The sequence below is a fragment of the Panthera uncia genome (genome assembly GCF_023721935.1).
Source record: "Panthera uncia isolate 11264 chromosome E2 unlocalized genomic scaffold, Puncia_PCG_1.0 HiC_scaffold_20, whole genome shotgun sequence".
Taxonomy (NCBI): domain Eukaryota; kingdom Metazoa; phylum Chordata; class Mammalia; order Carnivora; family Felidae; genus Panthera; species Panthera uncia.
The window spans coordinates 15,345,663-15,479,926 of NW_026057589.1; the positions used below are offsets into that span (position 1 = coordinate 15,345,663).

The 134,264-nt window shown below is 43.0% G+C and overlaps 2 protein-coding genes and 2 long non-coding RNA genes across 7 annotated transcripts; all 4 read left to right on the forward strand.

Moving 5' to 3' along the window:
• The first annotated feature begins 33,924 nt into the window (after window positions 1-33,924).
• On the forward strand, window positions 33,925-46,235 carry LOC125916603 (uncharacterized). The gene is made up of 3 exons (XR_007455977.1): window positions 33,925-34,060; window positions 35,750-35,870; window positions 46,151-46,235. It is a non-coding gene; the product is annotated as an uncharacterized LOC125916603 (long non-coding RNA).
• A 523-nt stretch (window positions 46,236-46,758) lies between these two features.
• LOC125916602 (uncharacterized) lies at window positions 46,759-91,921 on the forward strand. Its single transcript, XR_007455976.1, has 6 exons — window positions 46,759-46,871; window positions 47,961-48,104; window positions 65,905-66,019; window positions 83,623-83,710; window positions 88,524-88,656; window positions 91,439-91,921. It is a non-coding gene; the product is annotated as an uncharacterized LOC125916602 (long non-coding RNA).
• A 7,231-nt stretch (window positions 91,922-99,152) lies between these two features.
• Window positions 99,153-106,896, forward strand: MON1B (MON1 homolog B, secretory trafficking associated). Its single transcript, XM_049622897.1, has 6 exons — window positions 99,153-100,054; window positions 100,270-100,427; window positions 102,409-102,738; window positions 103,256-104,075; window positions 104,423-104,570; window positions 106,687-106,896. Exons 2-6 carry the CDS (start codon window positions 100,280-100,282, stop codon window positions 106,894-106,896), a joined length of 1,656 nt encoding a protein of 551 aa, XP_049478854.1. The 5' UTR covers window positions 99,153-100,054; window positions 100,270-100,279.
• Window positions 106,897-107,993: 1,097 nt separating this feature from the next.
• Window positions 107,994-121,440, forward strand: SYCE1L (synaptonemal complex central element protein 1 like). 4 transcript variants are annotated; one of them, XM_049622898.1, is made up of 12 exons: window positions 107,994-108,068; window positions 114,288-114,350; window positions 116,019-116,078; window positions 116,267-116,341; window positions 116,909-116,956; window positions 117,230-117,284; window positions 118,450-118,533; window positions 118,790-118,853; window positions 119,707-119,776; window positions 119,866-119,953; window positions 120,222-120,302; window positions 120,502-121,440. In XM_049622898.1, exons 1-12 carry the CDS (start codon window positions 107,999-108,001, stop codon window positions 120,671-120,673), a joined length of 930 nt encoding a protein of 309 aa, XP_049478855.1. In that variant the 5' UTR covers window positions 107,994-107,998; the 3' UTR covers window positions 120,674-121,440. The 4 variants fall into 4 exon arrangements, with proteins under 4 accessions (XP_049478855.1, XP_049478857.1, XP_049478856.1 ...); XM_049622900.1 differs by having other exon boundaries at window positions 120,218-120,302; window positions 120,502-120,660; XM_049622899.1 differs by having other exon boundaries at window positions 120,218-120,585.
• Window positions 121,441-134,264: the final 12,824 nt, after the last annotated feature.

Consider the following 134,264-nt stretch of genomic DNA (forward strand, 5'->3'; position numbering starts at 1 on the left):
TGCTTTCAGGTCAGCACAGTGGGTGATAAGAATATTCCTGGAAGACAGTCCTATACCGGTTTGACTAGCAATAATTTATCTCTACATGGAAGTGACTGCAAATGCACAAAATATTAACCCTTAATCAAATATATCTCTGAATCAATTTCTCTTTAGTTGGATTCCCCAAATCTCTGTGACCTTTCCAACACTCTCTGGCAAGAAAAGAAGTGTGACATTGAGTGAGATCAGCCTTTGGGCGTCTGTGATCAAGAATAATTCTGAGAAGATTATCACGACGGGGGAGACTGTCAGGAATATATGTGAAAGACTGAAATGAAGAAATATGGTAAGAGGACATTTTGCCCAGTATACCCTTCCAAGCTGAGTGTGAAAATAAACCATATATACTGGTTGCATCACAAATCCCTTCTAGTAGTTTAGCGGCTGGGATATTTCAAGATACCACAAATCCAACCATCTCCCCTCTATTAAGATCTGATGGCATTACCCTCTCCCTAAAAACTGTGAAAGGTATTAACTGCTCTAGAATCAAGTCCTGATTCCAAAACTTGACACTCAAGGCTTTTGTAATTGGTTCTGCTCCAAATTTCCTATCTCACATTTACCCCCAGGGTATCCCCACACCAGCCATACCCACCTACCTGAGAGATTATTCTCCAGACAGGATACCCTTCCATATCCCACTGACTTTCTAGAATATTTGTCCTTTCCTATTCCTTCCTTTGGTAAAAACCTTACTTATCCTCTAAGACTCAGATAAAATTCTGCCTTCCAGGTAAAGCACAGCACATTCTATCTCCTTGGAATTCACTGCTTCCTCTTTAGTCTCCCAAGGCATTTTGCATAGGATTCTATTATTACACATAGCATAACACATAACATAGTCAGGCTTGGAGTTATAATTGTACCCATGTGGACTTTATGGGACCCAAGTGGATCTTACTGATCTCTGATCTGCATGCATGGAGCAAGCGATCAATAAATCTTCGGAGACTTGAATTAGGCTGGATAATTGCAAAATTATGTCACTGAAAGTCAGTCTTGTTAGAAAGCCTGTGAATTACCAAGGGTGGCCTTTACTGAAGGTTGTAGAAGAGGATTACTAAGCAGCTATTGTACCCTAGTGTTAAAAGATATTTCTTTGGGGGGAAAAAAAGTTAAAATCATGACTGTCGTACAAATATTAAGTGAACACTTGAGATTTTAACTCATTAATTAATGAGGGAACCAGTAAAAAGTTAAAATTTGCTCAAAGAATTCTGCGAAGATATACCTGTACAGGCAATCAGGAATACTGAAGTGAATTTACAAGTAGATATAACACCAGTGAATAGCCACAAGGCAACAGTCAACTGTATGGCACCAGACACAATTTATTTACATTTTTATAGACAATAATCGTTTGCATTACTACCAGCTTTCTACAATTTACAGAGTTGTAAAATAGCTCAAAGCCAGTGAAAGACACAGATAACCTGGAATAGTGTACCAGAAAGGACATCCATTTGTCATTTTTGCTCATTTCAAAGCCTGTCACATTTCCTAACAACCTCCCTCCCATGATCATAATAATTTAAAAGATTATTCTTGATCACAGAAAAGGCAGGTCTCATTAGGATTGGCCTAGCAGCTCCCTACATTTTAATTGCCTCTTTACTTGTCCATCACCTCCATTAAAATGTCAACTTCCCAAGGAAAAAGACCAAACCAGTCTTTGTTTTCAATGTTAATTCTGACTCCAATAAATTAATATTTTCTTTGTTTTATGATAATATTTTGGTCAAGTAAAGCCATCATAATGTGTTTTTCCTCTCAGATAGAATACTTGTGAACTGTGGAAGCTAACAATATTTCTTTCCCAAGTATGTCTTTATCTTGAAAAATGAGGTCTTCAATAGTAGCAAGTAATGACCTAGTTTGCTGTATTGTTTAATATCAATGCGCTCAAACACTAAAGAGCATATAACAGTTCTGATATGCTTGTTGAAAGAAATATCACACAAGTAAATCCAGCTTTACTATTTGGTCTAAAAGAATTCCAACCGTAGTAATAATACTGTTTCCTATTCTTATTCATAAAAAAAACCAACACAGAGACCCAATTAAAAGATGCTCACTGTTTCTATAAAAGATTCAACTTACACATGGATTCTTTACTTGAAAAAAACATTGTTATGTGTAATTACAATAGAAAACATTGAAAATCTTTTAAATTCCCAACCAAAGGGATATAGTTTTGGAAAAAGGTGATTCATTAATAACATGTATTGTCATGCACTTATTTTTAAATGATCATTTTGAAAACTATGCTTCCAAAAGAAAAAATATATGATCCATTAAAATGAAATAGAACATAAAAGATTTATACCTGCTGAAAAATATATAATCATTGGAACAAGGCTTGAACAGTAATGATGCATATTGAAAAGAACTGAATTATAGGACACATTTTCCATTTTTGACACTTCCTTTGTGTTGTTACATCAATGTGTTAGACATTTTTAAAAAAGAAAGGAAGAAAGAAATGGTGTTTTATAAAATCTCTTCAGTAGCCTGTGATTTGGATCCTTGTAATAGAGTAAAGTAAAGGGTTTCATTATGCTTTGTTTTGCTAACAGACATCTGATGTCCTTCTCCTGGTGTGATTTTCATTATAGCTCTTTTCAAAGTGCTTGAATTGGGATTAGTTACTTAGTAAGAGGCTTCTTGTTCTTTTAGTCGCTAACACAATTTTTGTATGGCCTGAAATGCAGAATTCCTCACTTTTGTTGAGTCCTTTAAGGGCTGGGACACCGTGACCTTGAAAAGTCCACAGGAGGAAGACGAACTGTAATGATATCACCATTCAAACAAGAGGCTTTGGATCATCAGCCCTCTGAGAGGGCACAAGACCCAAAACAGACTGGCGTGATGAGCCACACTGGCTTTTAGGAGTGATACACTAGGCTGGAGTCTGGCTCACTGCATTTACTCATGGAAGTTGGCAGGTGCAGGAAACAAGCTCTGAGGCAGTGTTGTGTCCTTATTAAAATCAGCTTATGGAAAACATACCACTAGTCAAAAGATTTTTTGTGACAAAAAGAATACCCCAAAACAGATTTATATTCTGTGAAATGTATAAACACCCATTTCAAGCATCCATAACACACTCTGGGAGAAGCAAGTAGCTATGATGTAATAAATAACAGTTCATATTTATAAATTCCCCTAGTGGTTTATAAATGCAAATGTTCATTCTCTCACCTGCTCTCATGTTCCAGATAAAAAACTAAACCAGGGGCGCCTGGATATCTCAGTCGGTTAAGCATACAACTCTTGATTTGGGCTCAGGTCGTGATTTCACGGATCTTGGGATCAAGCCCGAACTCAGGCTCCATGCTGAGTGTGGACCTGCTTGAGATTCTCACTCTCTCTCTCTCTCTCTGCCCCTCTCCCTGCCCTGCTTGCGCATGTACTCACACAACCGTGCATGTGTGCGTGCTCGCTCGCTCTCAAAAGAAACAAATAGGCATTAAAAAAAAAAGCTGAAACAAACTTTGCCTTAAGGGAGGAGCTTACATACTGGGATGCTTTTGAATATGCCATCTTTACTTCTACAAATGCAACAAATACTATATGAATATTATGTGCATAAAATATCATATTAATTGGGTCTGGAGACCCATGATTGGGGAGGAAGCCTGTATTCAGTCCTTAGAAGCATATGGATGTTCTCCACCAAACTTTGGTTCAGATACCAAGACTGATGATGCCACATACTCACCAACATGGGATGGACAGAGTTACTGCCCACAAAATGAAGCTCTCTGTAGAGAGCTGGGTCAGTTCCCAAACATGGCTAAGAGTGCCTTGAGAGCACAGAGAATAAAGAATGGCTTGGGGTTGGTTATGGGACGGTGTGAGGGTTCCTCCTACCTGTGGGACAGGGCTTACATTGTTTGAACTTCATGCTGAGGAGGAAGAACCGGGGCCTTCCTACCACCTTCCCAGATGTGGGGCAAAGGAAGAAGAAGATGGGGATTAAAAGCTGACAGTAGTCAAATATCAAAAATGGAGTCAGACTGTTTATTATAGGAAGATAAAGAAGTAGGAATTCAAAATAAGTATATATTCCCTTACCATTCCTATTAAAAACTCTTGCCCCCCCAAACTGTTCCCTCCAAAGACTTACACTCTAATTATAAATTTGAATTTATAATCTACTATGAAAACAATAAGCAAGCCAAAAATTAAAATTAGAGAGAGAAAGAGCAAGAGTCAATATATGCATAGTTGTGGAATGAGAGCCGATGAGAGGAAAGCAGGAGTAGGACTGAAGAAGGCAAGGCTGGAAGCATTTTGTAAGGGAGAAGTGGAAGGTGCTAAGAAAGATAGGGCATTTCTGACGAAGGAAATAGGAGGTGCGAGGGCATGAAGAAACAGACCGTGACCCACGAAGACGACTTTTAAGAGATCGGGCATGGCTATCGTGTAAAAGAGTACTATGAAAAGAGGCTGGAAGTTTCCATCAGAGTAGGTCAGGAATAACCTTGAGAATAAGAATCTAGAAAGAAAAGTGTGTCATTAAAGGGTTTTATATTTAAAAAGCAACGAGATCACAAATGCATTTTAGAGAAACCACCTGGCAGCCTACTGAGGGATGAGTGAGACGGAGACCAGACCGGAAGCAAGGATATTTATGTGAAGATTTTGCACTCATGCAAAAATAAGCTGAGAAAATGAGCAAGAGTAGTCCATGGTGGGGAAGTGAGAGAGGGGCATGAGAGATTTCAAAGACTCAGCTGCCTCAGGGCTTGGTGGGTGACTGCATGGAGGGCTATGAAGGGTTGTGGGGCGGGGGGGTTGCTACAGAGCGAAGTGCAGAGACAATCAGGAGCGACTCTCAGCCTTATGACTTGGACGTGTTGGCAGAAAAAAATGTTTTTAAGAAGTTGAGTATGAGCTGTCTGTGTGACTTCCAGGTGATATCCAAACAGCACAAAAGGTAATGACAGTGGAAATGGTGACACAAAATCTGGGAGAAGAAAAGATGAGGCCCCTTCCCCTTCTAAAAGTACAAAAAGGTATACCTAACATCTCATGACACCTCACAAGGTAGAAATGTCGTTCCTCAGGACAGTGCTATACTCAAGAAGAGCCTTTGCATGAGGGGAAAAAAGGTGGGAGCCAACCACATCCAATTATAGTTCATAAAAGTTTATTTTAGGAACCAGCTTATCTTCCTGACTTTCCTGAAAAAAATTTTCACATACTTTTAGTGAGGTCATCACTGGTAGCATATAGAAAATCACGTCAGGAAAAGTCAGAAAATAAAAGTCTGAGCCAGGCACAATTATTACTTGTTGCTAAGTTGAAAAAGCAGCACAGATGCAAAATTGTAAGTGTGAACAGTATCAAAGGGCACATGAGGAAAGACAGGTCACCCCCCAATCCAGAAGCCCAAGTCTCCTCTCAAGAGGCAACGATTGCTAGCTTCTTACGCATTTTCCCAGGTATCTGAACCATTTCACTGTGAACATAGCAACCGACTTTCTACCTAATCTTTCAAAAGGATTTACTATCAAGAAGTCTATTTTCCAGTTTCAAGACCCACAGAGCCAGAACTGCCCCATAAGTAAATTAAGCAGCTGAGGAATAATAGATCAAAGTAACCAAATGACTCTTAGACCCAGTTGAGTCAGTTTGGATAGGTTGAACGATTTATTATCTGCTTTTTTCTCCTGCAAGGTTTCAGTGTCTTTCACCAGGACTGTGGCTCCAACTGACCACCAGTCTCCCCACGGAGCTCTGGAAATGGTCTCTCCTTGGAACCAACCATCAATAGCACTACGTAACTGGGAATAATCTGGCAAGAGGGATGCTTAAGCAGAACATCTCCGCCTTAAATTGGGGTTAAGAAGAGTTGGAGGAGAGGAAATGCTTTGGGAGACGCTTTTAGTTTCTTCTATTTCAGAAACAAGAGTCAAGGGAGTAAATCATGGCCACAAAATACTTCGATCCTGAAATGTCTTATTAAGTTGTTATCCTATGATCCTTTTAGATAGGAGATGCCTGGATAAAGCAAAACAAAAACAAAAACAAAAACAAAAACAAAAAACAAAAACAAAACAAAAAAAAACCTTTAAATAACTTTTTTTCTGATTATAAGAGGTATTGATACATGATAGAAAATGTGAAAACTCCAGGAAAACAGAACATTAAAAGAATCATCATGTCCCCATCCAAAGATAACAATTGGTATGATCTGTCTAGCTACATTCCATCTGTACACATTTCAGTTGTGCTTACAATCTTTTTGGAGTTTTCCCCCTAATATACTAAATTTCCTTCCAACTCAAATCCAAAGAGGTAACTCACTTAAATGGGCTCTTTGTGTCTCTGTCCCCAAGCAGGGCGCCAGCTGTGCGGCAGGTGTGGGAATGAGCGAGTTCCACTGCAGCAGGTGTCTACGCAGCCCTTCCTGGTACCCGCTATCTCCTCCAGCGCTGCCCTGAGCAACAGAAACTATTCTAACAACCCGCTCCGCGGAAGGCAGAGATGAAGCCAAAATGATCTGCACCTGTGAGAAAGGTCTGCCGTTTCTTTTAGGAATCTCTTTAAATAATGGTTAAAAGAGATCTGCTTGGGACTATTGTTGGTTCAGCTTTAGCGCTGGGAGAAAGCTCGAAGGTAAGTAGGGAAGATTATCTGTGCCTATTTGTTTAATGCCAGGCTGGCTCCAACTTCCCTAGCATCCATATTGTTCTCCCATAGTTAGGAAAACAAAAACAAAAACAAAAAAGGCTATAGGGAGAGGGGAAGAGCACACGGAGGCTGATATGGTCAGAAATCTTCCAGGCACAATATTTTATTCTACATATTTACACAGAATAAATATCTACATACTCTATATTCTATAACTTAAAGCTTCTTTTATTTTTTTAAATTTTTTTAATGTTTATTGTTGACAGAGACAGGCTCCGTCCGAGCTGTCAGCACAGAGCCCGATGCGGGCTCGAACTCACAAACTGCGAGATCATGACCTGAGTTGAAGTCGAATGCTCAACCAACTGAGCCACCCAGGCGCCCCTTAAAGCTACTTTTAAAATACAGTTCCTGGGGCACCTTCAGTCAGTTGAGCGTCCAACTTCAGCTCAGGTCATGATCTCACGTTCATGGGTTTGAGCCCTACGACAGGCTCTGTACTGACAGCTCAGAGCCCGGAGCCTGCTTCGGATTCTGTATCTCCCTCTCTCTCTGCCCCTCCCCTGCTCGCACTCTGTGTCTCTTTCAAAAAAAGAAAAAGAAAAGAAAAAAAGTTAGAAAAAAAAATAGTTTCTAATGGAAGTAGGTATTTATCGCTGCTTTAAAAGATAGCAAATACTATTCCAATATACTCTGATGCAATTAATGACTCAGAGTATGGATTAACATAGGAAATCAAGTTACATGTTTAGCCTAGAACATGCCATCAAATGTTCTAACCACATTATATCCTTATATATAAATACATTAAGTAGCTTTAACGGTTTTTACACCAGCAAACACTGTTGTATTGCTACCTTTTTTCAAAGTGAAACTGATATTACTGAACACCAGGCAAAAACAAGTGTATATGCTAATAAGAACAGCAAGTATGAAGGGGGAGATCTGCTAAGCACAGTTGCAGTATAGCAAAATGAGTAACAACATATTTTCCACCTAAAAATAAATAATCACTACATATAGTCTCAAGATGGAAAACATCTTTGGAACTATATACTCTCATCTATTACACTATTGTAAACATCCTAAGATGTCAAGAAAGTTGACTTTACCACCACCTTTCATAATTCAGGCTAATACTGAGAAATCTTTATTGACAATAAACTTCCCTACAAATAAAAAATTAATTCATCATTTTGGATTCATCATTTTGGATCATTTTATTTTTGTTTTTGGCTCAAGTCTAAGCATCTAGCATGGTAACTTCTGGTTTTAGAGGAAAATTAGAAGCCTAATAGAGTAACAATGTCGAGTCCACCTATGAAATGGAAGAGCCATTTAAAACCTTTAAAAAAAAAAAAAACTACTATAAGCATAACACCTGGACCATTACACCTACTCCCTTAACCAAGTAATTAGAATAGGGTGCCAAGTCTTTCTGATCAGACACAACTCTCCACACACAAATCCTTTGAGCAATGGGCACCTTAACCTCGGTTCTTCATGGAACCCTAGGTATCTCCTAGAACATATATTCTGCATTCCAAGAGACCATCATGACCCAATAAGGAAGGCAAACAACTGAAATCCAATGGATTCACTTTGTTGTCAACTAACTGCAACAGACAGCCGATTCAAATTTGAACTTCCGATTACCATATCCCTAGGGGTTTTCCAATTTGGCTCCTGTTAATCCACGGCTTCCTTACTTACATCCCCCTTGCTCCTTCTGATGAATAAGTACATTAAAAAAAACTAACACAGGGACATTTAAAAAAAATTACATAGGTGGGGTACCTGGGTGGCTCATTCGGGTAAGCGTCCAAGTCTTGATTTCAGCGCAGGTCATGATCTTGAGTCCCGTGCTGGGCTCCATGCTGGGAGTGGAATCTGTTTAAGCTTCTCTCTCTCCCTGACCCTCTGTCCCTCTCCTGCTCATGCATGTGCGCGCTCTCTCTCTCTCTCTCTCTCTCTCTCAAAAATTAAATAGTTAAAAAGAAAAAGTCAAGCAACAGAAAAATGTATGTAGTACAAGGTAAGTATCACTTGCTGTCCAGATCCCAAGTCCCTCAGGCCTGCTTTATAGCAACCACTGCCACCGTATTTGAATCTCCTTCTGGAAACAGTCCCAGATACACATGCACACAGGTGTGTTTATACAAACATGTAGCTTTTTTTTTTTTCTGTCCACATGTTTTTTCTCTGTCCACATAGTACATAACATGTTTTTTCTCTGTCCACATAGTACAGTTAGTACAAAGATCTAAGAGAAGGATACCATCATAGGTGCCTCTATTATACTCTCACACGCAACCTATGGATTATTCGAGCTTGTCAAGACCATTTTCACTTTAAAAAAATCATAAAAATGCCACTTATAGCCTCATCCACATGTTGAAGAACAGACCAAGGAGAGACAGACACCCGATAGTACTCCACTGCTGATTCACCCCTCCCTGGCACAAATTAATTCTCAAGGGCCTATGAACCCACTTAAGAGAATTGCTATCCTGCCCACATTTTTTCATCTCAGCACTGAGGTGTAAGTCAGAAGCACCTGAAATTTGAACATATGCAGAGCCATTTCATCAGTTATCTGGAGTTGTTATTTTTGTTGATTTTCCCTCTATCCCTTCAGGCTTAGACAGAGGAAAAAAAAAGACCTTATTAACTTATGCTTTCTTGTACACAAAATGCTATGGGCAGCAAGTCTCTACTTAATGGGAACACTGAGAATAGCAACAAAATAAAAATAGTGATAAAGGCTGAAAACAACAAGCCAGGGCAGCCAGATGATCATGGACCACAGATTCTGATTTCTCTCCAGTGGACTTCCAAAATGCTTCAAGTTCAAAGACCCATCATGGCATGACATATCTGTGTGGGACAGAAAAGGCCATTCCTGTGAGTTCGAACAGCACAGTGATCAGATGCATCTCTGCAGGGATTTCCGTCCATCTACCCATCTAGACCACTTCCACCTCTCCTACATCTAGAGATCTAGCTTTCCTGTGTGAGGACTCTTGGATACAAAGCATAATGAACACATTCGATGGGCCACAGCACTTTTCGCTGCTCCACAAATTATCTGGGGAGTATGCACCATATGCTTTCCCTTTCTCTAAGCTTCTACTTTTGGTTCCTCCTGAAGGCATATCTCATTTACTGTTGTTGGCATATGTGTCTGTGCTTTTCAGTAAGTGAATAACCCATTGAAAACAACTGCATGAACCATCATCCCATGCTTTATGCTGAGTTGTATATACTATAACCACTGGAAAGCAGCAATATTTAGTCTAGGGACAACTTCACATGATACATACTTCCTTTGAAAGAAAGTATACTCAGACCATTTGGGGGAAGATATGAATACAAAACTCAGCCGCATGTGGTATCAAAACTAAAAACAGAGTTTATCACAGATGAGATACATATTCAGTCATTGACGAAACTGTAAGGTTTCATTTATAAAAGGCAGAAATAAGAAAAATATGTCATAATGTAATTCCAGATGTATCTACAGTTGTAGGTACATTTCCATTTTTGTTAAATGTTTATACTTAAACTTTTGTGAGGATATCATGTCTGAAATGAGTATTGTTGCCTTATATTGACATTACACTCCCTCTTTCATCCTTGTAACAGTTCATGCCTTCCATATACATCTGCTGAGATGCTGCCTAAAGGAAGTAAATACTGCCAGTGTTTTCACATGTGCACATAAAAATGCATTTAATTCATATTTTGGATAAGAAAAACATATCAAATACAATTCAATATCACACATCTGTAATGTCTAATTATTCTAAAAACTAAGTTGAGACTTCTCATTATGTGGATCTCTGATTGCAAACCAATATATATATTTTATGTGTGTTCACTTTTGCTAACTAGCTAATTAACATCTCTTCCTTTGATCAACTTTTCATGCCCTCCAAAAGGTAAGATCTATGTAACTTCAAACATTTGGTAACTTGTTTTATAAAACTTCTCATCCACTTATGCCTATGTTAATCAATAATGTTATGATACTCATAATCCATCTACTGAGTGCCTACCATGTCCCATTTAGTCCTTATAACAATCTTGCAAGGTAGACATTATTACCAAGGGAGGAAACGGACACCCAGGGATCGGATATGTCAAGTATTTATATGGCACGTGAGATTCAAACCTATTGTAGATGAGCTGTTTTTACGGGGCGAAGACTGAAGACATGACCACAGGCTTTCACCACTGCCACAAGCAATAGCAGAAGAATTGGGGAGGATGCTCCATCTTGGTTCTGTCGTGATAGTCCCAGAGAAAGAATACGGTAGACCCCCTGGAAGCATGTGCTCACTGCAGGCCCATGCATTTTGGCCCTATGCATATACTATTACTGTTGGCCACACTAAAACCATCTACTCACTTTGCAGTCAATGGACAGAAAACCGAGCGGAAGCCCCCACCAGAATTCTATGGAATGGGTGGTAGAGGTGAAGAAGTTCCCCACAGAAAGACAAGTGATCTTACCAGAGGAGGAAGGTCAGTGCCACATTAAGTACACACACACAGCACAACACAACTTCAAATTCCTTTAACGCACCTACCGTTGAGAAGTAGGTCTAAACCCCCTGAACTTGAACGTGGTTCATGCCAGCTTGACTAATCGAGTATGGTGGAAGTGATACTGTCCAGCTTCCAGGCCAAAGAAGTAAGAAATCGACAGCTACTGTATCTCTTGAAATGCTCACCCTTGGAAACCGGCCACAAGGCTACAGCTAAGTTTGTGGGGAAGGCCATGTGGAAAAGAAGTGAGGTCAAAGGCCCCTATCCCCAGCAGAGCTCGCAGCCAATAGCCAGGACCAAACTGCCAATCAGGTATGGGAGCCATCATCTAAGTATATCCTCGATCCCTCAGCCAAGCCTGCCCAGTGATGCTGCATGAAGCAGAGATAAGAGCCCTGCTGAAATTGCATAACTGTGCTCTAACTACTAGGGGCACTGCCATTAAGCACTGCGGGTACCTGTTATATAAAAGTGAAACAACCAGTCACCAAATTGTCACTCTTTCCTTTGCATTAAACACACAAACTTTGCTCAGTATCTTTTCCACAGTCTTCTGAGTACCCACCACTATACCAAGCATATTGTAGCTGTGCTGTAACTATTCATGAAATAATTGAATTACACATTCCCAAGGCATTATCATCTCTTTGTAATGGGATAAATGGTACCAAGAACTTAAGTGGACTGCACAAGCGGTTCTCAGGCGGAACTGGAAGATTTTCATATTTAAGTCAAACGCATTATCTATTATGACCCTCAGAACAGTCTCTCTGTGTTAAGTAAAATCCATCTCTTCTTCTCATGGAACAATATGACAGGTGGTGTCGAATGTTTTCTAAGCTTTAAAAATAAGCATGCTGAAATATCTGGAAACATAGGCTATAAACCAGTAGCACTAGCTAATCTTGGAGAGCAAGTCTTGGGGCTTGAGGAAGCAACTGATATCTACTTTCTGTACCACTTTCACTTCCTACAAATGAACATGTATTAATTTTATACTTTTAAATGACATTAAATTACATCTAGTAAGGAAATCTACCAAAATGTTAGCAATATTGTGATTATGGGATTATAAGGGTTTCACATTGACATTTAATATCTAACTCATTACTGATAATGAACATATATTCCCCTGTAGTTCTCAAAGAATTTCAAATTTTTATCCATGAAGATCCCAAATTTTATGTAACAGAAAAAAATCGCTGTACATTATCTGGATATGTCATGCAAAATCAACTGTAACACATACCAAGCTCAGATTCACATATGAGAACAACCCATGTCCACATGCACCAAGAACCATTATGGGGAAGCTTTGCTCTAGGACACAGCACCAATAAGAATATAGCAAATCACTCCCTTGATTAAACCTTTTTATTCTTGAAGCTTTTATCTTGCTATGGCAGCATTTTCAGGAAAGGAGCCTGAAACATGCCCTTTCTTAGTGTTCATGGTTAAGTGGAAAGATGGTAAAGAGCCCATCTGTGTGTGCCTCTGAGGCCCAAGCATGACTAAGGGATACTAAATCTCTGATATTTCCAAAGCTTTCACACTTGGGTAACAGCTAGAAACTCTGGTTAATACTATACCTCAGATTCTCTTCAGTTATAACTGAAAATTTTCTCTGGACACAAAATTTCAAGGTACTCACACTACGGTTCCAGATTTTCTATTTCTATCAGTGGACTGAGTTAATTGTCAGTCCATATTATGAGTTATCAAAGACCAAGCATTTTATTCATTCATTTATATATTCAATCTATGGCTGAAGAGCAGGTTTAAGTGGAAGATACATAACAGGTAGTTCTGTTATCAAATGTCCAAAAGGATGATGGCCAACAGGCACATGAAAAGATGCTCAACGCCGCTCCTCATCAGGGAAATACAAATCAATACCACACTCAGATACCACCTCACGCCAGTCAGAGTGGCCAAAATGAACAAAACAGGAGACTATAGATGCTGGAGAGGATGTGGAGAAACGGGAACCCTCTTGCACTGTTGGTGGGAATGCAAACTGGTGCAGCCACTCTGGAAAAAAGTGTGGAGGTTCCTCAAAAAATTAAAAATAGACCTACCTTATGACCCAGCAGTAGCACTGCTAGCAATTTACCCAAGGGATACAGGAGTACTGATGCACAGGGGCACTTGGACCCCAATATTTATAGCAGCACTCTCAACAATAGCCAAATTATGGAAAGAGCCTAAATGTCCATCAACTGATGAATGGATAAAGAAATTGTGGTTTATATACACAATGGAGTACTACGTGGCAATGAGAAAGAATGAAATATGGCCCTTTGTAGCAACGTGGATGGAAATGGAGAGTGTTATGCTAAGTGAAATAAGCCATACAGGGGTGCCTGGGTGGCTCAGTCGGTTAAGCGGCCGACTTCGGCTCACGTCATGATCTCGTGGTCCGTGAGTTCGAGCCCCGCGTCGGGCCTCTCTCTGACCCTCCCCTGTTCATGCTCTGTCTCTCCCTGGCTCAAAAATAAATAAAATGTTAAAAAAATAAAAAAAATTTAAAAAATGAAAAAAAAAAAAAAAAGAAGCCATACAGAGAAAGACAGATACCATATGTGTTCACTCTTATGTGGATCCTGAGAAACTTAACAGGAACACATGGGGGAGGGGAAGGAAAAAAAATAGAGAGAGGTTAGAGTAGGAGAGAGCCAAAGCATAAGAGACTCTTAAAAACTGAGAACAAACTGAGGGTTGATGGGGGGTGGGAGGGAGGGTAGGGTGGGTGATGGGCATTGAGGAGGGCACCTGTTGGGATGAGCACTGGGTGTTGTATGGAAACCAATTTGACAATAAATTTCATATATTAAAAAAAATGTCCAAAAGGACGACCTCTTGTCCGCTATCGGCTATGTTAGCTGCCTATCCAACTATGATCCCTGCTCTCCATAAAATGAACTCATAGAAACAAAGAGCAGAATGGTGGTTGCCAGGGACTGGGGAAGTAGGGAAAGTGGAAGAATGGTGGTTAAAGGATACAAACTTTCAATTATAAGTTCTGAAAGATATAACGTAAGGCATGGTGACTACTGTTAATAAAGACATATGGGATACCTGTAATCTGCTAAGAGTATAGATCTAAAGTGTTCTCAACACATACATACACACACACACACACAAAACTATATGAAGTGATGGGTTTATTAGCTTGATTGTGATGATCATTTCACAATGTATACATATATAAAACTCATACCACATATCTTAAATATATACAATTTTTACCTGTCAATCATACCTCAATAAAGCTCGGGGGGGGGGTGGGAATGGGCAGAAGTCTTAATGGACACCTCACCAGAGAAGAAATCCACATGGCAAATAAGCATGTGAAAAGATGCTCCACACATCATTTGTCATCAGCAAAATGGGAAGGAAAACAAGATACCACTGCAGATCTATCAGGATGGCTAAAATCCAGAACACAAAACCAACTGTTTGCGAGGGTGTGGAGCTACCGGAACTCTCGTCCACTGCTAGCAGGAATGTAAAACAGTACAGACACTTTAGAAGACAATTGATAGCTTCCTAGAAAACTAAACATACCTCTACCATACAATCCAGAAATCATACTCCTTAGTATTTACCCAAAGCAGTTAAAAGCTTTTGCCCACACAAAAGTCTATACACATACATTTGCAGCGGTTTCATTCACAAATGCCAAAACCTGGAAGCAACCAAGATGTCTTTCAGTAGGTCAATGAGCAAATAAATTGTGATACATCCAGACAATGGAATATTACTCAATGCTAAAAAAAAAATGATCTATCAAGCCATAAAAAGACATGGAAGAAACAAATGCATATTACTATAGGAAAGAAGAAAATGTGAAAAGGATACATACAGTATGATTCCAAATATATGACTAAATCCGGAATTAAGGGAAAGGGAGGGATGAATAAGTGGAGCACAGAAGATCTTCCTGGCAGTGAAACTATTCTATATGATACTATAGTAGTAGATACATGTCATTAAATGTTATACATTATACATATACCCACAATGTGTAACATCAAGACTGGAAGCCTAATGTAAACTATGGACTTTAGATGATAATGATATATCAATGCAGCCTCATGGACAACGCATGGACTCATGGACCACTCGGGTATATGATGTTGATAGTTGGGGTCGATGTAGGGTGGGGGGGACAGGGATACATGTATGGCAACTCTCTACTTTCTGCTAAATTTTTCCTTGAACCTAAAATTGCTCTTAAAAATAAGGCTTATTAATTAAAAAAACAAAGTCAAGGAAAAATGTTAAGAATTATCATCTTTGGGCTATGAAAACATGGTTTTCTTTTCCATACTTTTCTGTATTGTCCAGTTAACCACTATTAGAATTTTATTGAATGATTTTATTTTCAGGTCAGAAAAAAAATGTGTATTTACTGATTATAGCTGAAGATTTTCCTCCTTCTCTTGATTCCCACAACTGCTACTCTGATTTTGCATAAACTCACACCTGCACTACCGGCAAGAGTACCCAAGTTCCCCATCATCCCATTTACGCTCAGGTTCATCACATATGTATACGTATATATACATATATATATACACATACGTACGTATACATATACACACATATATACACATACATGTATATACATATATATACATACACATACATATATATACATATATATACACACACACATATATACACGTATACATACACATACACATTACTCTTCCTTAGGTACCATCTCACCATGCCATTAGCTTTTCCTAAGTCTCAGGTGTATCCACTGTCCTCTTCTTAACTCCCTCCAATCTATCCAGGGCTGCTGCACCCTCCTCGCCCACATACACACTTCTCCATTCATTTCTTCCAATGTTCCAAGCCATGGTGATTATTTTTATTCTATTACTTTCCATAAAAAGCATAGGCCAGGGCTTTAGGAGATTGACTATAAACCAAGATGCACCATATACTGGCTTCAAGGTCGGCGGTACAAAGTAGAATCTCCTAAATCAGATTTTAAACTCCGTCATCTAAGGAATCAATGCATTACCTTTGCCTTTCATGTTATCAACTCCACTTCTAATGGATCCAATGACAGGATATATGGAACCCACTTTAAAATACTTCAGTAAAAATACATGAGGGGATTTCAAAAAAAAAAAAAAGGATGCAAGGTTGATCCTTGCTGAATATGGATGTTGATTGTATGGGGATTTTTGAAAATACTATTTCCCTAGTTGGTGTGAGTTCCGAAAAAGGAACTGCGAAGAGTTTAAGACTACTAAATGTTATTTCTGAAACTTAAAATTATCACTCTGTAAATCATGTCTCCGCCAAACTATTTATACAACCAAATACACCTCTTTTATACATATATGCTTTCATTTTTAATATACCATTTAACTTATACAAAAGTTCCTATTGACTCTCCATCATAAAAGTGTGTCCGTGTATATAAATTATGCAAAGATTAAACAATCTAAAAATTAATTTAGAAAATAAAGTGCCTGGTTTGTGACATCATTTTTCACTGTCCAAAGAAATGTGAGGACCAGGACCCCCCTTCTCTTAATTTTGCATCATTTACATATAATGACCTCAATCTGGGTCACAAAATGGTAATATTATTGCAGTTAGTATGATTAATTCACTTACTTGTTTATTTAGTTTGTAAATCATTTTAATCAAATAGAAATGTCAAGGAAGTTGAGCCTTTGCATTTAAAGTTTTTTAAAAATTAAATAAGGTAGAAAGATCATTTTAATCATGACAAAAACATGCTAGTTTCGGAAAGCACTTTTTCATATTAAAATCACAAACCATTAAAAAACCCTGAACCCTTCCCCCAACAAGCCCTCTTTAGTTGCGAAAAATGGAAGCCCGTGAAAGTGCCACATCCCTATTTAGCAATTAGAAAAATTTAGGCTTCCCAAGTCTCAGTAGCAGCCTCCACATCTCCTCAATCATCAACCAACAGCACAAGTACAAGCGGAAAATAGCACGCAGCCACTCGCCAAGTAATGTGGCCACACGTGTCTTCAACAGGCAGGAATGCCTACCGCCCTCTTGACTTGTCATAATCTCTGCTCTTGTCCTGCTTCCCAAACACCTGATAATGGGGTCTCTAGCCTGGAGACGGTGCACAGGGGCTTATCTTTCCAAACCTCATTTTCTTCACTTATTATGTTGAGATAATAACAGCATGTACCCCATAGAGCTGTGGTTATTAGGTGAGATAACGCATGTGGAGTGGTCACAGTGCCAGGCATAAAAAAAAAAAAAAAAAAAAAAAGTCTCAAAATGTGAAAATAATAATAAAACTTCAAAGAACAGTCATGGAATTATTTTTTCTTTTGTTTATTTTCATCACCTGAGGTTTTGGGGATAGTTCTAGAAAAACAGAATTCTGTGGGTAGAATTCTCCTCGCCTTGGATGGCCCCAAACCACCTGCTTTAGTCTGGGCTCTGACTCCATCAACTTGCTTGAATGAGAATCTGGTAAGAGGCAATCCCAGGAGCAAATTACGGTGTCCAATTTAAGAAAAAGAATATAAGATGACAAATATGGAACTGTGGACAAATGCGTGTGCTTATTTAGAATGAGAAATTACAGAGAAATGATCTATAAAAATCTGAAAAACACCACTGTTATTACAAAATGCAGACACGTGACACTTGTATTAATTGGGTGCCTAAAACGCACCCAGAAAATATTTTTTGGCTTGTTTCTCTTTTTGTAACCTGTATACTCTGATTGCTTTCTTACATGGCAACAATTTTGTAATTTCACTTTCTCTAGAGAGAAAAGAATGTTAATTTAGTCTTTCCTCTAGCACGGCTGACTGAATTTTTTTTTTTTTTTTAGTTTTGATAGTTTGTATTCATAAGACACACGACTTCACTTATAGATGTACCTTCTGTTTGCAGCACTACTACAGAAGAGTGCCTTACAAACACAGAAATTCTGATAAATTCTGGTTCACACTGTTTCCATAAAAAATGTAGAGTACATTTATAATTTTATACGCTGCATTATATTCCTGAGAAAAATGAGAGATTAGAGAAACATGCCTGAGGTTACACAGCTGGCAGATTGCTGAGCTGGGGCTCCATTTCTGACAGCTGGCATTCATTATTACTCACATTTTTACCCAGCACTCCACATTACGCCTTCCAAACTAACACCCACACCCCTGACATCTTGATCAACCGTGAAGAGGGGAAGGGAGAGGACGGGAGACAAACTAGCATTTACTCAATATTTGCTGTGTGTCAGGCTCGTAGGTTCGGCAATTTCCTTATCTCATTTACTCCTCAAAAAAACCCTGAAAGGCCAGTGTCATTTCCACCAACTTACAAATGAAGAAACTGATACTGAGAAGTTCAAGGTTACCACATTAATAGAGAGGCAACTATATGGCTCTTAAATCCATGTTCTTTCCACCATACAAATCTGATTCCTTTAAAAGGGAAGGGAAGGGGTGCCTGGGTGGCTTGGTCTGTTAAGCGTCCGACTCTGACTCTTGATTTCAGCTCAGGTCACGATCTCACAGTTCATGAGTTCAAGCCAGCATTGGGCTCCATGCTGACAGAATCCCTGTTTGGGACTCTCTTTACGCCCCTCTGCTACTCTCTCTCTCTCTTCATGCCTGCCTCCCTCTCTCTCTCTCTCTCTCAAAAATAAATAAACTTTAAAACAGAAGAGAAACATGTAGAGTGTCTGGGATAAAACTGTAAAATTCAACTCCAAGGTAACATATTTTACGTAACAAATACTCTTGTTAGTTCCCTATCCTTTCTTGGGTTGTAAATGGAATGGATCCACAAAAGCACTCCCTACTTGTCGCTCTAAACACTCCTTGATGATGGCTAACCTTATGCAGACCCACAGTGGCTAATGGACACTTGAAAACTCATGCGGGTGAGGAAGGGAAAGAAAGCACTGGAAATATATAGTTGCATATTTTAGTGTTTACAGCATACATGTATTTTTGCCTCATCCCTACAATGCTTACTGCCCCCAAAACATTTCCAGATTCCTCAAAATGATTTGGTTACTTTTTTTTCACCTGGCAACTTTTTATCCCTAAAAACACTAGTACACTATTCGGCCACACTTGTCCACAATACAAACAAAACCAAGTTTCTCCTTGTGATTACTTTGTTGTTTTTGTGGGGCGGGTTGATTTTGCGTGCAATTTATTATGGTGGGAGAAAGGACTGCCTTCTTTCTTTTTACTTTTTAGGGTTTTTTTTTTATTGTGGTAAAATATACATAAAATTTATCATTTTATTTTTAAGTGTAGACTACAGTGGCATGAGGTACCTTTACATGTTGTGCAAACATCATCACCTTCCACTTGATCTTAGCCAAAAGGCCGAGAAGCGATAAACATCATCACCTTCCATCTCCAGAACTTTTTCATCTTCCCAAACTGAAACTGTGTAACCATAAAACAGTAACTCCCCATTCCTTCCTTCCTTCCTCCAGCCTCTACCAACCACCACCACTCTTATTTTGTTTCTAGGAGTCTCAGTAAGTGGAAGCATACAATATTTGTCCTTTTGTGTCTCGCTTATTTCACTTAGCATAATGTTCTCAAGGTTCATCTGCATTATAGCATGTGTCAAAACTTCACGCCCTTTAAAGGATGTATACACATGCACATGCGCACACACACAAACACATTTTGTTTTATCAATTCACCTGTCAACAAACATTTCAGTAATGTTTTCACCTTTTGGCTATAGCGAAAATGCTGCTGTGAACACTGGTGTACAAATATCTGTTCTATCATGTAAGATGAGGAAGTTAGCACTATAAAAACTGTTAATTTGAAATCTGCTCTGGTGATCCTGAGGTCTCCCCCCACCAACCCCCACCACGGTTGGGTCTGAGGCAGGAGCTGGGAGGGAACCCCTCTGTGGTTCTGCCACAGCCACTGCTTGTCAGAAGTAAAGCCTCATGTGAAAACTGTGCCATGCACTACTCAGGGTTTCTCCACCACAGTCATCATAGGCTTTTATGAATAAGGTATAAAAGTCCTTGTGTGGACATACATCTTCTCTAGGGTAGATTCCTACAGATGAAATGACTGGACCATCTTGTAATTTCCATGTGAAGATTCTAAGAGTCTGTCAAGTGTTTACTAAGTAGGTGTAATTTTTTTTCAGCAAAGGTGGGAAGATATCAGCCATTATTTATTCAAATACGTGTTTGACTCATTTCTCTCTCTCCTTTTTCTCTTTCTGGAATTCCCCTTATGCATACACTGGTTGCGTGATGATGCCATGCCTCACAGGTCTCGTGCATTTTTTTCAGAATGGATGAATTCTGCAATTGGATGAATTTCAGATTGGGTGAATTTATTCAGATTGGATGAATTCTATTTTTTTAAGGAGCTCTTTTTTATTTTTTTTTCTGAAGAAATCACATTTATTTATTATACTATGGGATCAGCGGATTTTTTTCCTGTATCTTTTTTTTAATATGAAATTTATTGTCAAATTGGTTTCCATACAACACCCAGTGCTCATCTCAAAAGGTGCTCTCCTCAATACCCATCATCCACCCTCCCCTCCCTCCCGCCCCACATCAGCCCTCAGTTTGTTCTCAGTTTTTAAGAGTCTCTTATGCTTTGGCTCTCTCCTACTCTAACCTCTTTTTCTTTTCTTCTCCTCCCCCATGGACTTCTGTTAAGTTTCTCAGAATCCACATATGAGTGAAAACATATGGTATCTGTCTTTCTCCGTATGACTTATTTCACTTAGCATCACACTCTCCAGTTCCATCCACATTGCTACAAAAGGCCATATTTCATTCTTTCTCATTGCCACGTAGTATTCCATTGTGTATATAAACCACAATTTCTTTATCCATTCATCAGTTGATGGACATTTAGGCTCTTTCCATAATTTGGCTATTGTTGAGAGTGCTGCTATAAACATTGGGGTACAAGTGCCCCTATGCATCAGTACTCCTGTATCCCTTGGGTAAATTCCTAGCAGTGCTATTGCTGGGTCATAGGGTAGGTCTATTTTTAATTTTCTGAGGAACCTCCACACTGTTTTCCAGAGTGGCTGCACCAGTTTGCATTCCCACCAACAGTGCAAGAGGGTTCCCATTTCTCCACATCCTCGCCAGCATCTATAGTCTCCTGATTTGTTCGTTTTAGCCACTCTGACTGGCATGAGGTGGTATCTGAGTGTGGTACTGATTTGTATTTCCCTGATGAGGAGCGACGTTGAGCATCTTTTCATGTGCCTGTTGGCCATCCGGATGTCTTCTTTAGAGAAGTGTCTATTCATGTTTTCTTCCCGTTTCTTCAATGGATTATTTGTTTTTCGGGTGTGGAGTTTGGTGAGCTCTTTATAGATTTTGGATACTAGCCCTTTGTCCAATATGTCATTTGAAAATATCTTTTCCCATAAGGAGCTCTTTTTTAAAGTTTATTTATTTATCTTGAGAGAGCACGCAAGCAGGAGAGGGGCAGAGAGAGAGAGAGAGGATCCCAAGCAGACTCTGTGCTGTCAGCGCAAAGCCCAATGTGGGGCTTGAGCCCACGAACCATGACATCATGACCTGAGCTGAAATCTAGAGTCAGACACTCAACTGACTGAGCCACCAGGCACCCTTTGGATGAATTCTATTGCTGTATCTTCACGTTTTCTTATTCTTTCTTCTGCTGTCTTAGGTCTGCTGTCGAGCACCTTCTGTGAATTTTTCATTTAGTTACTGTATTTTTCAATTTCAGAATATCCATTTGGTTCCTTTTAAAATAACTTCTGTCTTTTCATTAGGATCATTTATCAGATGAATCAGTGTCCTCATACTTTACTTTATGTACTAAAACATGCTTTCCATTAGTTCTATGAGCTTATTTATAATAGCTACTTTGAAGTCTGACTTCTAAGTCCAATGTCAGGATCCCTCAAAAACAGACTCTACTGACTAATTGTCTTCCCTGTGTATAGGTCACACTTTCCTATTTATTTGTACGTGTCACAAATTTTGTTGAGAACCGTAACTTTTAGATAATAGTGTATAACAAATCTGGATTATGATGTCCTGATATGGATTTCTTTGTTCTTGTTTGTTGTTTGTCTTTGTTTAGGATTAACCCCATAGAGTCTGTCTGACCTGCAGTGTGTGGACAATGTTCTCTGCTCACTTTTTTTTTTTTTAATATTGGTTTTAGTTTTTATTCTTAATGGCTTTCCAGAGGTGTCTGGGTCAGCAGTGCTTAGGAGTCAGCCAATGATTCATTACAGGTTGTGCTCAAACACATGGAGCCAGTAAAAGCTTTGGCTACTCTTTGCCAATGCATCTGTACCTGGGTTGAGAAATATAGTAATAATTCAAGTAATTTATAAGTACTGAGCCTTATTATATCACCTTTGCACACGCGCAAGGCATTGGCTTCAGCCAGAAACAAGTAAAATGCTAGGACCCTCCCTGGTGAACCCTAAGCATACACAGCCTTATGCATGTACGCAACTGTATAAACTTCGAGGAACACGTGGAGCTTATCGTTGTCCACATGGCCCTTTCACTTCCACATTTCCCTCTTAAATTTCTGGCTCATCCACTTCCCACTGCCTTCCCCATCCAGGATTACAACATCGGACTACCTGTTGCATTGGCCTTCCTTGTCCATTTCTGTTTCCAACAATGCCCGAGGACATTCCCTTTCTCCAAGGTGTACTCCAATTTAAGCCAACCCTCTCTGATAGCAAATCTTCTTCATCTGCCCACAGAGTATCATCCACGTCCAGAGAGGATCACCCTTCCTTCAAGGCAGCTGAAGTCCCCTCGATTCTGGATTGGCTAGAGAAAAACATTATCCATTCCTCATGTCTGCTCATCTTTATAAACTGGAGAAATGCATAACAGAGCAGGCATCTGTTGCCATAGTTCATTAAATGCTCTCTCTGTGAGCAGCCACTTACAGGAAGGAAGAGGAAAAGGAAATATTCAATCAAGTATTTTTTCACTCCCCTGCATTTTATTCCCTCATTAGATTTTACCTCAGAACCAAAACAAAAACAAAATAAGCGAGCAAAGAAAAAAGCTTCCTGCCACATTACTGTTTTCTCCAGTTTGGATGCAAACACAGGATTATCCTTTTCTTGGTTGATGGTCTTCAAAAGCAGCACTCTGAACCTAGTTCTCATCTCATCTATCTGCTCAAACACCTTATTAGGAGAGGAAAATAATAGGTGGTGTTTCTTCCAATAATAACTACCCGATACCCTACTAGTCTCCCAGGCTAGCCATCTGTACTCAAGTGGACATTCAAAGATTGTTTTCTACAGTGATAGCTACATTCCCAGTAACCTCCTAATTGAAAACTGCAGGGATGCTCAATGATGCTGCTCTTTGAAATTGTGCTGCCTCGACTGGGTTTTTATCAATCTCAAGGGTAGATGTTCTCACTGGGAGGGCAGTCTCACTAGCCTTCACTTTATAAACAGGAATATAAGTCCAGAACCAAGAAAATATGTAAGCTACTTTCCTGGAGATCATACATCAGCTCAGTCAATGCTCTGTTCTTCCCTGAAGCCTAATTTTCCCTTAGAATCCAGAGCAAGCCAAGGACAGCTTTCTTGTATCCATCATTCCTTCATAGATATCCATGTTGGGCTTCTAACTGAAGGAGGGTGACAACGGAGAATGGGCCATCAGACAGAGGTGCAGAGGAGAGAAAGGGGAAAAAAAAACAAACTTCAAAGAGGAAAGAGGATTGCTTGAGGGGAAAAAACCCAGGAAATACCTAAATAGTTGGGTAAAAGTGTTGGTTTCCCTCCAAAAAAGGTTTTCTTGAAGGAGAGGCAAGAATCGAAATTCTAGCTTGCTCAATTACCAGATGTATTTCTCGGTTAATTTCTTTAAATTTTTTGAATTTCAGTTTATAATTCTGTAAAGTATGGATATGGATCATGCCATTCCTCTTCCTCTACCCAGCACTTGGCATGAAAGTGGAAAATATCTTCCATTATATTTATGAAGACAAGGAGGAAAGGAGGAACCAAGCATTCTGTGTCTGCTTAAAAAACCTGGATGTATTTTGGTATACATTCTTTAACTCTCTTCCAGACATTTCCAACCAGAGATTTTCTACAAACTCTGTGCTAAAGATCTTCAACTAAACCGAGTGGAGTGTTTGTAGGTTTTGGTTTTAAAAAGCAGATTTGGGGGGAGTAACATCAGCAAGATAGTGGAATAGGAAGCCCTACACTCTCCTTTATCCAGAAACACGGATTTAACAGCAACAAACCAACAAAATACCTCAGTGTGAAATGCAGAAACTAATTAAAAGGCTCCTGCACCATAGGTGAGCATGAAGCCAACCACATCAAAACCCAGCAGGTAGGTAATTCACAACACTCTCCTTCCACTCTCTCGTCAGGGTCCTGTAGAGATAAACATACAGACAAATAGAGAAGCCTGTGGTGTTGTAGGGTAGATGAGTAAATCCTTCATCAATATGTACAGAGTATTTTCTAAAAGCATAAGAAGTCATTATAAATCTATGTTAATATATATGCAATATACAAAGAAGTAATTTGTGTCACCAATAACGTAACACACAAAAATTTATTCAAAATGGATTAAAAACCTAAATGTAAGGCCTGAAACTATTAAATTCCTAAAAGAAAAACACAGGAAAAGAGCTTTGGGACATTGAATTGGGTAATGACTTCTTGGATATGATACCAAAAGCACAAGCAACAAAAGAAAAACTAGACAAATTGGACTACACCAAATTCAGAAACTTCTTCATATCAAAACAAGCAATTAACAGAGTGTTATGAGAGAAAATAATTGCTAGTCATATATTTGATAGAGGTTAATATACTGAATATGTAAGGAGCTTCTACAACTCAACAACAAAAGTTAATAACCTAATTAAAAATGGGCAAAGAACTTGAACAGATATTTCTCCAAAGACAAGCAAATGATCTTATAATAAGCACATGACAAGATGCTCAATGTAACTAATATTAGGGAATGTGAATCAAAACCACAATGACATCCATCAAGAGTGCCAGTCTCTAAAAAGCAGAAAACAAGTATTTGCAAGGATGCAGAGAAGTTAGAACCCTTGTACACTGTCGGTGGGAATGCAGAATGGTGTGCCATTATGGAAAATATGAAGGTGCCTCAGAAAATTAAAACTGGAATTACCATCTGACCCAGCAATCCTAGAATCTTGAAGAGATATCTATACAGCGGTATTCATCACAGTATTATGCACAATAGCCAAGAGGTGGCAGCAACCCAAATATCCACAGACAGGTAAAGAGACAAAGAACATGTGGTTTTTACATACAAGCGAGTACTATGCAGCCTTAAAAAGGAAGGAAATCTGGTCAAACTTGAACATGGATTAACCTTGAGAACATTTAGGCTAAATGAAGTAAGTCAAGGGCACAAGGACAAATACTATATAATTCTATGCATGTGAACACCTGAAATAGTCAAAACCACAGAAAAAGAAAATTGAAAGGTGGTTACCAAGGGCTGAGGAGAGAGGGAATGGGAGGTAGCGTTCAGTGGACATTAAGTTTCAATGTGGAAAAACGAAAAAGTTCTAAAGATTTTTTGTGACTATGATGTGAATATACATACACTTAACACTACTGAACTACACACTTAAAAATGATTCAGATGGTAAATTTAATGTTATGTTTTTACAATAACTAAAAATTAAAAATTTTTTGAAGTTAGATTGGTTAAATTTTCATTTGAACTAATTTGTTGTTTTTCACTGGGTAATGTTTTTGAAAAAAAAATTTAGTTCAATCAAAAAAAAAAAAGTATTTAGATTCCATTTGCAGTTCAGCAAAACAGGCCATTCCAAGTCAGACTCTAGAGTCAGTCTGACTTGGATGGAAGATAGTCAATCTAACTTAAGCCAGCCTATGGCTATTCTGTAGGTTCCTTCTGCTGACTTCAAGCACAATGGGGCTAAAAAACACTATTGATCACGGCCCTGATTTCCTAAAAATGTCAGGGACATTTTACACTTTTTCTCTAAGGCATTAAATATCAGGCCTGCCATTAAACAGATTGTGATAACAGACACAATAAAGCCAACTGCAAAGTTAACATTAAAGAATATTTCTCCAAAGGTCATGCTGCAGCTGTAGAATATCATAATGACCCTCTTCTTTGAGGGCTACTAAGTTTTTGGGTTTTTTTTTTTTTCTTTTACAAAAGATGTCCTCAGCCCAGCTTTGCAGCTTCTATGATAGCAAACAATTCCGAGATGATTCCTGCTTGGTCTAACCCTTCCTGAAAATCATTTCACACAAGCACAAGCCTCATAAAAAATAAATAAATAAAACTCTCTCCCTGCTCCTTCTTACTAACACACACTTCAGGACTCACCTAGCACACCCTCCCTCATTGCATGAAGTCAATAAACCTACTTTTCTGGACAAAAGGTTTGCCCCCTGTGGTCACTGGCTGTTGGAATGTTTCATCTTGCTTGCAGGAAAAGGACCTTTCCGACATATCCAAAACCAGCAGGCTTATGTAGGGGGCTTTGTTCTTCTCCCAAACTAAAGATAAATCTGAGATTTGCAAAGACCATTCCGGTCTCCTGTCCTGGCTCACCATCAGTCAGTGCACCGTGACCAGGAGAATGGCTGGAAGCTGGGAAAGCCAGTTTTTCTAACCTTCCCCTGACAACAGTTATGTGTCTCTGAGGTCCTTTAAACCGAACATCTCCTTCTCTGCACCCACGCACAGCTGGCCAGAAGTCTGTTTGGATCCAACACTCATCCTCCAACGCTGGTTCAAGACAGAATTAATCATTCAAGGTCTTGCAAAAATGTATCTTCAGACACACCTTCTTTGATTACCTTGAAACTATGCAACCTCTTCACAGACAATCTCTAACACACCTCTTAACTCATTTTTCTTCTTAGCACTTAATACTTCCTATATTTTGTTCACTACTTTATCAAATTCTTTTAAGTTTCATGGGTTTTTTTTTTTAATTTTATAATCATGTCTCTTTTCTCCAATGTTTATCATAAATATTTCTTGTTCGTATTGCATTAGATGCTGCTCAAAAAAAAAAAAAGATCAAAATAAGTAACTGATAGACTCTACTCTTGCTTTTTGGTTTTGGGGACTTTCTTGGCAGGTACAAATGTAGTTATAAAATCTGTAAGGAACTTTAGTGATCATAAAATGTTTCTCCTTATTTTGCAGAGACAAAACTGGGTGTGAAGGCAATTTGGAAATGCCCTGATTTACTGGTGACTGAATGCCAGGTGATACTTGATTGGAAAAGGGAAGAGGGTAATGAAGTATGTTTTGAGCACTATACACATTTAGCATTTTGCCTTTTTATATTAATGGATATTTTTATTTTTAAATTTTTTAATGTTTATTTTTGAGAGAGAGAGAGACAGATTGCCAGCAGGAGAGGGGAAGAGAGAGATGGAGACACAGAATCTGAAGCACGCTCCAGGCTCTGAGCTGTCAGCACAGAGCCCCACGCAGGACTCGAACTCTCGAGCCGTGAGATCACCACCCGAGCTGAAGCTGGACGCTTAGCCGACTTAGCCAACAAGGAACCCCTATGTTAATATTTTTTAAATTAAAAAAATATACTTTATACTTGTTTAAACAAGTTTTAATTGAAGAACCATGAATAGTCCACTCATGTCAACAAACGGCAATACTATTTAAGCTTTCACTGTGACACTTCCTGATGCCATCTTCCTCTTATTTTATCTTGTGAAAGAAAGGGTGAGGGACTATTCTGAATTTCGTTTTCACCATTCCTCTGTTTATATTTGTAGTTCTGTCACTTATGTGTTCTTGAATTCACATCAGTGATTTCTTACTGTATGGATTCATTAACAACTTGCTTTTTTCAGCTTTTGAGATTCATCATTTTCATGTTAATTCATAATGCTACATTAATTTTCACTCCTGCATAATACTCAAGTGTGTAACAATGTCATACTTTATCCATTTGCCTCCCCTGTGGGTATGTTAAACTTAGCTATTTGGGCTGAGACCGAAGGTGACCTGAGTCAACAAAATGTAACTATTTGCTCCATGAGAGGCGCAGGCAAAAGGACTGCAGCCTAACAGTAACATATTAATTATATTAATAATAACAATATTTCACTATTATCTTTAGGAAATTCTTGCAATTCATTCTATCCAGGCAAACAGTTTACATATCTAGAAAAACAATTATTTTATAAGGACAAGGCTTTGCTCATCTGGATACATGGTGAGCTTATCAGAACACAGGGATTAAAAAAAAAAAAAAACAAAAACAACTGTACTAGCCCAAAGGCAGGCAGAAAAGGGGGAGAGAAAGGATCCAAGAACAGATGGAACTAACAGAAAACTTGTAGCAAGATGGGAAATTTAAATCCCCCCATACTAATAGTAACATTAACTGTTAATTGTCTAAGCACTCCAAGCAAAAAAAAAAAAAGATGGTCAAACAGGAGAAAAAACAAGAACTATTTGTCATCCACAAAATACCACCTTTCGGTATAAAGAACAGATAAGTTAAAAGTAAAAAGATGGAACAAGATGCAGTATGAAAACGCCAATCTAAAGAAAGCTAGCTAAATTAATAGGAGACAAAATTCTCTGGTGCCTTTCCATTGTAGGGGAACAGGTGAAGAAGCCGGGAAAAAAAAAAAAAACAAGGAATCGTGAGGATGGCCCCGCACAGCAAAAACGGCCTTGCAGGCCCCGTCTATACTTACCTTGAGAGGGACACAGCAGCCTCAGGCCTCGGGACCCAGACCTTCTAACAGAGCCGGACTGAAGTCTACAATTTCGACTGCGGCTGCAACTCTGCGGCCTTGCCACGACCCTGTTGTCGAGCCAAATGCTGCCTGCACGAGCGCGAGGCTATCCTGGAGCACATTCTGCACCAACCCGGAGGAGATCGCTGGCAGCTGCAGGCCCACGAGAGCAGCGGGGAGCCAGTTGTGAGCAACAGAAAGGGCTGCCGCGCGGCCTGCGACACAGGAGCAGGTGCCGGCTTCCCTGATGGGAGGTAGCCTTCGTCCAAACCCTTCCTGCAGAAGCCCGCCTGCAGGAGCTGCCCAGATGATGCTCAACCCCCAAGCAAGGACAAGAACAATGCGTTTCCAGCTTCAGAGTCCCGTCACTGCTCCTCCAAAGACCTCAGCCCTCGAGCCTGAGACGCCTCCGCAAACTGCGGAGAAGTAAAGGAGGAAAACCACTGCGCATGTCAGACCTGACGCGCATGCTCCGCACCCCGCTCGAAGGCTCCATGCACCATGCAGGGCTCACGGAGCTATGAGAGCTGCGCACGAGAGCCTTAGCGCGGGTCACCCTGGAGCGGGCGGAAGCTGATTCGGAAGTACACGTGGACGCCGGGAATGAAGGGAAGCCTGCAGGCCCGCCGCCACGTAGTGGTGCAGTGGGTGGCACAGTGACTCCTCGGGCTCGGGAGTGAAGGTGCTGGCGCAGAAGCCGTGGCCAGCGGCTGGGGAGGCGGGCCTGAGTGGGCAGGAAAAGGAATAAACCATCTTGAATGGGGGGGGGGGGGGTACTGTGGAACCAGTTTGCGTGAGTACAGATCCTGCCTCACTGCTAGCTGGCTTGAGTAAGTTACCTTAACCACTTTACGCCTCGCTTTGTCTGTCTTTAAACTGGGGGCATTAATGGTCCTCCTCAGAGGGCCAATGGGAAGATTCAATGAGTGAATACGAGAAGTGATCAGTACTAATTCCAGTTTTTAATGGTAAATGGTCTTAATATTATACCCTTCAAAATATTGTTTGCTCTTTTCAGTAAATAGCATTTAAGTGGTTTCCTTCTACTCTCCCTGTAGTTATTCACAGTAGCTCTATAATTTATTGAATAGCTTTCAACATCTATTGTTAGCCTTTAGTTTGTTGTAATGAAATACGTTGATAAAGTTCCTATTTCTGAAGTTCTTACATTACTGAAATTAATCCCATTTGTTTATATCATAATTTTATAAATGAATAGCTGGATTCAGACTTCTAATAATTTATTTGAAATAGTTGCTTCTATGTATGTAATTGGAATTCATCTTATTTTCTCTTGTGTGCTATCTTTACAATACTTGATAACTATGAATTAGGGATCTTTAATCTTTCTCTGTGGACTACAATTGTTTAGAATAACATAGGAATTACATCATGTGTGAATTTAGATTAAACTCGGCAATAAAACCACCTAAATTTGCCACCAGGTTTGGCTAGGATTATTGGACTGTTCAAATTATCTTTTTTTTTATTTTTGAAAAAGAGAGGGAGTGAGAGGTGAGAGGAGGTGAGAGAGAGAGAGAGAGAGAGAGAGAGAATATCTCAAGCAGGCTCCACACTGGGAGTGGATTGACATGGCGTGCAATCCCACAATCTTTGGATCATGACTTTAACCAAACCTGAAGTCAGGAGTCCAGTGCTCAACTGACTGAGCAACCCAGGCACCCCTGGACTGTTCAAATTTTCTGTCTCATTTTGGGTCAAATGAGGTATTTTATGTTTTGGTAACAAGTTACCTGTTTCTCTTTGGTTGTCCGTATTTATTATGGTAAGTTTGTACCAATGCTTTAATATACGTCTTTAAGCTTTACTGTATTTGAAGATTGTATCTCATCATTAACCTTGTATATTCATTTTCTATGTCTGTCTGTTAGGTTTGCCAGGGATTTCCCTTTTTATCATATTCTTAAAGAACAAAATGTGTGTTTTGTATCATGCAACATAGAACGTGTAGCATATTACAACAAGTTAAGGAACAGTATCTTAAACAAAAGTTCACTCTCCTTTCATGGAAAAGAGATCCATTGTGTCAGCACCTTGGTATCATCAAGGACCCAGACTTGTCTTCATGCTCGCATTCCCAACACCTGGCTTCCATCCTTATGATCCTTATTATTCACGATAACTGTTGGAGCTCTAATGATCAGAGTCACATTTCTGGACAGCAGCAAGTAGAAGACTTGGTAAATGGTCACTTTGCCATTGATTCAGCCCCCTTTCTTCGCCTTCCCAGAAGTTGCTGACCATACTTTTGTGTATATATCTGCCAGAACTTCTTCATAGAGCCACAGCATGATGCAAGGAGTGCTGGGAATGCAGCCTTTGTAGATTTTCATAAAACAAAAAAAACCCAAAGTTCTATCCCTGCATGAGAGGACAGGAATGAATATTGAGTAGAACTGGAAGTGTCTTTACAGTGTCACATGTACTACCAAACATTTCTGCTTTCACTTCTACTAAAACTTCATATCTTTGATCTGAGTTCATTTATCTTCCTCGTTTTTATTGGTTGATTTTGATACTCACCTTTTAAATCCTGAGGTCAAATCGTTTTTGGGTTTTTGTCTTTTTAAAACAATATATGAGGAAACATTTGGGAATATAAATTTGAAATCCTGTTTTCTGCTGCTTCATTTGCTAAATCTTAACCCTTACCTGTGGGTTAAATGTTCATGGAAGCGTCCACAGACAGCTGGAACTAAGAGCATTAGATTTTAGGGCTTATGTTCTTAGAACAAATATTCCCTGAGCTGGGTGGTTATGGGACATATTAAATCTCTCAAGCACACAGTCTTTCATATCATAATTTATTTAACAAATTGCCTATTGCCAGACATTTAGTGGCCTCCAATTCAAGATGTAAGCATCACTGCATTTGCCATCCTTATGATAGATCTTGTTGTATAATTATTTCTGTAAGATTAATTTCTAGAAGGGGAATAGGGTGTAGAAAATAAAAATCTGATACCTATCAGAAAACAACTTCTCCATTTGATTGTCATCTGTTCTCCGAAGTTTTCCATAAAATATAAAATTGCTTTCTCTCCCACGCTTCTGGTGAGAGCGTAACCTGCTAACACTGGTTTAGATAGCAGTGTGGTAGCATCAGCCAAAATTTAAACAGGCACAGCCACTGGTGCAGCAAATCCTCTTCCCAGAGTCTTACTGAATTGCTTTTTTATGTACATAAATATACAATGTATGTGATGAATCAGAAATATAACCTAATAAGTAAACAATCACTATGAAGATACATGCATGTGCTATGATTCCATTTTGTGAAATGAAACTGTATATGTGTATGTCTAAGCCTTTTGTTAGGGCTCAAATGCAAGGTAAAGAAATGAGAAGGATATTGAACAAAGGCCATGGTTACTTCTGAGGAGCTGGACGGCCCCCGAGAGGGAGAATGTGGTACAGAGAAAGGTCCATGTTTAAGTTGATACCCTTTTGTATTACATTTATTTTTTTCACTAAGGAGGTATTTTCATTTTATTATTAGAGAAAATAAGGTACTTATTAAAATTAAATTAGAGTGCTGGTATATACTTCTCAGGTTATCAATACTGTCATTCCACGATTTATGTATATTGCTTAGATTTTTATATGACTGCTTAATTTGTATTTCAGTGTCTCACCGTCATTGTCAAGGAGTTATGTTCTTTGTTTCTACTCTACTAGGACATAAGTTGGATGCTGCCACCCCAGGTGTCATTAAAAAAAAAAAAATCCAATGAAAGAAGAAGGTATACTTTCACAGTGTCTCCACAAAAACAAACAAACAACAACAACAAAATTAGCAAACCACCCAGCACTCTTCTCATCCATACCCATAAACACACATCACCTGGTCATAATTTTTTCCATGTCCCTTCCCAAACCAGCCCTTGACCAAGGGAATTAATATCATGACAGGCTTAAGGAAGAACCTCACCATAAAAGGAAAAAAAGCTATGGGGGGTAATGGCTATTAAATAAGACACCAGCAAGTCTGGTATCATGGTAAAAGGGATCCCTCCTCCCCCATAATAAGGGCCTTCCCCTTTTCGATCTTTTTAAATTAATGATTCTAAAGTTTGGACCTCAAATCTTACAAGTGCACTTCCATCAGAAAGTCCAGTTGTCATGCGTCAGCCAGTGTGAGTTGTAGTTGTGAGCAGTTCATGCTGAAAGCACATGTGTCTGTCAAGGGTCTAGGAAGATTCCTTCTGCTCTGCATGTATCCACAGATTATGAAGTTCCAAAGGGAATTAATAGATTATCACACTTCATCTCAAAGACTATAAGATTTGATAAATCACAAAATAAATACATAGTTTTAGAAATGTATCAACAGCTTGGACCCACAGCCCTTTGCTCCCAGAAAAGGAACCATCCAAATGCAGTAGTTACCATGCATTGGGCTGGATGCAGAAAGTGAATTTAGACCAATAGAACTAATTCCATGGACAAGGTTGACCAATATTCCTTCCCCCGTCGTAGGTTGGGCTTCCCACAGTCAGAGAAAATTTGACACAAACACAACTATGCCTCGAATAAGGAGGCCATCCTAATTTCTTCACCAAGCCACACAACTGGGTCATATTTCAGCAAAAAAATGTTAATGAGTTGCTAAAGACCAAGCATGGGCAAGTGTGAGAGTATAGAACTCCTGAGGTTCTCAGACACAAAGAGATTTTGTACCAACTCACAGGTTATTCTTCGTGGACATCACTGGGTGCTTACAAGAAAGATGGAGGATGGGGTGGTACAAAAGGCATAAATCCCTACCCATTTCCTTTTCCCCTATGGGACAAACGTAACCATAGCAACAAAAAAATGTACACCTAGCTCTGCTATTGAAGGTTACCATGGCAACAACAAAATGCACACACACATAGCTCAACTACCGTTAAGGTTTTCTCTTTATCTTTGGTGTTTGGCAGTTTAAATGTAATGTACCTGCGTGTGGTGTTCTCTGTAGCTCTTTGGCTTAGTGTTAATTGAAGTTCTTGGTCAATGGAGTAGTGTCTGTCATCAGGTTTGGAAGTCTTGGCTCTCTTATTTATTGAAATATAATTTCTGTACATCTCTCTTTCTGGTTTTCCAATGACACATATTTTAGACTTGTTGACAGTGTCCTACATTTCCTTTTTGTTTATTTCTGGGGTTTTTTGTTGTTTTTCTTCATTCTTCATGCTTCATGTACATTGACCTCTGCTTTGATATTTCTTCAGATTTATTAATCCTGTCTTCTGTTGTGTTCATTTTACTGTTAAATCCATTCAAAGAGTTCCTTACTTCAAATACTGTATTTTATCATTTCTAGGACATTGATTATTTTTTATAGATCACAATTTTCGATTTAAATATTCAATGTTACATTCATGTTATTTTTTATACATTACCCACTTTTTTAAAGCCCTTGCCTGCAAACTTGGGATCACCTGTAGGTCTGTTTCTATTGACTATTCTATTTATAATTGGACACTTCTTACCATGTGTGGTTACTTTTTTACTGCATGCTGGACACTGTGAATGAGACTGCATATTATGTTATCTTCTCCTAAAGAGTGTTGGCTTTTGTCCTAAGCGCAGTTAAAATACCAACAGATCACTTTGTTTCTGATGAGGCCCACTTTTAGGTTTCGTTAGGTTGGATGTACAACAGTTTTGTCCTAACGCATAATGTCTTTGCCCACATGGCATTGACTTTATGGGATCTCAACTGAATATCCTGGTTGATCATGTACTTTAAAAATAGTAATCATAATATTCTTTCTTTATCTGGCCCCTATAAACTATTAACAGTTAAATTTTGTACTCATTATGTAAATGAACTTGAAGCATACACGATTGTTGGTAGGGGAACAATGCTGTTTAACTTGACCACTGACCACTGCCGTTTAATTGATAATAACCATTGCATAAGGATAAAATAAATAAATAACTCTTGACTTTAAAGAGCATCTCATGTGAGACTAAAACTCAGTCTGAGGGACACCTGGGTGGGTCTGTCAGTTAAGTGTCTTGTCTCTTGATTTCAGCTCAGGTTCTCATCTCACGGTTTGTGGGATTGATCTCCATGTCAGGTCGTGCACTGACAGCACAGAGTCTGCTTGAGATTCTCTCTCTCCCTGTCTTTATGCCCCTCCCCGACTCGTGCAGGCACTCTCTCTCTCAAAATAAATACGTAAATTTAAAAATTTTTAAAAACTCTGAGTTCTGAAGTTAAGGCTTTAAAATTAAAACTAAACATATATTGGTTAGGAGAGTTTAGGTACGTGAAGATATAGATGTCCGCAAGTCCAAGCATTTCTTAGTTCCATGACTGAAAACATGTCCCTGACCTTCACTGCCAGACAGGTCCTGCATTATCCCCATTATCCCCACTCAAGTCTGACACCAGTGAAAGAACATGAGAATGCAAAGTGGGCCCTCGCTAGGATGGCAATGTATGTATACGAAGAATAATCAACTAAGAGCATGGGATTTAGAGCTCCAGGTTTTCCAGAAATATCTTGGGAAAAAATAAATATCTTGATTTCCTCTTTCCTGCTTTATTTTGATACTTCTGGAAACTGTATCTCTATAGCTTACTATCAGTTTTGTTTCCCTGAGGAATCAGAGCTGCTCAAGTAAACGATAAATGGTATTTTTTAAAATGTAGGACAAGAAAAAGGAAAATACTGGTGGTCTGTCGAGAACTAAAATTCATTTTACCTTACAGGTCTTCTAATTCCTGGCAATTATCCTTGAAGTTCAAGTTAGCCAGCAATTACTGAGTTTGGGAAACATGGAGAAGAATGATACCGATTTTTAACTTACTAGCAACTGTCTCTTTCAGTTGGGTAAGCACATATTTCACATCTTAATCATGTTGGACATCACTTGATGAATGGGATGTATGAGACTTACTCCTAATATATGCTAAATGACAGAAGGTTGAAATCCATCAGAAGATTTACCAAGTGCTTCTTTGTATGAGATAAGAATCTGATTTGGCCCTTGGCATTCAAAAGTTCTAAGCTGTGGCAGGCAACCTGCTTAGAATATTAAATAAATGTTGATCATATACAGGGCTGAGTAAAGCAGAAGTTAAGCATTTAATTTAATAACATAGAATAAAGAAAATGTTTGTTTTTTTGGTAGTGTTACTCTCAGTTATTAATTGACTGCCAGCCACATTCCAGACAGCAGACGATAAGGATCATGAAAACAAGGACCAGGAAACACTATGTAGCTCACAGCACATAAAATGTTGCTTGATTAATGAATGTTTGTTGAATCGGTAACAACCTGCTTGCCTTTTCCTATACATTATATCATTTTATCTCCAGAACTTCCCTGAAATGGATGTTTTATGCCCATTTCTTAAATGTTGAAATTGAGGCTTAAAGTAGGTAACGGACTTCCTTGGCCCAGGTACCAAGGCCATGGGTGATCATGCGGAGCTCTCCCTACCTGTGCTGTGCTCGCTCACTCTTCTGGCTCAGCAGGATGTAGTCATTCAGGCTGAGGAGTGAGGAAGGGGTACAAGTTGGAACTGGTAAATAAAGTAAGTGTACCCTCTGAGAGGTGAGGTGAGGGTTTGTGAAACTTGTTGGATTCCAGTAGTGGGAACAACAGAAAGACAAGTAACCATGGCAACCATGTGCAGAGGATACCACTTGAGGAAGATGTGGAGGCAGAAAGGGGGCTCATTGAAGAAAACCTGGGTAGGAGATGGAGAGTGTGATATTGTGATGGACAGTAAGAAATATATTTGGTTATCAGCCTATTCCTGGCTCACAACTGTTAAAACCCTTGGAATTTCTTGTGCAGAGGGTAACAGAGGTGTCTTTCATTTTGTTACCAAGGTGACTTTTGGAATGTCCTTAGGTAACCTGAGGATGGGGAGCTGGTTGCCAGGAGAACCAACCACATGATTTGAGGGTTGAAACTTTCAGGACCTGGCGCCCCCGACCTCCAAGGCGAAGAGAGGGGCCAGGGTTTGAATCAATCGCCATTGGCCAGCGATTTTAATCTGTCATGCCTATAGAATGAAGCCTCCATAAAAACCCAGCACAACAGGGTTCACATTGCTTCCAGGGGGGTGAATACGTGGAGGTGCTGGGAGGGTGGCGCCCCTGGAAAGGGCATTGCAGCTCTCTACCCGGTTCCCACCCCTCACCCTCTGCACCTCTTCTGTCTGGCTATTCCTTATTAGCTCTATATTTTTATAATAAACCAGTAATCCAGGAAGTAAAATGTTTCTCCTGAGTTCTTTGAGCCACTCTAACAAATTAATCAACTGTAGAGGCTCTTGGGAACTTCCAGTGTATAGCCAATCAGTGAGAAGTGCAAAGAATAGCCTGGGCTTGCAACTGGCATCTAAATGGGGCTGGGGTGGGGGCTGGGGACAGTCTTGTAGGACTGAGCCTCTAACCTGTGGAATCTGATGCTGTCTCCAGGTAGATGGTGTCGGAATTGAGTTGAATTGTAGGGCAATCTGCTGGTATCCTGAGAATTGCTTGTTGATGTGGGAAGTGCCCCCCCGCCCCCACCACGTACACACATTGGAATTGGTACTAGAACCTATTTAGAGAGAAAGCTTCATCATCCGAGGTGTCTGGGCAGAGGGCCTTGAGGCAAAAAGTGGCATCCTGAGAACTTGCTGTGAGTCTGTGTTAAAAAAGTTACTAAGCCAGTTATGAATGGAAAATGCAGCTCTTTAAGACAGATGTGTGATTACCTAAATTTCACGGCTGCTCCCTGGTGGGCCCAACCCCAGATCTGGCCAAGTCATCTTTCTTTTGCCTTAAAAAAAAATGAAATGTGATGCCATGAGGTAGGGTCTGTATTCTTGAGACTGCCTACTATTCCCTGTTGACTCCTTAAACTGCCTCTCTATCCCTTTAACCACCCAGTCTCAGGAATGCACACGGGCCTGCTCCTTCTATATGGGGGCCCCAAACCTCAGTTCCCAAAGGAACAAAAATTAGGCCAGCATGGAATTATTTTGTATTGGCTTGTTGGTGGATTTCTTTGGGTTCATCCTTGTTTTTTAGTAACTTCTTTCAACATGGCTTATAATTATGCAACTACAGTACCTGCTAGAATCAATCAGCCTTCCAAACCCAAACACGTTCATCTTTATCCAAATGTAATTTATCTGAAATGCCATGTTGGTGTAAGAGTTATGCATTACTACATAGGCTTCTATTTTCTTCTTAAATAATGAAATACCCTAATGGAAAATATTCCCTCTAAATAAATTTTAATGAGCACTTATTTGCCCAAATTGTTCTTTCTCTGAATGGCAAAAATTTAATATGAACTGGAATTATCAGGGGCTTTTTGTTATAATGGGCTTTGGGAATAAGTCATGCAAAGATGACTTATTTTCCTATATCTTCCAAACTGTGAGTGCTGCCTTAACAACTTCCTGTCAAATGCAAAGTGAGTGTCAGTGTCTTACGTTGCGTCTCTACAGGAAAATGTCACATCAGAAATCATGCCAAGGTGTAAGATAATACAGGAGATTGAAGTGAACAAGAAACCTAATTGCTGTTGAAGGGCATATATCCCAGACTTTGCTGCTAAGAAAAAAAAAAATGCTTGTGTCTGCCACATTTTTTAATTCTCTGCATTGAATAGTTTTTCTGAGGAGAGAAAGCAAATGGGAAATATTACCCTGTACCCTGGCAGGCTACAGAGCACGGGCCTCATTGTGCTCACCAAGAATTAGAGCAGGGCCAGATGTAGAACTTGGAGAAGTGCCTTCCAGAAAAGAACTCAAGCCTCAGCAAGAATTATGAGTCAGTGGAGTGGGGAGCCAGATCTGAGGGTGCCCCCATAGAGTCGAGAATGCACACCATTAATTGCTTCTCTAGACTTTTCGCTCCATCTGAAATACTGCCAAAGGGAGCCAGTGCCATTTCTGAGTCATTTTTTATAATAGAAATGACATTGAAAGGGGTCATTTGGTTCAGTTTAAATTTTTGTATTGCATACCTTCTAGAAGCTTCATAGTATCAACAACCAAACACAAAAGGGAGTTTCCATTTTCCAGGAGCTCAGCACTGGGATGGGGAGCTCACAGCTAAGTCAAAAACACTTTCAGTGAATGTCCATCCACTTCCTCTTTTTAAACCAGAAAAGTGCCGGCTCAGTAAGCACCTCCAAGGGGGCAAAAAGGCTACAGAGTTAATGTTCCTGGGATGCTTGTTGGCTTGATGGGAGAGCACAGGCTTCAGATGCTGATGACTGCACCACCCACCTGCTGAGTGGCCTTGACAACTTCAATGAAAACCCTAAAAACTGCTTCCTTCTCAGAAAACTGGAAAAAGAACACCCATCTTGTAAAGCAGTTGTGAGATGCTCATAGATGATAGACGTTCAAGGCATGTTCTCTTGAGCAATCTCCTATCCCCTTTGGCCCTCATTGCCTATGACCCCCACAGCTAGCAATTTTGTCCAGGAAGGGCTCTATCCACATCTGTACAAATGATTAGAATATGTTATCTCGGGGCGCCTGGGTGGCTCAGTCGGTTGGGCGTCCGGCTTCGGCTCAGGTCACGATCTCGCGGTCCGTGAGTTCGAGCCCCGCGTCAGGCTCTGGGCTGATGGCTCAGAGCCTGGAGCCTGCTTCCGATTCTGTGTCTCCCTCTCTCTCTGCCCCTCCCCCGTTCATGCTCTGTCTCTCTCTGTCTCAAAAATAAATAAAAAATATTAAAAATTAAAAAAAATGAAAAAAAAAAAGAATATGTTATCTCAAAGAAGGTTTGGGAAGTGGAATTACTTCGTCTGTAGAGAAGGTAGAAAAAATATTAAATGTGATTAGGATTATTTTATAATCAGTAATGGTAATATGCTTCCTCATAATTTAGGTATCCTCATAATTATTCCTATTAAAAAGCAGAAAAATAACATAAGACATTTAAAAGTTACAAAGTACTTTATAATTGGACTCTCAGAAAATCTGCTATTATCAGCATGAGAAGAAATTTTACTACCAATTTTAATGATGAGGACCTGAGACTGAGGATTTCAGAGGCCCCCAGTTTTATGTTTGCAAAGCATTCTGTACTTCCTGTACCTGCACATGGATCTCCTGCAAATACTAATTCAGGATATTTTGCCTGATGTCTGTTGTCCTGATCAGAGAGTATGACACTCCTCACATAGCCTGTCCCGGTCACCACTGAATTGCCAAGCTTCTAGCACAGAACATAGCCCAAGAAGGAATTCGGGGATTCAGAGGAAAGGTTCACAGAGCAATGTTGTGGCAGGGGGGAGAACCATATATTAGTAATGAAAATAAATACGCTCTTTTCAGAAGCAGGGGCAGCTGACTGGTAGCATATGTTGGGAAGGTGGAGAAGGACTGTCTCCCAGGCCTAGCTCACCACCCCTCTAGGTGCGCACAGGGGTAGATGCTGCTTGCAGGGGTGACGCAGCCTCTCCAGTAAGCTTCCGAGTCTGTATCGAGGGACTGAGTGGTGGGTTGCCTCTGCGTGGCCAAGGGTGCTCTGAACGGGAGCCTTCCCCCATGCCAAAGGGGACCTGGGACAGTGCTTGGTTTCCACCCACTCAGGAGTGCAGAGATGAGAGAAACGGGCAATGTCTCCTTCTGGGGAAAGCGTATTTTTGAGTGCCTAACATTTACTCCTAATTTATTCCCACATGGTAAGATACGCAAACACACAAACACACACACGCCAGCTTGTTGGGGATGTATCAGGCAGCAAGATCCCCTGTAAGGAAGAACCCTGGTAAGTGCTGGCGATGATCCCTTCTGAAGTTTCACTCCTCTGGCCTCACATTCTGGCTCTTTCCTTTATAATGAAAAGAATCCCTAAATCAATCGTTTTTCTCATCTGCAAAGTGAGTTTGTAATACTCACTTCATCACATTGTTTCGATGTCCCAAGGATTAAACAAGAACATACGGGTTAGATACCCGGTACATTCACATGCTCTCAGTAAATGGCAGGGATTGGCATTGTCCTTCGGTTCTGAGGGAGAGGAGGACAATAACACTGTTGCTTTTATCAGCCGTGCATTTTCTCAGCATTCAGTCACGCCTCCTTGTGTCCACACCACACCCCAGTGAGGGAGACAGCCTCATCCCCGTCTCGCAGGTGAGGAGTCTGGCTCCTGAAGCTGGTGTGAGTTGCCCAGAGCTACATAGTGTGTAAATGGCAGAATGTTTGATCATTCTAGAGCCAGAGTGGCCTCGCTGAAGGTGGGCTTGGCTGTTCTTTTACTCAGGGAAAGAACAATCAATACCTCTGCAGGAACACTGCTGGAGAGAATCCTGACATGAGCACAAAGTTTCTGGGAAAAAGAAATTGGCAAACCTCCCTGTCAACAATCAGAAGGTGATCAGCAGAGAAAAGCACTCTGAGAGAGCACTGTTCTTTAATCTTCTTTGAAACAAAGCTGATTTCCCTAGACAAATGGATCGCTAAATTCATATAATTATCTGTGCATATACTCCTGTCATCTTCAGTATTTGTAGACAGTACGTTTTATTTTTTTAAGTAAAGGAAAAACAAATGCCATTATTCATATGTTCACAGGTGGAAAAATCTCTCTCTCCTTGCTTTTCTCATGCAGTTATCAGCACATGTTAGGATGAATTCAGGGAGTTGGTCAACAAATGTATCCATGAAAAAAGTAGGAAGAGAAATTTTGACTGCTTCTTGCTGCTTGTTACTGTGAAAAAGATAATCGATTGCTTCCTGATTCTTAGGAAAAGGAAACAAAAGTTCACTCCCTCAACGGAAGAGGAACCCATCGTTCTAGCCAAATGTACCTGATGAACGGGAACATGAAGTCATGGGGCAGACACGCATCAGCATCGCTGATCCCCTGCCTTCACACGTACCACCTAGACAACCATCTCCTCTTCTCAGGGCCCATCTAGGTCCTACATCCCCAAAGAGGGGAAAGCTAAGCCTTCCCTTGGGACTGCTCGGGTGTGTGTTGGGGTGGAGGGAACCAAGCATGAGCTGGCCACGTGGCAGGGTCCTAGGTTTCATGTAACCATGCCTGCCCATCACAGACTGGGCTGAGAATTCACATTTATTCACCTGTCTTCTACTTATTGTATTGTATCCCTTTTCCACACACCCTTCCAAGCCCCAAGCTGGTAAACACCCTTCTTCCAAACCCACAAAGTCTTTGACACGCTTCCGGCTATATTTGGAGCTGTCCAGCAGGCCAAAGCAAGTTTTTGTATATTTTGAGAAATTAACCTATTGGAATCCTCAGTCCTGGGAATCCAGCAGGAGTCAGAGTAGCTGATCGAAGCTTTCCATCCATAGAGATCTGGGGAACTGGGTCCAGCCTCAGCTAGGTCATAAGGCCAGTGAGAAAGGGTTGTATAAAGCAATTCTGGTGGCCCAGGAAAATGACTAGAAACCGCAATCTACCCACAGGCCTCAATGAAGCAAAGGGCAAAACTAGGTTAAAAAACAAATTGTACGGTGCAATCTCACTAAAACTGCAAACTGTATATATGTCATATTCATATTTTTGAAAAATATCAGAAGGAAACATCAGAATTCAACATTTTGAGCCTTTCTTCCCCCCCCCCCCCCCCGCCTTCTAGGAATACAGGTGATTTTTATTTACTTGTGTTTTGATGCAGACCTATTTTTCCCCACATTGTCTCCATTAATCATGCACTATTGTCGTAATCAGAAAAAAGCTACAATTAAAAAAAACTACAAGTGACCCACACCAGCCTATGACTTGGAAGAGTGCTACTAATGGAGCCAAGTGAGTCCAGTGAGAACAAAGTCATTCTCCAAGCCCTCCTATGCCCCTCAAATGGCCTCCCTGTAACCAAAAGAATGAAGCTTTAAAAGTGTGCATCATCAAACAGAGTCATTAGACCACTGAGTCTGCCTTCGTAGAGCATAGAATAAGTGTTCTGAACAGGAAGGACTCAGAGGCGGCTTTCTCTTCCTCGTAGTCCATTCCTCACCCTCACAGAGCAGGGCACTTATCCTTCTGACCACCTCCATCCACACCTGGAAAATCAGGGAGCAGTAAGCCACACACCAACGGCGATAGCACGGGAATGAGGACTTGGAGAATTTGCTGGGCCAGACACCAGTGGGTCTGATGCAGGACAAAGGTCAGGGACACACCGCAGAGGAGGCAGCTCTGCACCCACGGATGGGAGCACCGTGCATGGGGGCTCCAATCCCAGCTCTGCAACCATGCAGCCTGCAATCTTTGGGCAAATATTTGGTCTCCCTTGGCCTCATGTTCCTCATCTGTATGGGAGTCTTCTCTTTTGTCTCCCAAGAAACCATTGTTGAAGTTTCACAGAACATTGGCTTCCTCCCAGAACAGGATTAGGAAAAAAAAATGGCAACTGTGAATCTGAACAGAAACAATGTCCTAGCTTGGGAAACATGGAATGGAAATAAAGTGTGTTTCCTTTTACTTTTGCTTAAAATGAACGAAAACCAAAACACCCTACCCTCACACATACCCCAGATACAATTGTATAATCATACAATAATTGTTCAGTTACTTCGATGTTGCAAAGCAAAGCCAGAATGCCAGAATTTTCTAAGCATCCATTGTCCAATATGGTAGTCACTGACCACATGTGGCTATTGGAGGGTGGCCAGTCCCAGCTGAGATGTGCTGTCAGTGTAAACTACACCCTGGATTTCAAAGATTTAGTGTGAAAAGAAGGTCACATATCTCATTCATTTTTCATTGATTATGTTGGCCTGATAATATTTTGGATATAATGAATCAAAATATATTATTAAAAGTAATTTCACCTGTTAATTTTTACCTTTAGTGTGCCTTACTGAAAAATTTAAAATTACTTACGTGGTTGGCATTATATTTCTTGTAGGCAGTGCTGATCTAGGAGAAAGATTTTCTTTCTGGGAATAGGCTCTACCTGCCCTTTCTTCAGGTGCCTTGTGACATGATGACAGAACTATGTGAAGCATGTTGCACACAGGGAAGATGGAAGGGCTGAAGATGTTTATTCCACCACCACCCCCAAGCCCTCATTGGGTTATCATGGCTTTGATGTGAGCCACTGGGTCTTTCTCCTTCTTCCCTTTCCCCCCTTCCTCTTCTTTCTTTCTCTTCCCTCTTACTTATTGTAAAATCATCTATGCCAAAGTGCCTGCTATTCCTGAGCTCTAATAGGAGTGAGGTGTCGGTCAGATAATTAGCTCCTGTTATACTTCACTCATCATTAGCACCTGATTTACTGGGAAAGCTTTACTCCAGGTAAAATCATTACCTGCCAGAATGATGTGTCTTGTAGAGACAGGCTTTGCCTGCCCAGAATACTTCCAGAGTTCTTTAAGTAATATTATTTTGGTTTTTCTTTGCAAAACTGATCAACATCTTTGGTTGTATCAATCACAGTGCCCTGTACTCTTCCCCTCCCCACTGGACATTCAGGATAATTCAACTCCCTTTCCCAGGACTTGAGTCTCAAGAAGAATGACCTATCATGGGAGTGGAGGTAGATCTAAGCCATTTGTATATCAGTCTCCACAGAGACTGACTGATCACTCCTGCTACGGGGTTCTTAGACCTACCTTGATACTGTGCTGATTGATTTTCAATTCTTCTTTCAATCTGATGAGCTACCCAATAAGACTTGAAATAACTTCCTTTTGCATTTAAGCTGCGCAGAATCATTTTCCATTCCTTGCAGCCACAGCCCTCTATGTTGTTATTCTAATTCAGCAAAACAGTGAAATGCTGCAAGAAGTATTTAAGAACCTTTATCCCTGGCTGCAAATATTAATAGGATGGAATAAAGAGGTAAATTGGTTGAAACACAGCCATCCGCTTTGTCTTCGTACAAAACCGCCATTGTGCCGTTCCTTGGCTGGCTCCGTTGATCATGAAGCTGATTCCCACCAGCTCTTGCAGACCTCACCTTCATGCTGGGGGCTGCTGAGCTCTGGGAAATGGGAGTTGAAAGGAATGAGAAGGCCTGGATCTCCCCGATCCTTTCACTTTTTAAACACTGCTATCGTCGGTTCTCACTCAAGCTGTCCCCTGTGAAACCATTTTGAAGTTGGGCCGAAAGCTACACATCTCCAAATGTTCTTTAAATACCTGCTAGATTTTAACCACTGAGGAGCAACTATTTCCTCATGACCTGCATGTGCGACTTCAACTATGTTTGTCATTCAGGTAGAGTACTGGTGGCTTCATCTACTTAACCAAGGTAAAGGAATGCTTCCTTTCTTCCCAAAGTGTACCCAATTGTCCTCTTATTTGGGGGTTTTAAAGACTTGATCATGGTCTTTCCTTAATTCTAATAGTCACCCAGTGCAAATCTCTGGAGCATTTTATGATGGGAAGAGGAGAAACGTCATGTAAGTTTTGCAGCTGTGAGCCGTGGATTTGCCATTACTAAAATACCTTGCATTTGCAAAATAAGTTATCAAGAAATTGTTTCTTCATGAACCCTATACCTGTATTTTCCATTTTTGTTAGAAAGGTTGGTGCCAGCTAGGGAAGAAGGGTTTAGGGGTAAATATAACTCCTTTGATGTGTATAACGAAGAGACTGACGTAATGTTCTTTTACCAGAATTGTTTATCAGTTGCATACTAAGTTTCAAGCACTAAACTAGGGTTTTGCATTTATTATTTGACTTGTTTTTCGCAGCAACCCTAAAAGTTAGATACCATTATCCCAGTTTTAAAAACAAGAATGATGAAAACTAAGTAGGTGCTCTAACTACAGTCACCCAGCTAAGAAGTGACAGATCAAGATTTCGAAGACCAGCAATGTCTGACTTCAAACCATAGTTAATTCCATCAGATCTTCCTGTTTCTTTTTTTGCTTTTGTTTTATGTTTATTCTGAGAGGGACAGTGTGCACATGTGAGTGGGGGAGGGGCAGAGAGAGAGTCTCAAGCAGGCTCCCCGCTGTCGGCGCAGAGCCCGACATGGGCTCAAACTCACGAACTGTGAGATCATGACCTGAGCCAAAACCAAGAGTCAGATGTTTAACCACCTGAGCCACCCAGGCTCCCCACATCTTCCCGTTTCTTTGCTGTTGTTTTTGCCATTTAATAAAATGCAGTTTAGTTAAAAAATAAAGCAGTTTAACCAAACATAACTTTGTTTTTAGGTTAACCCTTAAATAACATGAAACAAGAGTTAAAGAGACAGACCCTTCCTCAAGGAGACGTACATTAAATCAACAAGTGGTATGTTATGTAGTACTTTTTAAAATTTAACTCCAGTTCTCAACTCATCAGAATAAAGTATCTGGTGTTAGGAAGCCATTGTCCTCTATGGCGCAGGCACCACAGACTTGGCATATTCTGCCTGGTCCTGCTCTGTGGAGTTTCTCCATCCAGGGACACTGTCCCCTTCAGGCATTCTGTCAGTCATCAGCTGCCTGCCTTCCAAGTACGATCTGAACATAACTTTGCTGCTAGGTCTGTCCTGCCGTGTTTCTCCCTAAGCTAAGCTAAAGTTGAAAGAACCTTACTCCTTCTATAGGTTACCGCCATCCCCAAACCTTCAATCCAAGTTTCTAAACTTCTCATGACCAGATGCTATCCTTCTAAGTAAATTATTTGGCAACTACGTAACCTTATTATTCTCTGACTCTCCAACCAGGATAAACCCACTTCTCAGAGGAGTGGCACAAGCTCATGATTTTTTTACCAAATACCTAAAGTAATTTGAAATACAAGATAAGGTTATATGGTTATTTCCTAAAAATGTCATGGATGGGTTTATCCAACCATCACATATGATTATTTCCTAGGAAAGTCACGGATGGTTTTATCACCTGGGATGGGCATTTCTGGTTCCACCTACTGTTCCAGCATCATGCTGAGGTTAGTTTGTGATACCACATGTGAGACTTTTCCACAGACATGGCAGTCACTGCCCGATTCCTGATGACAGGAGGGCAAGAAGGGACAAACTCATTTCCTTCTCACAACTTTCACATGGCCCCCTCCATCTTCAAGCCAAGTCTACATCTGTTTCTTGAGTCTCCAGTGCTTACTGGGTAGGGAGTGTGGGGAGGTTGGAGGAAAGCTGAGTGGAAAGCAGATTTCACAGAAAAAGCTTATAATCTTGGAGAAAAATAGGGGAAGGCCAGAAATACAAAGGTTTGAATCAAAGAGTGAGATAAATGATCTTCATCAGTGATAGTGTCTCTGCTTCTGAACTTTTATTTAAAAACAAACTTTTGGACAATAAAGAAAACTTTCCTGAAACAACAACAAGAAAAATTCTGTGCCCCATAGTACCTTTCCATACATTTTTTCCCATTCTATGAATCTGATAAAATTGAAAATTTAAATCTCTAAGTTTTTAAAGGAAGCATGGATCACTGCCCTGAAATCAAGCATAGAACATCCATGGTCCTATATAACTGAACTTGCCATTTAAAATCATTAAGGACAAATTTCCAAGATCCAAGTGAATCTAGCCCTAAAGATCTTTCAGTATAATTGGAAAATAACCCCTTGACTGGCTGTTGAAAAGGAAGAATATGGAATCCCTTTGGTTCCGTGGAAAGAAAACGAAGAGTATCCCATAGTGGAGGCCAAAGGTGAATAGCATATGCTCTGAAAAGTTTCTAAGCCAGATAACCCCTACCCTTTTCATTTCATGGGTAGTAAATGTAGATGACTATCTTGATCCAGTCCTGGCTCCTACCCAGGTTTCTAGCTTTGTGACCTGGGGGGAGGATGTTTGACTTCTCTATCAGTTCTATTAACTATAAAAATGAGCATAATTATATTTGCCTCATAGGGCTGTTGTAAAGATTGAGCAAAATAAGCATATAAATGAGCTAGTTTAGTCCTTGACATGATAGGTGTTTAATGAATATTAGATTTGTTTTCTCTCAATTTGCAATATCTAACACTTCTGTATGAAAAGGAGTCCTGATTTAACTAGAAATGTCATTGCAGCCAACTTGTGGGCTGAGATGAGCGCTCAGATGAGAACTCCAAGCAGACTTCTCAACACATGCCTGTCAAGTTTGCAACCAGTCAGATATGGAATTGTGTTTTCCCAGACAGAAGTGGAAAGTTACTCCTACCTCATAGAATTGTGTGAGTAGAACATAAACTTTATAAAACACCTGGCACTAAATAGAATTGCTACAGTACATGTGAGTGTGTCCGGTTGAAGAAATTGTTGCCGGCCACGGGGTCGTGGGGATGTTGTAAACCATAGATGGGAATCATCATTGTTTTCTCTCTCATATTTAGATCTGTAGTCTACCTGAAACTGACTTTTGCCTGTGGCATGAGAGAGAATTCATAATAACTATTGGTTTTAAGGTCAAGACCCTTAGTAGACTCTTCTTGACCCCTGGGTCACTCTCATGACCTTGACCCTCCAAGATAACTGGCTTCCACTGCTCTCTGTCTTCTTTCCTTCCTGCTCCCTGTTGACACAGGCTGTCTTCCTGTATGTGCAGACATACCGAGCTGGAGAAAAAGAATGCTTATCTGTCTTCCCAAGGCCTGTGTCCTTCATAAAGGATGGTCTTGGAGAATCTCTAAAAGGCTAGAATATAGGTGGAAAATCATGGTGGGAAGAGCCACAGTACAGCCCACCCTCCTCTTCCAAATCTTTTGTTTGTATAAGCTTGGCAGGAAAGGGTGAGGGATGAGACTGAGGCAGCAGAGACAGCTTGGAGACTTCTCTTGGGATCTGGGATCTGCCCCTAGTTGTTTGAGCTCTGGTTGCCTCTTCCTTCAGCTTTGGATCCCATTTAGCAATTCTTAGGCAACCAGACAAGTTCCACATACCCACATCTCATCACACCAGGGTGGTCTTGCCGGGGAAAGGGGGCAACACAGGAAAGAACTGGGGTCCAAACATAGTGACGCCTGTTAACACTTGCCAGTTTTACCTAAGGCTTTACCTGTGTGTGCACACTTAGAGACAGGATGAGTGCTGGCGCCCTCTGCAGTGCCGAGTTCCTGGTACCCGGGAGAATATCAGTGATGCAGACGGTGACATTCGGTGTGTGCATCTTACAAGGAGTTCTCTGTCACCTCCCAAAATTAGAAGCAACAACAACAACAACACTGAAACAAAAGTTGCCACGGCTGAACAGCTGGTGATAACGTTCGTTAAAAACAACTACCGCAGTCTGTATGTTGTGGAGGAGCCACGTGGCACCTGGAAAAATTGCATTCTGATATTTTAGGGGAAAAAACAAAAGTTAAAAGGAGAAAGAAAAGAACTCTCCTATCTCAAAAGACACAGATTTTCCCAATTCTGAGAATCTGAATCACAGCCAACTTACAAAGTCCTTTGAAATTAACAGGTTATATTAGCAGAGCTGATACAGCCTTATCTGAAAGTGAGCAAGAACAGCCCCCATCATGATGGAAAAGCAAAGCAAAAAGCTTCTAAAGCCTGTTACGGCCTGAGCCAGAAGAATTAAGGTCTTTGCACAATATTGTCCCAGAATGTGTCAGAATCATATATTTTTGTGAGAAACTTGGAAGTCAGATTTTCTTGTGTGGCAGAACACATACCATGGGGATTTCAGAGCCGTGGATGGCCAGGATTTTTACTAAGCAGCAGGAAAAGTTCAGGGCTAAGAACCAAGAATAATGAAGACGTACAGAGAAGTATAGGTGGGGACAGGAGGTGAAGAGAGAAGATCTCAGGATATTTCCAATTTCTAATCTCAAACAACCTGAAGTCTAGCCGCTTTCCATTCTATGTACTATGAGGTATATTTAAATTTATTTCATAGCCACCTTTTTAATGAGCTGTCTGGAGCTGGGTTCTCTTACTTTGTACCAAGAATCCTAACAACCGCAGTGAGTGTCAGGACATGGCCAAGTGAGCCGAGAGGTGGTTTTCTAGGCACAGGACGCCACACCCCCGACAAAGCTTACTCTGCCCCACGGGTGCTGACGTGTTCCACAAAATTCCCGAACATCAACTTACACACCAGAGAAGTACGTCAGGCTGGATGTGCTTTGCCTGTGGAGGAAATGGAAGATAGATTGAGCTGGCTGCTCCAAGAAGCCAAGATGTGTGACTTGACTACTCCGCTGTGCAGAAGGCCATGCGACCTGGAGCCAGCAGACTGGTCCTAGTCTAAAACACTCTGCTAACGGCAGCCTAGGTATATTACAATGCTCCCTTAAGAACTTCTCATCCTTACTCAGAGTAACACAGCTAAAACTGTTTTCCAGATCCACTTTTTCCAGTGTTCCAGTAATGAGATGTTCTTCGTACATGAGTCCCAGGCCCAAAGGGACAGTTACTTTTCATCTGGATTCATAAGGCCCTAACGATGCTAACATCAAGCACCATATTGTTAGTTCTGTGCAGTCTATATACATTTTTTAAGTCACATTTTCCTGATTATATGACCTTGAGCAAATTAATTAAACTCTGGACCTCTGTATACTTTTCTGTAAAACAGATTTAATATGCATTACTTCACGATTGTTGTGAATATTAAATAAATTTACCAATATAAAGTGCTTTGCACAGTTCCTGGCACATGGTAGGTGTTGAACAAAGATGAGCCTTTTATTATTATTGCTAGAAGTATCTGGCTGCCTCCGTTGACTTCACTCCAGAGGCTGATGACCTCCCTCCCCTTTGTCTAAAAATATTTCACTCTCTCTCTGCCCCTCCCCCGTTCATGCTCTGTCTCTCTCTCTGTCCCAAAAATAAATTTAAAAAAAAGTTGAAAAAAAAATTTTTTAAAAAAAGGGGCGCCTGGGTGGCACAGTCGGTTAAGCGTCCGACTTCAGCCAGGTCACGATCTCGCGGTCCGTGAGTTTGAGCCCCGCGTCAGGCTCTGGGCTGATGGCTCGGAGTCTGGAGCCTGTTTCCGATTCTGTGTCTCCCTCTCTCTCTGCCCCTCCCCCATTCATGCTCTGTCTCTCTCTCTGTCCCAAAAATAAATAAAAAAAAAAGTTTGAAAAGAAAAAGAAAAAAATAAAAATATTTCAGATGCCACTTTAGCAGTTAGAGATTCATCTCTCCGGGTTGTCAAATAATCTCTTCTGTAATGTAGAAAATTCTAGTTCAGAAATATGAAATACTACCTAATGGTCATTTAAACCTTTTCGAAAATAGTTTTCCAACTAGATCATTTCCTTCTAATATATTTTATTGCAAAGAAGGATGCAATTAACCAATGGACTCTTGAGAGAGATACGGACTTGCAGAACTGACATGGTGGTAGGCTGATGCCTAATTCTCCAGACTCACCAGGCAGATGAGCTTGTCTCCTCAGAGATGCTCAGAGCTCCAAAATCTGAGGAACAGGTGCCTCCTTATCAGGTACATGGATTTTTTCTGCCATCTAGCGGTCAACTTTTGAGGACAACTGCCTTTAAGTGAGCTAAGAAGGCATTGTCCCACCCTGGACAGTGCCCAAGAACCTGACTGGCTTCTAGGAGTTTGACTGTTTTACGTACCTTATATAAGCGGAATCATGATTTCACAGGTGTACATATATGCCCAAACTCATTTAATCTTACACATTAAATATGTGCAGGTTTTGTGTATCAGTTATATACTTTAATAAAGCCACGTAAGTAACAACAACTCCTGGGCATCGTCTTCGGCTTACACTTTCCAGGGACTGAGATCCCGTATGAGATGGAAAGAAATACAAAGGCCTAGATCTTCCGGGAGGTTAGAGCTCCACACTGGCTGGCTCCAGAGCAATACCTTAGCCACTTGTTCTTTGGGTGGCCTCAGGCTTGCCACTTCCCTCTCCCAACCCACCTTCTCATCTATCAGATGGGTCACGCTATGGATTCCTGCTAGCCCTGATATTTTGGTGTTCCAGTGTCTCTCAGATTGCAAATATTTGTTTAAAGAAGCTTATCTATACTTCATTAATAAGACTAAACTGAGGAGAAAGTATAACATTTAGACAGTTAACTAATTTAGCATTCCTTAAGACAACTCAGTAATAAGGTGGGTAGGTATAATGTTTCTGGCATCATCTCCCTCTTGGAGAAGCTCCTCCTTCTTAATTTCTGTGTAAAGCCTCTTAACTATTGATTCATTTACTCTAAAGTCTGTAGAATGCAAAGAGCAGTGAGTAGGTGGCTTGTTTTTAATATTCAGATATTTTTTGATGAATGCTAGAAAGGCTGATCACACCAATAATACATGTTTATTCATTTGTTGGATTTATTTAACCTAGACTTTTCCATTTGCCAAGACATAGCACTGGCTTAATCCCTTCCAAAAATGACTACCATATGTTTTGTAACATTCTACCAACTTCCAAAGTCTCTCCTTTTCCCTTCATCGCTATTCTATTCAATAATTAAGAGACCGGATGGGGTCCTTGGGTGGCTCAGTCAGTTTAGCATCAGACTTCAGCTCAGGTTGTGATCTCACAGTTTGTTAAGTTCAAGAGACTTAGGGCTCGCTGCTGTCAGCATGGAGCCTGCTTGGGATTCTCTGTCTCCATCTCTCTGCCCCTTTCTCGCTCTCTCTCTCTCTCTCTCTCTCTCTTTTTCTCTCTCTCCCTCCCTTCCTCCCTCTCTCTTTCTCAAATATAAACATTAAGAAAAAAAAAACAAGAAAGAGGAATCTGAAAATAACCAACTACATGAAGGTCCCACTGGCTTCCCATTGCTGCCATTATCGCATCCAAACCTGCATTTTGCCATCAAAGCATTCTTTGGGCCCTAGAAAGGACGTTTGTGTATCACTTCCTCAGTACTCCCATCTCCTGCCAGCTGCAGCACCCTGAATTTTCTTTGGAAAAGTACTCCCTGCTATGACGTGAGTAGCCTTGACTTCACTTCCAAGGCCAGAGTGGATCTTTTTTGGCTTAGGCCACTCTCAATGATCCTTCTCCTGGCCATAGTGGTTGGTTCAGAGGTGGACATAGGAACCAACCCAAGTCAATGAGATATCTGGAGGAACTTATGAGAAATGGACTCTCTCTGATCCCTTCTGGACATAAGCAGGACATATATACCCAAAGAAACTGCTGAAGCCTTCTTGGAATCAGAGGAAAGAGACTGCTAGAAACTTGTGAGCCCCAACAAAGAAGAGAAAGAAATGGAGAAGGAACTGGAATCCTGACCAGATCATTGGAGCCCTGGACCAAGTCTGACCTGAAGCTAGTCTCTCCTTTCTCTTCAGTTAGCCAACAAAGCTCATTTATTATTTAAGCCAGGTTGAATTGGTTTTTTTTCCTTTTGAAGTAATAATGACACCAACAATAATAATTTATAACTCCTATCAACCCCATGCAAAGTGTCCATACATTTTGCATTAGTCCTCATAGACTCTTTCCTTCCAGCTTTACCAGACTAAAGGAAAATATTCAGGCAGAAGGGACAGCGAAGGACCACAAGTGCCCATGAGGTTCTGGGGGGTGCTTACTTGGCTGTTAAAAATTGGACCTGAGCATGGGGGAGAAGGCAGAGGCAAGTGTGACCTCAAGGGCACGACCTAAGTCACTTTGGGCCTGACTACTATTGCCGTAACTAGGAGAAGAAATGAGTTTGGAGGAAGGGGACGAAGTTCAGTTTAGAACAATTTGAATTTGAGGATAACTATCCAACTGAGCCTCAAAGGTGTTGACTTGTCTACCATCACCAGGAAACTGGCAGGTCCTTGAGGGCATGGACTGTGCCATCTAACCCCTAGAAGGCCCCAAGGACTATGTGCTCAATTAATGAAGAAATAAATCAAAGCTAAATTATCCAAAAATAATTACAGAACAATTAGGTCCCAATGTCTTCTGTGAGCCTGATGATCATTACGTTTATTAGGAATTCGAAAAAGTTCTGTGATGCCTGCCAGTGGGAATGATGGTGCGTCCGTGGAAGAGGTAATGCTAAAGCTGTACTTGGAAGATGTAGTGGAAGAAAGGGAGTAGGACATTCTAGACTGGGAGAGGAGCTGGAAGAAGGTGCTCATGCCTCCCTGCCTAATTTGATAATGCCACTGTGTTGTGCAGAATTCTATCACTGTTTCAAGTAATTAGAGCACTGGAGTGAAGCAAGTCATAAGGGACCCCATCTCACCTGAAAACTGGAGACCCATCACAGTGACCAGAGAAGTAGAGGGTACCAGAAAGGCATTTTTCTTGGAGAAAAAGGTCACAGGAAGTTAAACAAAAAAAAAAAAGGGGGGGGTGTCCCTGGGTCACCTGGGTGGCTCAGTCAGTTAAACGTCTGACTTGTGATTCCAGCTCAGGTCATGAGCTCACAGTTTGAGTTCAAGCCCCACATGGGTCTCCGTGCTGACAGCGCAGACCTGCTTGAGATTGTCTCTTTCCTTTTCTCTCTGCCCCTCCCCAGTCATGTTCTATCTCTCCCTTCCTCCTTCTCTCTCCCTCTCCCTCAAAAATAAAAATAAATAAATAAAGGGTCCCTAACTGCATCTTTCTATCTCCTTCAGCTAAGTCAGGAGACCATTTGGTCTGTCTCTATTGAAATCCAAGGAATAGGAAATAAGGCAGCTGGTGGTGATGTTTTGTGCCTCATTTTCTGATTACATACAAGACGGAGGAAAAAAAGGGGGGGAATTTTGAGCCATTCTGATAAACAAATCCAGAAGCTAACTGCATGGTTTTGTTGCCTTTACCTCCAAAGGAGTTTTTCAGAGAAAAAGTTACAATGAAAATTTCTATTTTAAAAAGAGGAAGAGTCTAACTCCCATAATTGTTTCCAATTTAAGAAAAAAATATCTTCAAAAGGAAAGTGTTACTTCTAAGCTAGTTGTTCCATATGCATTTTAAAAAGAAAATATGGCACAACCTAAAGCAGCTTTCTGTCAGCTTTTGGGGATTTGCAGGAGAATGATCAAAGGGGCCCTTTCTCTCTGTCTGAGATATACAAACTCTTATCAGTCTCCTCTTAAAAGGCTCTCTGGGTGTAGGCAGTTACTCCTCTATCATAACTGTTTACTCTTACAGGGAATAGAACTCTCACGGCTGCTTTTATGAATGTCTTAGTCATCTGCAAGGAAGTACTTTGAAACATTAGAAAATCCACTCAAATCTTATTTAACTGGCAGCAGGTGACTTGGAAATGATTTTGTGCTCCTTCTTGTTTTCTAATTCTTTGAAGAATGATGATGCTCACCGGCTTCATTACTTCCACAGGGAATCAGATCTGGGATCCAGGGACCTGTGCAAACAGAGGCACCCACCCATCACCATTATGCAGTGGACACCTTCTGAGTCTTAGGTGACCAGATTGTGGCCTTGTATTCTGGGCAGGCAGTTCTGAAGGTTGCTCCTGCTCTTGCATTTTAATATGGGCTCAGAATAGAGCAGAGGTGGCGTGGAATAGTGGATGAGGCTTCAGGAAGTCTGGAGGTGCACATTCCAGTTCGACTTGACTAAATGCTTCACCCTTTCTAAGCTTCTTTTTAACTTATCTCTAAAATAGCATAGTGATGGGGCACCTGGGTGGCTCAGTCGGTTAAGCGTCCGACTTCAGCTCAGGTCACGATCTCACGGTCTGTGGGTTCGAGCCCCGCATCGGGCTCTGGGCTAATGGCTCAGAGCCTGGAGCCTGCTTCCGATTCTGTGTCTCCCTCTCTCTCTGACCCTCCCCCATTCATGCTCTGTCTCTCTCTGTCTCAAAGATAAATAAACTTAAAAAAAAAATTAAAAAAATAAAATAAAATAACATAGTGATAGCCATTCCAAAGGATTGCTGAGGATTAAATGAGATAGTATATATCACATGTCTCCTATACATGATACACAGTATTGGTTCAGTGAATTATGATTGTTGCCAGTGCCGGGGGGGGGGGGGGGGGGGTGGGGAGGGTACTCCTGGCAGTGGTATTGTTATAGGATTTTCAGTATTCAACCAATGGAAGAAAAAATTTAAGTGGAATACTCCTTTCCAAATTACCCATGTTGATTTCAAAGCGTTACAGTAGGAATGATTAATACAAATACTACGAAATTGCCATTTTTCAGTATGGGATATTTTTGTTGTTTTAATTTATATGTTATTAAAGCTAATAGATGGTCATTTTCAAATATTTAAATGATACAGTTGTACCAAGTGGGAAATGAAAACACCTTATCATTTCATACCTTTCTGCTCTGAGATATGGTAATTATCATTTCAAATCTGTTTGTGTATACGTATACAAAGAGTGCTAGGACAAAATCATGAACTTTTCACTTAGCAATAAGATTTGATTTTGATGTGATGGTGGGCCATTTATTTATTTAAAAAAATTTTTTTTAATGTTTATTTATTTTTGAGAAAGAGAGAGACAGTGCGAGTAGGGGAGGTGCAGAGAGAGAGGAAGACACAGAATCCAAAGCAGGCTCCAGGCTCTGAGTTGTCAGCACAGAGCCCAATGCAGGGCTCAAACTCACAAACTGCGAGATCATGACCTGAGCTGAAGTAGGACGCTTAACTGATTGAGCCACACAGGCACCCCAGTGGTGGGCCATTTAATTTCTAGGTCCTCATCTTTGGGGTGGAGCCCACTGGGAACTTTAGATTTTTGATCCAGTTTTTAAGCCAAGAGCAAATTAGGCTTTCAGATTGCTCTAACAGAGGGGTTGTGAGTTGTCTATTATTAAATCACGTCTAATAATCTCAGGATTTCCTGTTGGACTTTACTTATAGAGTACTGCCTTTTGTTGAGGGATAATTTCAAAAAGTTAAAAACACAACTTACATAAACATATGATAAGGATATGCCAACAGGTTAATTAAGTTTGTTAAGAAATGAAGCAATCAATCAGATGATATACCTGTTTCAAAGCAGAATTCAAGGAACAGAAATGTAAAGAGTCATTCAGATGAATGGTGAAATGAATTTGTTAATAGATATAAAACTGGCTAATGCTCTTTAGGACCATAAACTGAAACCTTTGGAGTGTAGATTTCTGGTGAGATAGAAATCTAAAAGTGAACATATTAAATGATATTATCAATGCTCCCATCAAGTAGTAAAGAACAAAATCAGACACAGATGGGTCCTCTTAAATAATTGAATAATCCTTGAATGAGACCTTTTAATGATGACCTATGACTTTAAAAAGGACACATTGTCATCTTTTCATTTAAGTTTTGGACACTTTTTTTTTTTTTTGACAGTGAGAGAGCATGGAGACAGTATTAGCAGGGAAGAGGGGCAGAGGGAACAAGGGAGAGAGAGAGAGAGAGAGAGATAAAGAGAGAGAGAGAGAGAGAGAGAGAGAGAGAGAGAGAGAGAATCTCAGGCAGATTCCACACTCAGCCCAGAGCCTCATGTGGGGCTCAATCCCATGACTTTGAGATCATGACCTGAGCAGAAATCAAGAGTCAGTTGCTCAGCTGAATGAGCCACCCAGGTGTCCTTGGACGTTAATTATTCTTAAGAATTATTTAAACTTGTTCTTGGTTGTTATGGTCACTGTGTCCCTGTTATCTTGACCCACAAAATCTTCACTTTCTATGTCTTTGATGTCCTTTTCATGTCTTCCATAATTTAAGAAAAAGCTTTTATTAAAAAACAAGACCTTAAATTTTTTTCATTTACTCTTTTTATCTTCTCAATACATAAAGCAGCAATGGGGAGACTAGTCCCTTGTCACCAGCAAGGCAATTTTATCTTCCGTTGTAGAGCTGATTTCACGTGTTTGTAGTGATTAACTATTAAAACTCCTGTTCTCTTACTATTTTTGCATGTATCCCTATTTCAAGCTTATAATAAATTCCTCCCATGCTCTATCCTACCCCCAAGACCATATGAGGTGTCTCTTATATGTCCTAATGCACTTGTCACCCTATTATGATACGTTTCCCAGCCACCTACCTCCACCAACACACCTTTTTATTAACTTGGAAAATCAGACTGTTCTTGTCTCCTGTTTCCTTAGGGATTGACTTATATTAGGTGCTCCATAAGTAATACCTGAATCAAAGAATGATGTATGGACACTATTCTTATAGTCAATGAAGCAAATGTAAAACTAAAAACAAAAAAAAATATTTCAAAACATCCTTCTTCATCTCTCCCGCATAGTTTTCTTTTAATCATTCTACTGAACTTTCTTTGTCACTCATTTTAAACATCATAAAACTCTCCACCTTTTAATGTATTAATTAGTATTTTTGCCTTTACTCAAGACCAGTAGTTCTTCTTTAGGTGAAATATTGAAAAATGGTTAAATTCTGAGTGTCCCAACTCAAAGTTGAACTTAGCTGTTCAGAACCAGTTTTACTGACTATAATTTAATTTCGCTCTATAATAGCTATAAAACAGACTTCTCCCCTGTAAGAGCCAAAAAACATTTAGCACATCATTCTTAATTTTTTAGAAAAGAATTGAATCAAAAGAGTTCTTTATCGTATAGCAATTTCATGGTGAGACTAAGACTGTTTTTTTGGTACTCAAACTAGTGGGTGAAACATTAGACTCCACAGCGACAAGTTGGTGTGTATTGCCTAGCCAACGTCCCTGTTCGTTTTTGATCCCAGATACATGGTAAGTGGAAACAAGCAATGATATTTTTTGGTTGGGCAATACTTGCTCTGCTTGTGAGGTAATCAAAGACCAAGGCTTATTAGGTGAGTCAACAGTAATGCTTGAAATACTGGACAATCTCACGTTGCCATAATGAGAACTGAATGATGCTACAAAGCTGAAGAAGCAGAAAGATAGCCTTCCCTTATTAATATTAATCATTGGCAGGTAACATAGCGAATGCTCAGTAAATGCCTGTTAATGCTACTGCTCTCTCTGTTACTATGAAAGCCCTTCTCCCCATCCCCATCTGCCAGGTCTTTTTTTTTTTTTTTTAATTTTTTTTAACGTTTATTTATTTTTGAGACAGAGACAGAGCATGAACGGGGGAGGGGCAGAGAGAGAGGGAGACACAGAATCTGAAGCAGGCTCCAGGCTCTGAGCTGTCAGCACAGAGCCCGACGCGGGGCTCGAACCCACAGACCGTGAGATCATGACCTGAGCCGAAGTCAGCCACTCAACCGCCTGAGCCACCCAGGCGCCCCTGCCAGGTCTTATACATACACTGACCAGGCAGGAAGGAGTACTGCTTCTAGGATATGGAAAATCAGAAATAGGGTCTCTTCTTACCTTCTTTCAGAAAACGAATGGGAATCAATAGGAAAATAGAGAATAGTGATTAAACCAAAAAGGTTGTCTTTTGAAAAGGGCAATCAAATTGACAACTCAAGGGGTGTATTAATCAAGGAAAAATGGGAAAATGTGCAGATTACCATTATCTGGAATGATAAAAGAACATCACTACGGATATATCACACATAAAAATAAAATTAGGGAATATTATAAAGAACTTTATGCTAATAAATTTGAAAGTGTAGGTGAATTGGACAAATTCCATGAAAGATAAAAATTTCCAAAATACACACAAGAATAATTAGAAATTTAATTACCACTGCATCAGTCAAGGAAATTGACTTTGTTCACTGAAATTTTCTTACCATCCAAATAAACTTTGCTTCACCACTTAATCTAACAAACTTTTAAGGCAGAAATAATACATTCATTCACAAACTCTAAGAAAAAAGAAGAGAAATGTCTTTTCTTAGGTTATTTTATCAGTGAAAAATTATTATGACACTGAACACAAGAAAAGTGTGTGCGTGTCTCTCTCTCTGCCCCTCCCCCACTCACACTCTGTCTCTCCTTCAAAAATAAACATAAAAAAAATTTTTTTAATAAAAATCAATACCTACTCAACAGCATAAAAATAAGAAATAGTTAAGAACAAATTTAACAAAATATGTGCCAGACTCATAACACTAAATACAAAACTGCAGAGAGAAATTTTAAATGGTATAATAAATAGAGATAAAATGCTCATGGTTTGAAAGGCTCAATATTGGTATCAGTTTTCCTTAAAATAATCTCTAGATTCAAATCAATTCTAGTCAAAAGCCTAGCAGGCATTTTTGAGAAGCAGTATCTAAATTGTATATGCAGCAGGCTCTGTATCCAATGGAAATAGCCAAGATGGGTTTTAAAAAAAAAAAATACATCTAAAAGAATAACATTACAAAATTTCAAGTATATCATAAAGCTACAGTAACAAAATGTGGTATTAGCATGAGAATACTTATATAGGTACTAGAGGAAAATATCCAGAAACAAACTCACACATGTAGGGTGAGTTGATTTTCAACAAAGAGGCTAGGGTAATATAATGGAGAAAATTGGTCTTTTCAAGAAATTATGCCAGAACAATTGATGTTATATGGAAAATAATTAACTTTTATTCTGTCCCCAGACCACCCACAAACATTGACTTGAAATGGGTCTTAAACGTAAGGGCAAAAGTTTATGCCTACAACTTCTAGAGGAAAACAAAACATTTTTACAACCTTGGCATGGGCAAAGAATTCCTATATTATAACAACAATGACAAAAACATGAAAGGTTTAGAAAACAACTTTTGCTTAATTAAAGGAAAATATGTGTATTATTCAGAAGACACTGTAAGGAAAAAAAGCCAGACTGAAAGAAAACAGCGAATATTTTATGCAATAAAATAAAACCATTTATTTAAAATTTACTGAAAAATAAAACAATTAACTTGAAATACATCAATGTAGCTCTGTTTGCCTCGAGATAATTCCAATGAAGAGCCTCACAAAATGTAAAAAGGATGGTGTGTCTGGTGGAGCTCCATATCCCTGGATAGGAAAAATACGTGTGTGTGTGTGAGAGAGAGAGAGAGAGACAGAGACTGAGAGACCCCTATGGTAGTCAAAATAATGCCCCTCCAAAGATAACCAGATACTGATCCTTGGAACCTATAACTGTCATATTAAATAACATTATGTATATTAATGTTACAAATGGAATCAAGTTTGTAATCAGGTCACTTAAAAATAGATTATCATGGGGGCACCTGGGTGGCTCACTTGGTTAAAGCGGCTGACTTCGGCTCAGGCCACGATCTCACTGTTTGTGGGTTCGAGCTCCGCGTCGGAGTCTGTGCTGACAGCTCGGAGCCTGGAGCCTGCTTCAGATTCTTTGTCTCCCTCTCTGTCCCTCCCCTGCTCATTTTCTCTCTTTCTCATTCTCTTTCTCTTAAAGAATAAATAAACATTTAAAAAGTTTTAAAAAATAGATTATCATGGCTTATCAGAGTGGAGCCAATGCAATCACAAAGATCCTTTAAATGTGAGAAAAGACGGCAGAAGAGTCAATGTCATACACTGTGATGTGAGAAACACTTGACTAGCCATCGCTGGCTTGGAAGATGGAAAGGTGCCATGAGACCAAAACTGGGGGCAACCAGCAGTTGGAAAAAGCCAAAAATGAAAAAGAGAAATTCCTCTCTAGAAAAATATTAAAATATCTAGGACATATTCAATTATGTTTTAAAATCTAATGTGATACTGATGAAGGAATGCACAAATAGACAAATTAAGTAGAAAATCATTATATAGTCTCAAATACATCTGCAAATTTAGTCTATGCTAAAGGTGATATCTCAGTTAAGTATGGAAAAAGAGAGCTTTGTAATAGACGTATTGGGTTAATTGGATATCCATATGGCAAAAATAAAATTGTGCTCATGAATCATACTGATACTAAAAGAAATCCCAAATTGGTTAGAGATCTAAATATAAAAAGTGAAATTATAGAAAGAATCATGGTAAAATCTTCTAATACTTGTTAGTAGTGGAAGCATTTGCTAACTATGATTCAAATTCCAGGTGCAGTTAATCAAAATATTGTTAAACTGATTATATATTTTTTAACTCAAGATTAGTAAAATGTTATATGAGAAAAATAATTACAATTATACCATGGAGAGTTAATGTTTTTAACATATAGTTTCTAAAAATAGAGCAACAGTCAATAACCCTGTAGAAAAAATAGGACAAGATATGGACAAGTCACAGAAAAACAATGCCAATGGCTCTTACTCCAACCCTATTTCTAGAAGTCACTTGTAAAGACATATATCTATGTCTATACTACCCAAAGCAATCTACACATTTAATGCAATCCCTATCAAATAACCAACAGCATTTTTCACAAAACTGGAACAAACAATCCCGAAATTTGTATGGAACAGCAAAAGACCCCGAATAGACAAAGCTGTCTTGAAAAGGAAGAGCAAAGCTGGAGGCATCACAATTCCAGACTTCAGGTTATACTACAGAGCTGTAGTAATCAAAACAGATGATACTGGCACAAAAATAGAACATAAGTCAACAGAACAGGATAGAAAATTCCAGAAATAAACCCACAATTATATGGTCAATTAATCTTCGACAAAGCAAGAAAGAATATCAAATGGGGAAAAGATAGTCTCTTCAACAAATAGTGTTGGGAAAACTGGACAGCAAAACGCAAAAAAGAATGAAACTAGACTACTTTATTACACCATACACAAAAATCAATTCAAAATGGATGAAAAACCTAAATGTGAGACCAGATACCATAAAAATCTTAGAGACAGCACAGCAGTTAATTTCTCTGGCATTGGCCACAGGACCTTCTTTCTAGATATGCCTTTTGAAGCAAGGGAAACAAAAGAAAAAATAAACTATTGGGACTACATCAAATCAGCAAAGCAAAAGGCAACCTATGGAATGGAATAAGATATTTGTAAATGGCATATCTGATAAAGGGTTAGTATCCAAAATATATAAAGAACTTCTAAAACTCAACACCCAAAAATCAAATAACCCAATTAAATATAGGCAGAAGACATGAACAAACATTTCTCCAAAGAAGACCTACATATGGCCAACAGACACATGAAAAAGTGCTCATCATCACTTATCATCAGGGAAACATAAATTAAAACTCCAATGAGGTATCACCTCACACCTGTCAGGATGCTAAATCAACAACACAGGAAACAGGTGTTGTTGAGGATGTGGAGAAGGGGGAACCTTCTTGCACTGTTGGTGGGAGTGCAAACTGGTGCAACCACCGTGGAAGATAATATGAAAGTTCATCAAAAATTTTAAAATAGAACTACCCTACAAATGAGCCATCACACTACTGGGTACCCAAAGAATACAAAAGCACTGATTCAAAGGGATACCTGCACCCCTATGTTTATAGCAGCATTATTCATAATAGCCAAGATATGGAAGCAGCCCAAGTGTTCACTGATAGATTAATGGATAAAGAAGATGTAGCATGTATATTATTCAGCCGTAAAAAAAAAATGAAATCTTGTCATTTGCAACAACATGGATGGAGCTAGAGACTATAATACTAAGTGAAATAAGTCCGAGAAAGTCAAATACCATATGATTTCACTCATATGTGGAATTTAAGAAACTAAACAATGAGCAAAGGGAAAAAGACAGAAACAACCAAGAACCAGACTCTGAACGGTAGGGAACAAACTGATGGTTACCAGAGGGGGGGTGGAGGGATTCCAGGTGAAATAGGAGATGGGGAATAAGTAGAGCCCTTGTCATGGTGAGCACTGAGTGGTTAAAATAAAAAATATAAAAATATGCTTAAAAAATAAAGACCCCTTGTTAAATACAAGAAAAGATGCATGTATTTTTTTTAATTTTTTTTCCGATCTTTATTTTAGAGAGAGAGTGCAACTCAGGGAGAGAGACAGAGGGGGAGAATCCCAAGCAGGCTCCACACTCAGCGTGGAGCCCAACACGGGGCTTGATCCCACGACCCTGGGTTCATGACCCAAGCTGAAATCATGAGTCAAACACTCAACCCACTGAGCCACCCAGGTGCTCCAACAAGATGTATTCCCACAGAAAACTGTTGAAAGAACCAATTATTAGGAAATGGTTGGATAATCCAGGGCCTATCAACACAGAGTACTATACAACTGTTTAAAGAATGAGGAGTATCATGAAGTATGCCCTAAAATAAAAATGGCAAGATGACCAAAGCTATATTTAGTGCACCACAATGGATGTGCTTATGTCTGTGCTTTTTCTTTTAAATTTTTATTTTAAGTAGGCTCCACACCCAATGTGGGGCTTGAACTCACAATCCAGAGACCAAGCCTCACGTGCTCTGAACCCTCACTGACTGAGCCCACCAGGCACCCCTTGTGTCTGTGCCTATAGGTATTTCCATTACAGGAGCAACAGGAGGATAAACCACAACATAGTAAATTGAATCATGGTGGGGGGTGTAGGGCAAGTAGCAGAGAAGAGAGCTGCGGGAAAGGAGTTGAAATTGAATGAGTGAATAAGTTTTGTTTGGTAGATTTGATATTGCAGGTGACTTTGTTTTCTTAAAATCCTAATGCAAATTTAAATTGTACAAAGTTCCTAAATACATTTCTCTTTTTTTTACACGTTTATTCATTTTTGAGAGAGAGAGAGAGAGAGAGAGAGCAGGGGAGGGGCAGAGAGAGAGGGAGACACAGAATCCGAAGCAGGCTCCAGGCTCTGAGCTGTCAGCACAGAGCCCAACACAGGGCTTGAACCCACAAACCATGAGATCATGACCTGAGCCAAAGTCGAATGCTTAACCAACCGAGCCACCCAAGCACCCCATGGTCCTAAATATATTTACAAATAAAACAAAGGTGTCTGTTGGTTTTCTAGGGCTGCCGTAAGAAAGCACCATAGACTGAGTGGCTTAAACAACAGAAACTTATTTCCTCACAGTTCTGGAGCCTAGAAGTCCAAGATCAAGGTTTCAGCAAGGTTGTCTTATTCTGAGAGTATGTCCTTAATTTATAGATTGCCACCTTCTTTTTTTATGTTCACATGGCATTCCTTCTATGTGTGTCTGTGTCCTAACGTCCTCTCATAAAAGTACCAGTCATATCAGATTAGGGTCCACCCTAATGACCTCATTTTACCTTAACTCCCTCTTTAAAGGCCCTATCTGTAAATACAGTCACATTCTGAGGGACTGGGGGTTATGACTTCAACATGGGAATTTTAGAGGGACACAGCTCAGCCCAAAATACTGACCAGGAATGGATCAATTTGGTGGCTCTTTGAATAACCATACAGAGAGATTCCAAGTGATAGTGCGTGCAATAATCGCACAGTACCTGCCTGGTTGATATGCCTGAAGGATGAAAGGAAATGCAGATGAGAGAAAAATGATTCCAGCTAATACACCCACTTATCAAATTGTACCTCCCCAGTGGATATGCTCTAGGGCGAAAAGGAAATGCAGAGGGCTATTTATCCTTCCTGGTGCTAGGTGTTCTGCAGAAGCCACGGGACACCTTGGCTCAGGCTGACAGAGGTAAGGCATTTTAGACGTAGAACATAGACTTCATGCATCCAGGAGCTAGATCCAATCTTTCTCAGGCCCTTAAACATTAAGGGAGATAAATAGCCATCCGAAGTTATCCCAGTTTCTGTCTAGAGGTGGATGGAGGAGCTGGGCTAGAAGTTTATGCTGTAATTTATGCCCTGTGTTCCCTAGGGCCCAATCATGGCTCCTTCATTCCTGGTAATCTTTCCTTTGCTCCTGGCCCTGTCAACACCTTGCAATGCTTGTGATTGTAAAATTCAGCACCCTCAGACATATTACTGCACATCAGATGTCGGTGAGTCTAAGGGGACACCTTAGAGAAGTCTCCACCAAGGAGCTCTCACCATAGGGTGTAGAAATGCAGAGGTGGGGGAGCTCAGAGGTGGGTGATCTGATCAATGCCTTCATGAGACTTTGGATGTGGGAATCCTAGAGCAATGAAGCTATGGGCCCCTGACCCATTTCTTCCTCCTCCCAGTCATATTAGCTGATATACAAGGACCAGGAAACAACACCGTGACAAAACAAGGTTTCAGAGTCAATGTCATTAAGGTAAACTCAGTACCTCCTTTGTTCTTACCTGCTTTCCTCAAAATAAGCAAGACTATCTGCTCTTGCTGAGAGATTTGGATGGTTTCTGGAGCCTAGCAACTTCTATGTAAACCTAAGGTCCTAGTCACTCTTTCCCTCCCATTGCAGGTACTCAAGGCTCCCAGAGGCATCCCAACAATCCACGAGATCTACTCACCCATCAGTTGGAAAGACTGTAGTTATAGGCTGAGGACCACTCAACAATCACTATTACTTATCGCAGGTGAGCATCCCTGTCCACCTACAGCCCTTCAACCTTGCTACCTCCTCCTAAAAGGACCACCTGACTTCTGCAACTAACCCCACCAAGGACCAAGGGCCCCATTATCATGATCTGACAGACTCTTCCTGGGGCAATGCTGGACCCTCATTCATGGCTGACTCTGTACCAGCCTCAGGGCTTCTAGACCCTCTGGTCTGACTTCCCAGGGGATATGCATACATGGTATACTGACTCAGGCCATACTCCCCCATCACTGCAGGCTATCTGAGGCGGGGCACATTGCGCTTCACAAGATGCTATCTGGTCTATTTCTGGTACCGGCTCACCAGAGAGCAGAGGCTAGGTTTTGAGGCAGCATACAGAACAGGATGCAAATGTCAAGTGAGTATGGTGATTTTTCTCTGCAGCCCAGGCACTACTCTTGTCCCATGTCCTTGTTCCCAGATCTTCCTCCCTGCTGTCTCCCTCCGGATGACCCTTGCTCTTTCACCTTCCTTCCATTCCCTGACCTCTTCCCACTGTTTCCTTTCTGTCCTTTCCCTCCTCACTGCTCCCTTTAGCCTCTCCTTGTTGACAGACCCTTGTTGCCCTTGTTGGTCCAGGATGGAGTGTATGAACAGGAAGTGGGCAGTTCTGTATCTCCCTCCACCCCTAGGTTCAGCCCTGCCTCCACTGCTGGCATTCCTGCCCTCAACCTGACTTTGGAGAGTGTGTGTGGAAACAAAAAGACTGTAACTACAAGGTATGGGAAGGAAACCATTCCTTGTTCTCCATGTGTGTGCCCTCCATGAATGGGTACTGTGAATGGACCCGCATCCAGATGAACTATCCGTACCAAACCTCGGCTCCAGTGACCTCTGTTCACTAGGCCCGAAATCATATAATAGAGTTTAATATTCTGTCTCCTGGTCTGGCTGCTGTTAGCAGAACTGAGTTAGTTTTGTACACCTCCACTAAATTGTACACTTAAGTTTTGTTTACTTTCTGTAAGTAGTGTATGCATCAATAAAACTTACAAAAACAAATCCCAAGTTGATAAACCACCCTGATGACAAATTCCCTTTATCTTCTCTGTTCATCAGTTATCTTTTATTTCTTCTTCATCCAGCAACCTCATGCCAGACTCTAATCCTTCTTATTCCACAATTCCTGACATTTCCTCATCCTCTCAAAGCAAGAGCCCTGGGTCCAAACAAAGGGACAGATCCCAGATCCAATCTGACCAGGGTCACACTCCACCTGACACACCCTTAACCTTCCCCAGATGATTTGCAGAACCATAAATCACAGGAGAAAGGATATTCCTTGTTCCCACAGAATTAAGACTCACTTGCAAATATAAACATTGTTCCTTGTCATATTAAAATTCTGAAAATAAAAGACTTTTAAACTTTTATAAGAACACAAAAGGCAATATTTTTAGGACTTCAAATCACAAAAGTTCCAAAATATATGAAGGAAAATGTTGATAAATTCCACTACTCTAAAATAAAATATCTTTCCCCAAATAAACCAAAGTACCATAAACACTATAAAAATATAAGATACAGACATAGATTGGAATTGGAAAGGATTTACAGCTTTATGATAAAAATTAGGTCTGAAGAGTGTTTTGGGGAATTGGTTGAAGTTTCCCTTTGAACATAATTTATGAACTTAAAAATTTCCCAGAGTCCTTCCAAAAAGAGTGTCTTCTCTGTGTTATTATTTAATTTAATTATGTATTTTATTAATCTAATTTTATTTTGTTAATTATTTTAAATTTTGGGATCATTTTGGATTTACAGAGGAAGGTACCAAGATAGTACAAAGAATTCATACATATTCTTTACCTAGTTTGCTCTAATGGTAACATCTTATGCAACACTGGTATATTTGTTAAAGCTAAGACATTAACATGAGTACAATACTATTAACTAAATGACACTTTATTCATATTTCTACCACTTTTCCCTCTTTTTTGTGCCAGAATCTAATCCAGGATACTGCAGAAATTAGTCTGGTCTGTGACAACTTTTTTTTTTTTAATTTCTTGAAGTTTATTTATTTGTTTTTGAGAGAGAGAGAGACAGAATCCCAAGCAGGCTCTGCGCTGACAGATGGGGACTCAAACTCATGAACCATGAGATCACGTCCCAAACCGAAATAAGAGTCGGACGCTTTAAATGGCTGAGCCACCCAGGCACCCCTGGTCTGTGACAACTTCTTAATGGAACTTCATTTTCAGTGACCTGGCAGTTTTACAGTGTACTCGTGTTCTGGAGACTCCCTCAATTTGGATGTGTCTGATGTATTTTCATGATCAGACTGGGGCTGTCGATTTTCAAGAATAGCACAAAGAGGAATACTTACTCTCATTGCACTGTATCACAAGTACTTAGCCTTGATATTACACCACTGATAGTGTTAACAATGATCACTTGGTTAGGGTGGGGTCCGCCAGGTTTCTCCACTGGAAAGGCACCGTTTTTCCTTTTTATACTCTTCGCCATGTCCCATTGGTTTTTAGTTGAACAATGGAATTTAGAAAATCGTATCTGGACACGGGTTCTTCATTGCTACTGGGGTGTCACTGCTTCCAGGCCTTCTCAGTAGACAGAACTAGGAAACATATGTATGCATATGAATTTAAGTGTATCCACATGGTTATAACTATGACCCTTTCTCTCAATATATATTAAAATAAACCTGAGTTTCATACTAATGCCAACTACAGAATAATACAGGGCTCATTATAGCTCTCACCTATTGATTATTTGTACCTTTTTTTTTTTCTGACAATAGGAAACTTGACTTTTATTTTATTATTTGTTCGAACCTAGTGTATATGTAAAGTAGTTTCAGCATGTACCCCTGTAAAGTAAATTTACCAATATAGTACCAGGTTTGTGTAGTTTTTAACATAAATCCACTCATTCAAACTCACATGCACACAGTTTCTACCCTAAGGCCCCAAAGGGTCCCAAACACACCTGGGTCCATTCTGGGAAAGGAGGCCCTAGGGGACATGGTGCAGACTCAGAAATCTGGGTGAACTTACATGCATTGCCAGGAATAAAGACACCACCTGATATTTCTACATCTACAATCCCAACCTAATTGATCCCGACCCCCAATTTCAACCTTCCAGTGAGCAGGTCTTCCCATTTAAAACTCTCAGAGAAACATAGATCTCCTGGCAGAAGGTCAAGAATGTAAGTAGACATGGTTATGGTTAATAGGCACAGAAGAGGCTGCCAAATCCACACACCAGTTGTCTGCGATCTCGCTCTCCCTGGAGTTCAACCAGTGACCTTGGAATCAGAAGAGAATTCTAGAAAAAGAAGACTGTGGAAAAAATGGCACAGACATAGGGAACCAAATGGGAACAGGAAGGTTTTCTGTGCCTATCAGGCCACACACACACACACACACACACAGTCACAAAAATGTTTATAAATATTTGTGTATATGTAGGTGACATATATTTCCTAGGAAGCTTTATCTGCTGAGACACTAAATGAAATGAAATTTATCAGTTGCATAGGGAATAGTTTCTTACATAGGGCACAAAAACCAGAAAGTATAAAAGACAAACTGATATATTGTGCCTCATTAAAATTTAAAACTTTCATTCTTCAAAAGCTGCAATTCCAAAAATAAGAGAATGAGCCCCAGAGAGGGGAGTTAAATGCAAAACACATATATCTGACAAACATGCTATATCCAGAATATATTAAAAGAAAAAAAACCTCTTGCTACTCAAAAGGAAAAATAACAATAAAAATGAGCAAAATGTCTGAATAGACACTTCATAAAGCATGATACATGGGATGCTCAGTCAGTTAAGTGGCCAACTCTTGATTTTGGCTCAGGTCATGATCTCACAGTTGGTGGGTTTGAGCCCTGCATCAGGCTCTGTGCTTACTGCACAGAGCCTGCTTTGGATTCTCTGTCTCCCTCTTTTTGACTCTCTCCTGCCCGTAAGCATGCTCTCTCTCTCTTTCTCTCTCAAAAACTAATAAACATTAAAAAAATATTAAAAACAACATGATACATGAATGGCCAATAGTCCCTAAAAATATTATTGGAAAAACACAAATAAAGCCTCTATAAGATACAACTTCATATTCACTACAATGGCTAAAATTTAAAAGAATGACAATACCAAGTGTTGACAGGGATTTGAAGTAACTGGAATTCTTCCAGTTTGTTCTTGGGATTATAAAATATTGCAACCAACTTGGAAAACATTCAACATTTTCTTATGAAGTTAATGATACAATTATCATAGGATCAACAGATTACAAACATATTATTTATACAAATAATGAAAACAGAGAACTTCTTTAAAAATAAGGAGACTTGTAATGAATGTATATAATAGCTTTATTCTAATGGCAAAAATCCTGGGAAATAAACATTTGTCATCAGTAATTGAATGAATAAACAAATTTTGGTTTATTCATACAATGTAATAGTAACCACCAAGAAAAGGAACGAACTACCAGTATAGATGACAACGTGGATGCATTTTATAAGCATTGTCCTGAGAGGAAGAAACCATTTATAAAAGAGATTGCACTGAACTAGTCTATTTATGTTAAATTCTAGAACATCCAAAATTACATTTATAGAAAATAGGTCAATGTTTGGCCTAAGGGAATGATTAGCTCCAAACATGTATGAGAGACTTGGAGTATTTATGCTGTTTTTCTGTCTCTTGATTAAGATACTGTTACCTAGTGTATTTATTCACAGAAATTCTTTAGACTGTGTGATTGAAATGTGCAAGTTGCATTGTGTGTCCATTTCCATTATAAATTTGATTACATCGGTAGCCATCATTTTATTACTTCTTGTGATTCCATGGGTTGGCTAGGTGGAGCCTCCCCTCCGTGTGACACCATCTGCAATTAGCTGCTGATGGAAATGGACTGGAACATTCATTTGCCACTGCCCATGTGTCCATTTATTATTATAGACTGAATTGTGCTCCCAAAATTTATATGTTGATGTCCTAACCCCCAGTACCTCAGAATGTTACTGTAGTTAGAGAGAGGGTCATTAAAGGCATAATTAAATAAAAGGAAGTCACTAGGGGTCATTGGGTCACTAATCCAATATGACTGGCATCCTTATAAAAAGAGATTAGGACAAAGACACACACAGAGGAAGGACCATGTGAAGACACAGGAAAAGACAGCCATGCACAAGCCAGGGAGACAAGCCCCAAAAGAAACCAACACTACTCACAGCTTGGTCTTGATCTTCTAGCCTCCATAGTTGTGAGAAAATAAATTTATGTTGTTTAAACCACCCAGTCTGTGTTACTTCACTATGGTAGTCCCAGAAAACTAATGCAGGTATTTTTTAACTTCAGGTCACTTCTCTTTCCACAGAAACAATATGACCAGGAGCACTTCCTTGTCCTCTCTGAATTGGGAGAATTTTTCCCTCATCTCTTTGTTTGAAAGTCACCCTTGCGTTAGCATATCATATGGTAGCCATCCATTTTCACCTTGTTTCAACACACCAAGCCAGCCCATCTATTAACAACTCTGGGTCCGTCTTTGTCCATCAGGGGGTCAAATTTTGCGAGTAAAGAAAAAGGCTTGGTGCAGGTAGTGATGATAGGGAAAAGAGAAGACAAAGAGGTACACCAAATATAAAGAATGGGCAGAAACAGAAAGAAAACAAGGAATAAGTAAAGGCAATGAAGACAGAAGGAGAACAAAAAAAAAAAAAAAAATGAAGAGGGAGACGGAGCAGGTACAGCAGGAGAGAGAAAGCAATAGCTCCTGGGCTGAAAGAACATTTGGTGGATCACTCATGGTAGAATTAGCTTCTGTCTTGTAGACACCAAGGTGCTTTCTTTCTGCTCCTAGTTGTACATTCCCATATTGCATGCTACATCTATTCAGTTTTAATTTATTGTTACTCAAAGCCACTCATGAAGAAAGAAGTCAAACTTGGAGTGTCAGCACACTGTGTTCCCTCTGTAGGTTGAGTGAATCCAGCCCTGGGGCTTCAGGATACCCTGGGCAAGGAAGCAGATCAGCCCTGGATGGGCAGTCCTGGGAGCACAATGTCCTAAATTATTAAGGAGAGACAATGACTGTGTTTCTGGTCTGTTGGCCAAAATTGAGGGTTCATGTTGGCGGTCAGAGAAAACAAAGTGCTGGGGTATATGAGCTCATTCTAAATGGAGTAATTTTTTGCTAGAAAATACCATTCATGAATGTATTTTTTCACCATGGTACTTTTTCTCATCAGATGTGTAGGTATATTGAAATTTCTCCTCAGGAGACTTGAGCATCTGTGGAGGAAAGAGGAAAAATGATGCAGACTCAGGAATATGTGTGGGATGGGAGGCTGCGGTATTGGTATTTGACCAGGACCTGTCTGGCCCCCACATACTGCACATTCTCTCACAGCAGGATGGAGAATCCTCTGTTCTCGTAGGGAGATGTATATGGAGAGGAGCTGGTAGGGTGAACCTGGTAATGCGATTTCATAGAATTGCATTTTCCTATTGAAATGGTGAGGCCCTAGAATAAAACCATCTTGATTGAGAGGTTGGAAAAGAGTATACATGGGCCCTCTCATGGTTATGTATTCATGTGTCTCCAGCCAAGTCTCAGAAAGACAAAATGTGTAGCCCCATGCCACCCACATGCCCTATCCCCCACTCAACCACCACAGCAGAGAGAATTCTTACCCCTTACAACCAAATGGTGAAATACCATAGGCAAGGACTCTGCATTCTTTACAGACTTACCAACTTCTAAGTAAACAATCCAGGGGTATAATAGCGTACAAGAGTAGACTTGCCCAGGCATGGCCATGATAGCCAGGAGGATACAGAGACCACCAGGAAGTTGGGAGCCAGGTAGGAGCCTGGATACCAATGAAGGATTTAGGAAAAGACTTTCATACAGTTCTTCTGTCTTTACTGATATAGCATAATATTACAGAATGTGGATAAATAATATTAGTGGTTTGTGGTAAGCATTCCTTTAATCATCATGAGAGACAAATTTTAACTTAATAGTACCTGGACTCAAGGTACTTGGGTTAAAATCCAAATTGCATTAATTTCTGGCTGTAGGACCTCAGGACAGCTCGTTCAACAACTCACTCCTTAGAATCCTCAACTGTTAAATGTAAATAATTACAGAACTTTTCATACAGGACCACTGCCAAGATTAAATGTTAAAAACATGAAATGTACTTGAAGTATTACCTGATACCAAGTAAGCACTCAATCAATTGGACTTGTATACTTCATGGTTAGTAGTTATTATTACTCACACTAGCAATAATGAACACTACTTTAATAAATAATTATCTACCCCTCTTTTTAATGTTTATTTATTTTCGAGAGAGAGTGTGATTGGGGGAAGAGCAGAGAGAGAGAGGGAGACAGGGAATCTGAAGCAGGCTCCACACTGTCAGCGCAAAGCCCAGTGTGGGGCTCAAACCCACCAACCAGGAGATCATGACCTCAGCCAAAATTGGACGCTCAACTAACTGAGCCACCCAGGCACCCCAAGGATCTGCCTCTTTCAAGCCTCACCATACTCATAAAAATATGAATTTATTCTCCTAGTTTTGAACTATCTCTTCATTCCTAATTGCAGTATTAATTTCAGTCATATTGTTAATGTAAAAGCAAAAAATGCTATCAATGGCACATCACAACTATCCTAGTTTCATATAGATTAAAAAGGAACAACAAGATTCACCAGGGTAGTAGTAATCATGGTTTTAATGTTATGATAATGCAAATTAACTGTACTGAAATCATCCTCATTTCCTAAAAGGAAACCAATATTTTCTTGTGACTACTTCTTTGGCCCTGGAAAGGTCCTGCAATATGAAAGAACTCTGTAAGATGTCACAAAATTGCTCAGAGATTAGTCCCTATAGTCACTTTCCCCCAATGTCCTTCAAAGTCGGCCATGAATTTTCTTGTACATAGCCATGTCCCTACATCCTCAAGTTACACTGACCACTCTCTCTCCATTCTCTGCAAATTCCCAAGTTCAGGCAGACACTTGGCTGGACCTTACTTGCCAATCAGGGGCCTATTGCCATGCCTCTAATATATAACATTCAATCTTTTTCAGGCCATGAGCCCTGATATTTATTTATTTATTTATTTATTTATTTATTTATTTTAATGTTTACTTTTGAGAGAGAGAGAGAGAGACAGCGTGAGTGAGGGAGGGGGAGAGAGGAGACACAAAATGTGAAACAGGCTCCAGGCTCTAAGCTGTCAGCACAGAGCCCAACACAGGGCTTGAACTCAGGAACAGTGAGATCATGACCTAGGCTGAAGTCAGACACTTAACCGACTGAGCCACTTGGGCACCCCACCCTGATTTTAGCCACATGCCCAGGCTTTTGCATCAGGAGAAGGTGCTAAATGGGTCAAGGATCAATTGCTTGTTCCTATGTCCTATCAGGGCCTCTCAGTACCACCCATGAACTCATCCAATACCCCTGCATAAGCAAAGGGGAGAAAGAGCACATTATATCTGTGGTCAGAGATATATGAGTGCAGTATGAATTCATGTTTATTTTAATATATATTCAGATGCCCAGATGCACAAATAGATATGCTTATATACAAAGATTAGCATATGTATGTATATATAAATAAATACGCATATATAAATATGTGTTTGTATTATTTATTAAATTAGTTTGTTTGTTTGTTTACTGGCTCTGTCTCCTAAGCAGACCTAGAGGCATTGACACCCTGATAACAATGAGCACACCTAGTGCCCAGATCTTGATTTCTAAACACCATTATCTAATAAAAGAAATCAGAACTCTTTTGGAAAAGGGCTATATACAGGGCAAGGGCAGTTAAAACACAAGATGATCCCATGTATATTAAAAAGACACATGGATCAATATGAAAAAACTCCCAATAGCCATGGCTGGAACAATTTTCCAAGCAAAATGTGTAGCAACTGAAACAATTGAAATACGGGACAATTTTCCTAACAAATACATAATATTAAATTATAACTCAAAGAATAAAATAAATATCCATCATTCTGTGCCAATAAAAACAAAATATTAAGTAAATGAGGAGAAGGGACAAATCTTCCTTACAGAAGAATTGCAAGGGAGCCTGGTGGCTCAGTCAGTTAAGCGTCCAACTTCAGCTCAGGTCATGATCTCACAGTTCATGGGTTCGAGCCCCATGTCGGTCTCTGTGCTGACAGCTCAGAGCCTGGAGCCTGCTTCAGATTCTGTGTCTCCCTCTCTCTCTGCCCCATCCCCTGCTCATGCTCTGTCTCTCTATGTCTCCCCCCAAAAAATAAAAGTTAAAAAAAATTCAAATAGCATGTGTACATATGTGCCTTCTAGGAGGTGGGAAATTCATTTCCTTTCTCTTAAGTATGGAGAGGACTTACCATGTCCCAGAGAATAGAATACGGAAAGGAGAAAATAGTGATTTTCTAGTAGAAAAACACTGAAGAAACCATCTTAACCAAGTGATCAAGGCTAATATCAGCAGATATGATTTATAGTAATATCATATACAATGAAAAACATACTCCACCTCTGAGTACATTTTAAAAAACACCTTTTCTCTTTTCAAAGTGCAATTTACTTACATATGTCACATAATGCATTGTATTTAAATTACAATTCCTTTGTAAACCTCTGTTATACTAAATTTGTATGACTGAATCTATAACCACTAACTTTATTTATTTATTTATTTTTAATATAATTTGTTGTCAAGTTGGCTAACATACTGTGTATACAGTGTGCTCTTGGTTTTGTATAACCACTAACTTTAAAATAATGCAACAAAATGAAATGCTGACCATTCAGTTTTGTCCTCTTTTTCTGTTGGACTTTCTCATCTATCTAGGACCCACTAACACAATGCAGACAATCTCAAAATGTGACTACTGGCATATAAGCTCTTACCTTCCAGTCTTTCGAGATGTTTCCTGAAAATGTGATTCAAATGGAATACTTCCCTTGGAGATAACCAATTCATATTGTTAATGACAGAAGATGGAGGTATCCTGGCCTTCATGATGCTTAGCACATATATGTTGAAAAATAGCATACTTAGTAATTTCCAGATCTTGTTTATAAGCATGTTGACAACATCTCTCTTTCACATACTCTGAATTCAGTTTTTGGTTTTGCAAGCTGAGGGGAGTTTAGGAGTCTCTACAGTATTTGGTTGAGACCATCATTGCTTGTCAGGGAAGTGAGCTGGCAAACAAATGATGAGGATAGACCATTTGTGCTCATTTAAGTGATCTGTGTGTGATTTAACTCGTGCTCTTGATGCCAAATTTTTGTGCAAACGTAATTATCCCCTGGTTCCATATTTAGGTTTTAGGAATGCCTAATATTAAAGTTGAAAAGTTTTAGTGGATTTTCTCCTCAGGTTCAGCAATTTGCCTTTACAAAAATTACTTAATGATTTTGACCTTAAATTTTTCACCCAAGAGAAAACAGACAATAACAAGATAATATCCCTAAACTTATGAATTCATTTATAATGTGACACCAGATGATGGCAAAGCCAGCACCAGATATTGAGGCTATTTTGAAGGATGATGAATGGTACATTCTAGGGCTCTGTTGCTGATTAGTGAGGTGCTCTCCTTTAAAAATCTTTATAGGTGGCTCAGTTGCTTAAGCCTCCAAATCTTGGGTTTGGCTCAGGTCACGATCTCACAGTTCACTGACAGCACAGAGCCTGCTTAGGATTCTCTCTCTCTCTCTCTCTCTCTCTCTCTCTCTCTCTCTCTCTTCCCCTCCCCTACTTGCACTCTCTCTCTCTCTCTCAAATAAACAAATAAACTTAAAAAAATAAAGATCTTACAAATAAAATAATCATCCATTAAGGAAATGATTAAATAGGGCCTGAAGGAACCCACAGAGCCTGTTGTGGGTTGAGGCATACAAACCAGTACGTTAGGTTCTAAGTGACAGAAAACTAGCTCAAAGTCACTTCAGCATAAGAGGGGGATCCATGAGCTCTCCTAATTAGGAAATAAAGAACTGCCCCTGGCTTCAGGCCTAGCTTGATGCTAGGACTCAATACGTGTAGGACTTTTAATCCGTCTCTCTCCCTTATGAATCTGCTAGACTCTTCTGGCATCCTTCCTCAGACAGGTTCTCATCTGCCAACTCAGAAACCCCACAGAAAATAACCAGCTTTTTCTCTTCTCGGGCATAAAAATCCAAGGAGAACTCTCACTGGGCCATGTACCCTTCATTCCCCAATAAGTGTGGTCTGAGCTGGGGTACTCTGATTGGACTGGGTTGACCCAAGCCTTCTACTCTGTGTCCAGAGAAAGATGGTCATGACCAAAAGAGCCATGTGGGTGAGGGAGAAGTTCCTGATAGAGAAAGATGAGCAACCCTTTCTTAACTCCCTTTTATTTATTTTTTTAATGTTTATTTATTTTTGAGACAGAGAGAGACAGAGCATGAACGGGGGAGGGTCAGAGAGAGGGAGACACAGAATCTGAAACAGGCTCCAGGCTCTGAGCTGTCAGCACAGAGCCCGACGTGGGGCTCGAACTCACAGAGCGCGAGATCATGACCTGAGCTGAAGTCGGATGCTTAACCGACTGAGCCACCCAGGCGCCCCTCTTAACTCCCTTTTAAATGAGTGCCTTAGAGTTGGTTTCTCTTACTTTCAACCCAGAATCCCAACTACTGTAGCGAGTTGTAGGAGATGGGACAATGAGTAGGGAAACTGCTTTCTAGGCACAGGACTGTGACACTGCACACCACATGTCTCACAACAGCCCTGGGGTGCTGATGCAGAGCTGCTGCTCAAAGCTCTTGAGCGTCAAGCTATATACCACCAGAGAAACACAGCAAGTTGAAGAATGGAGTGATGTTTTGCCTGAAGGAAAAGAAGACAGACTTGAACTGATCCCTGCCAACAGCTGGGATGTGTAATTTAAACATTCCACTGCCCTAAAGGGAGTCGTGTAACCTGGAGCCAGTGGGACAGTCCTGGTTTAAAATATTCTGCTCACATCAGCCTAGAGATTGTCACAGTGCCCCCTGAAGAGCTCATTAATGGTCATACTTACCCAGGGTAACACAACTAAAACTGTTTCCCAGATCCTGTAATGAGAAGATTCCAACACATGTGTTGCAGGGGCAAGAGAACAAGAACTTCTTTTGAATCCGTAAAGCCCCAACAATGCTACCACCATAGTATTCATTGCATATGGTGTGAATAGATGCAAAGATGCGGTCCTGAGCATTTTTCTAACTGTAGGGCCTTGAAACACATTACTTGAATTCTCTGGGCATCTGTATACTTTGTAAAAAATGTTTAATAGTCATCGCTTTGTGGGGTTAATGTGAAGATTCAATCTGCCTACTATGTAAAGTGGTTGGTACAGTGCCTAGCACATAGTAAGTGCTGAACAAACATCGGCTCTTACTATTATTACAAAAAGTATAGGGCCGCCTCCACCAACCTAATTTAAGAGGCAGATGAACTCTTAGTTTCATCCAAATATGTTATATACACCACTCTGGCCATTACAGATTCATCACTTTGGATTAACAAATAATCTCTATGGCAATGCCGAAAACTCTAGTAGGAAACATGAAACACTACATTCAAGACTTTCATAAATAGTTCCCAAAGTAGTTATTTCCTCCTAATGGGTTTTAATGAAGAGAAGGGTGACATGAACCACAAGAATCTTCAGATAGGTACAGATTGGGATCGGTGACACTGGAGTGTTATCAGTGACACTGGTGGGCTGCAATGGGCTGAGAAGAAAATGTTTTGATGGAGAATTTTCTGATATCACAATGATCTTTAATTCTCATTATTCACCAGGCAGATTAGCTGGTCTCAAACACAAATACAAAAACAAAAACAAACAAAAACAGAAAACAAACACACAAAAAACCCCTATCTCAAAGCTCCATAATGTTTGGAGCAGGAGTCTACATATCCAAAACATGGATTTTTCTGCCATCTGCTGGTCATTTTTGAGAAGGACAACAATCTTTATGTGAGCAAAGATGGGGTCTTTGGTGCCTCTCTTCTTTCTTGCCCCACCTGGGGACTTGCCCACAAATCTCACTGGAACAGTGGGTTGTAGAATTTAGTTTGTGAAATAGGTGATGGGACTTTGGAGATTCATTATGGTGGTATATGGAGACACTGATGGACATGTATGGGGTCAGTGATTAGTGTCTGTGGGTTCAGTAGCAAATGTCCGTGGGGTAAGTGAATGTGGCTGAGAGCTGAGTGATTGTAATGGTACCAGAAACGGATTTTTTTTTCTGGACTTAGCAATGGAGTCTCTAGAAATAATGTCTAGAATAGGATATTGAAATATCTGAGATGTGGAATCTATTTTGTCTATGGTACACAGTCTGTAGGATAAATGATGTTTAGACAGAGGTGTCTATGATGTGGGCTCTAGAGGCCCAAGAATGTGGAACCTTATGTTAGTTGAATGATTAAAAAATGTTTCAAAATTTAATATATATTAGGTAAGTTTATCTAACCCATGTGAGTTTCTTGGCTGTGTAAAATATCCTAGTTCTTAGGAGATGCATGTATTCGGGGGTGAAACATACTGATTTCTGTGATTTACCTTCAGTGTGGTTTAGCAATAAAATGTGCATGTAATTTTCAAAACGGTTAAAAACTATCAACAAATTAGAAGTTCTAAAGTATGTATGAACTGTAAACATTCTCAAAAGACACAAAATTGGGGCGCCTGGGTGGCTCAGTCGGTTGAGCGTCCGACTTCAGCTCAGGTCACGATCTCACTGTTCGTGAGTTCAAGCCCCGCGTCAGGCTCTGGGCTGATGGCTCAGAGCCTGGAGCCTGCTTCCGGTTCTGTGTCTCCCTCTCTCTCTGCCCCTCCCCCATTCATGCTCTGTCTCTCTCTGTCTCAAAAATAAATAAACATTAAAAAAATTAAAAAAAAAAAGACACAAAATTAACTTGAATGAAAGGAAAGATCCATTGTGTCTGGGATTCTCTAACATCAGACACCTCACTCCATCCAAAGTAAAACAAAGTGTACAAAAAAGAAATAGATCCAGAGAAGCCTGGGGTCAAAGTCCAGCTGACATATCCTGAAACTTCCCTACGTAATTTGCTCAACCAAGAATCGTTAGGTGAGGAAAGGGAGAATATTCTAGTTCCCGTAACACAAAAGTTTTAAACTTTTATGATGACACAAAGGAGACTATCTTTAGGACTCCAAGATACAGAAGGCACAAAATGTGAAGGCCATTATTAATCAATCTGACTACTTTAAAATAAGACATGTTTCCCAAAATAAAACCAAATACCATAAACACTGTAAGATGAAAACACTGCAAGATGCAGACCCAGGGTAGAATTGTAGAGAATTTACAGAATAAGTGAGGTCTGAAAAATTAGTGTTTTGGAGAATTGATTGAATTTCTCCTTTTAGCATAATTTGTCATCTCCAAACTTGTTCAGAGTCCTTCCACAAAAGTGTATCCTCTATTTTTTGTTCTGTTCGATTTTTTATCATAGAATAAATTTAGATTTGCATGAAAGGTTCTAAAGTGGTACGTAGAATTTTTTTTCATACCCTTCACCTAGTTCTTGCCCTAATGAGAACATCTCACATCACCAGGGGACGCCGGTCAGAACTAAAAAATCAACATGGACACAATACTGTTAACTCAATGGCAGACTCTATTCGGATTCCATCAGTTTCTCCACAAATGTGGTTTTTCCATACAAGAATCTAATCCAGGATATCACAGCCCTCAGTCACTGTATCTCCTCAGTCTCTGATCTGTGACGGTTTCTTGATCCTTCTTTGTTTTCCGTTAACTTAGAAAACTTAAAAGAGTGTTACTCACCTATTTTGTACAATGTCCCCCAATTTTTGTTGGTCTCCTGTATTCTTATTATTAGACTGAAATTATGGTTTTTGTGGAGAAAATTACCACAAAGAAGAATTGCCCTTCTCATCTAATCATATCAGGGGTACATTATATACACATGATACTGGTGATGTTAACCTTTATCACTTGGTTAAAGCGGCGACTTACCAGGTCTCTCCACTATAAAGCCACTTTTTATGTTCCCCTTCCATACCTTTTCATTTGGAAGTGAGTCACTAAGTCCAGCCCACATTCCAGGGCAGGGAGAGTAATTGGAATTAATTCAAATTGCTCTGTAAGGGAGATCTGCTCCCCTTCCCCACCCCCATCTATTTAGTTAGTTACTTATTTGACATTATTATGGACTCATGGAGATTTATTTTGTTTTGGGGGTTATAATCCAGTCCTCATATTATTTATGTATTTGCTCAAATTGTCCTAGCTTTGCCTATGGGGAGCAATTTCAGGTTGACTTCTGTACCCGTTTGCAAAGCCCATATTTTTAAAATCAGAGTATGGTATTTAAAAACCAATATCCAGAAGAGTAATGTCATCAGAATGGCAGAGTAGGCAGCTGCAAGTTCTCATCTCCCCCCGAGACACATCAAAAAACAAGCAGAAAATGTCAGAACCAACTTTATCAGAACTCTGCGAAACAATCAACAACTGACAGCAGCCAAGCAAATGCTGAATCAAGAAAACAATATGACTTCAACACAATAGAAAAGTTCTGTGGTGATTTTATTTACCTTTATTCCCCCCATTCCCAGCTATAAGGTGGTTTTAAAGCAATAGCAACCTGCATTTCCAGAGAGGCACCCTGCTCCCTGAATCAGGAAGGAACAGAATAGACCTTAGCGGCAAATTAGTGTGTGTGTGTGTGTGTGCGCGCGCTCAAACCTGTCTGGTGGTTTATCTGAAGGACTGATGGAGGTTGTTCATCTCTGTTTCATCTAACTTGGAAGTCAGCACAAGGGAGTAGGTCCGAAAAGTAATAAGAGTGGCTCAAAACACTACCAGGCTTGGGACTACCACCCCTCAGGTGCCAGAAAACTACCTGGTCTTACACAGTTTACCCCCTCGAATGTGCCTACTTCTGCTGTCTGCCATAGCAATTCTGGCTGTTCTCCACCAAGGGCTTTCATCATTCCCCACTTCTAGAAACCATCCTAGAAACATGTTCCCACCATCTAATGCAGTTCCTGCCATTTGGGCAAACTGCCCCAGCTTTAGCCATTGTGATGTCCTTCAGATTGACTCCTGTGTCCTTTTGGTATATCTGTAACTTTTATTTACTTATTTAAAAACTGTACATCCTTCTAGGGCATGGTTACCGGTGGGGGTGAGGGGTGGAAAAGAAAGGAGGTTGGTTGAAGGGTACAAACTTTAAATGAGATGAATAAGTTCACAGGATCCAGTGTACAACATGGTGATGTTAAGTCCTGTCTCCAAATTTAATCTTCAATACCATTTGGCCACCAATCACAGATTCTTGTCCCATGTCCACCTTCAGGCTCTTGTGAGTACATGACAGCTAGATTCCACTATTCTATTGAAATATTGCCCCTGTTTTGCTAGCAGGCTCAATATGTCCCTGGCTAGGATATATTATGACTTTCTCTTAGTTATTGACTTCATGGGAAGCACTCACAAGGCTTTGTGTTAGGAAAGAATTTGGTAAGATGTGATAAGAGTGCAGGACCTTAGAGAAACAGTTGATTCCAGAGCTGAAGAAATGAAGATGCACAGTGGCTCTGGGGCATCATCTCATGCCATAAATCAGATTTTTTTTTTCTAGCTTCATTAAGGTACAATTGATTTTTAACACTATGTATATTTAAGTTATATAATGTAATAATTTGATATATGGTATACATTGTGAAATGATGACCAGAGTCAAGCTAAATTAACAAATCTGTCACTTAGTGACTTTGTGTGCATGTGTGTGTGAGTGTGTGTGGTGAGAACACCTAATATCTACTCTTTCTGCAAATTTCAAGTATGCAATACAGTATTATTAACTATAGTTCATCATGTTGTACACTGGATCTGAAGGACATCACAATGGCTAAAGCGGGGGCAATTTGCCCAAAATATATGTTGGTCGTATAGGCTTACACCCCAAAAGAATAAAATAAGTATCTTTTACCAGAAAGAAATCAGTGAAAAGAAGGGGCAAATTGTGGAAACCCCTGCAAAACTTCACTTCCCTCCTCTTTGGGTGCAGGCTGGGTTTAGTGACTCACTCACTTCCAAATAACATACGAAAAGGTTAAAGTGGTGACTTCAGAGTGGAGAAACCTGGAAGACACCTTCTTAACCAGGGGATCAAGGTGAATATAACCAGGGATAACTCGTAGTGATATCACTTGATATGATACAATGAGAGGGCAATCCATTTCTGTGATATATTCATCTAAAAAACCTATAATCCAAATCTAACCAAGAGAAAACATCATACAAACCAACAGTGAGAGACATTTTACAAAATACCTGACTTGTATTCTTCAAAATTATCAAGATCATGAAAAACTAGGAAACAGTGAAAACTGTCACGTATTGTAAAAAGCTAAAGAAGGCAAATAGAGACTCCTGGATCTGATCAGGGAAGTGAAAAAGGCTATGGGTGGCAAGACTGTGTACATGGGAATAAAGTTAGGTTAGCTCATAGTATTGTACCAATGTTAATTTCATTGCTTTGACAGGTGCACCAAGGTTATGTAAGATGTTAACCCTGAAGAAACTGAATGAAAGGTATACAGGAACCCTCCATACTTAACTTCCAGCTTTTCTGTAAGTCTAAAATTATTCCAAGTTAAAAGTTCATTTATTTATTTTTTCAAAAGATTTTATTTTTAAGTAATCTCCACACCCAACGCAGAGCTCAAACTTACAACCCCAAGATCAAGAAGCATATTCTCCACCAACTGAACCATCCAGGTACCCCTAAAAGTTTATTTAAAATGTCATACTTTAAAAAACAAAATTGTAGGGGCGCCTGGGTGGCTCACTCGGTTGAGCATCTGACTCTTGATTTCCACTCAGGTCATGATCCCAGGGTCTTGGGATCCAGCCCCACATCGGGCTCCATGCTAAGCATGAAGCCTGCTTCAGATTCTCTCCCTCTCCTCTCTATCTCTCTAAAATAAAAAAAAAATTAATAAACAAATAGAATCAAAAGTCTCTAAAAGAATAAACAAAATAAAACAAAGGAGCCCACGGGCAGGTGGAGTTAGCGACCAGTGTAAAGGAAACTAAGAAGAATTATTCCAGTTGCCCCGTGACCCATCATTAGCCTGTATTTTACTCATGGTTATGCCCCAAAAGATGAAAATGAACTACAGTTGACTGTATATCCTCCCAGGAGCTTGAAGGCCCTGCTGAAACTTTGTGGTGCGTCTCAACTGAGACTGCCAAAGGGGAGACGCTGTAGAACAGTGGCCTAGACTAGGTGCATCTAGTCCACAGATTCCAGGGGCAGATATGTTTGTGTTTAAGCTGTTATGGATTTGTTGACCTTCTTAAGTGCACACATGAATACGTTTCCTCAAATTTGAAGAGCTTTCAGCCATTAAATTTTTCTGCCTCTTTCTTTGTTCTCTTTCTAGAACTAAGGTTGTATGTTTAATGCAATATATTTAATGGCTCCCCAAGGGTATCTTAAGATTTGTTCATTGTACTTCATTCTTTTATCTTTCTGTCCATCAACTGGATACTCTTAATTGATCTGTCTTCAGTTTTAAATTTTTTTTAACGTTTATTTATTTTTGAGACAGAGAGAGACAGAGCATGAACAGGGGAGGGTCAGAGAGAGAGGGAGACACAGAATCTGAAACAGGCTCCAGGCTCTGAGCTGTCAGCACAGAGCCTGACGCGGGGCTCGAACTCACGGACCGTGAGATCATGACCTGAGCCGAAGTCAGATGCTGAACCGACCGAGCCACCCAGGCGCCCCTGTCTTCAGTTTTATAGATTCCTCCTACTTCTAGCTGAAACCTGTCATGGAAACTCTTATCCATATGAGTTATTATACTTTTAAAACTCCTGATATTCTCATTGGTTTGTATTCATAACCTCAACTCATGTATTCATATTATCTATTTTATGAGTCATGTAATTATCTTTACATATGCTTTCTTTTCATTTTAAGCACATAAATATGTGCTTAATACCTGTTTTGAAGTCCTTTTCTGCTCAGTCCAACATCTGAGCCCCCTCAGTATGCCTGCTGACAGATTTTTTTTTCCTGTGTAAAAGGCATACTTTCCTATTTCATTGCATGTATTACTGAAAAATCGGCAATTTAGATAGTACATTGTACCAACTTTGGATTCTGTTCCCACCTTGTGAGTGGTTGTGGTGGCTGGATTTTTATTTGTTTGCTTAGTGACTTGCCTGGACAAAAAGTCTGTTTCCCCCTCAGTGTGTGTGTGACTGTTGTCATCTTGTTTCCTAGAGCTTGGCGTTCCATCCCTACACCCTTGTTACTTCCCCTCAATAACAAGATGGCACTTTACCCTATTCCAGCTAGAGCGTATAAGCATTGTTTATGGAAACGATGGAGCCAGAGAAAGGGATTCACTAAATTTGTATATGATGTCCTGGCAAACTCCTAAGAGATGCATGTATGAAAATGACCAGAGCCAACACAGCAAAATGTCTGAGAAATCGACTACTGTATAGAATACCAAACAGGTTTCACAATTGGCCTCTGGGCAGCACACAAGTGAGAGAAGTCAGAATCACATTGCAAAGGCTTTGAAAGCTAAGTTCATAGCTGAACTACAGCCCATGGCAGTAGGCCAGAGTGTGTGTTCCCAAACCAAATGGGTGGGCCACTTACTAAAAGGGAAGATTTGAAAAGGAACCATGTCAAATAATAGTCAAAATGTTCCCAATATAGTCTAAAATAGCATAGTTGCGGGGCATCCGGTGGCTCAGTCAGTTAAGCATCCGACTCCTGATTTCAGCTCAGGTCATGATCTGATGGTTTGTGAGTTCGAGCCCTCTGTGCTGATAGCACGGAGCTTGCTTGGGATTCTGTCTCCTTCTCTCTCTGCCCCTCCCCCACTTGCTCTCCATCTCTCTCTCTCAAAATAAGTAAAAATAAACTTATAAATAAATAAATAAATAAATAAATAAATAAATAACATAGCTGCCTCCTCTTTTGTAGATCTGTGGTTTGCCTTGTTACTGCTTCCAACTAAAAATCTTCTCCCTAGTAATTCCTGTGGCCTGTCTTCAGTTTTAATTTCTTATGATTCAGAAGCACTCATGGGAAAAGAAGTCAGAGCCTGAGGGTGACCTAAGTGCATACAGGTATCCACAGAAAAGAACACACTGTGGTCCACAAATAGTCTATTCCAGAGGCTCAGGGGACCCTGGGGCAGGTATAGAATGGGGCATGGTTGACCAGTCCTGGGAGTGCAGTGTCCTGGGTGCCTCATGAAGAATAATGTGCAGAGAGGGTGACCTCTTAGCCTGGGAAGATGAATGGTCCGCTTTGGAGGAACACATGCCAACGGTTAGGGGTAGGAGTCTGAAGAGTGATCAACTCACCCTAGATGAAGAATTTCTTCTGAGGTGTCCACTTCTGAATGTAAACACTGTTGTCCTTAGAAGTCAGATAAATGAACTCAAATACCCCTTCAGTAGCCTTGATCACCTGTAAAAAGATAGGAGTGTGGCATGGGATTGAGGAGTATGGGAGTGTTTGGGTCAATTCAAGCTGCTATAATAAAATATCATAGACTGGGGCACTTAAACAACAGACCCAGTTTATTTCTCACAGTTCTGCAGGCTGGGAAGTCCAAAATCAAAGTGGCCACAGCCTTGGTATCTGGTGAGAATCCACTTCCTGGTGTGCAGACCACTGCCTTCTTGCCATATCCTCAGGTGGTAGAAAGAAAAAGAAAGTAACTTCTCAGGTCTCTTCTCATAAGGCCATTAATCCCATCATGAGGACCCCCTCTCACAACCTTCTAATGGCCCAATGGCCCTATATCCAAATAGCATCACATTAGGGGTTAGGGCTTCAACATATGCATTATGGAGGGCATGATTCAATTCATAGAAGGTAGGCAGAATAATGGCTCCCCCAAAGATGTACTTGTGAAGAACTTGTGAGTGTGGTACCTTACATAGCAAAAGGAATTTTGCTGATTTGGTTAAATGTAAGGACACTGAGTTGGGGAGAGTGTTCTGGATTATCTGGGTGTGCCCAACTTAGTTGTATGAATCTTAAAAAGTAAAGAACCTTTCCTGGTTCTCAGAAAAGTAAATACAACCCTAGAAGAATCATTATAGAGACGCAGCATAACTCCCAGGTCCCAGACTGAGCCAATTGTATGCAACATTAATGGCCTCACCCCCATCCTAAGAATGTTCAAGACCTGTCAGGCCCTCACTGGAAGGTCACACACGAGTCAGTGGTCAATGCGTATGGCTCTCATCCCAAACTACAAGATTGGCCATGCCCAAGACATTACCAAAGCCAGTCCATGCCTCCTCAGGGAATGAACAGAGAATCTGGCTTCCTCCTACCCATGGCTTCAAGACCTCAACCAGTTCATCTGGTCTGCACTACAGTTTGTCGACCCTCCAAAAAGTCTTATGTGTCCTTGAGCATTGGAGATCCTGTGTGCAAGAGTCACAGGAGAGCACACGTCAAGCAAGGAAATGTCCCTATCGAGTCAAAGACTTAATGAGTGGGCAATTACAGGTCAGAAAGCAATCAGCATACCTTCATAAATGCTGGATACACATTAATCTGTAGCCAAATCTTCAGCTTTTCCTCAGTCCTGGGAAGACCCAGAGATGAACAGGCATTTGGCCAGAGGACATAGGAAGGCCAGGCACCAATGCCCCTGTTGCCCTCCAGGGTCCTTCACTTGGATTGTGACCCCAGGCTGTAACCATTCCCCATGACCTCCTCTGCACACAGCAGGAGATCATGCATATCAGAAACAAATCTATTTGATTAGGTGCACCCTTTGTCCTCTCAAAGTCCCCAGGGGATTTTGGAGGAGGTAAGTTTGATTGTCTGGGCCTGGACCAGTTCATCTAATCTGCCATAACTCCTGAGCACCCATAATAGGTGCTTCCTGCCTCAAGAAGTGTAGTTCCCCAAAAGCCCCCTGAAAACAGGAGACCAGGAAGAGGGATACTGGGCCATTAATCTTCGGGGGAAAATCAAATTCTAGACAGGGGGATGTCACGGACAACATAGGAAGCTTTCCCTGTGCATCATGCCCTTTCCACAAGCCTGTCCACTACCCTGTGAACCATAGCCCTGTTCCTGCCTTGGACCGGGAGCCAGGCTTACAAGCTCATCAGAGAAAAAGGGTCAAGCTGCCAGGGGCATCCATGAAGCATGGACCTACTCCTTAAACTAAACTCACATTTCCAGTCCATCTCCTGTGTTTGACCAAGACCTTGTGGGGATCAGGGGCCAGACCTATCACTCAACCCTCCAGACAGGCTGTGTTCTCCCTGTCTCTCTACCCCAGATGACTCATGCCTTCCACAGACTTTAAGGGAGATTCACGAGATATAAGAACTTTTCTTAACCTAGAGCACTCTGGACCTGGCACTTGTCTACCTCCAGGTTTTATACTTTCGGTGGCGTAAAGACACAGGCTGTACTCGACATGGAGAAAAACCAGGGTCAAGAGTGCGACTTGCAGATGAAAGAGAACACAAAGTGGTGAAATCAAATGGAAGGAAGAAACACAGAGGAGGTTTGTCAACTTTTTACTTATTATATTATGTTAATGCATAAACTTAACGACAAAATGCGTGAACACTGTGTGCGTACAGCTTTGTGAGTTGTAACAAAATCTACACACCTGTTTCACTAAGACACAAGTCAAGAAGCAGAAAAAAACAAGTGCCCAAGCACTGATCCAAAATCATGCACTTGGTGAGTTTTGAGGGTTTGGAGGGAACTGACGGGAAGAAAGAATGGAACGTTCGGCGTGACTGGTGTGCCTGGGAATCTTATGGCGTCGGGGAGCCTGGATGGCCTGGGCGGTTTGTTGAGCCTACGGAGTAAGACGGCTCATCAGTTGGGTGAGGTGAGTGAAATGCAGGAGGCTCTTGTTTATGTGATTCTAGTCACAGTGACCAAGTAGGAAAGGCAGGCCGGAGCTGGTCAAGGTCAAGTGAATGAACTCAATGTTTTCAGGCAAATATGCCCCATGGGACAGGACAGGAATTCAGGAAAGCAGCAACTCACATTAGTTTTACAATCTGTCTACAGAGTTCAATGTCCAGCAGTATCAGGTCCCCTCTGCTCTCCGTTACTGGAGTCCACCCCGATTAGACAAGAGAAGTGAATGGGGGCATGTGAGAAAAAGAAATGGGGCTGTGGTGAAGCCACAGAGGAGAGAGATGGGGTAGTGAGGTAGAACGGAACAAGGAGAGAAGGAGTGGAGGACAGAGGTACAGAGAATAGTGATAGGATCAGAAAGCAGAGTGAGAGGCCAGGAAACAAGGTGAAGGAGCTCGCAACAGTGACATTCGCTGCAGGTGCAGCCCTGGGGACTGCTCATGAGATAGTTTAATCCTACCTTTAGGAAGCTTTGGTTTTGCTCAAAAAAGGACCTCCCCCCCCCAGAACCCCATATGACGAATATTAAAGTTCAGTTCTCTGTTACACAGGCAACTTTGAAGGAAAGCATGATACAACATTAGAGCCTACACAGTGTGTCCAGATACCTCCATGAAAGGACACGCCATGGTTCACAGGGATCCATCCCAGAGGCTCAGAACACCCAAGGGTAATGAATCCACAAGCCCAGTGTTCTGGGGGCAGCTCAGAAGGCAGGACGCCTGACGTGAGGGATTCTGTGTTACCAGACACATGGATGGGAAGCAACCATAGGGATTTGTGAAGGACAGAGCAATTGGCATGAGTCAACTATCCCACACGAGGATGGCTCTGCTGGGGAATCCAGCCTCATTGGTGCCCCCACACAGACTCACTGACCTGTGTGTGTTCGTGGAAGTGCGTATCGTCAGCTGACCTTGCCAACACCACCACCGCCATGACATCAGTACAGTAAGGATGAAACTCAGACACTAGAGGCTTGTAACAAGTTTCTATGAGGAACACTTTCAAAGAGAAAGGAGCTAGACCTCAGACTACCCTAGGATCGAATCCAGGAAATGTTCGTCCTGATTGTGAATCCACAGGGCAGAACATTTATCACTTCCGTCCCTTGCAGCTTTCTATTTAAAATAGGAATAATTTTGACTTCCAAGATGGTTATGAGCAATTACATAATTATTAAATTATTAAAACATATAGAGGGCATGGAGCAGTGCCCAGCACATAATGCATGTGGCTCTAGTGTTATTTTTGTTCATGTACTTATGCTAATTACTATGATTCTTATATGTGAAGAACAAAATGGCAGAAGTTGTTGGCATTACATTATAAAAAAGGTTACATTTCATTCACATCTCTCAAAAACATGTAGAGTATGGCTTATCTAAACCTGTTTATAGGAGCATCTTCATGTTTGCAGAACTAATAGCAATAAAAAAAAGAACTAATAGCAATTATATAGGTAAGGTAATTACAATGTCAATGAAAGCATCACATTTATGCTTATTTCAACTGGTGATGGTAGAGCACAAGATTATCGTGGTGCCAACTATTGCTGTAAAGATAGCATGACGCAAATAAACAGTGAAGGATGGCATCACCACTTTGGTGAGGAAACAAGGTGCTGTCCTAACAATGACATCTCTGTCACACAGGTGTCACACAGGCCCATGCCCTGGTAGGTGATCTGTGGAGGTCACACGCAGGGCAAAGCCAATGTCCCAACCCAGCCCTCCTGTCAGGGCTGGGCAGATGCTCAGTGGATGGTCTGCTCCAGCCTGTGCCCTACCCAGTGCACATCCAGGAATAGTCATGAGATCGCACTTGGGTCAGTGATTGTGTCTCTTCACCCCACCTCTCCCCAACCCCAGGATGGCACATGGTAGCCTCACCCTTGATCAGACCATGCCCTCTTGTGGGTGAGAAATCTAAATTTAGCCTTAAAATGGTCTATTCGAGGGGGACTCTGCCTTCTTCTGAGCCATCTACCTGCACCAGCAGCCTCCACGTCTCATCACTACACAGGAGATCAGTCTCCTCACTTCTCTCCTGCGAAAGAAAGTCACAGGCATGTCAGGGAAAAACTACCATATACCTGACACACATTTGGCCTGGCCCCACCCCTCAGTCTGTGTCCACTTAGGCACACTTAGTGTCTGTTAAGTGACAGACTCTTATTATCAGCTCAGGTCATGATCTCACGATTTCGTGAATTTGAACCCCATGTTGACCTCTGCACTGGCAGCATGGAGCCTGCTTGGGATTCTCTCTCCCTCTCTCTCTCTCTTTCTGCCCTTCTCCCACTCACGATGTCTCTGTCTCTCCCAAAATAAATAAATAAACTTAAAAAAAAGAGCAGAGATCATGTTTTTCCTAAAATTTTTCCTGTTTAATTTTATTTATATTCTTAGCCTGATTTATAGGAAAATTAGATGCAAAATGAAGATAACTGAATCCTCTATGAGCATTTGATGTGCATGATGGCCATTTTCAGTTCTTGTGTCCTCATCTGCTTTACGTGCCCCTGCTGACATCACCACTACCCAAGTATCAATATAATATTGACAGAACATGGAAGTATATTCAAGATCCCTCAAAAATTTTCCTTTAATCACTCTGTGGAAAACAATGTTGAAATGAATAAAACTAGCCTCAAACTACCTTAATCAAATCCAAGACATGTTTCTTCCAGGTTATGACGTCTTGGAACAGGACCCTTATCTCTGATCCTGAAAATATAGAGTTAAAATTAAAACATGGAAAGCACATGGAGAAGAAGTATGTGGCACACATTAATGACTCAATATATGTTGCTGGTTTTGTTTTTGTAAATCTTCAAAATAATTATGTATTAGCTCCTCTTACCGCTGTGACAAGGCACCACAGCCTTTGCAGTTTAGCACAACACAAATGGGGGCGTCTGGGTGGCTTAGTAGGTTGAGTGTCCGACTCTTGATTTTGGCTCAGGTCATGATCCCAGGGTTGTGGGATTGAGCCCCGCGTCAAGCTCTGCACTGAGCACGGAACCTACTTACGATTCTCTCTCTCTCCCTCTGCCCCTCTCCCCTGCTCTCTTTACCTAAAATAAAAAATAAAATAAAACAACACGAATGTATTATCTTATAGTTTTGTAGGTCAGAAGTCCAAAACAGGTCTAAGCAGGCTAACACCAAGGTATTAACGGGGTTGCTTTCCCTCTGGAGATCCTAGGGAAGAATCTGTTTCCTTGTTTTTTGAGGATTCTATAGGACACTGTCATTTCTTGGCTTTTGGACTTCTTCATCGTCAAAGCAAGGAACATAGCATCTCTCTGATGTCCTTCTTTCATTGTTAAATCTCATTTTGAGTACAGCCAGGATAGGTTCTATTTTTAGGACTCGTATTTTAAGATTGGACCAATCTGTGTAGTCCAGAAAACCTCTTCCTTCCATAGATCCTCAAACTTAATCACATGTGCAAAGTCCCTTCTGCCACATAAGATGACACTGACTGGATTCACGAGAAAAAGTAGAAGTTGTTAGGGGTTATCGTTCTTCTTACTTTCATCACGCTGTATTAGGAATAAAATTGCAGCAGTAATTAACATTGCTTTACAAATGAAATTCTGACTCATTAAAAAAGAAAACCCTCCAAAGTATGAATTGTCTAACCCTGCTTTGCTAGAAAATCTTTATTTTAAAGCACTATGAATTTAAATTATATAAATAAAAAATAATGAGGTGGGAAGAGCAATTGAATGAAGGTATAGATAGAATCTGTCAACATGATGAGATTTTGACATTTCTTGTAATTTATTGATATTTGAACTTCCTTGAGTTTATTGATGCATCATCCAGAGAAAGAATTGTGTACACATCTACTTATTGCAACAAACCACCTCTCATTCACTGCAACACCCAGACCAAGAGAAAGTCATGAAGGTACTTGAAATGCTTCAGTGACTCATGAGCTGCAGGAAGGACTAAGCACTCCTTGGGAATGTCATGGTCTTAGACCTTCGGATGTGCATGAGATGGCATGATGTGGGAGAACTGGAAGATGCGTTCAGCCTTGACACCAGGAGGTGCAAGTGCTGGTCTCTTCCAGGTGTAGGGGGCACAGCAAGCCATCAGGAAGGATGGGGTGCACAGCACCATTACATTACGATGTGAACCGAAGTCATATAAGAGCCATAACAATATGGGGAGTGAAGGAACCTCAGCAAAGTTAACCCCCAACCCTCTTTCCCTGAGTCCGACTCCTTTCGGAATAGAGAAATGGGGTGAGTCAAGCGCACAGTGGCTGGGCCAACAGCCAACAGAGAAGGAGCATTGTTCAGGTTAAGGGAGTAAGAAACATGGAGAGGAAACAGACAATAAGAAAGTAAAAACCAGCACTGGGGCCTGGCGACAGAAACTGTGGAGAGGTTACTCAAACTAGGGTTACATCCTTCGCCACCTTCTTGCACAACCTTCTGTCTGGTCTTTGTTGACCTCTCTGCGAGAAATCATATCATACCAGGTCAGGTGTAATTTATTACCACCCAAATCACCATGCAGGAACAGATGCTACAGCATACAGCAAAAGGGGTCAGTGCAATGTGTCCAGATGTCCACTGACAGGCACACACTGCTTGGAGGTCGTAGGTGGTCAGTCCCAGAGGCTCAGACGTCCTGATGCAGGTACCAAAGGAGCCCAGGGCTGCCAGAGCTGTGAATACAGCTACCAGGGGGTGATTCAGTGGGTGAAATGCCTGCAGCGACGGGCACTGTGGTGACTTGATGCCTGCATGGGACCCAGGATGCAGGGGTCTGTTCTGTGAGATAATATGACAAGAAACCTGGCAGGGGTCAGCACAGCCCCAGAGAGGAAATCTCTGTAGGAAAGCCAAACTCATTGATCTTATAATACAGAATCACTGACTTAGCTAATTTGAAGAGATCGTTTGTCCCTCGGCCCTTTTGATCATCTATGAGGAGAAAGCGTGTGGGGGAACAGAAAAGAAACTAATGAACTTTAGTGTAGCAGGCAAAAGAGCCCTGATATTTCACCAGGACTGGTTGGGTGCCGGAGCCCCTCCTGTGTCCCTCAGCCACAGCGGTTGAGGGGGTGTGGGGGACTTAAGGATGGGAAAGTGTCCTTGGGGTTCTATTCCTCTTGTTAAACACCTGCAGCTGCGTTTTTCACCCATTCTCTGACATCAGTATTTATCTGTATACTGACACCAGCAGAGTATCACTGTAACATGGCCAAACATGGAATCTAGAGACTTGCAACAACTTTCTGTTTAATCACCCAGGGTAGAACAATGTAGACATGAATGGAGCCAGGCGTGAAACTACCCTACGACCAAACCTAGGCTATGTTCCTTCCTAGGTGTCTTTCCTCGGACAGGACATTCATCCCCTCTGTCCCTCAGATTCTTTAATGCGATAGGAGAATAACTTTGTCATCCAACATCACCGGGAATACAGTGTTAAGTAACTTAAAGCACACAGAACACACAGGGCTGTGCTGGGTACATGTTAATCCCTCAGTGCCTGTTGCTATTATGATTGTTGTTACGAATTGCTTCATATTATTATGTGCTAGTTTACTCTTGCTACGTATACAACATAATACCACAACCTTAGCCACACAAATAACACGGATTTAATATCTTACATTTCTGTATGTCAGAGCCTCAACCAGGCTCAAATCAACATATGAGCAATGCTGCCTTCTCTACTGGAGGCTCTTCTGGAGTATCTGTGCTTTGTGACATTTCAGAGGCTGACAGCATTCCTTGGCTCTTGGCCTCCTGTGTTCATTTTCAAAGCCAACCGTGTCGAATCTCTTTGACTCATTCCATTTCCATAACTATTTAGGATTCAATTTGGGAAATGTTCTCCACCTTTAAGGACTCATATCATTACACTGAGCCACTGGATAATCCAGGGTAAATCTCAATTCAAATACCTTCACCTAATCATGACTGCAAAGCCCCATTTACCATGTTAGGCCATATATTCACAGGTTCAAGGGATTGAGACGTGGGCACTTTTAGAGAGCCATTATTTTGAATGCTCAATGTTACTAATACTAATATTTAGTAGGAATAAAATTGCAGTGATAAATAATAAGCCTTTACAAATGAGGTTCTACCCCCATTTAAGCCGAAAGAAGCAAAGAAAGAAAGAAAGAAAGAAAGAAAAAAAAGGAAGAAAGGAAGGAAAAAGAAAAAGAAGAAAGGAAGAAAGGAAGGAAGAAGGAAAGGAAAGAAGGAAGGAGGGAAGAAGAAAGGCAGGAAGAACTGGGGTGCTTTCTGGAGGAGAAGAGCCTATGAACCCAACCAGGCCTTCCCCTCAAGGCTGGGCAGACACTCAGTGGCTGGTCTTCCCCAGGCTCTCAGTGCACCTCCACAAATAGTCATGAGATCGCACACAAGTCAGTAATTGTGTCTGTTCACCCCACCTCACCCCAGCCCCGGTATGGCCACACAGCAGGCTCACCCTGAGTCAGGCCATGCTCTGTTATGGAAAAGGAGTCTGGATTTAGTCTTTAAAGGGGGACCTCTTCTGCTTCCTTCTGAGCCATCTGCCCTACACTAGCAGTCTTGTATTCTTTGTTTCAAAACAGGAGATCAACCTCCCCAACCCGCGACCAGGGCCAGACAGATAGGGGAATGTCACAGGCATGTTGGGAAAAAATCACCACAATTCTGGTACCAACACTTGGCCTGCCCATGCCCTTCGGGCATGTGTATCCTCTGTGGAGACAGAGTCCTCGACCTTGGACTGGGCCCACCACAAGTCCAGAGTCCTCTTCTTGGAGCCACAGGGATTTTGACATTTGTAACCAAAACTACTATAACATTGTAGGCTAACTATACCTCAGTCAAGAAAAAAAAGAGAGAGAGAGAAAACATGCCTTTCCTGTTGTGGTCTTAGCTCGGAGTTGTCTGTATCTCACACTCTCTTTAGGTCCACAGTCTTATTGCCCCTAGTGGGGAGAGATGGTGTGATTTCAAGCAAAAAGGAACAGACACAGGGATATGGTTCTTAGATGAAGGAGAGACTGAAGGAGGTTACAAAAAGGAATTGAGTGAAGTTACAGAGGGTGTTTCCGGACAGGTGAGGGCTTTTTTTTTTTTAAATCCAGGAACTTGGTAAAGTTTAATGATATACAAACTATATTAAGAAATGTGTTTGTGCGACAGGGGGACATCTGTGTGAGTTTTTTTGTTAAGTTTATATTCACTCCTATAGGACATGGTACCATCAACGGGTAGCATCTTGCTACCAGAGCAAGAGAAAGTCCATGGAGAACATCTCAAGAACAACAGTACTTGATGGTGCTAGGAAGGTGGCATGGTTTGGAAAGGATGTTGACATCCGTAGTCTGGTAGAATTGTGGGAACTAGCATGTTTGCTGGGGAGGGTTGCTTGTTTGGAGAGATTGGTGGCTCTGAGTAATTTGTCAGTTCGTATTTTGGGAAAGTTTGGATATGTTGACTTAAGGAAGGCAGGAAATTGAAAGTGACTGTGGGTTTGAGGATTTTGATGGACTTGGAGATTTGGCATTGGGGACATGTGGAATTAGGGGGACGGGACGAGTATCTGGAGACTTTTGAATAAATTCGCCATTTGGGGCTTGCAAACTTTGGTGGATTGGTTCAGGGCTTGATAAACTTGAAGTTATGAGATTGGTGGTTCGGGGGAGGTAAGTAGACATGGGGATTTGAGCTTAATGGAAAATTTGGGACTTGAGGAGCTTGAAAAATTTGGAAATATTGAGGCCTTGAGGGAGGACAAAGGTTTGGAGAGTTTGATGGGTTTGAGCACGTGGGTATATTCCGGCAGTATGGTGTGTTTAGGAAGTTTGCAGGGTTGGGGAGGCTGAGTGGCATAAGGATATTGGTGGGTTTGGGGCAGTTGATGGGCATGGGGCACTGTTGAGCTTGAGGAGGTTGATGAGCATGAAACATTGGTGAATTTGGGGAATCTGAGGTTTTGGTGTGTTTGGTTTTAGAGGCTAGAGTTTTTGGAAGATTGCTGATTTGTGGAAGGTGGCAGCTTTAGGGATGTGGGTAGATTCATGGATGCTGGGTTGTGTGGCATGTTTAGGTGCTTTGGACATTTTCTTGGCTTGGAAGAGTGAGAGTTCTGGGAACACTGGTGGGTGTGGTGAAGATGGGGTCTGGGAGAGGTTATCGGATTTGGGGAGGAATAGTGTTTGGGGAGGTTTTTGAAATTGGCAACATTGAATGTTTTGTGGAGGTTGATAACTTAAGGTGTGCTTAAGGGCTTGGTTAAATGAGATTTGAGTATTTCAGAAATGTGAAGAAATTGGTTGCCTTGTGCAGGATGGTAGGCTTGGGAATGGGGTTATACTTGGTGAAAGAGAGTGGAGTGCAGAAGGGTATGAATTTATGATTCCATTTACATTGATTAGTTCCAAAGGGTAGGCTAATCTTGTTCAAGTTTTGCACTTGATGGATGCAGGACAGGGGGTGTTCAATTCAAAACTATGTATCTAGGAAAGCATCCAACCCTTTCCCCATGGAAGAGTGTGGTAAATGTAGCTAAGATCATCATACCTCTGTTCCTTATTTCTATTCCCAACCCAGTTTGGAGAAGATAATAAGATCAGGGGAATCAAAGACAAGAAGAGTGGCAAGATAGAGAAAGAAGAGGCAAAGAACTGGGGGCAGGGAGAAAGGGCTGAAGAGACAGAGCAGAGAACAGCAAGACATGGCAGGGAACAAAAAGTAGGAGCAGGGAGCAGTGGTACAAATCAGAGAAGAGAGCATGGAACAAGGTGACGGAGCATAGACAAGAGAGAAGAAGCTGGGAACAGAAGAGAGATAGGAAATAGGGAAATGAAAACCACAAATGTTCCTGCACTGCAGGTACAGCTGAGGGAGCCAATCACAGCACAGATACACTACAAGTTGCCTGTTTTTGCACATAGTTGTGTTCTTCTTCCACTCCAATTTCCACTGTATATATTCAAATTCAATTTCCCAGCACTCAGGAAGTCTAGAATCGTGGGAGAGTTATCACAATGTATCCAGAGAGGTACAGGTAGGTTCCTAGTGTGGTTTATGCATTGTCGGTTCCAGAGGCTCAAGACAACCTGGGACAAGTTTAGAAGTAGGAATGGTTGTACAGCCCTGGGAACAATGTGCTAGTGACCTCATGGAAAAAAAAAAAAAAAATCCTTAGAAAGGCACTCTTTCCAGGACTTGTGGGTAGAGCCCAGTACGGAAATGTTTGTGCAGAAGATGAGAGGGCACCTTGAGATTGAGTTTAAGGTTGATCAACTCACCCGAAATGCAGAATTTCTCACTGGGATGCACACTTTGGATGTAAGCACAATTATTCATTCTCCTTAGCAGCCATATAAATAAACTCAAATACCCTTCGGTTGCCTTAATCCTCTGCAATGAATTGAAAAGTTTTTGTGTGAGCCCAGGATACTTACTATGGTCTCCAAGATTCACTGGACTCCAGAACTTACCCCATCTACTCTTGCTGGAGCTGTTTTTTAATGCCTTGTATTTTGGAGGGAATCTGGGTGTGGAAAGAGTTGATTTGTTTACCTGGGGATGGTGATTCAGCCAACATGACAAGGAGCTTGGAATTAAGCACACCACGCAGAGAGAAAGGAAGCCGCAATTCAGGGAACCCCTGTCGGGAAGGCAGGGAAGAGTTTACTCTTCAATCTCCTGAAGACAAAGTGATCAGAGATCAAGTCTATTTCTCCTATGATTCCCCAGTGTAGGTGGAGATCGGGAACTCACTCCGCGGTTCCTCAAGGGCTTTGCCCCACCGCTCCAGCCCAGGTTAAGAACAAATCCAGTCCAGGCAATCTTTCTAAACCAGGTGTACACCCTCTAGGGGGCGGGTCCCCAGAGGCGAAGGCGTTTCGCCTCCCCTAGCCCAGCCAATGGTGGCACGCAGAGGTCGGAGGGGCATTTTCCTCAACCAACCAGTGCTCCGCGGCCTTTCAAAGCCACGCCCCCATGCCCCTCCCTTAGGCGGATACTCCTAAACCTGCGGCTCAGCCCACCGCTGTTTTCGGAAATGAGGTCTGCCTGGCCTTTCGTGAGTCTGGGCAAGCTCTGGGCAGCCTGCACGTGGCCTTCGTAAGCTCACTCCACCCTCGTCATGAGCACGTCCAGGGTTCGCGTTTCCCTATTTCCAGAGTCCGCCGAGCCCTTTGCCCGGCTGACTGCAGACAGACCCATGAATACTTCCTACTTCTGAGAAGCCCGCCTCTCGCCTTAGCAGCCAAGTCCCATAGGTTGGCCAGGCTGCGCACAGCGCTCCGATTGGAAGGGGGGGGGGGGTCCGTCAATCATTTCCCCAATGCACAGACTACTCCACTCCAACTTCATCCCCTCGCCTTCTCGGGTGGATAAGGGAGCGTGAAGTTGCCTCTGTTCTGGCGGAGCACCACTATTGGTCGGGCACCAGTATCCATCGTGACTGGGGCTGCCAAAGTCCTCGAATGAAGAGGGACATCGGCTTAAGCCTACGATTGGGCCCGGGGATATGTCAGTCAAGATGGGCGGGTGCAATCTCAAACCAGTGCACAGTACTGGTAGAGATAGGCGGCCAGCGTACCGGCGGAAGCGCTGAAGGAGAGCCGGTTTCTCTTGATTGGGCCATGAGGGAGGCAGTGCCGCCCTCCGACTCCGGATTGGCTGGACGTGAGCCGAGCCCCCCTCACGCCGGCAGCCTTCTGTAGGAGAAGCGGGCCCGGCCCGCCTGTGTCAGCCGGGCCAGCCAGTGCGGTTATAGGCGGCTCACCGGGTCCCTAACCGGAGCGACGTAAATCTGGGAGGGGCGCGCGTCATCTCAACGGTGAGGGGACACCAGTAGGCGGCGGGAGAGAGGGCTGCGGCGCGGCGGAGAGCGAATAAGGCGCCTCAACCGGAAGCGTCTTGGGAGCGACGTCGCTCCCGGAAGTGTGGCAAGACGGACGCCGCACCCGGAAGTGTGATGCTACCGCGGCTTGAGAAGTGATGGTACCCGGCCAATTGAGATACGGGGTTAAAACAGGTGTGTATGTATCTTTATTTTCTAGGGCCCAGTGGGACCTCCCTTTTCGGAAAATGTTGGAGGGTGCGCGTATTTGGCATGTTTTTGACTGTTTCATCCTGTTGAAACCCGACGGGAAATGAGCACTAGGAATGTGTCCGAGGGGGCCAGGCTCAGTAGAGGCTTTTAAGAACTTTCTTTTGCCGCCTGTCACCTTCAATTCTTCTACCCCACAGGGATGTGCAGATGGAGGCTGGAGGTGACACTACTGCCCCACCCCCTGGGGACGTGGAGGACTTGGAGGACACTCGGTTTCCCAGTGAGGTGGCAGGAGACGGTGGAGGGCTTCGCGAAGACCCACCGGATCCTGGAGACGGGGACCAGGAGGAAACAGGTATGCCTTCCCCTCATTCGGGTCTTGGAAGGAATCCCTACGGAGTGTCTTTGTTGAGGGAGGTCAATGGAGGACCAGCGAAGAGTCTTTTGGGACTCAGGAAAGTAGCTTAAACCATAGCAGGATCAGTAGGAGGTCATTGTGGACACACGGTGTAATTTAAATCATGGAGGAATGACAAGGAAATCCGTGGGTATCAGGGGATGTTCCCTGGGGCCTTGGTGTGAATTCAGGTCTTTGATGAATCAAGAAGAGATTGGGGTCACAGAGGGGCATGGGGATTTAGGATGTTTAGGTCAATGAATGACCAAAAGAAAGTTAATACAGTCGAAGGGGAACTATTTAGAAGTCAGTGTCTTTGGTGGCTAAGGTGTTATGTAAGTCCTTGCGGTGGGAAAGGGGATCAGTGGTGACCAGTGGGCACTCAGTGTTTTCATCATTGAGGAATCAATGGTGAGTTGTTGGGGGCAGTCTTTAAGGAACCAGAAATTAGTGGATGTTAATGGTGATCATCGGTAGGGAGGCGTGGACATCAATGAGTTTATTTGGAGAGTGAGATGACCTATAGGAGAGTCTTTGAAGACCCAGCTGGATGTGTAAAGGTATTTGATGGAGACACAATGGGAGTCTTTGGGGAATCAATGTTCACTGACCGCTTTGGAATGAGTGGATGTTAGTGGCATCATCAGGAAGGATGAGTGGACATCACCGAGAATAAATGGTGGTGGTAGGGGGTAGTGTCTTTGAGAACTTGAGAACTACTGTCAATTAATGGCAGGTACTGGGAGGAGGTAATTGGTAACTGGGTACATGGGGGATCAGTGAATGTCAACCAGAGAATGAGGGAATATGTGGTCACTGGGATTTTATGGGAAAATTGTTGAGACATACTTACGAATGGATAATAATGGTTGTCATTGAGGGATGAATGGATATTGACTGGAATAAAAGAGAGGAGTGTCAAGGGAGTCAGTAGGGGGCAGTGAAGTCCTGGGTTTTATTGGTGATTATTAATGACGGTCATGAAGAAAGTCATTATTATTGTCCTGTGTGTTAGTGTATATTATAGTGGGTATTGTGAGGAAGGGAGTAGCTATCTGTGAAAATAAAGGGAGGTCAGGGAAATCAGAGGAGGTCACTGAAGTCCCGGGTGTTGGTGGAGATTAATAGTAGTCACTGGAGTGAAGGGAGAATGGAATAACAGGGTCAGAAGAGTCAGTGGAGGTCATATGAAGTCTCAGATGTTAGTAGAGGTCGATGGTGGTCATGGTGGGGATGAAGCGCCCATGGAGTAAAATATTTTAGATTGTGTGACAGGGCAGTCATTGGAGGAATTAGTGATATTGTGGGGTCACTGGGATGTTAGTGAACAGCAGTGGGAGTAAATAGTGGATTAAGGAAGGCTTAAAGATCTGGGTGTTAGTGGATATTCATGGCCGTCATTGGGAGATTTAGTGGTTATCATCAAAGATGTACGTGGGTGACCAGAAGAGTCAGTGAGGTCATTAGGGATCAGTGAACATTGATGAGAATAAATAAGAGGTTAGGGAGGAGTGGGGCAGGGGGAAGGATTTAAATGAGAGAATATAGAGATATTAGTAGATGTCATGGTGGCCAATGAGGGGTGAGTAGGTACTAGGAGAATAAATGAGGGGTCAGAGGTTTTAGTGGGGAATCACTGAAGATGGAAATATTAATAATGGTCATTCAGAGGCCCTGGGGTGCTTTGAAGCCTTGGAAATGGCAGTTATTGAAAGAATAAACGGTCTCTAGGGACATAGTTCAATAATGACAATGAGAGATTGGATTGTTGGGGTTTTAGAGGGATCTCTTGGGTGTCACTGAGAGGCAGAGGAGACACCTGGAGGTCTGTGTCAGCAGCAAGGGTCACTGGGGAGCCGGTGGAGATTTGGTAAATCCTTGGGTACCTGGAGTTAGTGGGAGTCCACAGCCAGATGACCCACCAGGAGTTCTCTTTCAGAATCCGAGACAAAGGACCAGCCACCCAGCCTGCTGTCACCACTGCCCCAGTCAGGGGCCCCATCATGCACCTGTGGGCTCTGGGATCCCGCAGTCTCTGAGAATAGTCCCACAGGTGGCCCTGAGAGTGGCTCTGGGGGCCAGGGTGGGGACCCCAGCGACGAGGACTGGCGCAGCAAGCGGAAGCACGTGTTTGTGCTGAGCGAGGCAGGCAAGCCCATCTACTCGAGGTACGGCAGTGTGGAGGCACTGTCCACCACCATGGGCGTGATGACAGCCCTCGTGTCCTTCGTGCAGAGTGCAGGAGATGCCATCCGTGCCATCTACGCGGGTGAGCAAAGGAGGAGGTGGACCGGGGGATGGTGACTGGGAATCTGGCTGGCCCACCGGCTGCCTGGGGGACTAGCCCACCAGCCAGGGGTGAGTCCGTGTGTGTGGATGGCTGGCCAGGCGTCTGTCTGTTGTCCGTCCGTTTGGCCAGTTGGGTCCTGAGTGATTAACTCGCCCGGGTTGGAGTCACTGGCTGGATAAACTTCCTTATTTATCTGAAAGTGTGACCTCGGGGGCTCTGTGGCTGAGTTGGGTGTCTTGCTGGGCTCTGTGTCAGTCCTTGCTCTGTGTCATCCATGCTGTGTGTCTCACCTGATTCCTTGACCCATCGTGTCTCTGCGAATACCCACACTCCCCCCAGTTGTCCTTATCCCAGCCCAAGTGTACCATGGAGTGACCGCGTGAGCTTGGGCCAGCAGTGTGTGTGTTCAGGCAAAGAGCAGAAGAGCCCCGCCCGATCCCCTCCGGTCGCCGCTGACCCATCTCTCCCCCCCCGCCCCCACCCTTCCCTCCCCTAGAGGACCACAAGCTGGTGTTCCTACAGCAGGGCCCACTGCTGCTGGTGGCCGTGTCAAGGACTCCGCAGTCGGCAGCCCAGCTGCGGGGGGAGCTGCTGGCTGTGCACGCACAGATAGTGAGCACGCTGACACGCGCAAGCGTGGCCCGCATCTTCGCGCGCAAGCAGAACTACGACCTCCGCCGCCTGCTGGCCGGTTCAGAGCGCACGCTGGACCGGCTTCTGGACAGTGTGGAACGCGACCCCGGTGCCCTGCTCCTGGGCGCCGTGCGCTGCGTGCCCCTGGCGCGCCCACTGCGGGAAGCACTGGGCGCGCTGCTGCGCCGCTGCACGGCACCCGGCCTGGCGCTGTCCGTGCTGGCGATCGGAGGGCGACTGGTGACGGCAGCTCAGGAGCGGACCGTGCTGGCCGAGTGCCGCCTGGACCCGGCCGACCTCCAATTGCTGCTCGACTGGGTGGGGGCGCCGGCCTTCGCGGCAGGAGAGGCATGGGCGCCTGTGTGCCTGCCCCGCTTCAACCCCGATGGCTTCTTCTACGCCTACGTGGCTCGCCTGGATGCCATGCCTGTCTGCCTGCTGTTGCTGGGCACCGACCCTGAGGCCTTCCATGACATGGCCACCTGCCGGCGCCTGGTGGAAGAGGGCATGCACACCCTCGGGGCCACGCGTGCCCTCCGGGAGGCTGCCAGCTTCTCTAGTGACCCAGCAAGCAGTGCCCCTGCCTACAGCGTGCAGGCTGTGGGGGCACCCGGCCTCCGCCACTTCCTCTATAAGCCGCTGGATATCCCCGACCATCACCGCCAGCTGCCTCAGTTTACCAGGTAGGCCCTGACCCTATGGGCGGTTGGCTGGGCAGGCAGGCTTATTTGACTAAAAGATTCTTCTGCTGGACATGAGGCGGGAGACAGCCGGGCATCCTCTGGAAAGGTGGGATCGAATGGGTGTCCGTGTAATGAGGGAGGCTCAAGGAATCCCTTACTCTAATCTAGTGCTCAAGGAATCAATCCCTCGTTTGCTGGGGAAGCTGGGTCTCCAGCCCCTGAGAAACCCCAAGTCCGATGGGGAAGGCTCGGCTGCCTCATTTCATTGAACCCCTAGACTGAGGGGAGACGGGCCAGCCAAGCAGGCCTCTGACTGACCTTGGCCTTACCTCCCGCGGTCCCCGCAGCCCTGAGCTGGAGGCCCCGTACGGCAGGGAAGAGGAACGGCAGCGCCTGTCGGACCTGTACCACCGCCTGCACGCGCGCCTTCACAGCTCCTCCAGACCCCTGCGCCTCATTTACCACGTGGCCGAGAGGGAGACGCTGCTGGCCTGGGTGAGTCGGCTAGGGGTCAGAAAGGGTTCGTTCCCGACCTCACGCCTCCTTTTCCCCCACCGGATCCCCTCAGACCATAACAGCCTCCATCGAGCACGCTGTGCCCTGGCCTGCATCACTGTTCCTGACGCTACATGTGTGTCTTTGAAACCCAGGAGGATCGCGGGGTCTCCAGCCCTCCAGTAGCCCCATCTGTTCTCTGTTCCCCCGTAAACAACCTGTACAGTGTCTTCCACTCTGAAGAGGTCACATTAACAGCCATCAGTGTGCCTCCTGCTTCCCGGTTAGCCCTGCCTGTGTGTGCACAGTGCACCTGTCACTCTGAGTCCCCAGCGCTCTTGAACATGATAGAGTTGGTCCCAGGCTGTGCCTTCTGCCCCTGGGTGTTCTCCCCTGGGGTCTCCGGGGCTCCTCGCCTCCCCTCCCGTGGGTTTATTAAGGGTCAGCTATTCAGGGAGTTTGGTCAAGGTGACCCCGTCGGAAATAGCACCTTCCCCCAGGCTCTGCCATTTAGTACGCATATATTAAATAACTTCTTGTATGTCTGTTGTGTATCAGGCATTGTTCTCACCTGAGAATTTTATTTTACTTTTACATTTTTTTCACTTTGATTTTTAAGCAATTTCAGACTTAGAAGCTGCAAAACAGTACAAATAGTTACCATAAATAGGTCTTTCACCTAGTTTCCCCAGATGTTAACCACAGGCGCTTATTAAAATCAGGAAATTAGCATCACTACAACATCATCTCATCCACAGACCTCATTTAGATGTCACCAGTTGTCCCACTAACGCCCTTTTACAGCTCCAGAATCCAGCGTAGGATCATAGGCTGGGCTTACTTATTGTCTCGTTTAAACCCTCCGTGGTCTTTTTTGTTTTGCATGTCGTTGGCACTTCTCAAGGGTACCAGCTAGTTAGTTTGTAGAATGTCCCTCAACTTGGGTTTTTCTGATACTTTATCCTGCGTTTTGGGCAAAAATATTCCCCGAGTGAGTGATGTGTCCTCCTCTGCATCCTGTCAGGAGATCCACAATATCAGTTTGTCCCGCTGTTGATGCTAACTTAGATCACTTGCTTAAGGTGACATCTCCCAGATTTCTCCACTGTAGTGTTTTGCCTGCTTCATAACCGGCAAATATCTTGTGGTGATTATGTCAGACTTATTTTTTTATCATACTTTCGTCCACCAATTTTAATATCCATTAATGATTCTTGCCTGCAAGAGTTACTACTTTGGTGTTTACCAGGTGGTGATTTTTGAACTCCATCATCCCTTCTACATTTATTGGTTGAGATTCTACTACTATATGGAAGAACTTTTCCTCCCCCTATTTATTTGTTGAATTTTTAATTTTCTATCAATATGGTCTCAGGGATTTTTCTTTAATTCTTTGTGGGCTCAAAGACTTTTCTGTCACTTATTTTGGTGCCCAAACGGTCTCTGATTTAGCCAGGCTGGCCCCTGTGTCTGATACGTCTCCATCACTGTTGAAGCATTCTCATTTTCTGGCACAAGATGTTCCAGGCTCATCATGTACTTTCTCTGTGCCCGTCCTGGAATGAGCCATTTGTCTAACGAGCCCTTGTGCCTTTTCGTAGAGAATGGCATTTCAAAATCAAGATATGGTAGGCCCAGGATTTTAAATTGGCTTGTCAGGAGATGACTCACTTAAGAAACGGCATCTAAGGGGGAGGTGGCAGGCCATGTGGGTTTCTAGAGGGAGAATGTGGGGCTTGTCTACAACAGCTGCTCCGTAAGTGTTAAGCTTGTTAAGTTGTTAAGTGTTAAGCATTGTTGTTGTTATACTCGGTGCACAGATGAGCAAACTGATATCCAGGAAGTACACACACACACACACACACACACACACACAGCCAGCATTACCCAGTTGAAGCCACTAGATCCAGCTGATTCCTTGGCCCAACTGAAAACCCCTGGCCCGCCATGATATTAGCTTACCTATTTTAGCCCAGTGACCAGGTAGCACCAGGTGGGAGCCCTCGCCAAGTGTGTTTTCCAAACAGGAGACAGGCATGGGGCTAGGGTGGGGCAGACGGGACAGGGCATGACCAGCTCTGGCTCAACAGACTCTTGTCCCCTCTCAAACCTGCAGGTGACTTCCAAATTTGAACTCTATACGTGCCTCAGCCCCCTGGTGACAAAGGCTGGTGCCATCTTGGTAGTGACCAAACTCCTGCGCTGGGTGAAGAAAGAGGAGGACCGGCTCTTCATTCGTTACCCACCCAAGTACTCCACACCCCCAGCAGCCCCAGCTGCCTCTACAGACCAACCTTCCCATAATGGCTTGTTCACTGGACCTTGAGAGGCTGCTAGATTGAGCAGCGCTGGGAACCACCACCTTTAGCTTTTACCTTCTGTCTCCACCCTGGAAATGGGGCGCAGGAGGGGCAGGGGAGAGAGAGGCTGCTTCCCCCTGCACCTCCACCTCTGGGGCAAATCCTTAGGCGTCCCTCTGCCTCCCTCTCCCTCTGCCTCACCTCCTCCACCTGGATGACGTGCCAGCCTCTGTTAGGGGCTGTCTCCTCCCCCACACCCCCTGTCCTGCATCAAGAGTCGGCCTCCTTGATGGGCTCTCAGCCCTGAGTGTCCAGGGCTGGCCAGGGTCCCCATGGGGGGCCCGCAGGGGCTCTGGAATTGGGAATGCGGTGCCAGCCTATGGCTGGAGCCAGCCTGGGGATATTTTAAAGAAAAAAAAGAAAACTGTACATAAAAGGCCTAAAACCGGTTCCCACGAGGACATTCCTTTGCCCTTCACCTACTTTACCCTGTCAAAAGTGGCCCCCATCAATGTAGCTGCTACTGCTAGTAGTGAGAAGGTGGCCTCCAGGGCCTACCTGGCTCTGTAACCCAGGCAGAGCACCTGACTTCGCACATGGCCGAGATCCAGACTTTTTACGCAGGAGGTGCCCTCGGCTTCCGAGGCTCGTTGTACTCCTCTATGAAAAGGAGGAAACGTCGCGTAGGCTGTCACGTGAGGATCTATAAACGACAGGGGTCTCGACCTCTTGTGTACCACCGCACAGCACACGTGTGTGTGTCCCAGACTCACAACCTGCACAGCAACCTAGAGAGGGAAAGCCCTCCCTAGAGTTTGTATGTGTGTGCACAGCACTCATTCCTCAACCGAACCAAGACCCAGTTGTGCTCCTGTTTTGCCTCCCCCGGAGTTGGCGGGCCTCAGGGTAGACGCATGCGCGCTGTCAATGAGGGGCCCCGGTCCGCGCTTGGCTACAGCTGAAGCCTCATTGCTCCTCCGCCCGGGTCAACTGGCGAGCGGACACGCACTACACGCATGCGCGCCGCAGAGCCTGTAGCCCTCGCATAGGTGGGTGTTTTTTTGTTTTTGTGTTTTAACCAATCGTCATCCAAGGCGCACGCAAGCGCAACCTCCCGCGCGTAGGAAAATGGCGGGGAAGTTAGAGCCTTTGGCGATGGAGCCGCCGGAAGTTGTGGAGGAGACCGAGGAGGCTGAAGGTAGGGAGGGCGAGCAGGCGTCTCCGCAGTCGGGGCAGAAGGGAGGGAGGCTTTGTCCCGTAACAATAACGAAATATTAGTAGCGGCACTAAAAACGTGAAAATTTAAGCTTTTTATAAAAAAAAACCCTTCATCAAAGGGGAGACAACTGACTATTCTCAATCTAGATTAACTCCTGTCAACTTCGTTGGGTATGTTGACTTAAATGTTTGGAAGAAACAACAGCCTGTATATTTCGGTATGCATCCCTTCACACAAAACACGGAGGTGGATGTTGTCACAAGAATCACCCTGCTGCCGCCACACCGAAGAAAATCCCCAGTAATTCCCCAGTGTCCTTTCACACCCAGCCCACGTCACACTTCGCGTGGACTCTTGGGTCTTAATGGAGAATGGCCTCTCCCATGGACAGCTTTTCTCCACAGCATTTTGTCAGTAATGACACCCCACACCCTAGTGAGAGGGGAAAAATTGCCCTAGAGATCACTAGAAATCACAGTGTAGCCAGAAGAAGAAAATCTCCCAAGACGGTGAGCCGCCGCTCTCCCCCTAACATTTTTTCGTTACAGACATTTTCGGAATGTGCACGACTACAGCAAATAACATGGTGAAGGCCCATGTACCCATCACTCTGGTTTCAAATATCGACTCTCTGCCCTCCTCTGATCTATCCCTGTCCCCCTTCCTGCGCACTCTTTAAACCGTTATATTAATAACATGTTGGATTGCATCTTTCCAGATCTATCTATGCAGGCATCGTCAATAGTTACGATTGTTATTTCTCCAGCACCTAAGACAAGGCCTGCTTGGTATATAGTAGGTACTCAGTAGTTTTCTTTTTTGTATTGTATGGATAACTAATAACTTTACCGGGAAGAGCTCTCTTAAATAAGGGCTACATGTGGAGGGCCAGCTTTAAGCAAAGAACAGACAGAAATGAGAAAGCTGCAAATAGACCTCATGTATTGAGCAGTTACTATAGCACTTGTGATAGTAACAACTGTGCTGAAAACTATTTTAGTTTCAAGCTTTCAAATTAGTCACAATTGAAGTTAGGATTAACTTCACCAGCAACAGAGAAAATTGAAAAGCATATCCAAGTTATCATTTTCTAGCCCATTGAAAATGGCTTTAAAAAGAGAGGCTTTAAATCTAGTATTGATTACTCTGTGGGGAAACAGCCTGTCTCTTGCCTCACTCAGAGAACTGACCACTAAAGACTTTGCTAGAAGCAGTTTGGAAGTATATGTTTAGCATCTAAAATGCTATTCCGTATCTTTAGTCACCGTGCTCAGTAATCAGAGAGTATGCAGATGTGTGGACCACAAAGGATCACTGGAGTGTTGCGGATGGAAGTACAACACAAGGAGCAATCAGGGAAATGGCTGGATTTAGATCTGTCCATGCATATCGTGGAATGCTTGTGTGGCGGATATTATTTTAAGCAGTAGGGGGAAAAATCCAATCTCATTTAAGATACTTAACAATGGGTTTTAAAAGCGTAAGATCATGGTTTGTTGACACAGAAGGAGCTCCAAAGGTGATCATAGTTTTATGAGAGGAAAGCAAATTGGGATTTAAAAAAACCAGAGGGCCACGTCAACTAGAGCCCTATGTATGTCGCACAGAACAGTGTCTGAAGCTAAAGGCCTAACTAATGACCCTCAACAAGGGACGTAGGTTTTTAGGAGTGCACAAAGGTGGAGGTATTTTGTGATGTTTTTTTTCTCTTTTATTTTTCTTTCAGGAAAATGTATTCTATAATTTTAAAATATAAGAGAAATAGGGAAATTTTTGAATGGCATCGGAGGATCATATACTGACCTTGAGCACTGTTAACATCCCAGTTTTGATGGTTATACTGTGGTTACCTAGTAGAGTCCCCTTGGGTATAGGAAATATACACTGGAATAGTAAGGAATAATGGGCCATGGTGCCTGCAATTTGTGTTACAGAAATGCTCACAACTGGGAAATCTGATACCAAGGCAGATAAGAGCATTGGGGCCTTTTTCTACCACTTTTATGTACATCTGAAATTATTTCAAAATAAAATGTTAAAAGGGACTCCTGCTGTACAGGCTGTTTTATAATATACACTCCTAAAAATTTTTATCAGGACGTTAGTCTGATTATTTAAAAATTTTGCTGATAACTCACGATGACCAGGACTAGAAATGAAGTGGGGAGGAAAAATACAGACAGAGCTTTGGCAGAAATGGTTACAAAAGCCGGCTGTAAAATGCACGGAGACAATCGAGAAATCACGTTATCTGGGCACTGGATGGTATTACATGATGACTGTTACTCTTGTTGGTGTGGTTAAAGGTTTGGAGTCATCTAGTGAAAATCCCTTAAGTAGCTGAGACTCTTCATGAAATATCCAGGGATGAAATGTCAGGAAGCATAGGGCTTTCTTGAACATACCTCAGCACAGGAAAAACGTAGCTGAAGCAAATACAAATGAATATTAATAGCTGTCAGATCTCAGCAACGCAAAAATCAAAAAGTATCATCATGGTGTCCTCTCTACTTTTGTGTGCGTTTGGAAATCTTCGTGTGGAACACTAAAAAGAAAGCAAATAATTAGAACTACTTCCCCTTGTTAATAAAGTAGCTTTAATTTTTGTTTCACTTCCAAATATTGAATATTATAAAAATTTAAGAATCTCAAGCAGAGACATACCAACCTGGTATTACTGATTATATCAGAGAAAGGCAGTAAGATTTAGGGCTAAGGTGAGAAGGAAAAGTGTCTTTTTAACTTCACCAATTTCTGTAGTGTCCGAATGTTTTGGGGGGTAAGAAAGTAAAAATTAAAGCAATACATGAAATACATTTTACTAAAAGGTCTGAGTGTGTTCAAAGGCAGTAGTTACCTCTGGGAAGGGGAGTAACTTGATGAAGGGGCTGTTCATGAGAGGAAGCTTTTACTTTTGGTCCAGGTTTTTCTTTTTCTTTTTCTTTTTTTTTTTTAACGTTTATTTATTTTTGAGACAGAGAGAGACAGAGCATGAATGGGGGAGGGTCAGAGAGAGGGAGACACAGAATCCGAAACAGGCTCCAGCCTCTGCGCTGTCAGCCCAGAGCCCGACGCGGGGCTCGAACTCACGGACCGCGAGATCATGACCTGCGCTGAGGTCGGCTGCCCAACCGACTGAGCCACCCAGGCGCCCCTGTCCAGGTTTTTCTACATTAGCTTATTAAGTGCTGAAAAATTCAAAAGCAAAATTAAATTAATGCATGCTAATTTGTAAAGGATTTCAGACAAGACAGAAAGATGTACAGAAGGTGAACATATCACCCCAAACATTTTTTAAATTTTTATTTACTTTTTTTAAATGTTTATTTATTTTTGGCAGAGAGAGACAGAGCATGAGCAGGGGAGGGGCAGAGAGAGAGGGAGACACAGAATGCGAGTCAGGCTCCAGGCTCTGAGCTGCAGCACAGAGCCCGACGCGGGGCTCAAACTCACAGACCACGAGATCATGTCCTGAGCTGAAGTCGGATGCTCAACTGACTGAGTCACCCAGGTACCCCAACCACCAAATATTTTAACAAAATTTAATAAGCCTAGGTTAAGAAAGAAGCCCTGATTTAAAACATGATTTCTAATGGCTACAAAAGATTTCATCCTACGAATGTGCTGTAGTTAACTAAGATATCTTTAGGTTGCTTCAGTTTTTTAAGATTAGAAACAATGAACAATTTGCCCACCATCGTTTATTTTCTTAAGATAGATTCCTAGATAATGGAATTTCTGATCTGGAGGATTTGCCTAATTTTTTAATATTTACTACTAAAAAGCTTGAAATGTAAGACTGGTTTTGCCTATCATTTTGGCAAACATTAAAAAGTTTGAAAATGTATTTGGCTGCTAAGATTACGGGGAAGGAGTCTTTTGTGGACCTGCTTGAAACAAGTGGAGAGCAATTTCATAATACACATCAAATTTAGTAACACACATGCCCTTTAATCCAGCAGGTAGCCTAGTAGGAATTTATCCAGTAAATATATTCCCATACCTGCACAAAAAAGAATGTATGGGGATGGTTTTCTGGTTGAATTGTGCCCCTCCCCCAAATTTATGTCTACCAGAACCTAAAAATGTGACCTTATTTGGAAATAGGGTCTTTGTAGATATAACTAGTTAAGATAAAGTCATACTAGATAGTAGAAGAGGGAAATTTGCACATACAGAAATACACGAATGCCAGGTAAAGACACACACAAAAAAGGAAGACCCCAAGGGAAGACCCATTTTGTGGTGCTTTGTTACGGCAGCCCAAGAAAACCAATACAGAGGGTCACTGTGGTATTGTTTATAACAACAAAAAGGGAAACATCCTGAATACCCATCAGTAAGGGGGCTTCTCTTAAATTATGGTATATCCATTCAGTGAATCACTATGAAGCCACTAAAAAGAATAAAAAAGATCACCAGTATACCTTGTCAAATGAAAAATACAAGACGTGGACCATTCATGAGGCAACACTACTTGTATAGAAAGAGTGGGCTTGTGCTCATATATGAATTGAATTATCTCCAACTACACAACAAAGAGCTTGTAACGCTAGTGGTCTCTCTGAAGGGGAAGTGAGAAGCTTAGGGCCTTAGGAGGAGGGACTTTACCCTGTATGTTACTGTGAGTAAGTATCTCTTCCTTTATCCTGTGGCTATCATATGTGTTTTTCTAGCGGCCTTTCATTTTCTCTGCCCAGTGTTCCTCAGAGAGGAGTGGGTCACTGGGATTTGACCTTTTATCATTGATTTCAAGAGTTGAAGATGTTGAAATTTTTCCTGTGGCTTTTTTGTTGTTGTTGTTGTTGTTGTTATAACTTTATTTTATTTTTTTTAAGTTTACTTATTTATTTTGAAAGAAAGAGAGCACGAACAGGGAATGAGCAGAGAGAGAGGAGAGAGAGACTCTTTATCAGGCACCACGCTGTCAGCGCACAGCCAATGCAGGGCTCAGTCTCACAAACCGTGAGGTCGTGACCTGAGCCGAAATCCAGAGTTGGACGCTTAATTGACTAAGCCACCCAGGTGCCCCTGTTATAATTTTAAAAGTGACACAGGCTGGTGTTAAATACATATAGAAGTATAAGTGGTGAAAATTGTTTTTGAGTCAAGATCCAAATACATTGGATACAATTGGATACAATTAAAATTCCAATGAATGATACTTGGGTCAAGTCTCTTAAGATCAATAGAGTTTCCTCTCCCTCTTTTTTTTTTTTTTTTTTTTCTTCTTTGCTGTGTATTTGTTGAAGAAACCAAATTGTCCTCTGGAGTTTTCCAGCATCTGGATGACACTGATTGCATCCCCATGGTATCATTTAACATGTTTCCCTGCCCCTCTTATTTCTTCCGAATTAGTATTTAGGTATAGAAACCTGGTAAGATTCCTGTTGTTTTGTTTTGTTTTGTTTTGGCGAGTATCCTTCATAAGTGGTGTTGTGATCTTCCATGAGGAGGCTCATAATACCTGGTTGTCTTCTTTTGATGCTAGTCATTGATGACCATATCCTGGACCTACTGATTCTTTAAAAAATTTTTTTCATTACTTTAAAATTTTTTCATATTATAATATAGGTAGTCAGATGTTAGAGGAGTATATTTATTTATTGTTGAGAGAGAGAGAGATCAGGGGTGGGGCAGAGAAAGAGAGAGACAGAGACAGAGGATCTGAAGCAGGCTCTGAGCTGTCAGTACAGAGCCCGACTCAGGGCTTGAACTCATGAACCATGAGATCATGACCTGAGCTGAAGTCGGGCACTTAACTGACTGAGGCACCCCAGACCCATTGATTCTTTAAGAATTTGCAGCTTGTGGCCTATAATGATTTTTTTAAAAAAAAATTATCTGAAATCTTTCTGTCCTACTGCATCAGTTTGAACTTCATACTGATTCTAAACAGCAGCAGCAACAAAAAATGCATCCCCTCCTTCTCTCACCCCCGTGTTTCATTTCATTAAGGAGATGCCTGTGGTGTCCTTTGACCTCTTGGGAGTAGCTGAACATGAGGAGTCCTGATTCATCCAACACACATCATAAACCTCAGGGACAAGGGACGGGCTCTTGCAGGAGCCTGCTCTGTCTGGAAGCCCCTCAGCCTGTCCTCGGTTCCAGGTCAAGGGTGTCTACGCCTTCCTTTGTCCCTTCCCAGAAGGCCTGGACCTTCCCTCCCTCCTGAAATTGTGGTTTTCATCTCCACAGGGCAGACCAAGCCTTTGAAGGTGCCTGAAGACTTGCTGGCAATGGTGAAAAAGCTGCACAAAGGTCATGCATGTCTTTGTGTCTGAGGCTCAGCCTGGGGTTTTGAGGCAGGCAGATGCGGTTCAAACCCAGACCCCTCAACTCACAACCTTGAGAAATTATCCCACTGCACATTCTCCCTCTTGCACAACTTAATTCTTTGAACTAAAAATATAGCTTCAAAATTCAAGAAGTATAAGAGGATGGAAAAGCCTCCTCTCTTACACACATCAACGCACACACAAACACCAGCCACCCGTGTCCCTGACCCAAGGGCTCGCAGCAACTATTTTTAAATTCTTAGGTATCTTTCCAGAGATTAAACAAAATACATTCATGGGTATGTATTCTTTGTCCTCCCTTTTAATACACGATGGCAAATGGCAATGCAAATGACTGTACCTTGCTTCCATTGTTGAGGGGGCCCAGGAGCCAGCCTACATCTGGGCTGGGGCAGGGTACTGGCCACGTTTGAGGTTTGACCCCCACCCCAGCCCATCTGCAACTTAAATACTGTGATCCATTGGTCTGTTTGGTCTGTTCCAAATAAAAGAGAATCACTTCTTCCTCCTGCCCTCACACTGTCCTCCCAACCCCCATGGCCACCTGCAGAAGTGCATCGGGGCTGCTGCCTAGGCTAAAATTAGGTAGAGAACTTACGGGACTGGAAATGCAGGGTGTCGGTGACCCTCTCCAGTAAAGTGAAGACCCTCAGGAATTTGTTATTGTAATCAGCACCTTGGAGAGCATCCAGGCTCCTGGAAGTCTCAGGGGATGGAGTTGGTGGCCTGGGAAAATCAAGGGCTTGAGTTTATTAACTCCAGAACTCCAGATTCTCAGGGGTTGGTAGTGAGACCCAGCAAGGGGTGGGAAGCTTTTGCCCCAATTCTGTGCAGCTGACTGAAGTCAGAGAGGGCTGAGGAGGAAGTCTTTTCCATACAGAGCCCTGAAATTGGGACTGAGAAGTTAGAGATGGTTCCCTGTCACGGGAGAACCTTAAGGTTGCTATCCACAGAGGAAAGCATTTTTCTCATTTCTCAAACGTGGCCAAGACCACAGTCAGATGGACAGAAGTGACTGCCAGGCTTTCAACAGGGTGGAGCAGGTGGGAGATCTCCACACTCCCACCACACTCACAATTACATCCAGAAGCCTCCAGCATGCCCCAGGAGGCCCTGAGTGATCTGCCATCACACTTGCCCCACCTTGCCTCCTGGTGCTTTTGACTTGCTCGCTAGACTCACACCAGCCACACCAGGCCCTTAGCCATTACTTGGGCATCTGCCTCACTCGCTCCCACCGCTGGGGCTTTGCCCTTGTCCCTCTGCCTGGCATGGTTCCCTTTTCCATGCTCCCACACCATGGAGTGGGCAGGGCTCCCTTCCCTCACCTCTATATCAAGAAGCACCCTCTACCCTTTCCCTCTTCAACCCCTTGCTTCACTTTGTTCCATCCACCGCAGTTACTGTCGCCCACATTGATAGCCTGTATCTCCGTTCAGTGTCCATTTTTCCCATGCAGGATGCACACCCTGCAAGGGCCTCTCACAGAACCCAACGTGTAGCAGGCGCTCAATAAAATTGTTTTGACTGCTAGTAGCAGAGACACTGTGCCAACAACCCACCCACCTCCATCTGCCTTAGACAGCCAGGCGTCTATCTTCTCTGGCTCAGTCTTCCTTTCGTTCTGCAGAGGGAAGTCTGGAGCCACAGATTGAAGACCTGATTAACCGGATTAATGAGCTTCAGCAAGGTAAACGCCAGGACCTAGGCTTCCTAGCTGGCCAGGAAGAACCTCGACTTGGAGTGCCTCCACTTCCTCAGCTCTAAAATCCAGGCACCTCTGGCTTCCTTAAAGATGAGTGTGCAGAGTCTCAGTGTGCAAGAGAATAGCAGAGGTAGAGGCTGCACTCACACAGTGTCTTCTCTTTTTTGGCCTAGCAAAGAAGAAATCCAGTGAGGAAATGGTAGAGGCCCAAGCTCTCTGGGAGAGCCTGCACAGGGAACTGGACTCCTGTAAGTGGCACTAAGAGAGGGACCCAGAGATCTTAGGAGCACTGCTGATGTTCTCTGCATGCCTCAAGGTCTTTGCATGGACTGTTCCCTCCACCTGCAGTGCTCTTATCCCTATAATCCAGATTGCCTTTTGTTGTCTCATCACCTTTCTGCTGTCAGCCCAAGCTTCATTCTAACAGGTCGACCTCAATGCCCCATCGGAATATAGAATGGCAGCTTCTGTCTGTCACTGTCACTTTCCTGCTTGACTTGTTTCTTCACAGCCTTTATTTCCACTTGACATAACAGATTTATTTCTAGTCATCTATCCCATTGGCCTAAACCCTGTGCATTCTGCAGTCTTCACTCCTTTGGCATTTGCAGAGAATGTGGACACTGAGGGGGAGAAACTGGATCAGGATGCCCCCCCCCCAGTAGGAGATGGGTGCGGGTGGCAAGAAGATACCGCCCCCCCTGCCCTGGCACTGTACCTTACCTTCGGCAACCTTGGTATGCCTTGTGCGCGAAGTGGCAGTGGGGGCACGGGGTGTGGCCCCTGGAGGCTCAAAGTGTCACTGTGTTTTCCAGTGAATGGAGAGAAAGTTCACCTAGAGGAGGTCTTGAGCAAAAAGCAAGGTATTTATCAGCTCTCTGTCTTCACTGTTCTACCCCATTCTACCCACAAAAGCCCACCGTTCCCAGAATAGCTAGAGGAATCCCACTGACACCCTAGTCAGGGGGCTTCCCTCTCTGCTCACATCTGTCCCTTGGCGGCCACCTGACTCGAAGTAAACACTAAGGGCCTCTGAGTGCCCTCCGATGTGTGATATGATGTGGGGCCCATGACATCCTCCCATCCCTGATTCCCCAAGAGCTCACACAGGGCTTCCTTGGTTCCTCTCCCCACAGAGGCACTGGGGATCCTCCAGCTGCACTGTGAGAGGAAGGAAAGTGGAGCTCAGAGGTAAGAGGTCCTGCCCAACTATTCCCTACTTTGTTCCCAACCTGAAGGAGGATGGGGCAAGAGCTAGGGAATATATACCTTGGACACACACTTCTCATTTTTCCTTTCTGCAGAGTAGCTAGACTTGAGACTCTCTCTCATCTTTGATATCAGATAATAGTGTTGAGATTAACTCACTCATTTAAACGTTCATTGCTAGTTTCTTTATTAAATAAATTTCACCCACTGGTGTTATTCTGAATCTTCTCTTGGTAATCCAGCTCTCCCACCATCCATTCAATTGTTTATCTATCTGCCCATTTAGGCCCCCCAGTCATCCATTCACCCACCCACCCATCCATTCATCTACACATCTATGCAGTCCTTTTCCAGCCAGCCAACCATTATGTCTTCCATCCAACCACCCATTCACCCTCACTCCATCTTTCCAATCACCCATTCATCTAGCTGTTTATTTCTTCCCCCAACCATCCATCCAGACATCTATCCATCCTTCTAGCAATTCTTCCTTTATTTCTCTGTCCAGCCACCATCCCTCCACACTTCATTTGTCCAGCCAGCTATCCTCTCTTCCACCAGTCACCCGCCCATCCAGTTATTGCCCATCCAACCATCTCTCTATCCACCTCCATCCTTTGAACCTTTCCTTTCTTGTGACCAGATGTCTCACACCCTGGCGGACCATGATTTTAACAGTGTAGGAAAACCCGGTGATAAAGTGGATGTATGCTTAACCACATCACACGTATCAGTTTATGTTCGTTTTTCTACCTAATCCTCACAATGACAAGGACAGGAGTTAAGGGCTACTGTCACCTTCCCACCACTACCACCATTTTACATATGAGGAAACTGAGACCCAGACTGGTCGAGTAGCTTGTCCAGGGTCCCAGTAGAATAGCAGATCCAGAATTCAGGTCAGGACTTTACAATCTATTAAGCCAAACTACTGTACCCCTCACGGAAGTTTCTTGGGAAGGCATGGTTTGATGAGGGACAGGATGAACAGGGTGATCATCTCAGAAGCCCATAATGCTGCCCATTGTGTCACAGAAGAAAGGAGAATGATGAAGGTTATGAACAGACCACCCCACCCCCCACCCTTGCTGAAGGAAATGGAGGCTTATTTAGAGACTATGACTAAGAGCTGTCTTTCTCCTTCCAGGAAGAACATGTTGCAGGAGTGCACAGAGCAAACTTCTGTCCGTAACTGTCAGGTTACAGAGAGTTGCAGGCAGAGGAAGCTGGGGTAACCCCACATCTACAGCCTGATGTGGCAATGGCTGGGCATGGGAGTGGGGCTTGCATCAGGGAGAGTTTGTTGGAAGAGGAGCTGTTGGAAACAAGGCTTGGAGAAGAAAGCCCATAAAGGGGCTCCTAGTAGAGGGAGCACCAGGCAGAGATCCAAGGGTCCCCCAAAGGAATCCCCAGACTGGGCCAGGCTGGGTGTCCGTCTCAGTGTCAGTCTAGCATGTGCTCTCTCATTCCTGGGTCTTGGCCCCTAGGGTTCAGGTTGAAGAACAGCTGGAGAATTTGATGAGCCAGCACAAGGACCTCTGGGAATTGCACGTGAGCCATCCTCATTGCCTCCAACCAAAGCCCTTCCTCTCCTGGCTTCTGTGTCCCCACAGGCTGGCTCGGTGCCCACCCACTGCTCAGCCCCAACTCCATGGGATAGTCCTTGTCTCCTTCCTCTTACCCACCTAGTCAGCCCTTCCGCTTTTACCTTAAATCTAGTCACCTCTTACCATCCCGCATTGCCACGTCTAGCATCTATGGCCCAGCCTGTTGCAGTAGCCTTTGCCGAGCATTCTGCTTACTTCCTGCTCACCTAGAGTTCGCTCCCCTTGCAGTGGCAAATGGGGACCCTGAAAAAGCCATGGTTTGATCATCCCTTCATTCAATTAATGTTGCTGGATGCATCCAGCAACATTCCAAGCAGGAGGAGACAGTGAGGAGCCAAAGGGGTCAAGGGTTTGTTGTCCCCAGGATGGTTGGGGGGTGGAGGGGGGCATACTCAGACTCCAAACAAAAAAATAAGTAGATAGATCATGTAATGTAAGTGGGGAAGGCGTCTCTAAGCAGGTGACATCTGAATGCAGACATAAAGTAAGGGAGGAAAACATTCAGGTATCGTGGTGCAAATGCTCCTGGAAGCAGGAAAGGCAATGCAAAGGCCCTGAGGCTGACGCGCATCTTGGGTATTTGAAGAAGAGCAAAGGGTGGGGTGGGGAGAGAAGAGATTTGAGAGGTGCACGGGGATATAGGGAGCTTCTGGAGAAGAAATGTGTCTCACCACCACCAACTACAGCAGGAACTGCACATGGAGTTAAATCGTTGAATGAATGAATGAATGAATGACCTAATTCGGGTAAGGACTTGCTGAGAGGACAGACAGACGGACAGGTCCCCTCTCTCGCAGATGTTGAAGCAGCGATTGACCTGGGAGATACGTGCCCTGCAGAGCAGCAAGGAGCAGCTGCTCACTGAAGGTTGTACGCCGAGCAGGGGGCGGGGCGAGGGGCGGGGCCGAGTCCGCCGGAGCTCCCGGCCCCGCCCGTGACCCCCCGCCCACCCGCAGAGAAACTGGCCCGGGACAAGCTGCGGGAGGTGGAGCGGAGGCTGCGCTCGCCACCCGAGGTCGGGGGCGCCCGGATGGTGAACGACGGGTGAGAGGGCAGGGGCCCTGGGGTGAAGGGGAAGGAACCAGGAGGAGGGGAATGGGCTAACGTTCCCCCCTCGCTCCGGCACAGCCTCCAGCCGACCCCGGGGCGGGCTGGCGGGACTTCTGGGGTGCCGCGCTCCTTGCACCCCCGCCGCTCGCGCCTCGGCTGCTCTGCGTCTGCGGTCTCTGTCGGGATCTCGGTGGCTTCCTCCCCTTGCCGCCCCACTCTCGTTCTCTTCTTCCTCTCTCCGCCCCCCCTGCTCTCCAGGCAGCCGGCGGAGGTGGAGATACTCGAGGGGCAGGAGACTGCCCCAAACCGTTGCCCCCCAAAGGACGCGGCCTGCAAAGGAGAGGTAGGGAGCCCGGCGATGGCGGCGAGGGGGCAGAGACGGCGGGGCTGCCCTCGGAGTCCCTGAGAGTCAGCGTCCGTGGGGAGCACGGCGTCCCGGCGGAGGACGTGAGGGACAGGGTAAAGGCAGCCGCCCGCCCGCGTGCCCGGAGGCCAGCGCCCTCGGGAGCCGGGGCCCGCAGCCTGACTCGTGGCTCCCGCAGGCCGGCCCCGAGCGCCCCAGCGCCCGCAGCGAGGACCTGGAGCCGCCCCCAGACCCATAGGACCCGCCCCGCCCCCTCCCCCCACGCCCCTCCTTCGAAGGCGACCGGAAATAAAGGCGAGGATTTCGGACCGTCTTCCACCTCCAGCTTCAGTCTGTTCTCCAATTCCTAACTGTTTTACCAACAGGGGCTAAAGGGAACGTGTTAAACACCCATATAAGGTCCTGTATGTCTCCTAGTAAATCCCAGCCTCCCAACAGCCCCTGCATCCCCCACAGACGCCACTGACCTCGGGCCCCTTCCCTGCCCCCTCACCCGGGCAGTTCCAGCCAGCTGCTGCTGCACCCTCTCCAAGTACTTTTTCATCTCAGGACCTTTGTCCTGCTGTGTCCTCACGTGGGGGGGGGGGGGCTTGGGGGGCTTCCCCCAGGTCTCTACAACAGCAAGTCGATTAAGTATGTCAGCTCCCTTGGAGGCTGGCGTGGGGGACCCTGTTCCAAAAGGTGTCTTGTTGGGGCGCCTGGGTGGCTCAGTGGGTTGGGCATCTGACTCTTGGATTTTGGTTGGGTCATGATCCCAGGGTGGTGGGATCGAGGCCCTGGTGCGACTCTGTTCTGAGTATGGATCCTGCTTAAGATTGTCTCTCTTCCTCTGCCCTCAGCCCCTTCCCCCTTTCAAAAAAAAAAAAAAATAAAATGAATTAAAAAAAATTAAAATTCAAAAGGTGTCTTGCGCCAGGGTCCTGTCATTTACCAAACATGTATTCATGAAATGCAGGTGCTGGTTGCTGTGTGCCAGGCACTATTGGAGGCCCTGGTTTTAAATCAGAACAGGGGCTTGTAATCTATTAAGTGCTTACTAAACCGTTCACATCAACTTACTGTTATTCCCAGGCTAGAGATGAGGAACACCAAGGTGTGTATATCTCTTAGAACAGGGATTTTTATGCAATAAATACTCAATAAATTGTACCTACTGTTTATTATTCTCATCACTATTCTTAGCATTCCCAATCTAGAGATGAAGAAAATTGAGTCAGTGAATGTAAACAGTAAGCCCATAATAAATATTCTGTCTCGCCATTGTTATTATAGCACAGATGAGGCCACAGAAAGCTTTAATCCGTGTTCCATGGCTTCTACCAGGCCCAGCTGACTACTGGCCTGCCCCTGATCACCTGCCCCACTGCCCACCGTGTAGATTACAAAATGCCCAGGCTTCAGGAACGCACTTTACACAATTGTCATGCCATCAGAACTGTTGAATGGCTGTTGAGGAGCAGGACAATCACATGTTCTTAAGCTTTTACCCTACGCCTTATTTATTAACTCTGAAGGGGGGGGGGGTGTACCTTTACAGTGGGGAGATCAGAGGGCGAGACCACCTGAACCAGGGGCTGAGTGTCACATGACCAGCTGTGGGTACACTTGACCCTATCTTCCTGGTGCGACGCGTGGCAGGTACCCATCAGCACGCATGTGAGGATCTTGATGAAAATGCTTAACTTAAATTGAATCAGTTGGAAACTACGGTGAGGGTTCTGTAGCACAGCTCCCGTGCACATCAGGAACAGGTCCGTGTCGTGAAGAATTGGAGAAGCTCTTATGTATCAGTTTCCTGTCACTGCGGTAATAAATTGCCACAAACCTGGTGGCTAAACCAAGTGTATTACAAATGTCTTACCTCAGAGTTCTGGAGGCCAGAAGTCCCAGTTCTGGAGGAACTGGGTGTCGTCAGCATTCTGCTCCTTCTGGATGCTCTTAGAATCTATTCCTTACCTTTTCCAGCTTTTCCAGCTGCCTTAAATATTTGCCTCCTTCCTTCCAATCCCTGCTTCAATTTGCACATCTCCTTCTCTGACTTTGACCCTCCTGCCTCCCTCTCAAGGACCCCTTCTGATGACTTAGGTAATCGGGGAAAATCCCCCAACCCGAGGCGCCTAACTAAACCACACCTGCAAAGTCCCTCCAGCCACATTAGGTCACATACTCCCAGGTTGTGTGGATTAGGATATGGACATCTTTGGGGGCCATTATTCTGTGCTACCACCCTGGAGGACTGTTCTCGAGTGGGAGAGACCAAAGAGACCAAAGGCAATTCATGAAACTTGACTGGGCCCTGCATCAAGGCTGGGAGAAAACAGCTGCAAAAGACATGGTGGGGTCCTTGGGGGGGGGGGGGAATTTAAGAACAGAGTGAAAGTTGGATGGCAGGGTGGAATTAGTGTGGATTTCTAGCAGTGGCACTGGCAGGGGGTTGGTTGGAGAGTGTCCTTATCTTGGCGGGAGGCGGTCGGAAGTAGGTTTTACGTTTCCTAATGTCTGCCACCAGTGCTCCAATGGTTTGGCAGAGCGGAAGTAGGTCCTTGTGTGTGGATTCAGAGACGGGGAGGATAGAGTGGGTGCAGAAAGAGACTAGTAATCGGTCTGCGGAGGGGGTGCGGGGGTGGGGTTGTATGATTCTTTTTCAAGACTTGAAACCCCTTATCATAAACCTAATAAGCGGAAACTTGGGGCTCCGTCTCCATAGCCCCTTCCTGTCTCCTAAATGTCCCAGTGGGAAGCGCCCGAGATGGCAGACTTTACATTTGGGATGAGCACGGGTAACACCAGACTCCAGAACCTGTCCTCGACCCGCACACCTCTTCATTCAAACTCTTGACTTTCTCCAGAGGTGACCGTGCTGGCTCGTGATGCTCTCGTTAGGTCCCAGCTCGACTCTGCCTTCTTCATGAAATTTCTTTATTGGTATTCAGTTCCTCAGAAACGAGAAGGGCATCTCAGGCTCTCAGGCTCTCCCAATTGCCATTGCTCGTCGGGACATGTTCTGACTCTCTCCTCGGCCGGGGATTTCTGGAATTACAAGGGAGAATGAAGCCTGGCCCGGCCTACAGCAGCCTCCAGAAGGAAATGAGGCTCTACCCTGGTGGCCTTTCCTGGTCTACAACAAATCTGTGTCCTTTGGCTTTTGATCTGCTAGTTGTTCTCCAGGCTAAACTGACCTCCCTCTCCCCGCCCAGCTCCTCTGTCTGCAGGGCTGATATTCAGTTCCCTGAATTTATTCCCAGAACTTTGCTTCTCGGTCTTTCAGGCTCACATGTGAACGAATCCCAGGGTGGGGGAGCTCAGCTTTGCCAAAGGCTGAAGAGCAAGCCCCCGGGGAACTGAGCTAGAAAGGAGCCAACCTTGAAAAGCAGGGGGAGGAGCCAGAGGGACTTGAGGGGTTCACACACGGGGAAAGGGAGGGGCAGACGACCTCAGTAGCATCTTGGGGGGACATTCAGCCATCTGTCCAGGTGACGGACCAGCTCCGGGGACCCTTAGCAGCCCAGCCCCGCCTCACTCTTGCTGTGTGACTTCACCAAGTCACTTAGCTTCACTTCACCTCAGTGTCCTCATCTGGAAAGCACAGGCTTGTGAGGGTTAAAGAAATATCTAGAACGCCCCCAAGACAAGACCTGACCCAGGACAGCACTGGGTTGGACATAGATAGCTGCCATCATTACCACAAAGAATTTTCGTATTTGCATTTGGTCACCACGTCAGCGATCACAGCGGATCCCCATCAACACCACTGGTTGGTCGCTTAACTACAACCAGGATAGAGCTGGGATTGAAGCCCAGGTCTTCCTACCTCGAGTCGAGAATTCTCCCTGTTCCACATGCCACACAGCACACTCCATTCTCCCCCCTTCCATCCAGGTTTGTCTTTCTTTCTTTCTTTCTTTCTTTCTTTCTTTCTTTCTTTCTTTCTGCTTCATCTTTAAAAAAAAAAAATTCAACTGAATAAAATTTGAAGATCTTATTGGCTTTATTCAATGATTCCTGAATGGGGCGGCATCCAATCTAGCAGATAGCAAGTTGCCCTGAGATGCTGTACAAAGTCAAAGGCTTCTAGGCAGAAGGGAGCAGGAATGAGGAAGTTCTAGGGCAAAAATGCTGGTGGGTTATTGCAGACGCACCTTCCTTCAGGAGATGGCAGGGGTCTATCCGGAGGGTGATCTCATTAGTGCTGACTTGTGGCTGTCTTTCTGGTGAGTGCACAATAAGCTTGTACCGATTACTACGTCAGATATTTCTTTTTTCTTTATTTAAAACATTTTTTTAAAATATTTATTTATTTTTGAGAGAGACAGCAACAGAATGTGACTGGGTTAGGGGCAGAGAGAGAGGGAGAAACAGAATCCGAAGCAGGCTCCAGGCCCTGAGCTATCGGCACAGAGCCCGAAGCGGGGCTTGAACCCACGAGCTGTGAGATCATGACCTGAGCTGAACTCTGATGCTGAACCCACTAAGCCACCCAGGCACCCCTCGATTTCTTGATTTTACTTCTCTCTCTCTTTTTAATGGACTTTTGACACCAGCTTCTGCCAGTTTTCCCAGGATCCCATCTGCAGGCGCTGGAATGAGTGGGGGTGTCCCCGGGCTCTCATCCTTGTTATCAAAAACTGTAAAGGAGGAAAAATAATTCTCCCTCTTCCCTTTTGGTGAGTGGCGGAGACCCTTCTTTTTCTACAGTGCCTCGTAAATGGATACGCTCATCTAGGCTAAAAGTACTCCACTGTGGCCACTCTAGCCCAAGGTGATCTCTGATCCACTTAACGGGCTTGTTTTCAGCCTTAAAACAAAATTTTATTCACCTGCAGACTCACACTGGCTCAGAGTCGGAAGCTGTTAGCTTTTTAAGTCGGACCTGGCTCAGTCCCTGGCCCTTTTCGGTTCCGGCCGCGGTCTGGAAAAAGAGGTGCTCCGATAGTCTGAAAGCTCCCAACACCAAGTCCGTGGAGCCAGGACCCGGGATGTGAGAGGAACGAGCCCCCACCTCCAGAGGCCCCCGAGCAGGGAGCTCCAAGGGAGACCGCAGGTAGGATCTCGCCGGTCGCTCTGGCCCCTGGGGGATGGCAGGGTCTCCTTTGGCTCCTTCTCTGACACCAGAACGGTTGAAAGGTAAACTGAGGCCCATTAAAGATTTTAAGAGTTTATCTGCACAAAAATGGATTCGAATCCGGCAGCATTCAGTTCAGTGGATGGAAAGGCGCTCCAAGGAGCGGGAACAGTGAAGGAGCCTACAGGCAGCCTGGAGTGCGAGCAAGGAAGCTTTCTAGGCAGAAAAGTGGGCTGGTTACTGCAGAGTTCTTTTCCTTTAGGGAATAGCGGGTGGGCGGGGCGTCCAGCAGGTAGGTCACCTGATGAGGAGTGCTGATCCGGTGACTGATGGACCGGTTTAAGTCTACTTCTGAGAGATCCCAAAGTGGAACTAAGTGAAGTGTCAGTTTTGTGACCCGGGGCTTGGCATAATGATTCCATTTGGGGCCTATTGTCTTGTTTGTAACAAAGGGTGGGGGCATTATCCTTGTTAAAAAGACGGGGTGCAGGCGACATCCTGGCATTTGAAGGGCCAGATGCAGTTTTCTTTATAAATTATCACACGCGTGTGGGTTCCAAGTGCTTCTGCGGACCTTGTGAGAAATCCCACTTGCTGGCTACTGCTTTCCTTCTGCACCAGAAATAAGTTCTTGTTTACCATCTGTGCTTAAAATACTGCTTTCACGGAGGAAGGAGCTCACATCAAATGGAGCTCTTCCCTCTTGAAAGAAGCCTCAGAAACTGGAGCGTCCCTGGGCGCATAAACCCGCTTGGGTCCTCTAGGAGCTCGTGTTCCTTCTCTTTGCCTCAGTTCCTTAGGAAATCTGAGTACCTTTTGAGTGGATACTGTGGGCACCGGACGCATGTGGTAAAGACATGACAAACTTGTCATTGTTATCTTTTAGCCTCTGGCCAAAAAAGAGTGTGGAGGAACTGACAAAAGGTTGCTTTTGTGTACAGGCTTCTGAGTGTGTCTGGGAAAGAAAGGGATGGAAGGAAAGGAAGAAGGAGGGAGACAGCGAAGAGGAGGGAGAGGAAAAGGGGGGGGGGGGCAGGCCAGGGAGGGAAATGGAAGGAGAGGAGAGAAGGAAGAATGGAAAATCTTGCATTTGGGAAAGTGAAGTGGAACTTGCTAGACGACGAAGGGGTTCGTGGGTTACCCCTGTTCCGGAGCCCCATCCTATGGCTGGGCCGGATGCCCTCTTCAGGACGCCTCGGAGGAAGTGCAAAACCAAAGCAGGGTCAGAGATGGACCTCCATCCCGGGTTCTGAAGTAGGAACTGGAAAGGAACTCTGTTAGCAAAGATTCAGGTATGTGAATTGGACTCAGTAGAGGTCGGTACACTGGACTTGAGAGCTTTTTTGACCACGATAGACTTTATATAGTAATAAGGTGCTTTTTATGTGTAGGATCTTATTATAGTCTCAAAATAATGATGTAAATAAAAGAAGTAGATGTGGCTGAAGCTGTGAGGTTCCCCTTGTGGAAGGAAGAACTCTGGGATCGCCCTCCATGATCCACGACCATGTGTAATTCACCCTCTTGATTGGGGGGAATCCTACATAGGTGACAGGCTGTCACTTTGTCATGAGTATGCCTTATGACACCGCTGACTTCAAGAAAGGGCGACAGTCCTCAGTGGGGCTGACCTGTTCAGGGGAGCCCTTAAAAGGGACTGGGTGCGGGGCAGCTGGGTGGCTCAGTCGGTGAAGCGTCTGACTTCAGATGGTGGCTCAGGTCATGATCACATTCGTGAGCCTGACCTTCATTGGGCTCTCTGCTGTCAGCACAGAGCCTGTATCAGATCCTCTGTCCCCCTTTCTCTCTCCCCCCTCCCCCACTTGTTTTCTCTTTTCCTCTCTCTCTCTCCAAATAAATACACTAAAAAACCAAAACCAAACAATCAAAAAAGAAACCCAGAGAGAGACTGGCTTCTTCCTGGTGAAAGAGATTCAAACCATGGGAGGGATTGGACACAGGGGATCTTCGCCCTTGCTGGCTTTGAAGCTAGAGGGGGCCGCGTGACAAGGAATGAGGCCGCTTCCAGGAGGCCATCCAGCTGACAGCCAGCAAGGACACTTTTCAATTCATTTGCATTATTAATATTTTTTCCATCAGGTTCGGGAACATTTTTTGTAAAGGGCCTGCTGGTATATATTTCAGGTTTTGCAGCCACACACAGTACGTGTTGCTGTCACGCATTTTCTCTCTGCCTTCCTTTTAGATTTTAAAACGTAAAAAAATGCTTAGTTTAAGGACTGAACCAAAACGGTGTGGGCTGGTTTGCCAGCTGCTGGTCTGGATAATCAACAAAACAATAAATTAAGGCCTGAATTGCAGGCTTTGCCAATTTCTGTAGTGTAAATAGACCGGCCGTGATGGATTTCAAGCTACCAACGTCAAGTTTCTTGAAGTCAGGAAAAGATCGGCGGTAGCCTATGGTCATGTAATATTTGCATGCATCAACACTGGTAAATAACCACCTGTAAGAGCATAGATAGTAAAATACGCTTAACGTAATCGGGAAGGGTTGAATTTTGAATATCTGTTGCCCTTGTTTTTCATATAAATTGTTGTGCGTTTCTGTAATTGAACTTTCATAAAGGCTGTGTGTGGCCACTCCTGGACATGCTGAGGGGTTAAGAGCTGGCTTTGGGCTGGGACCTGTCATCCCAGCACAACACTGCTTGTGCCCTTCTGATGGGGTCGGGGGTGGGGGGGGGTGTTCCTCATGATTCCCTCCTGGGAGCTGACTGTGGGCCCCTCCACCCTGCGGACGTGACCGTGTCACAGGCGAGGGGAACAGTAAGAACAGAGGGGTCCTTCGAGCCCAGGACCCAAGAGGGGTCGCCTCTTGTGACCTCCTATGAGGCAGAGGGGAAGTGAGCGGCTCACTTGCTCAGGCTGCTCCTCTCTTGGGGTTTTGTTACAACTATTGGCTCTATATTCTAATGCGGTTTGGGAATTGCCTTGTTTGAGTGAGGAACCCAGTCCTCAGAGAGGAAATCACCTTGCCGGCGTCACAGGACTAAAAGTCCCATGCTTAGCATTTTAAACCACACCTTGAACGCCACCGTGATTCCCGTTACGTCCCGTTGCAAATCAAATCCCTCCGCCAGTCATCGGTAGCGGCAGCCAGCTCAGGCGTGTAAAGAGGCCCCTGACTGCTGTCGCCTGGCTAGTGCTCTGGGCTCCGGCAGTGTTTCCCTGGGCCGCACGAGATGTAGTTGGAGAAGGTGACCTGTGAAGCGGGAGAGCTGGGCCTCCCTGGGCAGTCGTGGAGTGGGGGGGACAGAGGTGGCCACAGGGCCTTGTCGTACCTGACACTGTTGAACACAAGCAGGGAGCTCATTGCTGTGCTGCATGCCACAGGGGTCACAGAAATACAGGAGAAAAGTCACCTGATATCCAAATATGTGCATTTCCCCCAGCTTCAATGTCCCCCTATCCATATGCATCAGGACCGCTTTGGATGTTTCCAGTCTTACAAGACCACATGTGCCCAGGACCTGATTCATTCCTGACTCAGAAAATGACACGTAGACACACTTTGTGATCATTTTCCAGTTGAGATTTTCTAAGTTCTTGTAACACACAGAGATATAATTAAAATAACGAGATCCATATTATGCAGTAAAACAGTTAAACATCGTGGTAGCTCATTTAACATGGCTTTTCCTTGAACGAGCGCTCTTTCCTTGTTGGGTGTAGAAATATGTTTATAGGTCAAAGGCACTAGTGATCTTTGCTCTCAAAATAACTACTTTCGGGCATTAGAAATGTCTTAGGCTCTCTGTTTTGTCTTAGTCCTGGTCAGCCTAACTGCCAGCCAGGCAGAGGGACTTAATTTTCACTGCTGCTTCTCTGTACCAACACCAGCTGGAGGCCAATTATTAAATATTATGACGTAATTTTGCTCCCCGTGTTGGGAGGTCAGGGAGCCATATATTCGAGGAACACAAATTCTGGGGAACTGCAGCTTGCTATTTCCAGTTTCTCAGAGTTACTTACTTTTTTCAGGATGTTTTATGGTGCTGACCCCTCATTTGTCAGTCTTCCCGTGTTAAACGTGTGAGGGTCACATGTCTCTTGGCCTCATTGTGTCTTGGGCTTTGACCACTTGTTAATGGAGAGAGTCCATACCATGGGCAAACCTTATGGCCACCGTGACCTCATCTAATCGCGGCATGGACTAGCTCCTCTCTCCCCCAAGGTGGCATCCGGACGGACTCCCGTGTCACCACTGGATGGGAGACACGGGAGCTCCGGCAGGCAGCTCTGACTTGATAGATCCCCGGAGGCTGTGTTTCCTCCCCCCACCTCTGGGCGAGAATGAAGGGCTGCCATATGGTTTAACTGAGTGTGCCGTATGGCTTCACCAGTAAACGCTGAAATGCTCAGATGACGAGCTGGAGAGGAGAAGGCGTTAACTACTGGTGGGGCCAATCTTGACCAATGAAAGAGGGAGACGATAGGAAGCTGGAAACACACACTCTGTCTTTGTCCTCTGACGCCCTGGTCTGAAGTCGGGATTTGCTGCGTGCAGCCCACCAGTGTCCTGTGTACCGAGTGACCAGCTCTTTGTCTTTGGGAAGCAGCAGGCTCCCGGGTAACGCATTACTTGTGTCGGGAAAGAATTCCTGAGTTTTCCAGGTCAACATGGCACCAGCTGAAAATAAGAATTCAACCCTTGTGTGATGACATTGCAACTGCTAGCATATTGGCATCTACGATAGGCTGGAATCCACATAGAATAGTAGAAATAAAAATACAAGCAAGTATTACAAGAGATCATCCAATAAAACGAATCACATGTGTTACCTAATGCCTCAGAGGACTCCAGCTGCCCCATCCAGGTACTTACACAGTTGGATTCGGAGTACAGAGTAGATGTTGAGAAACAGGACTGATGATTGCATAGGCCCAAGTTACTGAAAAGAACCGGCCCCTGAGAACAGGACTGGCCGAATCTGTGGTTCTGGGCGCGGAACAGCCACGCGGGAACCCCCTGGTCGTCCGGGGCCCATCACTCCTGGCTTCCCGGTGGAAGTAAGTGCGGGCCACCCGGACCGGAACAGGCCGAAGCCGCTGTTCCCAGTGGACCGATAGCAAGGGAGTCCGTCACCGTCATTCGCCTTTGGCAGGGACTCCAAGGCAGATGGGAGGAGAAGAGCTTTCTGGTGCACAAAACCCGAGGCTGTGGGTGGCCCTGGCTGGAGGCTGTAACCGGGGCTGACCCCAGGGGGCTCATCTGTGTGGTTGGGTGGGGCTGCGTTCTCCTGGGGCCACGGGGAAGGCTTTGTCCGTGGGCCCTAAGTTGGAAGTGAAGGCTGAAATGAGGAAGAGGGTCAGTTATTCCAGTCCTGACTCTCTGGGGACAGTCGCTAAAGGAGTTGCTGTCTGGCTTCCTGGCCTGGGTCAGGAGGATCGTGAGGACTGTCGGATGGCTTCCCGCAGGCGGTAGCGCCTGTGGGGGGTCCCGTCCCCCCGTGTGTTCTGGCTCTTGTCCGCTTGTACCTTCAGTCTCTCAGCCCCGAGCACCGTGAAGTACACAGTCAAGAAACAAACGCTATTGTGTGTAAGTGCTGTACAAATGAACCGATTCTCAATACTAAATCAGGGTTATAATCTAGTCTTCACTATTATTTCTTTGGGGAATTATGTCCTAGATTTTTGCTAAACATGAGTTCCAGGGAGAGGTCATCTTGATACAATTTTAAATAAAAAGGGAGGGTTGGGTGTGGTTGGAGAGGGGAGGTAAAAAGATGAGAAGGTCGCCAGGATAATCCACCCTTCGTAGTAGAATGGCTACATGATTGACGAGACAAAGGTCAAGCTCAATCTGAGAAAGGGAACATTGAAGACCTGACCCATAGTTGCTCTGCCTTGAAGGCATTTAAAAACGTCAAATAAGGTACTGCTATCCTTCTCTTTCCTAGCCTTGGGAACGTTTCTGTGCGTGGTGCTGCTCGATAAGGGTCGGAAGGTTAGAGACAGTTGGAACCATGTAAGCCCCTTCGGGGCTTTGGTTTGATAAAAAGGCAGTGAATGGTGTTCCAGTTCAGGTCATCTGCTCAGTGTGGACGAACAGGATTTTGGCCTCCACGAGTTTGCAGTTCAGTTATTGTGAAAAAGGAAGAGTATTTGAATAAGAATATTAAGAATTAGATTGAGGTCAGGAGAATTTAGAAAGAGACCCTCCACCGCTAATAAAACCAGCCATGACATCAGCTGGTTTGTTTGCAGTTGCACATGGAAGTGGTTATTCTAAACGCCGAAGTGATGCTGATATCTCACAGATTCCAGATACGTTCTAGAACAATTGACATTTATCAAGAGACATTAGAATCAAGGGCTTTTTGGCCTCATGGGGAAAATGATTTTCATTAGTAAATAAAAATTCTTCTCTGTAAGAGGTGGTGTACCGGCTTCCTAGGGCACTGTACCAAAATAGCCCAAACTGGGTCACGTGAAGCAACAGTAATGTATTCATTCACAGTTCTGGGGGCTACGAGTCCAAAATCAAGGTGTTGACAAGGTTAGGTGTTCTGGGGGCTCTGAGGGAGAAACTTTCTCATACTTTTCTTCTTTCCTTTGGTGGTTATAGCAAATCTTTGGTATATCTTGGTTTGTGGACATCTCACTCCAGTCTCTGTCACCACCTTCACATTGCCTTCTTCCCTGCGCTTCTGTTCATTCATTTATTCTTCTTCTGAGAATAATCGCATTAGATTTAGAACCTATCCTAAACCAGTATGATTTTATTCCAGTTCTCTTTTTCTTTTTAAGCAAGGTCAATGCCCAATATGGGACTTGAACTCACAACCCCAAGATCAAGAGTAGGATGCTGTCATCGACTGAATAAAGTCACATTCAGGTGTCCTGAGTAGACATGAACTTGGGGAGCATAGTGTTGAACCGACTACAGATGGATTCTCTGAATGATATATCTTAGACAAAGATCCAAAGAAGGCACAGCAAGATTTTTAGTTAGAATTCTGCTTCATTGACTAATAGAAAATACGACCTTAATAAACCAATCCTGGAAAATTCTGTGTAGATTTCTTCATTATTTATAAGAATTTTCTTATAATAGTGATTTATCTATCAAACAGCATGGTTATGGGCTTTGAAGAAAGTAGTAATTACAAAAGTTTGTTGACAAGTCTAGAATACTATCCATATCCAAATGCACCATGAGTTTAATTTTATTATCATTGTTTCCTTTTTTCTCCTCTGTGCTCTATTGGCCAATTTCAAAAGCCATTGAACATCCTGCATATTAGAGAAAGATTTTAGGAAGACAGTTTTTCATATATGTGTAAAACTTGTCATTAGTCGCCGTTTCTAGTTTGCTCTTTGCTGATTTTCAGACATCGTTGACAATGTCAGAAAAAGAATACGTATGCAACCCAGGTCAGTCAATTGGAGTCCTTTCCAGAAACCGAGGAACGGAGGGCTTCGTGCAAAAAGAATTACAAGATGAAGTGATAGCTGTGTTCTTTTGCCAGTGCACTAATTCCCGCCTCCTCCACCCCACAGCCATGGATAATTAATGGAAGTGTGCTTCTCTGACTCTCCCCCTAGTCCCCTCGTCTATCAGTGTACCTCTGCTACCATATATGAGTGTGGACTGAGGACTCTTCCGTCCTGCCCAGGCGACTTCTGTGAGTTCCAGACATACCTAGCCATGCATTTATTCAGGCTCTTTGATCTCTCCAAGACCTTTCAGATTTACCACTTGTCTGGGGTGCAAACCATGCTTGGGGCCCCACCCTTTCCCCAACCCCACCCTAAAACCCGCCTCTTTTGTGTGTCTCCTGTCGCAGTGGATGACCTTCCTGGCCACTCAAGCGTGTGGCCTGGAAGCCTATGAGTCACACTGTTGCGTACGTCTCCCATCGCCCCCCACCAGTCCCTGCATCCCCCGCCTCTGCCCCTGTCAACCTAATGTAGATGGTAATCCCCCTCGCCTCCAGTGACCTCTGCAAACCAGTCTGGCTTTATAATTCTTAACCACATGTTGTTACTTCTTCCTCTGTACCGCACACACTGCCTCTGGGATTATTCTGAAAACCTTCTAGTCATCACATCATTTAATCTCTAACTATTTGTATCCACCTATACGAGATCAGGAGTTTTTAAAAAAGCCTACCTACAGGTTCATTGTCACAACTGAAGCATTAACCACGATTCAAGGATTGACTAACTATTTAAACTTCCCCAATTTTGTCTCTTTTTTATTTTTTACCCCCTCATACAGTTTTTTTTGAGTCAGGATTTCTTGTAGTCTCTGGTCGCATCAGCTACCTGATGGATCTCTCTGTGGCCCTCAGGGATTTCAGGAGGAAGAGGGTGTTGCCATGGCCATGATGGGTGCCGGCATCCTCCTCTTGGATCCCCCTTCTCTCTGCTCTCTATTCCTCAGACTGGAGTTCTTTGCATGTATTATTTTTATTATTCAGTTAGTGTTTATTTCTATCAAGACTTTTGCAGAAACTTCCTTCCGCCAAAACACTTTCCCCTCCTCACTGTGAGATCCCAGGTAGGCGGCAGGTACTCAGGGTTGCTTGCCTGAGTGCTCTAACGGGGTCTAGTCCCATGACACACACAGTCCTGTACCTTGTGTTCCCTCTTGGCTCTCCTTAGTCACAACTTATGTGTGTAAATCATTTACATGCCATCACACGCCATTTGCTACTCGCGGTTGTTGACCCTCACTGGCTCCATTCCTTCCCCTTTCCAGTTGGTTTGTAATTTTAGAGCCCTGGGTTTTTTTAGATTGAGGCATGTCTTCAAATCTGCAGGGCTGGTGCAGGCATTGTGGGAGACCGCTGAAGCCAAGGATAATTTTTTTTTTTTTTTTTTTTTTTTTTTTTTTTTTTTTTTTTTTTTTT

What these genes read in the sequence shown, in the direction of transcription:
- MON1B (XM_049622897.1), top strand. Translation starts at nt 100,280, where the DNA reads ATGGAGGCTGGAGGTGACACTACTGCCCCACCCCCTGGGGACGTGGAG. An exon ending in CATCCGTGCCATCTACGCGG is followed by an intron (nt 102,739 to 103,255) that starts GTGAGCAAAGGA and finishes TCCCTCCCCTAG; the next exon opens with AGGACCACAAGCTGGTGTTC. An exon ending in GGGAGACGCTGCTGGCCTGG is followed by an intron (nt 104,571 to 106,686) that starts GTGAGTCGGCTA and finishes TCAAACCTGCAG; the next exon opens with GTGACTTCCAAATTTGAACT.
- SYCE1L (XM_049622898.1), top strand. Translation starts at nt 107,999, where the DNA reads ATGGCGGGGAAGTTAGAGCCTTTGGCGATGGAGCCGCCGGAAGTTGTG. An exon ending in GGAGACCGAGGAGGCTGAAG is followed by an intron (nt 108,069 to 114,287) that starts GTAGGGAGGGCG and finishes TCATCTCCACAG; the next exon opens with GGCAGACCAAGCCTTTGAAG. An exon ending in GCACAGGGAACTGGACTCCT is followed by an intron (nt 116,342 to 116,908) that starts GTAAGTGGCACT and finishes TGTGTTTTCCAG; the next exon opens with TGAATGGAGAGAAAGTTCAC.